At 38.2% G+C, this 144,179-nt stretch overlaps 3 protein-coding genes across 4 annotated transcripts; 2 read left to right on the top strand and 1 right to left on the bottom strand.

Annotated features, from left to right (window-relative positions):
* The first annotated feature begins 631 nt into the window (after window positions 1-631).
* E2F5 (E2F transcription factor 5) lies at window positions 632-28,625 on the top strand. Its single transcript, XM_065895549.1, has 8 exons — window positions 632-865; window positions 19,904-20,013; window positions 20,906-21,067; window positions 22,368-22,411; window positions 23,673-23,737; window positions 24,817-25,084; window positions 27,187-27,234; window positions 28,239-28,625. Exons 1-8 carry the CDS (start codon window positions 632-634, stop codon window positions 28,346-28,348), a joined length of 1,041 nt encoding a protein of 346 aa, XP_065751621.1. The 3' UTR covers window positions 28,349-28,625.
* Window positions 28,626-28,986: 361 nt separating this feature from the next.
* On the bottom strand, window positions 28,987-31,857 carry RBIS (ribosomal biogenesis factor). 2 transcript variants are annotated; one of them, XM_065895634.1, is made up of 3 exons: window positions 31,744-31,857; window positions 29,384-29,500; window positions 28,987-29,121 (listed from the first exon to the last, which is right to left on the bottom strand). In XM_065895634.1, the coding sequence occupies exons 1-3, from the start codon at window positions 31,855-31,857 to the stop codon at window positions 29,050-29,052; spliced, it is 303 nt and encodes a 100-aa protein (XP_065751706.1). In that variant the 3' UTR covers window positions 28,987-29,049. The 2 variants fall into 2 exon arrangements, with proteins under 2 accessions (XP_065751706.1, XP_065751707.1); XM_065895635.1 differs by lacking the exon at window positions 29,384-29,500.
* Window positions 31,858-58,250: 26,393 nt separating this feature from the next.
* On the top strand, window positions 58,251-87,081 carry CA13 (carbonic anhydrase 13). The gene is made up of 7 exons (XM_065895094.1): window positions 58,251-58,287; window positions 62,666-62,863; window positions 69,189-69,307; window positions 75,488-75,583; window positions 77,096-77,158; window positions 77,691-77,846; window positions 86,962-87,081. Exons 1-7 carry the CDS (start codon window positions 58,251-58,253, stop codon window positions 87,079-87,081), a joined length of 789 nt encoding a protein of 262 aa, XP_065751166.1.
* Window positions 87,082-144,179: the final 57,098 nt, after the last annotated feature.

The raw sequence follows: 144,179 nt of genomic DNA on the forward strand, positions 1-144,179 counted from the left end.
GCACTTGGTCCGAGTCACTGAAATATTTGCAAAGGATCCTAAAGCTCGAAAAGAGCAGACAGCAGAAACCGCCCAATCAAGGTAAGTGACAGAAGGCTAATCTCGTGTAGCTCCACGGACCCAGCGGCTCAGAAATTGATGGCCACCCGGCAGGGTTTTTTCCTGCCCTGAAGCCCTTGTTTCCTCCCGGCGTTGCTGCGGGAGGTCGCCGCTCCCGGAGTCGGCTCGCCAACAGCAGGGAGGCAAGTGTGAAACCCAGTCACCGACGCTGCCCTCCTCTCCGCTCGCCCCTCCTTCCTACAGAAAAATGCGTTTCCAAGCAACGGCGGGCCGCGGCGTCACTTCCTGCCATTTAAACTCGGGTCCCCACCCCTAGCCGCCCCTTCTTCTCGCTTCCACTCCCCCTCCCCTCGATCGTGGGCTTCCTTCTCGCGTCCCCAGGCTCGGGGAGGGGGCGGAGGCCCGGTGCGCCGAGCGGCCCCCAGGCGGGTGGGCGCAGCACACCTGTTGTTTGCAGGAGCCCGCGACCCTTCGTCCCGCCCTCGGCGGGCGGCGACGGCAGCGGCCGCCGCGGAGCCGACCCGGCAGGTGGCCGAGCGCGGGGGCCGCACCACCGCGGCGCGGGGACGCGATGGCGGCGGCCGAGCCCGCGGGCTCCGGGCAGCCGGCGCCGCAGGGCCAGGGGCAGGGCCAGCGGCCGCAGCCGCAGCAGTCCCAGGCGCAGCCCCCGCCGCCGCCGCCGCCGCCGCCTCTCGGGGGCGGCGGGGGCGGCAGCAGCAGGCACGAGAAGAGCCTGGGACTGCTCACCACCAAGTTCGTGTCGCTGCTTCAGGAGGCCAAGGACGGCGTCCTGGATCTCAAAGCGGTGAGTGCGGGAGGCGGGGAGGGGGCGGACTTCCGAGCCCGCGGTCCTGGGAGAAGACCACCCCCTTGTCGCGTGGGTTGGGCGGCGCGGCGTGGTCGCGCATCCCGGGGACCGGGAAACCCGCGAGCAGGGGCCACGTGGCCGGCGCCCAGGCCCTGGACGCCGGGATGGGGGAGGGACGCGGGACCAGGATGGCCCGGACCGACCGCGTTAACCAATGGGGCCCGGCGCTGTGCCGGGCTCTCGACAAAGAGCCCAGGAGCTCGGGCGCGCCCGCGTGGCTTCAGGCTCTGGGCGTAAGGACCCGAAGGCGACCGAGTGTCCTTGTTGCTCCGCGTCCACCTGTGGCAGAGGCGCAGGGGTTACCCGGGCGCTTTGCCCCGAGGCACCCTTGGGATTGATTTTGCTGTTGGAAATTGATGGTTTTAATAGGCGATTCTTGCTGAGACCGTGTTTCGGTTGTTTAAAACGAACAAGCAAACAAAATCCGATTTTGCCACCGCTTCTGCATGACACACACACAAAAAGGTGAACTCTTCAGCCCTCCCCGTTAAAACAATAGTAGTAATTTAAAAAACCTCTTCCTTGTGCACTTCTTTTCATCATCCTGATGATTAAGAGGGATATTTGACTTGTGACTTAATTTGGTATCTGATATAAATTTCTAAAAGCGAGATTTGCCATCACACGAAAAGGGGGTGTTTTATAATTTCCACCCCAAAAGATGGAAGCGCTCAGTAAACTCCTATTTCACGAGACCGTGTGCTTCGTCTTTTACTACAGTTTGGAATTTTCAAACGGCAACATGCATCAAAAGCTGTTCCGTTAAACAAAATGACTTAACCGTTTAAGGCAGGACTTGGAAGGATTCCACAGCGCTGAGGAACAGCGCTGTGATCACACTTGAATTAAAATTCAGCCAGCACACGCAGTTTAAGTAAGAAGTAAAGCAATAAAAACAAAAATTACTAACGAGTCAGTAATCACTGCAGAGGATTGGTCCCAGCACCTAGGGGAGGGTCAGGACCACCTTTCCTAGCTTGAGAGTGTGACTGCAGTCATCAAGGCTGTGCCTAGAATAACAGAAGCAGCATCTGAGCAGGAGAGCATCTTCTAGTTCTCCCTGACCTGAACTCACAAAGGCCAACTTGATGGCCTCTGCTAGGGGCCCTCCTCTCAGTGTAGTGCAGGAGGTGAGGTATGTCATTGAATGCCGTCTCCTTTCCCTGGGTGTTCAGTATGTGATTGTTGAAATATCTGAATTGTTCTAGTTTATACAAATGAGGCACGATGCACATATTTTGCATATCCGGAAGTAGTTTCTACTCTCTTCTTTTTGAAGTGTTACTCCGAGAATTTTCCCACACCCTTGGAAATTCTTGTTCTCGTTTTTTTCCCCCACCCACTCTTTCCTCCATACCTCCCTCCCTGAAAGTGCTTTACGGCATATATAGTATTTAAATTGTTGTGAACTAAATTGGATTCTGTTTAAAGAATTTCACAGGAAGTCATGAGGTCATCAGTGAAAGCCAGGGATGTTACAAAGCATAGCTTGCAAACTACTATTCAAAATCTAGAAGTTCAGTTGTAGCCTGTGACTTCAGTAAGGAATCAGGAAAGTTTGGGATTTTCCAGATGAAACTGAACTCTGAGGGCTGACTGTGAAGGCTTCTGCAACTTGCCTTGGAATATGGTGGAACTTTGCCCTTGCTTTCCCCTAAGTTCTTTGGCTTCTTCCTGCTTCATCTGTGGCCACATTTTGCTGTCTAGAAGTCACAGAGGCAATGGGTGGGAAATGGAGTTTAATATATCATAACAACATTGTTTCATCCATCCTTTCTTAAAAGTTCAAAGGTTTCTGCAGTGACATTAGGTCTCATTATATTAATGACATTTTAGTTGTAGAGAACAGTTTGAGTAACATTCTTTTTCACATATATATGGATAGATATCATTTATTTACATGTGTTTACTTATATATATGTGTAAAATCTTATATTGTAAAAATCTTATATTGAAATCTTTCCAATGATGTTTCTTATTGTACACCATAGTAAAAGATCATAAAGACTTTTTCTGACATGTTGAAGATGGATTAACACTGGCAATTATAAAGTTTCTCTAATTTGAAATTATAAAATCACATTTTTTCCTTATATTCTTACTTGGGGGTGGTGTATTTCAGCATAAGTTATTGGTACTTTTGCATTATACACTTGATATTTTTTAAGAAGCAGTTAATGAAACATCATTTTTGTGAATATCATGAATATAAAAAATATCAGCCATCACATCCAAATATCTTAGATATCCATAATATATCCAAACCACTTAGATGATATTTCTTTTCTAACTTATGACATGTACTACTGAAGAATAAGAACATAATGCTGTATCTTAGTGATACATTTCTTAGTAATTTAACTAACTGAGGACATAGCTTAACAAAACAAATTCTAATAATTTGTTACAATAGTGGGAGTGGGGTAGTTACTCTCTCTTTATTCTAGTGAGATGACAAGTTATGTCATGGTCCTTTCCAGTTATGTGGTTTGCCAGTTTATGCTGTTAGTAGCTGACATTTATTGAGAGCTTAGTATGTGCCAGGCATTTAACATATATTAACTAATTTTATCATCCTAACAGTTGAAATTTGGACTTACCATCCCCATTTCACAGATAAGAAAATGATAGGTTAAGTAACTTGCCCAATGTCACACAGTAGAAAGTCACAGCTATGACTTGAAACTAGACCATATTTTCTTATTCTCTGTGCTATACTGACTTTCAGTATTCCTAAAAAAAAAAACAATTTCTTAAATTTTTCATCTGTGTAGGGCATGGAATCTTTCTTGTAAAGAAAAATGCATGATTATTTTTATACCTCTACTCATGATAGAAGAGAAGGTATTGAGCTTCTGCATTAAAATGAGGATATTGATGACAAATTCATATTACTTCACAAATTAAACTAGGGTTCTATTTTTATAGAACTAAAAATTTAAGTAAGTTAGGATAGTCATGACTATATATGTTGTTTTAAAAATTCCTATTAATTTATAACTGAGTTTCTAGATTTGACATTTTGATGCCATCTTCAAGTTTTTAAAGTATGCTCAAGATTCCTTATCTTGTTTATTATAATTGTTCAAGTTACCAATTGCCTGAACAATACCTGGATTAATATGATAAAATATTTATGGTGTTTCTTATCTCACAGGTCCCTGACTCATACCCATTTATGATTTGCTGATTAATACACACCGTGGAAGAAATAAATAATCTAAGGTCTTAGATTGTGATGTCACAGAATAAAGCAAGGATTATCCTAAGGAGAGAGATATGGGTAGGAGAGCCAGAACTTCAGTGCATGCTTAAAAATTCTCAGGACAATTTCACTTCTGAGTATATACTCCAAAGAATTAAAAACAGGGTCTTGAACAGTTATTTGTATACCTATGTTCATAGCAGCATTATTCACAATAGCTAAAATGTGGACACAACCCAAGGGTCCATCAACAAATGAGTAGATAAGCAAAATGTGGTATATACATATAATGGAAGATTATGCAGCCTTAAAAAGGAAGGAATTTCTGATACATACTTAGATGAACCTTGAATACATTAAGCTAGTCACAAAAAGACAAATGCTGTATGATTCCACTTTATGAAGTAACTGGAGCAGTCAAGTTCATAGAGACAGAAGGTAGAGGAGTGGTTGCTGGGGGAGGAGGGAATGGGAAGTTGTTGCTTCTTGGGCGTTTGGGGCTGAATTGTGTTCCCTCAAAATCCATATGTTGAAGTCTTAACCCCCAGTAGTCAGAGTGTGATTATATTTGGAGATAGAGCCTTCAAAGAGATGATTAAGTTAAAATGAGGCCACCAGGGTAAGCACTAAGCCAGTCTGACTGGTGTCCTTGTAAGAAGAGGAAATTTGGACCCACAGACACTAGGGATGCCTGTGCACAGAGGGGAGCCCATGTGAGGACACAATGTGGGAGACCATATGCAAGCCAAGGAGAGAGGCTTCAGAAGAAATCAAACTCGCCAACACCTTGATCTTAGACTTTAGGCTTCCAAAACTGTGACAAAATAAATTTATGTTTGAACCACCCAGTCTGTGGTATTTTTATTATGCAGCCCTAGCAAACTAATGCTGTGTGTATAGAGTTTCAGTTTTGCAAGATTAGAAGAGTTCTGGAGATTCGTTGCACAACAACGTGAAGGTACTTAAAACTACTGAATTGTACACTTAAAAAATGGTTATGATGCCAATTTTATATTATGTGTATTTTACTGCAATTAAAAAAAATAGATAAAACAATAGTGCAGTACCGCTACATACCTAATAGAATGGCAAAATTCCAAAACACTAACAACACCAAATGTTGGCAAGAATGTGGAGCAACAGGAACTGTCTGTCGTTCACTGTTGGTGGGAATGCACCATGTTGCAGAAGTTTCTTAAAAAACTGAACATACTTTTACTGTATGATCCAGCTGTCACACTACTTGCTATTTACCCAAAGGAGTTGAAAACTTATGTTCAGACAAAAATCTGCACATGGATATTTACAGCAGCTTGATTCATAATTGCCAAAACTTGGAAGCAACCAAGATGTCCCTCCGTAGGTGAATGAATGAATAAACTATGGTACATCCAGACAATGGAATAGTATTCAGTGCTGAAAAATATGAGTCATTACCATGAAAAGACAAGGAGGAACCTTAGATGCATATTACTAAGTGAGAGAAGCCAGTCTGAAAAGGCTACATCCTATATAACTCCTACTATATAACATTCTGGAAAACACAAAACAATGGAGACAGCAAAAGATCAGGGGTTAGGGGAGTAAGTTAAACAAGTGGAACACAGGATTTTTAGGGCAGTGAAACTACTCTGTACAATACTATAATGGTGGATACATGTCTATACATTTATTAAAACCCACAGAATGTACAACACTGACAGTGAACCCTAATGTAAGCTATGGACTTTGGGTGGTTATGATGTGTCAGTGTAGGTTCATCAGTTGTAATGAATGTATCACTCTGATGTGGGATGTTGATAGTGGGGGAGGCTGTGCATGTGTGGGGGCAGGAGATTTATGGAAAATCTCTTATTTTTTACTCAGTTTTGCTGTGAACCTCAAGCTACTCTAAAAAAGTAAAATAGATTAAAGATGCATAATAAAGCTTCTCTGGATACATCTATTCCAGGGTCTAATTATTAAACATCTGTTAAATACAAGATGCATGACCAAATGGGAAAAGAAAATTCTTAGGAGACTAAAGCTCTACAACACTAATAAAAATGATTACTAGTAGCTAATACTAAGTGACTGACACTATGCCAGATGCTTTACTTGTATTAGCGCATTTAATCCTTGTAACAAAACTCTAAGGGAGATATTACATCTCCATTTTGCTGATTAGGAAATTGAGGCTTAATGACGTTATCTGGTTACAGCCAATATCCACAGTAAAGGAGATAAGAGCCCAGATAGTCTGATGTCAGAATTGATGCTATGCTAAGCAAAGTGTACCTACCTCTGAAGTTTTGGTATAATGTGAAGAACAACTTTTCTAGAGAACAAGAAAGTAAAAAAAAAAAAAGCCAGCCATCTTGTTTTTCAGTTCTGGACAGGATAAATGGGCATATAGCTAAGACAGTACTAGTGAGTTCTTGGTCTTGATTCTGCCATCTATCAGCAGTGTGTCTTGGGCATGTTCCACATCCTTTATATCTTATCCTTAAAGTGGAAGGAAGAAGGGATGAGCCACCGTAAGTGGTGGCAGTAGTTGTGAACCGAGAAGATTTTATTTTTGTGCTAAGCTGTACAGTCTCTCCACCCTCACACTTCAAGAAAGGGATTCCACCAGCTTTCTCAATGTGTAGACCAATGGTCAAATATGTCAGCATCTTCTGGATCTTTAAAAAAAAAAAAAAAAAAAGATTCTAATGTCAGACCTGGGAAATCAGGTTCTGTAGGGCCAGGGGAGGAGCCTAGGAATCTGCATTTTAAATACATACCCCAGGTGGTTTTGATACCTAATGACATCTGAGAACCATGGAATGAGCTCTACTGCCTCTTCTTTTTCAATCATATTATTCACGCATCAAAAAGAACTGTTCTGGTAGTAGAAGGAATTAATGTCAAACAGAGTTGACCCTTTAGGAGTTCACTAAGATTGATGAGAGCTACTCTTGGGGAAATGTTGGAGGCTAGGGATGGAAGAAATTCCCCATTTAATTGCTCTGGAATAGTCTCTGCTCATGTCTGAATGGCAGCATATTATGGCATTCAAATCTTACATTACTAATTAAGGGACCTACTTTCTAGTGGAAATGAGTAAGCTTTGAGAGTCATTTCTATAATGGAATAAAGTAAAATCCACTTTTACAGTAAAATTCTGTTTTACTTACAGGGGAATAGGAAAATTATAAAATTTTAAAATTTTGGATTTAATTTGTAAAAAGAGCAAGGTCAGTGCAGCTGTAGCTCATCTTCATCATTTGTGTTCCAGGGGACTGTGCAGTGAATGAGATGATGCTCAAAATGATGCGAGGGCCTCCATCACTGGGAAAGATTCTTTCCTTGAATGGAGAGTATGTGTAGGCAGGACTGTAGACATTTTAGGAAGATTCTCACAAGGATAAGAGTAAGGAGTGTCTAGTTGAGACCCTCAGGTAACTGAGAGATTTCATTAGCAGAGTGCCCAAGTATTTTAGTTGAGCTTTTGCTGATTTTATGCATCATTTTCTTTTTATAAATGTTATTAAAATTTTAAAGGTAATTTAATAGACTAGAAATACACATTGATTGCTATCTTACAAAGGGAAAAAATAACACAGAAAGCGTAACAAATCTGTAAAAAAGGATGAAAAGCTAAAAGCATTAAAGCATAATATACAGAAAACATCAAATGAGTGATAATTGAAACCTGCTAGTTTCTCCAGTATGTGAATGTATCCGATCCTTTTTCTTTTTAATAAAGTTGTTTAGATGAAAAAATTCAGGCATCCATTGTGTACAAGAAAAGCACCAAGAAAGAAAAGTACTCAGAAATTTTAAATTAAGGTATACCAGGCAAAGGGGAAGAGAAAGAAATCAGGAGTGAAAGTACTAATTTCCAGGGAATGTCTACCTTAATATCAAGTGCACTCAATGGTATAAACTGATATTTTTAAGAATGAGATCATAATCTAGGGATGAATCATAAAAGTCAGTGTTTAAAAGTGCCTCTCAGTGTGAATCACATGTCTGTTTGTCTGGATGTATGTATTATGTTATGCCATTTCTTGAGTATGGTAAGTATTGACATGGTAAATATTTCTTATAAATACATTTCTTTTAGATTTTGCCATTTAAGGCTAACTTTCCCCAATTATTAGTCCATGAGTCTCCCTTTATGTCTTAAACTTAATATGTTTATACAAGGGAGGGTATGTTTTTCTGATTTACCTTTTTAAACTTAAAATATATCTGTTGAAATAGCATACAAATAGTAGAAAACTTGGAAAAAACTAATATAGTCCAGAATAAAAATTACCCAGTATGCCACCACCCCAAGAGAGCCACTATTTTCAATTTTCAGTATTTTCCCAATTTGTTACATCTTTTCATAGCTGAGGTCAAACTTTTATTTTCCCAAATTATAAACATAAGTTGTGAGGGCCTCAACTTAGATCTATCATATTATCCAGAATTCACCATTGTTTTAGGTTGGTAATGTATTAGTTGTTTCTAGGTTTTGTTCTCTCTCATTCAATAAATATAACTTAACCAATGTGTGCCCTAGCCCCTTCCTTTAGTAGCTTACAGCTTATGGTTGTGGGGAAAAGTGAGGGAAATGAGAGTTGGACACTTTCACACTGTAAGAGGGTATGGAAGCACTTGCTGAGCCCTGGTGACCGGTGATGTGGGAGCCATTGACTGCTCCAGGGAGCAGTGAGAGTGGGGCTGGGACTAAGGGACTCAAAAAGTCAGGTAACATTGATATATGTAAAATTTAAGAATTTAAGGTCGTGTTGCTCCTCTACTTAGAACAACATCCAGTGCCTACAGGACCCTGTCTCTTCTGGGAGTCCTTCCCTTCTTCTCGCACACTCGCCCCTTCCATGGCTCCAGTTCTTCTAATGCTTCACACACCCTCTGCTCTCCACTTTATGGCTGCTGCACAGGACTTTCCTTCTGCCTGGAGCACATTTACACACACACACACACACACTCCCTTACTTGACTGGCCATTTCTCTAAACCCTCTGGTCTCAGTTTAAATGTTTCCTTGTCTTAGATGCTTGGTAAGTAGAATATGACTCCCGAAAGATACCCATGGCCTAATTCCTGGGACCTATGAATCTGTTCAGTTAAGGGGAATTAAGGTTAAAGTTGCTAATCAGCTGACGTTAAGATGGGGAGGTTTTTCTGAATTATGAATCTGAGCCCATTGGTAATTATAAGGGTCTTTAAAAGTGGAAGAGGGAAGCAGAAGAGAGAGGGCCAGAGAGATGGCAGTATGGAAGGACTTGGCCCGACCATTGCTGGAGGAAAGGAACCACTAGCCAAGGAATGCTGCAGACTCTAGAAGCTGGGGCATCCAGAAGGAACACAGCCTTACCTTGATCCAAACTCAGTGAGACTCGTTTTGGACTTCTGATTCACCGAACTATAAGATAATAAATTTGTGTTGTTTTAAGTCACTAAATTTGTGATAATTTTGACAGCAGCCATAGGAAACTGATGCAGATGCATCTCCTGACTCTTCCTCTTAATCTAAAGTGGCTGAAGTTGATTCCCGTTTATTCTGTTTCTCCGTTACCTGTTCTTTTCCTTAATACCCCTTATCACAAGATGGGATTGTTTTCTTCATCTGTTTATTTGCCTGTGTTCCCTTCTAGACCAAGTGCTCTGTGAGGTGAGGGACTGTGTCTTGTGTGTTACCAGTACTGATCCAGCCAGTCTGTTGTAAGCTTTCAACAAATAGAATGGATGTGATCAGATTTGCGTTAGGTGAAAAGGCATTCCCAGCAAGACAGCAAGTGCCAGAGCCATGAGGCCAGAGAAAGAAATAGTACATTTGCAAAGCTATAAATTAGATGACTGTTGAATTTAGAGAACAAGGTTGTAATTTAGGCAAGATTACAGGCTTGAACTAAGGTGGAGCAGTGGAAATATAAAGAAGTGGGGAGATAAGATGTTTCATTGTAGAAGTGACAGAACTTGGATGCTGAGTCTATAGGAAAAGGAATCATGGATGACTGCCAGGTCATGGCGTGGTCAGCTGAGTGGATGGTGGTGGTTTTCACTTAGAAATTACGAAAAGAGGAAAGGAATTTGGAGGAAAGGGAAGTTCAGTTCTGGGCATGCATGAGACGCCTATAGGCCATCCTTGAGTAGATATTTGGCAACCTGTGGGAATTATGATTCTGGAGCCCAAGAAGAAGACCAGGGCTACCAGTTTGATCTGGAAATGATTGGTTTATGAGGTATGTAAGGGAGAAGGTTTAGAATGGAAAGAGGAGTAAGAATGGAAGTTGGGCCAACACTCATAGTTCAGAAACAGCAGAGAAAAAGGAGACTTGAGAAGAAACAGCCCGAGACTGAGGAGGAAAAACCTATGGGTTGTGGTGACAGCAAGGCCAGGGAACAGTGCTTTAGGAAAGAGAGAACCAGAGTCAAGTGCTGCAGAGGATACAAGACTTTGTAGCATCCACTGGATTTAGCAACAGAGGTCCAGGAAACGTTTTTGGCATTTAGACATTTTTTAATTATTTCTCCTTCTGATAATCTATACTAAAGAATTACTAGATTAAAGGATCATAAAAATGTAAAACCTTTGATGGATGTTGCCAAATTGCTTTACAAAAAGATGGTACTTACACTCCACTAGCAGCATATAATCATGACCAGCTACCTCACCACATCAGAAATAGCATTTTGCAACGGCTAAAAGTATACACCCTGGGTTCACATCCTGACTTTACCATTACCATTTCGGTGGCCTTGGACAAGTTACTGAGCTTCACTTTCCTCTTTTGCAAAAATGGTGACAATAATAGTATCTATCTCATGTGATTATCATTATAGGAATGGCTAAAGTGAGTTTTTACTTTTAAAACACTTAAACAGTACCCGGCACATAGTAAATGCTGTTTCCAGGTGTTTGTTAGATAAGTGATGGATAGATAGAATGAATCAATATCGGGTATTCTGATGTTTTCATATTCTACAAATTTGAAAGGTGATGAATAATAGTATCTCTGTTTTTTAAGTCAACTTTGTAAAGGTATAATTTCCACCCATTAAATGCTCCCATTTTAACTGTACAGTTCAGTGAGTTTTGACAAATGCTTGTACCTGTAACCACCACCACAACCAGATGTGTAACATTTCCATCACCCAAAACAGCTCCCTTTTGCCTTCTCCCAGCCAAACTCCAGCCTCCCCACCTCACCAAGCAAGCATTGCTCTGTTTTCTTTTCCATGGATTAAAACGACCTTTGCTAAAGTTTCATGGTAATGCACTCATACAGTATGTGCTCTGGGTTTAGCTTCGTTCACTCAGCATGATGTTTTGGAGATTCATGCCCATTGTTACCTGTACCAATAGTTCATTCCTTTCTGTCCCTGACTGGTATTTCGTTTTGTGGATATAGTACACTTTGCTTATCCATTCACCTGTTGCTCCCAATTTTGGGCTTTTATGAATATTCAGGTACAATTCTCTGTGTAGACGTATATTTTCATTGTTTCAATTTGCATTTCTTTTTTTTTTTTTTTTGGTACGCGGGCCTCTCACTGTTGTGGCCTCACCCGTTGCGGAGCACAGGCTCCGGACACGCAAGCTCAGCGGCCATGGCTCACGGGCCTAGCTGCTCCGCGGCATGTGGGATCTTCCCGCGGGGTACAAACCCATGTCCCCTGCATCGGCAGGCACACTCTCAACCACTGTGCCACCAGGGAAGCCCTCAATTTGCATTTCTTTATTATTCTTTTGCTAACTTATTAAAAGTTTGAAAACTTTTTCAAGAATGTTAACAAATTTTTGGTGTGAAATTTATCTTTTGTCCATGTTTTAATTCGTGGTCTTCATGCTTTCTTTTACTGAGTTTTAATTATTGAGATAGTCAAATCTTTATCTTTTCATCTTTATTTCTTCTATAGATTTGACATTTAGAAGTTCTTGGTGAAGGAAATTTTTGACATTTTGATGTATATACATATGCGTGTCTGTGTGGGTGTGTGTATGTGTGTTTGAGACAGAGATGCCCCAGTTATTTGGGGGGGGTTTAATCAGTTTTCAGAATAGGCTGCTGGTCACAGTTGTGAAGGAAGTCGACCTGAAAATTGAGTTTAACTCAGTCATTGGTCACATTCAACTGTAATCCCTTTGAGATTTTTGGATTTATTTTAAAATCCACATCTGACTAGTATATTCTTCTTGATAATGACAAGTCCAGGTATTCTGAAACCGTTGTTTATCCTTTAGATAATGAGATTTTGTCCATAGCTGAGTTTTCTGATTACCTAAGGGTTTATGTCTATTAATAATACTATTTCTTATAAAAGAACATTTAACCATTTTGGTTTGAAAATTTTCCAAAATGCATTACACATGTCTTTGTGCTTGATTTTATTCTTTTGGTAACTTGGGATAGCCATGATGAATATTATTTTTTGTATCCTTTGGAGGTGATAACCTCAAAGCTTTTCTAAGTATGTTGGATTACTGCCATGTCCAGTGACCTCAGCTTTGTCTGCTTAGTGAGTTTTTTATCCTTTCTATAGTTTCTGCCACATCCCTTGATTGCTGCTTAGGTACCTCGCCAGTGTCCCAGATGGTACTTCCAGTTTTCTTGTGGACGTTGAAATTAAATATCCCCACTGTTAGGAATCATAGAAAAGAAGGAGTAAATAGGATCCAAATGGCGCGAACTATTTGAGTAATAAAACATACCTTTTTATATCTATTTTTGCTTCTGCAGAAGCCCTTTTTCCTACTTCATTGTGCTTGACTGTGTTCTGAAGTGTTACAGTTAGTGAGTTACACCAGATAAGTAAATGTGGTCTGTTACGTTCTATGATACACTTTTCAAAGAACAATTTTTTCTTACTATAGGTGAGAAATTGGATCTATAATAGTGATAATGGCTAACACGAATGTAATACTCGTGATGTATGAGGCACTCTCCTAAGTGTTTCAAATATACTCATTTAATCTTCACAAAAACAGTATCTTAACTGTTATCTTACAGGCTAGCCCATGTTCCTAACTTCTGTGTCACTTCTTTGGTTCCTAACTTCTAACCATCAGGATGATAGAAAATGTGCAGATACAAATCCCAGTGGTAGAATAGCAGATGCATGCTTAATTTTGCTCCTGTTTTAGAAACTTAACACATATGAGAATTACAAAGCACGCATTTGGGGACTTAGGCAAGCAATCTCTAGAGCTGAGTTTCAGCAGGCTTTTCCTACTTAAATAGATATTTTATCAAGTGTCTTCTTTTTTCTTTTGAGAAATCTTTGGTGACTTGAGTAAGGCAGTACAAATGAAGTTTCTTTTCAAAAGCTTATGCAGAGTTTATTAAAAAAATTTAAGAATTAGAACAAATTTAAAGCTTATGCACTTAAAAATATCATATAGAGTAGTAGTTAGTTTGAGGTAGTGAAAGCACTGCAGATTTTTTTAGGAGAGATTTCTTCGGGGGAGGTTTACTCATTAAAACACTTGTGTGCTTAGCGCTGCTTCTGGAGGAAGCCCTTTGTAGCCTTAAAGTAAGTTATTTATTTTTTGGGTATTTAATTTCCTTCCTGATGTAACATCCTTTACAGATGCATTGAAAGCACGCAGCAGCCTCCTCCAGGAACTCTTTCCTGTTTTGCCCCCACCTCCAGTAATCTCTCTTTTTTCAGTCTCCTATAACACTTTGTCTCTACTTTACAGGACTGTTTCATTCTTTCATCCTCATTCTGCCAGGTGTTAGCCATGGTCCCAAAAACTTAGATACGCTTACAGTTTTTTTGTTACTGGTTATTATTTTTGAATAAATAAATAAGTGGAAATGAAGATCTTTCTGCCTTTTCAGACCATTTTATACACTCTAGATGGAACCACCTGCAGACTAGTGGTACTCGAATTGCTACTCAGTGCATTTGTATAGCTTGGGAACTTATGACGGTCCACCAGTCTTTTAAAATAATAGAAGCCCATTTGAAAATGTTTTGCCACAAATTTATTTCATGAATATATAATTAATGCCAGATTCCACCTGATTATTCATTAGCCTTCTGAGTCTGTTTCCTATAAAACAGGGAGAATGATACCTACTTTACAAAGCAGTTGTGAGCATTAAGTTAGATAACATCTGTGAAAGATCCTATTACACAATTATCCAATTACTGGCTTATAAATGGTTCTTCTTAACTGTGGGTTGAAATCAAACATTCTACCTCTCAATTATCTTTAACAGTGTTTGAAATTAGCTAGTAATCTTACCATGAGATAAAGCAACATACCATCGAGCACAGTTTTTTTAAAATTCTCATTAAAATATTTCATAGGCAATCTTGGTGTATTACCTGGAGTCCTTCCACCTTATATTCAGGATCCCATCACTTGGGCATGTCTGTATGCATGTGTATATAACTAACTGATGTTTTGTAGTGTTTTTTTTTTTTTTTTTTTTACCATGCCATGCAGCATGCGGGATCTTAGTTCCCTGACCAGGGATCAAACCTGTGCCCCCTGCAGTGGAAGCGCAGAGTGTTAACCACTGGGCCACCAGGAAGGTCCCTTGTAGTGTTTGTATTGCACAGTTTTGATTTTTGGATGTGGCCCTCCTCACTGTAACGTTAGTCTCTGTAGCACAGTAGCTAAGACATTGAGTGCACGTGTGTCAACAGTTGTCCTGGAAGAGAGTAAAGTACCTGCTTTACAGATGGAGAACCTGAAAGACGGGATGTTTCCAGAGTTACTCTGTTTATGTCAGCCCTTTTGAATGAAGCATCAGGCTGCCCCGGAAGAACATCCTTGAGCAAATGAGCCGCAACTAATCCTAACCCAAATAAAGCTGCCACATAATCTCTCTCTCTCCCAGAATTAACACTGGTCTTAGTGGACTCTTTTGTTCAAGTGAAGGGGTGGGGCCAGAAAACTCTTAAAGCCCTTTTTAGCACTTATATGCGATCCCTCTCAGCTCTTAGGTTTTATTTGACTTGTCCACCTCTTAAAAGCATCACAAGTTTTAATTTTGTTCCACTTGTGGATATCAGTTTGTTCACCATTGGTGACATATTTTTAGAAAAGAGTTTAATATTTGGAGGGGAGATCTATGTCTTTCAGAGGGTTATGTTTGTTTTTCCTGAAAAAGTGAGCATCTAACGGATGCTTCCCTATGGCTATATAGGTCAGGTCCTAGAATAATAAATGTAAACTTTTAAAGTAAATTTGATGCATACTCATGTGCATTCAACAGCCACAGTGCCAGCATGGGATGAGGATGCACCCATTTTGTTCTCTGCCTGTCCCTTGACAACACCCCAGCCTTTCTACAGGGCCGCAGGAAAATGCACAGTGATTCTGATGGCTCTCACTTTAAATTCAGGACCACTAACTTGAACAGGACCATAGTGAGGTCCAGCATTCCTTCTACATGACTTATTCTCTGGCTTTCCTAGATGAGGATTTCACACTTCTCCTCTCTCAACCACTAAACCCCCCTCCCCCTTCACTCCTCCACTCCCACCTCCACTGATGAGAAAAAAAAAGCAACCAGAAGGAAGTGTCTAACCTCTCCCCATACCTTGTCTACTATCGTACCCACAGCTGTACTTGGGCACTCTGATGAGCTTCAGTTATTAATATGCCCTCTTATTATGTAAGGCTGATCCTCAGCTAGTCTGATTCACATCCCCCCTTGCCTACTTCTGTTTCTTTATTGGTTGCCCCTTCTCTCTCCTGCATCATGAATTATCCCTCTTCCCCCTTTACTGGCTCATTCCTATCAGCATACTCGCATGTTGAAATTGCTCCACCTTTAAAAGAAAAGAGAAATGAAGGGAAAAAAAAAACTTCCTGGGGAAACTCCACAATTCCCTATATCTACTGCCTCATTTCCGTTCCTCTTTGCAGCAGAAATCTTCAGAAGAGCTGTCCACTCCAGCTTTCCTTCCACTCTGTCCTGGAATCTCTCCATGAAGGCTTTCTACTCCGCCACTCTGTCAAAACGGCGCCGACCAAGGTCACTTGTGATCTTTCCAAAGTCTAATCCATGGATCAGGTCTCAGTGAATCAGGTCTCCCTGCCAGCGATACTTAACATGGTCACTCTTTCTTACACTCTTCCCTTGGCTTCCAAGACCCCACTCTTCCTACTTCTCTTACTTCAGTGGCAGGTTGCCCCTCATTTCTCGGATCTTAAATACTGGCGAACCCCAGGGTTGGCCCTTAGACATCTTCTCCTTCTATGCTCACCTCCTAGGTGAATCCAGTAGGTTCCATCCATTGTCCTAAAATGTCTTCTTTACTGATGGCTTCTGAATTTGTATCTCTAGCTTGGACTTCTCCCCTAACCTACACACTCCCAATGTTCAGTGGCCTTCTTGATTTCTCCCCCCTGGAAGTCAACATGTCCAAAGCCGAGTTCCTGATTTTCAGTGTCCCAAACCTATTCCTCCTGCAACCTTCCTCATCTCCAGTTGCTCATGTCAAAAACCAAAGAGTTACTCTTGATTCCTTTCTCAGGATCGTCTGCTTGCTGTACCTTCAAAATAGATCCTAAATACCGTATTTTAATGCATATATATGGAATCTAGAAAAATGGTACTGATGAACCTAGTGGCAGAGCAGGAATAGAGACACTGACGTAGAGAACCGACTTGTGGACACAGTGGGGGAAGGGGAGGCTGGGACGAATTGAGAGAGTAGCATTGACATATGTACCCTATCATGTGTAAAACAGATAGCTAGTGGGAAGCTGCTGTATAGCACAGAGAGATTAGCTCGGTGCTTTGAGACGACCTAGAGGGGTGGGATAGGGAGGGTGGGAGAGAGGCTCAAGAGTGGGGGGATATGTGTATACATATAGCTGATTCACTTTGTTGTACAGCAGAAACTAACACAATGTTGTAAAGCAATTATAATCCAATAAAGCTGTAAAAAACTTTTAAAAAGCTCTAAAAAATACAGATCCTGAATCTCACCACTTCTCACAATCTCCACAGTTACCCCCTCACCCAAGCCATGGCCATCTCTTGAATGGATTATTGCCATTGCTTTCTCACTGGCTTCTTTTCTTTCACCCAGAGCAGCCCGAGAGAACCTTTGAAAATGTGGAGCCAAATCATTATGTGCTCAGAGCCTTCCAGTGACTTTCTGTTTTACTGGGGGTAAAAGCTGAAGTCTTTACAGTGGCCTGCAAGACCCCAGTGATCTGGCCCCTTGCTACCTCTTCCAGGTTATCATCTTTGTCTCCCAGTCTCTCTTCCCCTTCCCCTTTCTTCCTCCTCTTGTTACACACCCCCTTCCCATTCTCCCTCTCAATCACTATTCTGGCCACACTGGCCTGCCCGCCTTTTCTTGAAGGACCTAAGCATCTCCCACTGCAGAGCCTTTGCACTTACTGCCAGGTGTTCCCAGGGGTCACTTCATTCAGTTCAAATGTCGCTTTATCTGGGAGCTCTTATCTGAAAATCCTGTTAAATATAGCACCTTCCTACATGCATTCCTCCTAACATAATAATTTGTACATTATTAACTCCCTGACCTCAAAAGAGGGAGTGCTGTGGGCTACTTCATTCTGTCACCACTGTATCCTTAAGACCCAGACGAGCCTGGCACCCCCTGGGTGCTGAATGAATGAATGAAGGTGGTGGTGATTCATTGTATGATTTTATTAAGTACAAAGGTCTTGGATTACTTAATAAAACTTTAAGAATTCACACGCAACTTTTAAAAACACTACATAAAATATGATAGGTTCGTATACGTGCAAACTCTAACTTACCCACGATCTCTTGTTTCAACCTGTATTTGATGATGAGGCAGTTACTTACCAATATTTAAATTATGCAGCAGACACTGTGCTAAGATTATCCAGTTTAATCCCCACAATTCAGCATGTGTTGTTATCCATTTTCCAAAAAGGAAGTGAGGTTTAATGAGTTTGAAGCCAACTGAAGACAGGAAGTGGCAGGCTGGGGTTGGATCGTGGTGTGCCTTGCTCCAGAACCTGACTTCAGAAGGATGATGCGGCTGCTAAAATAAAAGCTTCCTGGAGATCCTTTTTAATGTTGGTCATGTATATATTTTTAAATAGAAAGATATTTAAGAAATAATACTTAGATTTGGAAATCAAGTGTTTAATTTTATAATTGTTAAGCAGTAATAAATTATAAATGAGATACTTTTTTACAAATTTTGAGCTAAAAGTGAGATCTCATGGCTCTTTGCCCAGTGACCTAGAATAGCTGTGTGATCTGTTTCATACAAACATATTTTAATACCCTACCTGGTGAGCTGTTGCTGTGGTTGTGACGGCTTTTGTGTGTGAGTCTGTAGCTACGGATAACACAGAGCTGGCTTGGAGTGCTGTGGGCTACTTCTCAAGAGGGAAGTGAGACATTAATTCACAAGTTAAGATTTTACAGTTAGCTTTGCAGTAGATGATTGCTCTTCAGAAAGACAGCCTCACACTCAAGGACAGAAACTCTACGATGGTAGGTGAAACAAAGAAGAAATTGCTAAGTACAAGGAAGAGGATATCAATGAAACAATGCCTAGTCCTCTTTTTCATTTGCTCGTTTTCTAGAAGAGATGGAGCCAAACTCTAGTCAGAGTTGGGGGTTCAAACAGCCTCACGCTCTGGTTCTTCCTTCTCTCTGCCACTTCCTACTTACCCTCCTGGTCCACTGTTTGAGGCATGAATCCCCTTCCCGAAGACCCTTGTGATTGGACAACAGTAACCTGGTATTTTTGGTAACACAACGACTAGATTGATAGAACTGACATTTCACTTACAGGTTCCACATGCCTGTGAAGCAAGCAGTTGCTATTGGTTGCATATGCCCCCTGTGGAAGGAAACAAGCCCTGGGGTAGTTGGTAACTAACTATATGAAATGAAATCTTGTACATATGTACTGGATATTGTCAGTAAGGACATAAATGTGTTTTTTCATTACTACCATGAATCTTAAAATGTGACTGCACATTCAAGATAGTCTGTTGTCTAATCCACTCTGAAAAAAGAGCTGTAAGGTAACCTCATCTTAGAGGTTCTGTTTGTACTATTGGGGAACAAATGTCAGAAATGTGAGTGAGAACTAGTTAGAAGAACTGTCCAGCATTCCTCAATTCATTCATGACATGATAGCATTAATTAATTTTCATTGGTCTTACCTAATGTGAGTGAAACTACCAAGCTTTTGTGTTTGCTAGTACCAAAACCTTGTGCTATAGATTTTGATTTCTTGTAGATTTTATGCTTTGTGTTGGGATGGCACGATCATTCCTCTCTTTTCACTGTGAGTTTAAAAAATGCAGATTGTGTATTTCAAGGTATTACAGTGTGTGTATAATTCAGAATTTTCCACCAAGTATCTTGACTTCATTATTTAAAAGCCGCTGACATATAATTTTTCAAAGTTTTAAAAAGTAATTAAGGCTGATTTTAGACAAGACTGTTTATGAACGGAGAAATAAGATAGGAAGTGACAATTAGCAGTGCCTTTTCAGGATTAGCCCATAAGGTGATATGAAGTATTCTTATTGTGTTCTTTAATTTTTGTGGGCTTCGTGTCACAACCTCTTCATTTTTTTTTTTTTTCCATTCCAACATCTGCTGGCTTTTAAATGGAATAATTTCTTTGGTATTTTCAGTGTTTGAGGGTTGATTTGCACATACCCAAGCAGCTGACTGGGTCAGATTTAGGATTGGGCTCTCATGCTGTGACCTTAATAACCAAAGCCTTTTTGGCCTTAAAATACGAAATGTAATTTATTTCATTGTTCTTTCCTTTTTTTTTTTTTTTAAACAGGCTGCAGATACTTTGGCAGTGAGGCAAAAGAGAAGAATTTATGATATCACCAATGTCTTGGAAGGAATTGACCTAATTGAAAAAAAGTCAAAAAATAGTATACAATGGAAGTAAGTTACAAACCAGTACTCTGTTCTAAAACCTTTGTTTTTCTTCTCAGTGCTCTGTAAGATCTGACCTTTCTACCATTTGCCTCTCTGAAGGCCTCTATTTCAGCCATCTACTCTAGTCACACCAGCCCCACCTGTGTCCCTGGACACACCTCTTTGGGCTTCTGTATGTGTCACTTCTATGTGGGGATGTCCCCTTGCTCGCTCCACTGTTTAATTTACACTTTTAAAATTGAGATCTTACTTTCTCCCTCAAGCTACTCATTTGGTACACACTGCATACTGCTTTGTATTATTAATTCCTCTCTGCTTAAGTATTTATCTGCCCACCTAATACAAACTCCTTGAAAACAGGAACTGTGTCTCATACACAGGATTATGTACTTTGTAAATAATGGTTAGTTGAAATGCATGTTGTCATTTGTTAACTGTTGTATGTTTGAGTGTGATAAACACTTTCTGTTCCACAAATTTGTCCCCTTTAGCCTTAATTTTTTGGTTTATCTTAGCCAAAAATCCCACCAAAATATATTAAAAGGTTATAATGTGTTTTACCAGCATCTCAGTCCATATAGTGAGACTTCCAGTGTGACAATTTGACTTTGACATCCTCTGGTGCCTCAGTCACCAGCCTGACCTTCCAGAAGACAAAAAGCACACTAGAACATGTTGAGAATTTGTGTACTTTGGTTGTTCTTGGCAATAAATTGTCTAAGCAAACATATTCAGAGGTATATGGTGCTTAAATTTTCTAAGGATTTTAATGCTTGATTTTTAGAAGAGTGTAAAGATTTTTGTCTTGAATATATTCAGTGAGTTTTACTACTACAAAAATTAAGTGATGTTTAACTGGGTCTGATACTGGGGATATTAATTCTCATATGTTTTTAAGAGGTGTAGGTGCTGGCTGTAATACTAAAGAAGTCATAGATAGATTAAGATATCTTAAAGCCGAAATTGAAGATCTAGAACTGAAGGAAAGAGAACTTGATCAGCAGAAGTTGTGGCTACAGCAAAGCATCAAAAATGTGATGGACGACTCCATTAATAATAGATATCCTTTTAAATACGCTATACATATACATAATATCTACATATTCTTTCAGTCTGAAGATCAGTTACTTTATTCTGGTGTTTTTAGAGTTCAGTTCTGCAAGTGAATATAACATTTTAATTTTATAATTCTTCTGATTTATACTAATATTTTAAAATTTTTACCTTTTTAAGTTATACAGTGCATCAGTTAGCACCATTACTGTGTTGCATTGAGAAAAACAAATTCACCTACATTCAGTCTACCCATTGATAGGACGTAACATGCTAGCTAAAGTGTGCTTAGGGGGTCTATGAATTTGGAAGTCATTGTTAAGTGCATAGACATACTTAAATCATTGTTCTGTACTTAAATCATTCAGTGTTCTGAAGTAGTAAAAATTTAGCAGCTCTCAAAGTTTTGAAAAATTAATTTTGGTTTGAAAATGAAATATTACAGGCCTGCAATCAGTCCAGGATACATTCCGCCTAACATTAACCCAAAGACAGTATTTACTGGAGGGTGGGGTTCCGAAGCTGGAGTATCTGTTGTACTGGGGGGAAACATCATTAGTGATATACTCCATGTGTTTCTTATAGTCATTGTGTTCTCTTAGATATCTGTGACTCTCTTGATTTGTGAACTTACCTGTAGTCATATGGAACATTTTAACTACATTTATCTTGTACCACCTCTTATGAACTTTTGACTAATGTATACAATTTATTTTTCGTGTTGTCTTGTCTTTGGTGAACAAGTCCATGATCTCATTTGTTATTTCCTTTCTATGATCAGAACTCCTTAACAGTTTGATAATAATGGGGGTCTTCAACTGTGCCTTGTGGAACCCCAAGATTCAAAAAGCATTGAACTAGTTGATCATGCACTTTGCTGCACTGCTTTCCAAGATTGTGGCCACTCCCAATTCCCCAAACCATGACCCAAGAAGATTCTCGATGCAGAGGCTTGTATAGTTGCTCTTCACTCCCACTGAGAGCATCCTTTTTCCCATCAATATCCTTCCCCCTGAAGCTCCTGTCTCCATGAGGAATGTGTTTTCCATCTCTCTCCCAAGAGTTCTCAATGACAGAGAAATCAAAAGTGGCTTCTTCTTAGAGCAAAGGATGGACACTTCTCTTATGGACCTTTATGTGGTTGTCTTTGCCTTTTCAGACTGAAGACTTGTGTTCTTTTTCATCTGACCATATGTGACAGTCCCTTCATGCATTTGGTCATTTTATTTTGGCCTTCAGATTTATTATCTTAATTTAAATGTCTAGACCTTGCTAAAAATGTTGTTTCCTTAACTCTATGACAGTACATTTTCCTATGTAACTCATGAAGACATCTGTAATTGCTTTAATGGTAAGTACTGTTAGTAAATTTTTTCTTACATTCTTCCTGTAATCAACCTATTTAGTGTAACGTGATTCAAAATTCTCCATGCACTCACCCTAAGTCATTATTTTCAGGACTTGTGGACATTTTTGGGTTTCACTCTACAGTGCTATGTGTTGATAGGCTGCTTTCATTTCTGTTTCCATGACAATAACTGCTTTTCCCAGCTTTCACTTCATTGCCCACATCAGTAGGTATAAACTATGTTTGGGAGAGGCACCTAAGTCAGCGATTAAGCAACAGCCTCAAAGTCACAGAATCACAGAGTCAATGACTAAACTTGAACTAGAACACGGTTCTCATTGGCACTGTTTATGAAAATACATGTAGCAAGTGTGCTGGTCACAAATGGGACCCAAAGAAAGCATGAGGACAGAGTAAGGTTTATCCATTTTATTATCAGGAAAATTATTCCTCACCCTATTCCATCCCCAGCCTTCATGTTTTCCCCTTAAGATGACAATATATTAGTAACTAAAATGGGGGGTGGGGGCTGTATTTTCATAATATATATAATACAAGTAAAATGAAATTTTGCATACAGATTTATATTTAATTGTGCATGACCTATTAAAAAAGGACAGTCTTGTATCATGCACATACAAAAAATAATCTGCCGAACACCTTGCCAAGTGGAATCTGACTTTCATCTAAGACTACGTTGGTAATATATGTGGGCTTATTGCTCTACTTTGCCACCATATTTCCCAAGTTTTCAAAGAAAGTTTGGGGAAGTATTTTTAATCTTCAACTCAGCAGAGACTGCTGTAGAATTTGGCTTCAAAAGTAAGTTCACTTAAGCTTAAGATTTCACTGTATCATACCTAATCTCTAGTATCTCCAGTCATTTAAGTAGTATAAATACTTCAACTAAACAGTGTTATTTAACTAAGGCTAAAAGGTTTCAAGAATCTCAGACTTGACATGAGATTGGGTGAAAGCAATTCGTTTATGAGAATAGAGCTAACACATTTAACCTGTTCTAAGGTCTAACACATATATTGCCTCATTTAATCCTCAAAAAAACCCCTATGCAGTAAGTTATATTGCCTCCATTTTACAGAATTAAGAACCAAAGCCCAAGGTTACCTAGCTTGGGATTCAAATCCAAGCATTCTGACTCCACAGCCCACACTCTTGGCCAACCCACACTCTTGGCCACTGTATTACAGGATCAGTAGTATTTTCTAAAATGTAAAAATCTTTATTTCTTAATTTTTTTGACCAGGTGATACACTTTTGGCCATTCAAGCACCTTCTGGTACACAGCTGGAGGTACCTATTCCAGAAATGGTATGTATGTAGGATAACTTTTGTTAAAATGGATCTACTGTTCCAAGAGGGACAAATATATTTTCTTTAGCTGAACATGAGCTAATTGCAAACACTTTCAAGTTACTGCTTTTAAGGTGTCTGTTTGAAAGTACTGATATCTGAATTTAGATGTCTTCCGTACTTTGGTAAAATTATGGAAGTAACTGAATGAATCATTTAACATTTTACTTTTCTTAAAATTTGATTTTATTTGAGCTAGAAGACATCAAGGAATGAGTAATGATATAGTCAATAATCTTAAAAGATCAGTTTGACTACATCTGTAACCAATATAACAATCCTGAGGAAAAAGTTCACTTTAAATATCAACAATAATATATTGCTTTAAATTAGGTCTTTTAAAAAACATTTTCTGGCTTATTGAGTCAGAGATATTTATTGACTCTATGCTAATATAAATTTCATGATTTTAGTTTTCAGATTCAAATTTCCTGAAACAAACTGATTTGAAAACTATAACAATCAAAAAAGAGGTAGAAAAAATTACTGTTATCACCTCCCTCTCTTCTCCCAGCTATTCTAGAACTTTGTATTTCTGGTTTCTGAAGCCTCGGGATACAAATTACCTTTTTGAAATGGAGGGACTTTACATTTATATCTCTGTAGGAAAACTCAGTTGTCTTTGTGCTTTGCTGAATGAAAAAAAGTTTCGACCTGTGAAATAGCTGCCGTTTAAGAACGCACATTCAGATGACCACATCCATGGCGGCCGATGCCAGGGGACGGGGTTCCATACATGTGGAGGACGCTTGGAGCGCTGCTGCACACTGACATGTATAATTACACACAAATAGATGGTTTCCAGAATTCTACAACTGGGAGTTTTTGATGCCCAGTATTTAAGAAAAGCTTACTTTTTGGGGCAAGTGGTTTAGAGCACTCAATATCCCATTCTACTCTTGGTCTCTATGTTTTGACTTAGCGACTTAATTTTGTCGTAGTTAGTCCCTATAGCTTTGCCTGTCTTATTTTTAATGTTTCAGCTTACCAGGAAATGTTGACCTTTATTCATTTGTTTGTGCCCACTAACTTCAAAGGGTCAGAATGGACAAAAGAAATACCAGATCAATCTAAAGAGTCATTCAGGACCTATCCACGTGCTGCTTATAAATAAAGAGTCCAGCTCCTCTAAGCCCGTGGTTTTTCCTGTTCCCCCACCTGATGACCTCACACAGCCTTCCTCTCAGCCCTCGACTCCAGTGCCTCCACAGAAATCCAACATGGCAACTCAGAACCTGCCTGAGCAACCTGTCTCTGAAAGAAGCCAGAATCTTCAGCAGACTCCAGCCACAGACTTATCTTCAGGTGGGTTCAGAGCCTTTGTTTTAAAAAGTAGACGGGAAAATATGAATACTGTGTTGAACAAGTTGGAGAGCTTTTCTGAATTTCTCGATTGTGATGTTATTTTATTATCTAGTATAGGAGGCAAAATAGTAAACGTGATCAACAAGTATTAATTTTGTGTCTTCTGTGTGCCCAGCACTGGAATATGTATTATGAGGAAAATTTTAAAAACAGATCCTGTCTTTAATTATACTACTACTAGTTGTTTCATAGACTGTGTAAATATATATATTTGCAGTTTTCCTTAGGATTCCATTTTTGGAATTAAACCAGATTTGTTCCCCCACTCCCCTTTTACTATTTACATGTCAGCTTTTTATCTGAGATTTACTTTGTAAGGTTCTTTTATCTCTTAGTAACTGTAGTATATATAATTGAAATTTGTTCTATGTTTAATAAAAATCATACTAGGGACAACTATAGTGACATGTCTCCTGTTTCTCTGTATTCTCTATTATTATACTTTTTATTTGGAAAGCTTAGTTTTATACAGTTGATAAGCGGTCTCAACTCCAGTTATTTAGGAAATCTTGCCTTCCTAAGTTATTTGATCTGTGAAATGATAAATAGCTAAAAACTGGGCATCAGGAATAGGGGCCACATTTCTTAAATTTATAAAATTTCCTCAGCATCCAGTCCTTTCCCTTGGTTATTACATGGCTAGGTATTTACCAACTCCTTAGTGGTTGCAAATAAAGGACCCATGGTTGCTGAATGAATGACTGCCATGCAATCTAGACGTAGTATTGCAGATAATTTAAAATAACTATATTGTATATATTCCAATTTGTTTATTTTTACCTTTATCCTTTTGGGATGTGGTCTACTCTTTGAGTTCACAATAGGTAAGAGTGAGACTAAAAAGATCTAACTGGACACAGAATATTTTTCAGCTTCTTGTTGCCCATATCCTTCCCCTCTTAAGTATTTCCACACCATAGGCCATAGGGATGCACAACAGAAAGTGTCATCTTTTAAAAGCTTATAATCAAATTGGGAAGAATAAAGTAGGCAGGCTTATGGTTTAGCTCAGACACAATTAGTACATTGGCCTTCACAAAGCATTAAAGAAACTTTTGAGCATTTCATTTCTGTACATGATTTTGTATTTGGAAATAGTAAAGAAAACAATTTGGGGCCAGATTAGAGAGGGCCTTGAATATCAGACTGAGTTAGGACTTTGACCTATAAACCAATGAAGATTTGTGACCAGGGAAGTGGCATGTTTAGAACTGTATACTGGTGAACACAGAAGTAACGTCATTAGGAAAGAAGACACTTCTGGCCCTGGGAAGAAGGCATTAGAGGCAAAGAAGACAGAAGATAAGATGTTTGCAGTTATGCAACTGTGAGAGAACATTGAGGCTAAAATGGGGTGATGACAGTGGGACTGGAAAGAGAAATAAGGAAGATTTGAGAAATACTCTTTAGGCAAAATAAGTAACCTTTGATGTGTGAGATATGAAGATAAAGTTAACAGGACTGTAAAGTGATGTTGCACTTTTAAGGTTGAGTCATAGGGAGAATTATGATAACACTGACTTTAAAAACTGAGGAGTCAGTTTTGGGAAAACAATAATGAGTTTTTGGGGCTACATCTTGAGTTCAGAAGTTTAAAAGTAATGCAAGGTACAGATTAGTTGTCATGAAAATTGTTTCCATAAAGTTCTAGTACTTTAATTTCGTACTTTTTTTTTTTTTTTTTTTTTTTTTTTTTGCGGTACACGGGCCTCTCACTGTTGTGGCCTCTCCCGTTGCGGAGCACAGGCTCCGGACGTGCAGGCTCAGCGGCCATGGCTCACGGGCCCAGCCGCTCCGTGGCATGTGGGATCTTCCCGGACTGGGGCACGAACCCGTGTCTCCTGTATCGGCAGGCGGACTCTCAACCACTGCGCCACCAGGGAAGCCCTAATTTCATACTTTTAATCAAGATGCTGATGTTAAATATAACTGTGCTTAATATATACTGTTTAAATATATGCTGTTTAAATGTAACTGCCTTTTTGCTGTTAAAATATATAAAGAGAAGTGTAAAAAAAGCTTTATCACATTTCTTTTTCCAGCGGGATCTATTAGTGGAGATATCATTGATGAGTTAATGTCTTCTGATGGTAAGTAGTTTAAAAATTTAATAAATATAACCTTATACCTCAATAATGCTTTTCTAGAATTTATGAGTGGCACATGATTTAAAAGAAATAAAGAACCTATATTTTTTAACTGCTTAATGTACTATGATGACTCATAGTAAGTTATAGGCATCCTTCAGATTTTTTTGCCTGCATTTTGAGGAAAAAGAATTCATAAGGGGATACTCATCACTTTTACTGAATAAAGTTCTAAATTGTTGGCATACTAGCCCTTTTTACACCTGAAGAATTTGGCCAAGAAGAGTAAAACAGTGTATCTGAGTCAACAGGAAATCTGAAAACAGTTTTGTAAATACTCCTACCATGGCCAACTTCAAGCTGCCAATGTGAAGTCAGTATTACTAAGATTAGCCACATCATCGTCTAATCTGAAGTAATTCTTAAAAATCAACTAGCTATAATATGGTAGTTACTTTAACAATTACTCTCTGGGCCTCACCTTTCTAAAAGTTCTTGGATTCAGAGTCCTGGTTCCTAACAAATATGTATAGCCGAGACCTAGGAAGTAGCAGCTGTTAAATTAGCCAATGGCACAGTAACCACTTAGACATTTATCAAACACTTCTGTAAAAGCAGAGAATTTCAGCATATTTATTAATTTATGTCTAGTTCCTTTCTCTGTTTTCGAAGTGGTAGCTTATTTAGCAGATCAGAGAAAATACTTTGAGCAGTGTTTCTGAATCATAAATTTTAGTGACAAGTTCAACCAATAAAAACTAACTTGTTGCTCAAGCTAACACCTATAATCAATGCATAAAATGTCTTTAAAAAAGAATCTTTCAAAATATGCACAAAATATAAGTCATTAATTTGATCATTACATTTCCTATTACATATTTTTTAAAAATTGCTGTATAACATGGGAAACATAATTTGGCTTGATGTTTTTGATAGTATTTTATGTTAGACATCATTACCTGTATGTAGAAACCATCTTTAACACTGAATTTATTTTTTGCTTGCAGTGTTTCCGCTTTTACGGCTTTCTCCGACCCCGGCAGATGACTACAACTTTAATTTAGATGATAATGAAGGAGTTTGTGATCTGTTTGATGTCCAGATACTAAATTATTAGATTCCATGGAAACCTGGGACTGTTATCTACCTCTAACTGTGTAACATTTTAGACGTCTTAACCTAAGTATTTAAAATAATGAATGTAACATCTTTTTAGTTCACTGATTCTGAAATGTTCTTCCCTAATACTTTCTTTTTTACTTCACAAAACTTCAACCATAAGAACAAAGGATTGGGATTGCTTCAGGGGGAAAAGTGATTTCATATCTACCAACTCCCTACCCTCAAGTAATTACATTCTGGAATTTCAACTTTTCCTCCCATTCTGAACCTTCTGTTTTTTTCCTTATATGAGAGGAAAGTTAAAGTAGACTTAAGGTCATCAAAAACAAAAAAGTTGGCCAAGGGCTCATCATTTGTTTGTCTTACATTTTTACTGCCACGAGACTGTCCATATTTCTGTGTATCCTCTGATCCAGACATTCACTGCCACTTATAAAGTGAAGGGTGTAAACTAGGATATATTAACTGTTTCAGTGAACAGATTTTGTGAAGTGCCTTCTGTTTTAGCACTTTAAGTTTATCACATTTTGTTGACTTCTGACATTCCACTTTCCTAGGTTATAGGAAAGATCTGTTTATGTAGTTTGTTTTTAAAATGTGCCAATGCCTGTACATTAACAAGATTTTTAAAAATAAAATTGTATAAAACATTTAATTTATTGGTCTTTTTGGAGAATTTGATGCATCACCAGTGTATTACAACTGAGCCATTAATCTTGTAGCTTCATCAACATTAACTGGTTCGTTTTCATGACACTGCTGAGGAATCTGGAGAGAAAATTACATTTAAAAATTCAGATAATAGCAAATAAAAATGACATAATCTACTGACATATCTATTATTCAATATAATTTCTTCTAGTTGTACTTTTGGAAATAGAACAATAAATTCCCATATTTTAGACTCAATGTTTTAAAGTCTGAATAAGCTATACATACTACAGAGCCAAATACTAAAAATTACAATCAATACAGGCTTTGAAAATTTGCAGTTTATTAGCCAGAACAAAAGGAAGTGATTTCCACTCACCAGCTGTTTCTGCAGAGGTTCAAGAGAAAGGCCTTTTACGAACTGTACAAGTACCTTTTGCATATCTACAAAAGCTTTATTCACGCTGTTAACTTTTTCATCATTCATGATGTTTATCTTTTAAAAAAAGAAAAAGAGCATTAATCCATGATCTCACAACCATTAAGGATAAAAATATAGGCAACCTTAATTTAATCTTGTTACCCCCCAAACCTATAAACTCTTATCAATCCTACCAATTTATGGAGACAATTTACACTAAAATTCTTAGTCTTATTGGACATTTTAGACAAAAGGTTCTGTTTTTTAAAAAATAAGAATTATGTGGATATACCTCATACCTTGACTTTCCTGGAATAAGCAGGCCAAAATATGTGACTATCTTTCTAAGCTACGGTGCTATCGTCTCTCATCTGTAAAACGAGGAACCTGGATAGCATGCTTCCAGTGTCCTTCTAACAGTACGTCTCTGAATCCTTCCTTGATAGAAGTGCCTGGCAGTCTCCTGAGGACAGCGGCCCCTGTAGCTGTCCTCGCTTGAATCTGAAAGGTGGGGGTGGTATTCTTGTTCTTCACAGCTGCTCCCCAACCATTTCTCCTTCAAAACTTTTGGCTCTTTTGCATCTTATGCATCAGGACATTCTGACACCCCTCTCCTCATTATTGTCACCTATCAACACCATGATTACTTGCTCCTTCGTGAAAGATCTCAAACCATGGCTCACTGACCCCTCTCACGCCTGGCGTCGCTGTTTAGTGGCTACAACAAAAACCTATCCTATGGCTTCTTAATCTCTTCAGGTCCTCATCTCCAGGGGTCTTTTCCACGACCTACCTTGCCATCACTCCCGTGCATTACCTTAGGCTGCATCATTACCTGTTACCGCACCACTTCCTATCCTTCTATTCACTTATTTTATTAATTCTTAAATCTCACTGAAATCTTTTCCTTCTATTCACTTATTTTATCCTTCTATTCACTTATTTTATTAATTAATTCTTAAATCTCACTGAAATCTTTTCCCACCAAGTTCACTATTGTTCACATTTTCATATCCCCACTTTTTCCTTTAGCCTGCACAGATTCCATGACCACTAATCAGTCACTCCTTCACACCCTAACTCTACTACTTCTCTTCTCTCCCTCAATCAGACTTGCCTGGTAACCTAGTTAAACTCAAGTATCAGCCTTTTGGAGCCCAAAACTGAAGCTCTAGAAAATCATAGCTGGCTGACTGGCTTCACTTTAAGTTCATGGCCACCAACTTCAATTTACCATTTATATAGTACCTGGTGATTGTACGACCTCCCCCTAAGGCTGCTTTCTCAGAAAAGTGTTCGATACTTTCTCCAACCAGGCTGCCTACCCACAGATCTTTTCCATTAGTATCCATAAAGCTTCTAGGACTTCCTATCCAAACAAAATAATTTTCCTCAAATATACCAAGCCTTCACCCAGCTGGGGGTCTTTGCACTCACTATTCTTTCTGCCTAGAACATGCTGCTCCCAACACTTCCCAGCAGTTTGCATCACTGGCTCCTATCAGGCAGGTCTTGGCTTCAATGTCAACCCTGAAGACAGTTCTATCTAAAACTGTCACCCCCAAACCCCAGTCATATCACCCAGCTTTATTTCCTTTTTAGCATTTCCAAAGTCATGAAATTGCTCCACCAAAAAGTTTAACTCAGCTAGTTCATGAAGACTGAGAGATAAAATGTTACATTTCTATGGACCGTTATGATAATTACTAAGTCCTCTAGAGGTGACTCCACCTATTACTTAAGCTTGAAAACATTTTCTTGAATAATCTTCTTAAGGAGTCTACTTAATCTTGAAGAAATTTCCCATTCCCCAAATATTTTGAAATAAAGTAACTCCTTTCTTTTCAAATTTTGTATTTTAAGAAACAAAATATTTTATCTTCTATTTTTAGGTTTTTATCTGAGTTCTAGATATCTTCAGAGAAGTAAGAATTACTGAGGAGAAAAAGAATGGGTGTTGACTGACATTCCATGTCTTGACTCTGTTGAAAGCTTCTTGAATATATGAGTTTAGAGATAACTTTTCCATACCATGTTTTTTTATGATTTCTATGCTCTGAGAAAACTATTAAAACTGTTACTTGGAGCCTCATACATTTGCAGTTAAAATGCTTGCTTCTTTTTGCACATTTGAATTCAAGAAAGGGAGGTTATTTTTCTTCATCTCTTTCTTTTTTAAAACAAATGTTTAAAATCATCATGCTTTTGTAGGAAAGGCTAAGAACCTGTTTTAAATATTAGCATTCAGTTTTTCAGTAGCTTTACAATTATGCTTTGCTTGTAAACAATAAAGTCAAGAGTGCATAAGTGATACTAACCTTCTTCAGATTAGTGGTAACTGGTTTTGCTTTATTTTTAACCTTAAAGCTTTTTTGGCTGGCTATGTGGAATACATTCCTGGACTTCTGTCCTCTTAGTTTGTTCTTGGCCATTGTCTAGGAAAGAAAGAAAAGGAGCTCAATTAAGTTGCCCATGTTCATGAACTGTAAATCAATTTCAGTTTTTGGAAGTAAAGGTACCAATTAAATCTAAGAAGTTCCACCTTCCTCCTGATTATTTTTAAAATTGCTGCTTGTATAAAAATTATCTCCATGTCCTTTTGGTCCTACTAGATTTTTCTGTTTCAGTGCAGAGTGTGTAGCTAATTCTTTTCTGCATCTCCAGCACCTAACCCATAAGACGCTCCACATTAGTTTCTGCCAGTTAGATTAATTAATATTCTCAACACAACAATTGTGTTTTTTCAGCTTTCTGCAGCATCTGACAATGCTAACCATCACCATCCATCCTTCTGCTAGTTTACATACTGCTATTCCATTCCGGTTCCTTTCATACTCTAGGACTGACTCCCTTCTCCCTCCTTCTTTCATTCCTTTTTACTTGCCCCATTTTCACTCCTGTGTGCACCTCCTCAAAACCAGTACTTAATCTTACACCTCCTAACCCCCACGTTAAATTACTTTCATGACTTCCACATCACCTCTGTGTGAATGGTTCTTGCCTAAAAACTGTAGGTATTATCTTTGTTTTATAGCTAAACATACTAAGCCTATAAATTCTACTTGAGAAACATCTCTCAAACCTGTCTTTAACAATGCACGTGAGGAACAATTTAAAAAATATTAATAGTTAAGATTTATTAAGCTTTTACTACATGTACAGCACTATGCTAACATTTTATGTGTTTTAACTAATTTACTCCTTACAACAACACTTTGTAGGAGGTACTATTTTATTCTCATTTTACAGATTAAAAAAAAAATCTGATGCAAAGAGAAGCTAATCTGCCCATTGTTGCACTATTAGTAGTCAGAGAATGCTAAGATTCAAAGCCAAGCAGACTAGATCCTGAGCTCTCATTATGTGATGTGGTCTCTCATATATAAATAAAAATGCAGTACAAAAACATGATTTAGTACTGCCTAGTTCAGGACTGGGTTACTGCTTTAGTCCCTAGGACTATTTGGTTAGACTCTGGGTTGGGACAAACTATACCCATGGACCAAATCAGGTCAGGAACCTGTCTTTGTAAATGACGTTTTATTAGAACCCAGCTATGTCCATTCAATTATGTATGTTTTGTCTGTGGCTGCTTTCCTGCGACAACTGTGACTCGCAAAGCCTAAAATATTTACTATTTGGCCCTTTACGGAAAGACTGTCAACCCCTGGCTTAAGCCACATGCATTCAAGTCTATCCTGCGTAGTGGTATGAAATGAACCGTCCCAATGTTAAAATCCTTCAGTGGCTCCTCCAACCCACAAGGAGCAATATTCTTTGTCCTGACGTATTGCTGGAAACCTGACTCTAGCATAAATCTGTCAAAGGTATCTCCTGCTATTTCTCTATACCGACTCTAGTCTACTAATTACTGTCTGAAGACACCTTGCACATTCTTCCCTTCTTCCCTTTGCTCACATTGTATCTCTCCTCCTTCAATGTCAGCCTCAGGAACAACAGAGACAGCAATGCTTCCGAACCCCAACAGAACTCCTTCTAAAAAAAAATAAATAAATAAACACAGTAGAAAATACATGATTATTATAGAAGCAGAAAATACACATAAACCACCCCCAAATTAAATAATCTAAAATCCTTCCAATAAGTAACCAAAATCCAACCATTCGTCTAGTATTCATTAATCAATTACTATGTACCAAGTGTGGTACAGAACCTATATACATACATATAAAACATATACAAACACAAGAAACATAAAGATAGGTGCTGTAACTGACAGCATACGAGTGGAGTCACAAAAAGGAAACATCCAATACAGTTGGGGACTTGAGGAAGGTTCGTGGAGAAGGTGAGAGCCTAGCTGGGGGGGTAGTGGGATAGGGATTTTCTCTAACAACCACGTGGAAACTGGTGACAACATAACAACCCAAAACTGGTACCCTGCCGTGGGCTGAAGGCCCAGCAGGCATGGGGGTTTCAGGCCTGAGCCAGCAGGCCTGCGGCCGAGTAGGGCTGCCTAAGGCAGCAAGCGACGACGGAACGGAGCCTCCAGACGGCAGCAGCCCGCGGACGGCCAATCCTGTCTCAACCCTCGGAAACTCCACGCCAGCGCGCCGGAAATTTTTTTAATTAATCTCTCACCAGTCCTCCGATACCCTCGTGTACGGGTTTAAGCTCCAGGTAACGCCATTTGCACCCGCAGGATCCAGGAAGTTCCGGAATGAGGGAGCCAGTCAAGGGTCCGCTCTCAGGTCGTAGTTTCCGCCCACCGAGATAAGCTCCTCCCACAGGGCGGAGTCTTGCCCCGTGAGCTTGGTCTGCAGACGGAGATAAGCCCCGCCCATCGAGCGTCGTTCCGCCCACCGAGCGTCGTTCCGCTCACTGGCTGGTTTCCCACCCACCTAACGTAGCCCTGCCCACAGAACCGTCTCAGCTGTGGAGCACCCTTCCCTAAACACAGGACCCTCACTGTTAACGTGCCTTGCCGTTCGCTGGGTTAAGAACCTCTACTCAGGTGAGGCGTCGAAGACGCGGCTAAGTCTGGAGTTCCTCGCAGGGGTATGTGTACAGAAACCACCCGAAGTGTCTGAGTCACCAGAGCCACACAGACTGTAACACTGGTGTTCGGCTCTCAGCCGCTTACTGCTGGCTGGCTCTGTCCGCGCTCCCAGGAGGTGGCGCTGCGCACCTCTGGGTGGCGTCCCGGGTTTGGTTGGAGCAACAAAGAACCTAATGTCTGGAACAGATCTAGAACTATAATCTCCCAAGGGAAATTTTGTAGTGAGCCAAAAGTTGAAATGCTTTTCTCATTGAAGTTTCCTTGCTTCAAAATGAGAATTTCTGACAGCACAGCAGAGGCACAAGAAAATATCAATAAGTTGTAAAACAAGAATCAGGGAACTTTAGAAAATCTTAGAAGAAACATTTTTGCCTTCCAGTTTTATGTCTGTGTGTGTATATTTCCCAGTTAAGGTGTTCTGGGTTGAGTTTTCTAGAAAAAAGAATCACTTCTTCCAAGACGATCTTTCCACTGAGGTAACAGTTTTCACATGTTCTTTCCTTATTTTGTTACAGTCTTAGGGAAAGCCAGCTTTTAAACAAATGTAGAAGTACTGACATTTTTGTATCATTTTTGTAACGGTACATGAGTTCTGCTCTAAATATCAAAATAAGGCCAAAGTACCATTCCCCTTTTGCAAGTGAGAATGCTGAGGCTCAGAGTCTAAGCCATTTTCTGTATCTACACAACTAGTAATTGAAAAAGCCAAACTAGAATCCACGTGGGCTGGCCGTCGGTCAAGTCCTCTTCCTGCCAAATCAGCCACTTGCCTGCTTATAGAAAGATGAACCACTTTTACAGTAAATCACTTTATTGTTTATGTCCATCACAAAAAATTAGGGAATACGTTAAGGAATGAGGAATAATTACTTGTCAATGTAATTTTATTAAAATTCTGTAATTTTTCTAAAGAGTGACTTTTAAAAACACCTTAAAATGCATTATAAAATGCCCATAATGTGTGGTGGCAAGACCAAAGTAACATCAAAGCGACAGAAAACCATTAGATTCTTTCACAAGGCCAGTTATCCAGGAATACTGAAGCTAAAAGGTGAATATAATTATGGTTCCTTGAATGTGAAGTTATTGATATATATGCAGAAGACAAAGAAATAGATGCAATGGAATGACATTATAGTCTTTATGAAAACTTACGGGCCTAGCTTTCATTTGGAAATGGTGAGATAGAGATACTTACACCATGGAAATAACATGGTTATACAGGCAATGGCAGAGGCACTGTATGAGGTATGAGTGAGAAGGCATGATTTCTGTTTACTTCTGTTACCTACCAACAGTGTGACTGTGGAAAAGTTACTTCATTTCTCTGTGCCTCCCTTTCCCATATGTAGATGGCCGCTCAGTAAATACCCACTTCAGAGAACATTCATTATCTGCTCAGCATTCCTCTCTGGGGAACCACTCTTCTCCCATTAAGTGATCCTGGTTGAATGAATAATTACAGTCCTCGTCTAAAGATTTTCCAGCCAGAGCTAGTGGAGACACTTCTTGCTTTTAGTATCCTTGTGCTGGGATGATGTGAAATTGAGGCTGCTAGTTGCCGTCTCCTCCAGCAACTTGAGGGAAGCCTGACTGCAGTGGGAGAGAATAAGAGCCATGCAAAAGAACACAGAGCTGAACAACAGAACACAGGACCTTGGTGATATCATTGGAGTCCTTGGATTCAGCTATAGATGGAAGAAAGATCCATCCCTGTCTTCTCAGTTATCTGAATGAAAACATTGCTTTTTTTTTTTTTATTGGGTTATTTACTTTTTTGTTGTTTTTTGTTTTTTTGGTGTGGACCATTTTTAAAGTCTTTATTGAATTTATTACAATATTGCTTCTGTTTTATGTTTTGGTTTTTTGGCTGCGAGGCCTGTAGGATCTTAATTCCCCAACCAGGGATCAAACCTACACCCCCTGCATTGGAAGGCAAAGTCCTAACCACTGGACTGCTAGGGAAGTCCCTGTTGGGTTATTTATTTATTTTGCGGTACACGGGCCTCTCACTGTTGTGGCCTCTCCCACTGCAGAGCACAGGCTCTGGACGCACAGGCTCAGTGGCCACGGCTCACGGGCCTGGCCGCTCTGTGGCATGTGGGATCTTCCCGGACCGGGGCACGAACCCGCGTCCCCTGCATCATCAGGCGGACTCTCAACCACTGTGCCACCAGGGAAGCCCCCTGTTGGGTTATTTTTTTTAACCACTTGTACCTTGAAGAGTCTTAACTCTACTCCTGTTCAGCCTACTTCACAGGATTTTGTACAGAGTTAGTGAAATACAAAACATGAAAGCATAAGGTATTACTAAGACAAAAGAAAGAAGCACGTAATTTTCTAAAAGACATTTTTCTAATTCTCTATGAACCAAATAGCTTCAAGATTTCTAATCTTTAAAAATTCATCCCAATCTCATACTTCCAGTTTTTCTAAAAACCTTAAAGATGAATAAAATCATAAATAAAGAAACATTTTTTTGGAAACCTTAGCTTTCCTGTTGAGACTCAGCAATGCGGAGTCCTTTATACAGCTTCAGTCCTCAAAGAACGGTCTTGGAAGCAATTCAACAAGTTAACAAATATAATTAGGGAGAAGAAAATGAGAGCCCACAAAAATAATTACAAATCATCTGCAATAAAACTTATAGCCCTCTCCCAGAACAAAGCCAGCGTTGTGTAGATGATGCTCCATGATAGACTTGTTTCATTCATCAACCTTATTTGCCCCACTACTCAGTTTCATTCAGCTGAAATAGTTTGAACACCTAGGCTCTGTGAGGCCTCAAAGGAAGTACTTTCTTGTAAAGAGGACAGTCATTTGAGATAGACGTATTCATATGAATTGATCATTTTTGACAGAAAGTGGTAAGGACTATGATAAATGCACAAAAATGAGCTATTTATGGAAGGAAATAATTCAGAATTCTGGAAACATTCATGTTAAAAGTTCTCATCTGATTGTCTTAGAGAAGAAGTCGGCAAACTACAGCCTACAGGCCAGATTCAGCCCGCTGCTTATTTTTGTACAGCCCGTGAGCTACGAATGGTTTTACATTTTAAAATGGAGGAAAAACATCAAAATAGGGACAATATGTTGCAACACATGAACATTTTATTAAATTCACATTTCAGTGTCAGTAAGCACAGTTTCATTGGAGCAGAGCCACACTCATTTACATACTATTTATGGCTGCTTTCACGCTACAACAGCAGAGTTGAGTAGTTGAGACAGAGACCACATAGCCTACAAAACCTAAAATATTTACTACCTGGCCCTTTACCAACTTAATACTTTAAAAAACTTTACCAACTCATCTTAGAGGATGAGCAGCATGGTGGTATAATTGGTCGAAGTATTCGTGTTTTAAACTCAAAGCAGTAGGAGGCTTAAAAGGATGAAACTACTTTTCCTCCCAGTATTCTAAGGTAGCTAAACCTTTACAAAATGAGTTTGAGTTTCCTTGCCTCTAATGATTATTGATGATTTTTATGTTTCTAGGCTGAAAATGGAAGTTTCCAGGTATAAAGGCATTCCCACTTGAGTCTTCCTTAGGGAATGGAGAAAGGAAATAACCTAATGCTTGGGGAAAAGATGAGCTTCTGGAGACCAAGGAAATGGTTGGGGAGAAGGTGGTGAGGGTTTTTCTGCAAGTGATTGAGACTTAAGACCCTGTGGCACATGCCACCATGGCCTGGGGAGTAGTAGCATAAGATCCCTACACCAGCAAATGTCACAGAATGGATGGAGCTTTCTGCCTTCAAGTGAAATGTGGATTTTGATATTAAGCATTACAGCAGCCATTGTGATGAACTGAAAACTAGAGAAAGTTTTTCTTTTCTGTGTGCAGGGTAAGCTACCCGCTTCCCATATACTTGAGACTGAGATGAAATTTTTATGCCAAATTAAAGAGTGAAAATTTGGAGCCAGATTTAATTTGATTTAAAACTTTAAGTTTTATGGTATTTCTGTTATGCATACATTCAAGAATGTGTGTTATGATATTTCTTACACTCAAGAATTTTAACAGGCAAAAGTGGAGCTATAAAGCCTTATAGGAATAGAGCATGACACGAGCAAGCCAGAGACCCAGAAATGGACATGCTATGCTTGTAGGAGTGGGAGAGGTCCAATGTGGATGGAGGAGTGGGGGTGTGGAGATGCTGTTGAAGATGAGGCTGGTAAGATGAGCTAATGAAGGACCTTGACAACCAGGAAAGGTTTATTTTTTTACTTTAGAAGAGTTTCAAACTTACAGAAAAATCACAAAAATAATACAAGTTGTTTTTTTCTGAACCATTTGAGAGTAAGTTACTGACAAGAGGTCCCTTTACCCCACATATGTTAGTGTGTATTTCCTACAAATAAGGATATTCTCCCATATAACAATACAGCCATCAAAAATCAGGACATGAACACTGATTCCTTCTACTTCACAGTCACCATTCAAACTGTCGATTATCCCTGTAATGTCTTTTATAGTAAAAGGATCCTATTCAGGATAAAGTGTTACATTTAGTTATCATACTTTTTTTTTCTTCCAGTTTATCCAGATATATGACATTATAGTGCTGTATAAGTTTGAGGTACAGCAAAGTGATGTTACATACATTATGAAATGATACCACAATAAGTTTAATGAACATCCATCATCTCATGTATTCAATGTATACAAAATAAAAGAAAATGAAAAAGAAAGTTTTTTTCCGTGATGAGAACTCAGGTTTACTCCCTTAACAATGCTCATAGGGGCTTCCCTGGTGGCGCAGTGGTTAAAAGTCTGCCTGCCGATGCAGGGGACATGGGTTCGTGCCCTGGTCCGGGAAAATCCCACATGCCGCGGAGCGGCTGCGCCTGTGAGCCATGGCTGCTGAGCCTGTGCGTCCGGAGCCTGTGCTCTGCAACGGGAGAGGCCACGACAGTGAGAGGTCCGCGTACCGCAACAAAACAAAACAAAACAAAACATAAAACAAAAAAACAATGCTCATATATAATGTACAGCAGTGTTAATTATATTAATCGAGTTGTACATGACATCCCTAGTACTTGTTTATTTTATAACTGGAAGTGCGTACCTTTTCATCACATTCATCCAATTCCCCCTTCCCCCACCTTACCTCTGGTAACCACACATCTGGTCTCTTTTTCTATAAGTTTGTTTACTGAAGTATAGTTGACCTACAACACTATTAATTCCTTGGTGCACAACTTAGTGATCGGATATTTCTATACATTACAGAAACGATCACCACAATAAGTCTTAATTAACATCTGTCACCATACAAAGATACTACATTATTATTGACTATATTCTTCATGCTGTACATATCATGCTCATGGCTCATTTATTTGTATGTCTTAATTCTTCCTCACCTATTTTACTCATCCCCTCCCAGTCCCCTCTGGCAACCACTTGTTTTTTCTCTACAACTCTGTTTCTGTTTTGTTATGTTTGTTCATTTGTTTTATTTTTTACATTCTACAAATAAGTGAAATCATATGGTGTCTGTCTTTCTCTGTCTGACTTATTACACATACTATAATACCCTCTAGATCCGTCCATGTTGTCACAAATGGCAAAATTTCATTCTTTTTTTATGAAAAAATATGCACCACATCTTCTTTATCCATTCATCTATTGATGGATACTTAGGTTACTTCTATATCTTGGCTATTGTAAATAGTGCTGCTATGAACATTGGGGTACATATATCTTTTTGAATTACTGTTTTTGTTTTCTTTGGAAAAATACCCAGAATTGCAATGTCTGGATTATATGGTAGTTCTATTTTAATTTTTTTGAGGAAGCTCCGTATTGTTTTTTTATTGTAGCTGCGCCAATTTACATACCCAGAAACCATGCAAAAAGTTTTCCCTTTCTCCACATTCTCTCCAAAAGGAAGAAACTAACAGTAACAAAATAGCAGTAGGGGATTTTAACACGCCACTTATATCAATAAGAAAATCAATAAGGGAACACTGACCCTAAATGATACATTAGACCAGATGAACTTAATAGACTATAGAATATTCCATTCCAAAGCAGCAGAATACACATTTTTTTCAGGTGCACATGGAATATTCTCCAGGATAGACCACATGCTAGGCCACAAATAAATTTAAGAATGATATCAAGCATCTTTTCTGGCTACAACACTATGAGACTAGAAATCAACCACAAGAAAAAAAATACAAAAACCAAAAACACACGGAGGCTAAACAATATGCTACTAAACAACCAGTGGGTCACTGAAGCAATCAAGAGGAAATCAAAAAATACCTGGAGACAAATGAAAATAAAAACACATATGATCCAATATCTATGGGATGCAGCAAAAGCAGTTTTAAGAGGGAAGTGTATAGCAAAACAAGCCTACCTCAGGAAACAAACAAACAAACTCAAAGTTAGTAGAAGAAAACAATAAGAGTAAAAATAATGAAATAGAGACTGAAAAAGCAACATAAAAAATCCATAAAACTAAAGAGTTTGTTCTTTAAAAAGATAATCAGAATTGATAAACTAGCCTGATAAAGAAAAAAAGAGAGGTCCCAAATAAATCAAATCCGAAATGAAAAAGGAGAAGTTACAATCAACACCACAGAAATTAAAAGGATCATAAAGAATTACTATGAACAATTAAATGCCAATAAAATGAACAACCTAGAAGAAATAAATTCCTAGAAGAGTACAATATCCTAAGACTGAATCAGGAAGAAATAGAAATTATTAACAGATAAATTACCAATAATGAAATTGAATCAGTAATTTTAAAAAAAGAAACCTCCCATACAAACAAAAGTTCAGGAACAGACGGCTTCACAGGTGAATACTACCAAACATTTAAACAAGAGTTAATGCCTGTCCTTAAACTATTTACAAAATTTGCAGAGGAAAGAGTGTTTCTGAACTCATTCTATGAGGCCAGCATCACCCTGATACCAAAACCAGAAAAAGACACTACAAAAAAAAAATTATAGGTCACTATCACTGATGAACAAAGATGCAAATGTCCTCAACAAAATATTAGCAAACCGAATTCAACAATATAATAAAAGGATCATATACCATGATCAAGTGAGACTTATCCCAAAGATGCAGGATGGGTCAATATTCACAAATCAATGTGATACACCACATTAACAAAGTGAAAAATAGAAATATCATTTTAGTAGATAAAGAAAAAGCTTTTGACAAAATTCGACATCCATTTATGATAAAGACTCTCAACAAAGTGGGTATAGAGAGACCCTACCTCAACATAATAAAGGCCATATGTGACAAGCCTAAAGCTAAGATACTCAATGGTGAAAAGCTGAAAGCATTTCCTCTGAGATCAGGAGAAGGACAAGGATGCCCACTCTCTCCACATTTATTCAACATAATATTGGAAGTCCTAGCCACAACAATCAGATAAGAAAAGGAAATAAAATACATCCAGATTGGAAAAAAGAGGAAGTAAAACTGTCACTGTTGTCAGATGACATATTATATATAGAAAATCCTAAAAATGCCACTACACTATTAGAACTCATCAATGAATTCAGTAAAGTTGCAGGATTCAAAATTAATATGCAGAAATCTATTGCATTTCTATACACTAACAATGAACTATAGGTATTCTTTTTGATACAATGGTACATGGAATTTTTTCTTAATTTCTCTTTCCTATCGTTAGTTTTTCCCTTTATCTTTGTTGATATTTGCTTTATGTATTTAGGTGCTCCTATGTTGGGTGCTTATGTATTTACAATTGTTAAATCTTCTTATTGGGATGGATCCCTTTATCATTATATGATGTCCTTCGTTGTCTCTTGCTACAGTCTTTGTTTTAAGGTTTGTTTTATCTGTTACAGGTATTGCTACCCCAGGTTTCTTTTTGTTTCCATTTGCATGGAATATATTTTTTCTGTCTCCTCACTTCCAGTCTGTGTGTGTCTTTAGATCTGAAGTGAGTCTCTTGTAGACAGCGTATATATTGGTCTTATTTTTGTATCCATTCAGCCACTCTGTGTCCTTTGATTGGAGAATTTAGTCCATTTCCATTTATAGTAATTATTGTTAGGCATGTACTTGTTGCCGTTTTGTTAATTGTTTACTGGTTGTTTTTATAGTTTTTTTTGTTCCTTTTATTTTCTCTTTCCTTGTGATTTGTTGACTGTCTTTAGTGTTGTTTGGGTTCCTTTCTCTTTTGTGTGTGTGTGTATCTATCATAGAGTTTTGGTTTCTGGTTATCAGAAGGTTTATATGTGGCTATATATATATATAACATATTTATACATATGTATCATCATATGTATATACATGATTATTTTTAAGTTGATGATCTGTTAAGTTCCAACTCATTTTAACAGCCCTGCATTTTTACTCCCGCCACCACCACATTTAACATTTTTGATATAATATTTTACATCTTTCGTTTTGTGTATCCCTTAAGTACTTATTGGGGATATAACATGATTTTCTACTTTTGTCTTTTAATCTGCCTACTATCTTTATAAGTGGTTGATCTACTACCTTTACTGTATATTTGCCTTTATCAATTAGATTTTTCCTCTCATAATTTTCATATTTCTAGTTGTGGCTTTTTCTTTTCTGCTCAGAGAAGTCCCTTTAACTTTTCTTGTAAAGCTATTTCAGTGGTGCTGAACTCTTTTAGCTTTTGCTTGTCAGTAAAACTCTTTCTCTCCCCATCAAATCTGAATGATAGCCTTGCCAGGTAGTTACCATGTTTCTTTAGTCAACTCTTATCTGGAACAGCACCTCACTCTTGCCTTGGTTCTCTTGGCTTGACACTTTTGACAATAATAGTCCAGTTATTAGACAGAATTTTTTTTTTTTTTTTTTTTTGCTGCACTGTGTGGCTAATGGGATCCCAGTTCCCCAACCAGGGATCAAAGCCAGGCCCTCTGCAGTGAGAGTGTGGAGTCCTAACCACTGGACTGCCAGAGAATTCCTCCAGGTAGAATGTTCTTAATTGGTTTTTTTTGTTGTTGTTTCTTTATCATAAAATTCAGAATGCATACTTTTTTTTTTGGTGGGGGAGAAATAGCACAGAAGTGATACTGTGATCTTCTCGTTGCATCCTATAAGGTGGTACATGATTTTGACTTGTCCCATTGTAGAGGATGTAACTTCTGATCACTTAAGAGGATATCCACCAGCTTTCTTCACTATAAAGTTACTCTTTTCCTCATTTTAATCAATAAGTATTTTGTGAGGAGGTATTTGGAATTATGTAAGTATCCCATTCCCATTATGTAAGTATCCCTTTCCTTGAAGCCAAAATCAACATTTTATATGCTGGTTTTGGTACACATTGATGTTTCTTGGATGAATTAATTATTACTATGATGACTGTGAAATTATAATTTTTTTATTTCCATCATTCCTTCTACAGTCATCAGTTGACATTCCATTGTAAGTAAAAACTTTCTCCTTTATTTATTTATTTATTTATTTAAGTATGGGCTCATGAGATGCTATTTTATTCAGTGGATATTATTCAATGGATATTATTTTCATAATTTATTTTGATGTTCACATTGCCCCGTATTTGACCAGTGAGTGCTTCTTCATGTATATCCTTTTTACTTGTCCCCACCATTCCTTGACTACCTCCGTACTTTCTTGCACAACAAAGCATTCCAGATTCATCTAGGACCTACACTTTTCTAGTCCTAGAATCAGTCAAATCTCCATGGAGCCCTGGTTCCTTTTAGAGGAGATTAATATTTGGAAACCAAAATCTTGGATGTTGATGCTTCCACGTCTTCTCAGTGGGCAGAGCTAGGCAATATATGCATGTATGTTTATACCATTTGTCTGTCTAGCTACCTACCTATATACATTCACACACTTCACCAACTGTATGTATTTCTGTATGTGCAAACCATGAGTTCATGCCAATATTTCCAATTCCAATTATTCCAGTTCCAGTTGAATACAATAGGATTTATTTTAGTTTTCTACCTTTCCATATTTGTAATTTCTTTCTCCATCAATGAGAAACCTGACTCCTGTTATTATAAATATATATACTCATTTGATTCATCTTCCTGCTTGTAACAAATCTTCCATCACTGTTGCCAGTCCCCCCAACTCCACCCTATGCAGTTTCCCTCCTAACTCCTAATGGGCTTGCAAAATTTGCTCTGGCTGCTGCCATCTGAAGATATGGCTTCCTCACCCTGCTCAGGCTGTGACCTTCCCTACCCTGCTGCCAGCTTCCCTCATTTATTAAGACCTAATGTCTTTTAAACTGAATTATGAAGGAAGGAAGGAGGAAGAGAAAAAGGAAGACAAGCAAATAACAAAGTTTGGGGTTTTATTCTATGGGGAATGAAGGAGTCCCTTTCCCTCTGTGTCACCCAACACACACACACACACACACACACACACACACACACACACATACACGAGTTTTATGGCTTTGTGTATGGAACCAATTCAGTTGGCAGCATAAAAATAGTTTGGAAGAAAGGATGGTTTTAGGCAGGGAGGCAATGGTCCAGGAAATAAATGATGATGAGGGGTAATGAAGAGATGGAGAACCTGGGATGTTGTGTCCCTGCTGTGTCTCCTTTGAGTATCCAATTCGTGAAGAACAGTCAGTAAAAATGATATACATTCTGCCTTTCTGTTATGGTTTCTTTGTGGGCCAAATAAATAGTAAAGCTACCCTTCAGTGAAATCTGCATTTCTTGTGAGGAGCCAATTATCATGACAATTTTCATGATTGATTATAGAAATGGAGATTCTTTTCTTCCTTTAACTCTTCAGTGACAGAAGCATTTATTTTCAGACTAATAATAAACATCTATAACATATTCTATATAATAAAGTAGAGAAGAGCAGAGCAGACAGGACCTTCAACCTTTCTGTCTAGGTCAAATTCCTGGAAATATCTGGAAAATAAGAACCAGTAAATGAAAAGAGATGATTAACTCTTTGCAGTGTAGGAAAAACAACTCACTTCCTCAGGTTATGATAAAACTGTAGGAGGTAGATCACAGGCTTTATATTTTTATTATTTATTTTCTATAATTTAAATTCAAATATCATATTACTAGTCTCTCAACTAGCCCATGCACTTTTCAGGGGCCAGGTCCATTACTCACCTTTGTATTTCCATCCAGGATTCCATATTTCCAGTGCGTGAGAGGTGTGGCATTAAACATTTGCTGAATGAAATAAAATTCCTTGAAGTATAAAAAGCAGGAAGAGGTTGTAGCCAATACACTAAAAATGACTTTAAAGCTCTATCATCTTTAGCATGACTAAAAAATACCTACAAGAACACTTCTTTTTATCTTCTTGTAGTACTGTTCCTTGGAAATGATAGATGCTTGGCAAATATGTTTTTAATTTAATTAAGCAGATTTTATCCAGAGTAATCTCCTGGCCAAATGCCTAGAAATCCTGAACCTGAACTAATTACAGTCATAAAGGACAGCTTACACATGAAATATCTGAAGGTGAAGAAAGGTCAAATCCATATCACAACGGCAATAAAAATATTCAAAGAGTACATGAAGTCCTTTCACATTTTTTGTGATGCTAGGTTAAAATGCAAGTAGTGGTTAAAAATTATAGGAATTGGGAAATATTTAGCAGATGCATGTTTAAGACTCAGAAAATTGGTAACTGCAAAGGAGGCAGTGAGATCTTAAATTACCATTTGACACTCCAAATTTCAGCAGTGTTTAAAGCAAAATGAAAGGCTGCTGTGCTTTGTAATTATCAATTTTAGCTGATAATGTAAACACTCAAGTTGTCTAAAGCTCAAAAATGATTTTGAGTTGTTTTTCAGTTGACGCTATGTTCAGAGTCTATACAGACTAAAGACAGTTTTTGACTCTTTTTTTGTGATGTTTTACAGCAACTCCGTTGTATTGAAATGCTACTAAGAATTACATGGGCATCTATATTATGATAAATACAACAGAAAATACTGAGGACTGTAAGGTATTTCATGAACATTGTTTTCCTTTTGGATTAGAAAAGTCATGAAGAGTCATTGTAGAAATTTGGAAAATTCAGAAAAGTATAAAGAAGGATGTGAACAACCAGCAATTACTGCATTTTGATTTAACTCATCACAGTCTTTCTTTCATTTGTATTTACTGTAATAGCTTCCTAACTTGTTCCCCTGCTTTAATCTCTACTCAACCCAGCAGCCGGAGGAATCCTGCTAAGATGTTAATCAGCTCATGTCATTCCTCAGCTCAAAACCTCCAGTGTTTCCCACATCACTCAGAATAAAGCCAAAGTACTTACAACGGCCTGCAAAGCCCTATTTGACAACCCTTGCCACCGCCCGCACTGCTTTCTTACTTTTCTGTAATCATGCCAGGCGTGCTCTTGCTTCTCGACCCTTCTTCTGGAGCACTCTCCCCCTAAATAGCTGCAAAGCTCCTCCCTTACCTCTTTCAGGTCTTCTCTCAAATGCCATATTTTTTTTCAGTGGGGGGCTTCCACGACTACCTCTGTAAAATTCCAAGTCCTCCTACATCCCTGCCCTCTTCTCCGCTATCCCATTATCACCATATAGCATCCCATATATGTATTTACTTTGCTTATTATCTGTCTCCTCCTGCCAGAATGTAGGCTCCATAAAAGCAGAGCATTTTTATCTGGTTTTGTTTGCTGCTATATTGGTTCTCTAATACATAACAAATCACCCCCAAATTTATTTGCTCCAAATAACACTCATCATTTATTTTCTCATGATTTCAGTGGGTATGGAATTTGTGAGTGGCTTGGCTTGATGGTTCTGGCTCAGAGTCTTTCATGAGATTCAGTTAAATGTTGACCAAGGCTGCAGTCATCTGAAGACTTGCCTGGGGCTGGAGGGTTTTCTTGCAAAGCAACTCACGTGGCTGCAGGTTGGTGCTGGCTATGGTCAGGATACCCCAAATCCTCTCCAGGAGAATCTCTTCACAGGGCTATTTGAGTATCCTCAGCTGTGGAAGCTGGCTACCCCTAGACTGAATGATCCAAGAAATCAAGGGAGAAACTGCAGTGTCTTTTATGCTCTAGACTCAGAAGTTACACACTATCGCCTCCACTGTATTTTTATTTTTTAATTTATTTTTCTAAAAATTTATTTATTTTTGGCTGCATTGGGTCTTTGTTGCTGCGCACAGGCTTTCTCTAATTGTGGCGAGCAGGGGCTACCCTTCGTTGTGTCTGGCACATAGAGGGAACCTGACAAATATTTTTGAACAATGAATAAATTCCAACCACTTAGATTTTTTAAAATATATTTCTTGGCAACCTTTTTTTCTAAGCAAATATACTCTGTTGTTTATTAAAAATTGGAATTTTTCTCTAGATAAAAGCGTATAATCTATAAATGTAAACATATATACTAAGTATATTTAAAAATATGTTTAATATCTTCCTAAAGTTACATCTTTTTGATGTTCGATATTATTTCAACTCTCTTCTTATCATTAGCATTTCCGTTGTTTCTTGATTTCTTCTGTTATAAATACACTGTGTGAACATCCCTCTACATAAACCTTTGAGCAATCTCCTAATATTTTCTTGGAAAGCATGACTAGGAATAAGATCTAAGATTACAGATACTTAAAATACTTGATTTAAGTTACCAACTTGCTTCCAGAAATATCATATATTTTACATTTCTACCAACAGAATATGAACATGCCTATTTCCCTGCATCCTAATTCATATGGAATGTTGATACTTTTTAAGAAACTGAAATTTTGATTAGGAAGGAATGGCATAAGAACTTTTATAAAATTATACATCTTTTGGATTTGGATTTAATGCTTAAAGTATAGTTTTCTTTCTTTTCTGGTTTTGTCATATTAACTGATTGTTTAGGAGTCAAAATCAACAAAATTTAGAGGTGAGGGGAGAAAGAGACAAGCAGGAAGTATGAGAATTAAGCTTCTGACTTGTGCAACCAAGTGTGTGGTGGTGCCATTTAATGAGATAGGAAAATTTTTGAGAAGGAGATTGGGATGGGGAGAGGAATAAATAATTCCATTCTGGACACCTGAAGTTGCAGAAGTTGAATCAGTTCGGGAGATCTAGAACTGTGCTGCCCAGTGTAGTAGCCATTGACCACATACGGCTATCAGTCACTTGTAAGGGGCTGGCCAGAATTGAGATATTCTGTAACAGTAAAATACAAACCAGATTTAGAACACTTAGTAAGAAAAAAAGAATATAAAAGATATATTGTGTCAGTTAAGGCCAACCAAGAGACAGAAATCACACAATAACTTGTACAAGAAAAGTTTACTGTAAGGAATTATCAACTCTAACAGGGAATAAGATGTAAAGGAGAATGCTAAGGAATACCCTTAGGCTAAGGGCAAGTTCTGAAGGAAGGACAAACTTGGTAGTTGGCCTCCTTTCCAAGGTTAGGATTCATATCTCTGGAGAAGTGTGGTTGCAGCCCACTAGGTGGCAGAGGAGTTTAAAGGGTGGCCCAGATAGGAGCTGGTCCAGGGTTGCCAGGCAAGCAGAAAACGCCCCTCTAGGGTACAGTGGGATAAGTCTGGCATGCAGGTTGCAAAGGACTCCGAGCATGGGGCACCAACTCTCTGGCAGGGTGATGCACAGCCTAGAATGCACGGGTCTGGATCAAGAGCACCATGGCAGACACCGTCACGGTGCAGGCTGCCTGAGGCTGGTGGGCTGGTGTGCACAGGGAGCTGGGGCATCTGCTTGCCAGCAGGGTGGCATGAGAGCTGGGGTATGTGGTGCCTGCTTCAGGAAGTGCAGTGAGACGGTCACTGGGCTGGGGCTGAGGCTGTGAGCTTGCCAAGGGACTGCACACTCTGGGTGTGAGGCTGGACCAGGGTGCCCCTGCAAGTCCACCCACATGTGTTCCTGCCAGCAGCCAAGAGGAACAAGAAAAAAACAAAAAAGTAGCACACCGGAACCAGGAAAGCAGTCTCCCCTCCTGTAATGTCCCTCAACTGAAAAAAAATTAACATTGTGCTTGCTGCAAAGAAATTCTTGAAGCTCCTTTATCACAGAGCAGTAATTAATGCTGAATTTCATAATGATATTTAATTCAATGTTAATCAATTTAATTATAAATTGATAATTGGCACACTCATTCATTTTTTTCTATTAATTCATGTTGAAACAATATTTTGGATGTATCGGGTTAAATAAGATACATCATTTAAACAAATTTCACTTTTCTTTTTACTTCTTAAAAAAAATTAATTAATTAATTTTTGGCCACGTTGGGTCTTTGTTCCTGCGCGTGGGCTTCTCATCGCGGTGGCTTCTCTTCTTTGCGGAGCATGGGCTCTAGGTATGCGGCCTTAAGTAGTTGTGTCTCCGGGGCTCTAGAGCACAGGCTCAGTAGTTGTGGCACATGGACTTAGTTGTTCTGCAGCATGTGGGATCTTCCCGGACCAGGGCTCGAACCCATGTCCCCTGCATTGGCAGGTGGATTCTTAACCAGTGCGCCACCAGGGAATTCCTACTTTTATTTTTTTTTGCGCTACGCAGGCCTCTCACTGTTGTGGCCTTTCTCGTTGCGGGCACGCAGGCTCAGTGGCCATGGCTCACGGGCCCAGCCGCTCTGCGGCATATGGGATCTTCCCGGACCGGGGCACGAACCCATGTCCCCTGCGCGGACTCTCAACCACTGTGCCACCAGGGAAGCCCACTACTTGTTTTTTTTAATGTAAGTAGTTGAATATGTAAAACTTGGATAATGCTGGAAGAAATAGCTGAACTATGTAGATTACATCCTAGAAAGTGATAGAAGTACCTAGGAAGAGCGTGTAGAGAGAGGAGAGATCCTAGTGGAAAGCCCCAACCCTCCCAAATTTAAAGGTTTGTGTGATGGTTAATTTCATGTCTCAACTCGACTGGGCCACAGGGTGCCAGGATATTTGGTCAAACATTATCCTGGGTGTTTCTGCAAGGGTGTTTTTGAATAAAATTTGCATTGAAATCAGTAGACTGAGTTAAGCAGATTGTCCTTCTTAATGTGTGTGGGTCTCATCCTTCAACTGAAGACCTGAATAAAACAAAAAGCCTGACGCTTTCCCAAGTAAGACAGAATTCCTCCTGCCTGACTTCCTATGAACTGTGACATTAGCTTTTTATGGCCCTCGGACTGGAACTGAAACACTGGCTCTTCCTGGGTCTCAAGCCTGTTGGCCTTCAGGCTGGATCTGCACCATTGACACTCCAGGGTCCCCAGCTTGCTGGCTCATCCTGCAGATTATGGGACTTGTCAGCTTCCATAATTGTGTGAGCCAGTTCCTTATAATAAATATCTTTATAACACACACACACACACACACACACACACACACACACACACACACACAAAGTGCGTGCGTAGTGTGTGGTCCTGTGTCTCTGGAGAAACCTTACTAATATAGTTGAGTATAGGAGAGAAAAACTCAAGGAACACCAGAGAGGACAGGTGGGTAGCAAATGGGAGCTGTATGTATGTTCTGCGAGAAACTTTCTTCCTAAAGAGAGAAAATTCTAGAACACATTAGTATGCTGATGGCAGTGACAAAGAAGGAGTGGAGTTGGTAACGTAGGTTAATAAAGGATATAATGGTATGTGTTTGGTGGGAGTGGGAGGTTTTGCTAGGTGTCCAAGGCTAGTGCATCAAGTTTTCAGTGGCAGAATGGTGGGATCCAGGTAGGGAACTTACTGGAGTGAGGATGTATCAAGCCTTCCTTGGTGCTGAGATGGGGATATGGGTATCGTTCTTGATAGAATAGACTGTCCTTTCCTAGAGGACAGAAAAGGATAAATAAACTTTAGAAAAGCTGATGACAGAATGTCTGTCAGCACCCTAATTTCTCTCTGTCATTATATTTCAGAGAGTTGGCAGGAATAGAGTGACATTGACTTGTTCATTCCAAACCAAGGAACAATGCACTAAATTCTTTTAGTTAATTATTTTGAATTATTATTTTGGCATGAATTATCTGGACTTTTCAACACTGTTCTGATGTTTATACAGCTTCATTTTCTGTTTTGTTTTGTTTTTTTTCAGTACGCGGGCCTCTCACTGTTGTGGCTTCTCCCCTTGAGAAGCAGAGGCTCCGGACGCGCAGGCTCAGAGGCCATGGCTCACGGGCCCAGCCACTCTACGGCATGTGGGATCTTCCCGGACCAGGGCACGAAACCGTGTCCCCTGCATCGGCAGGCGGACTCTCAACCACTGCGCCACCAGGGAAGCCCTTCATTTTCTTTTAAGTAATCTTAGCTCTCTCCTTTTTCATACTTTATCTGCTCTTATAATATGTTCAAATAAGACACAAAGTACTATAAAATAGGGTATGGATACATTTCTGTTACTGTAGAAAACAGTGTGAGATTAAACGAAAGAACAAAAATATAGCAGGCAGGGTTTTAGCAATGTGCTCTTGTCTGACAATATGGGACAAAATGTTTTGCTCTAGTTTCTGGAAGTTATAATCTGAGAAGTGACTTAGGAGGTGGTTCCTTGTAGTCACCTTTCCAATTCTGGTATGAGAATTCTCATCCTAGAGTGAAATCTCTGTCCCTTGAGCAAGACCTTTAGCCCCTTTGGGCCTCAGTGTAATCTGGAGAGCTTGCCTTGTGCATTTCTAACCCCAGCATAACCTTAGGAATGGGAAATTGAAGAAATTGAAACCACATATAGTATCAGCTCCATAAAATTAACACTCTCCACCAGACATCAAATGAATCAAATGACAAGTCTTGTGGTTAATCAGTCATAGCTGTGCAAATCACAGGACTTGATGAATGAAGGAAATGGGTACAAAGTGAGAGCACCTCGGACTTGCAACTCTGCAGACTGGGGCCGTGTTCCTGACAGTGAGGCTTGCCTCTCTAGGTAACTGAGGAATGAGGAACCTTGCTCATGTCAGTTTCCTGCTGGGTAAAAGTCAGATGAAAACAGCCACTTCAGTTCACATGTAGAATTTGTATAAAGAATCCCTGGCGGGGGGGAATTTGTATTTCTGAGGAAGAATCTGTGTATGTCCCCTAACAAAAGAATTTGAATTCATACCTTGATATTTCTTTAATATGCTACTATACTTAATTGAATATTTGTATGGCTAGAGTTGTGATTTACAAGTGCCTCTCATACATACAGTATCTGATTCACTGAGGAGAGGTGACCTAAGCATGTTTTTCTGCGAAGGAAGCTTGTACTGGATCTAACTGGTTCAAGAGTGAAGTGGAGTTGATGACCATATCCTGGGTTCTCTGGCCAGTGTTAATCTCACTTTACTTGTTTACACTTGATGGCTGTGATCCCAGAGTCAGAGGCTCCTTGTTAAGGAGAAAGTCCACACAAAGTTATAAAAGTTTACTTAGCAAGTTAATAGGTTCATTGATTTGAGGGTTCATTGATTTGACCCCCCAATTCTTTTGAAAAAACTAAAACCCACAGAAAAATTCTAAGAATGGCATCATGAGCACCCAAACATGCCTCAACTAGTGTCACCAGTTATTGACTGAGACATTTGAGAATCAGTTGCAGACATCAAGGTACTTTGGCCTTATAGCTTTAACATTCATCTCCTAAAGTATTCTCAGTACCATCATCGCACCTATGAAAATTAACATCATTTCAATAATACCACATGCAGTCCATGCTTATATTTCTCCAATTGTCCCCAAAGCATCTATTACAGCTTTTCCCCCAATCTAGAATCTAATTGAGGGTCACACATTATGTTTTGTTGTTATGTATCTTTTGTTTTTTAATCCTAGACTGTGTGAATATTTTATTCACCAATAACCAAAACTTTCACCCAGAAGTTTTAGCGCCCATTACTGATTCTTGCCTGAAATACTGGCCTTGCAAAGATGGTTGTTTAAAATTCTATCATTTTGTTTGTATTCTCTCATAAAGAAGTTCACTCTCTCTCACTCTCTCTCTCATTCTGTACCACTATGGACTCATAGATATTTGAGGGAGAGGATTAATGTATTATCATCATTATTCTTTCTGGTGGCCAAATTGTCCCAAATCTGGCAGTGGGACTTCCTGTAAGCTAGCTCCTGTGGGAGGTGTGTATGTGTATGTGTTTTACATGACCGCATTAGTTTTTTTATGGGTCTATTTTATGGGTCTGTTTTTTTTTTATAATTTATTTTTGGGTGACAGTTTTAGGTTCACAGCAAAATTGAGAGGCAGGTACAGAGAGTTTCCAAATACCCCCTACCAGCGCACATGCATAGCCTCAACCGTTATCAATTCTCCCACCAGAGGGTACCTTTGCTACCAATGATGAACGTACATTGACACATCATAATCACCCAACGTCCACAGTTTACATTAGGGTCCATTCTTGGTGTTTTACATTCGATGGATTTGAACAAATTTATAATAACATGTATTCATTATAATAGTATCATACAGAATAGTTTCACTGCCCTGAAAAATCCTCTATGCTCTGCCTGTTCATCTCAGCACCCTTTCAGCAACCATTGATCTTTTTACTGTCTCCATAGTTTTGTCATTTTCAGAATGTCATATAGTTGGAATCATACAGTATGTAGCCATTTCAGATCGGCTTCTTTCACTTAGAAATATGCAGTTAAGTTACCTCCACGTCTTTTCATGATGATAGCTCATTTCTTTTTAATAATAATAATATTCTGTTGTCTGGATGTACCACAATTTAATTATCTGTTCACCTACTGAAGGAGACATCTTGGTTGCTTCTAAGTTTGGGCAATTATAAATCAAGCTGCAATAAACATCCATGTGAGGCTTCCCTGGTGGCGCACTGGTTGAGAGTCTGCCTGACGATGCAGGGGACGCGGGTTCGTGCCCCAGTCTGGGAAGATCCCGCATGCCGCGGAGTGGCTGGACCCGTGAGCCGTGGCCGCTGAGCCTGCGCGTCTGGAGCCTGTGCTCCGCAACGGGAGAGGCCACAATGGTGAGAGGCCACAATGGTGAGAGGCTCGCATACCGCAAAAAAAAAAAAAAAAAAAAATCCACGTGCAGGTTTTTGTGTGGACGAACTTTTCCACTCATTTGGGTAAATTCCAAGTAGTGTGATAGCTGGATTGTACGGTAAGAGTATGCTTAGTTTTGTAAGAAATTGCCAAACTGTCTTCTTACCATTTTGCATCCCCACCACAGTAAATGAGAGTTCTTATTGCTCTAGATTGTTGCCAGCATTTGGTGGTGTCAGTGTTCTGGATTTTCACCAATTCTGAATAGGTGGTATCTCATTTTAATCTTCATTTCCCTGATGACATATGATGTGGAACATCTTTTGTATGCTTATTTGCTATCTGTATATCTTCTTTGGTGAGGTGCCTGTTAAGCTCTTTGGCACATTTTAAAAAATCAAGTTATTTTCTTATTGTTAAGGTTTAATAGTATTTTGTATATATTGGATAATAGCCCTTTATTATATGTGTCTTTTGAAAGTGTTTTCTCCCATTCTGTGGCTTGTGTCTCATTCTCTTGACTCATTAGGTTTTGATCACTTTCTAGCTTTCTGGCATAAAAAATATGTTCTAGGCTCTCACCTTGATCTTTCCTTGTTCCATTTCTGAAACCAGCCACTTCTCCAAGGGGCTCTGATTCCTTGTAAAGGGTAAAGGAGTTCAGAAATCAAAATCTGGGGACCAGGTGTCCCATAGCAAGAGGTAGATGCAGATTTGTGGAGCCTGAAGCTAATATAATTTTGGAATTGTCTTTTTTTTTTAAAGAAGAATACAAAATTACAAATATAAAATTAGGTATAGGGCCTTATAAGAAGTCCATAAGTGAGGAGCCATAAAGTTTGTGTTTTTGGTTCACTGGCATTGGGGTGTGACTGCTTTTAGCATCTTTCAGTGAACAGAATATTCAAATCTAGTATGACAATGTTCATTGTAGCTTTTGCCCTTTCATATTTGTATAAACCAGAGTGAAAATCATTGGTTCCAGAGGTTATCAATATATTTACTCATTGTTCTTTCTTAATATTAGAAGTATACACAAAATGGTTTCACAATAACAACACTGATATTACTACCAAAATTAAATCTAGCAGTAAAGTTCAAGATTGTTTTGCAGTTCTTCTTAATATGTAATATACTTTATTAAGGATATATATAGCCAGAGTACTCTATTCAAAGCATATTTTTTTTCTGTGTGGTTATATTATCACATTAATATACAGTTAAGTTCATTTGTTTCTGCCTAAATTAAATTTTAGTGTTTTTTTAATCCTCTTTAATTTTTTTGAAAATATAAAACATTTATGATTAGAAAATTAAAAAGATAAACTGAGAAATCTCACTTTCATCCCTATAGACCCCATCCCCAACCATCCTCTATAAGGATCCATTTTTGTTAACTTGTGGTTTAAACTCCATAATTTTTTTGGAGAAAATCTGCAAGTATGTATACAAATTCTTATTTCTCTTTTTTAAAATTATAAAAAATGTAGCATATTATATACACTCTTTTGCACCTTTGCTTTTTTTTCCCTCTTTTTTCCCACCAAATCTGTCCCAGAACTCATCCCATCTCTGTTCATGGAGATCTTCATTCTTTTCAAATCTTGATAGTAGCCCATTGTGTGGAGTCTCTACAGATTATTTAACCAGTTTCTATAAATTGTTATTTGATTGTTTCTAATAGTTAGGTTGCTCTTTTGGAAAATTGGATAGACTACACAATACACTCAAACCAGAGGAAATTGTGTACCCAAGCAGTAAAAGTAACAATTTGGGAAGGATTTGAAGCCACTAACTGGAACTTCTTTAACAGTTTTGGTCCATTAATTCATGTATTCATTCATTCAAGAACTATTCTTGAGCATTAGGAACTGACATTTACTTAGAGCATTATTCACCTTGATGTGCTAATCATCTGAGTTACTGAAAATGGGTATACTAAGCTCCTTACTGAGAGGTTCCTTGGGTTTATAAAATATGAAACTTAATCTGAGACAAGGGCACCATGGGAAAATGGCTCATGGAATTCTGAGCTTTTGCGATCTCTTTCACTGCATTCATACAGTGCATACATGTATCCCCAACTATATCTATAGACTTAGTGGAGAATAAGGGTGCTTAGCTAAGTAACCCAGACTTAACTTTTCAAGATAACATTCTTAAATAAATTTAAGATACTTATATATGTCTTATGTATCTTACATGTATTTATATATTTTATATACACCTATCTATGTGTGTGTATATAAATATATATGCATATTGTCTTCTGTGGTGAAAATGAATATAGATCAGACATTACTCTTAACAGTTTGGTTCCTATTATATTCTTGGCATAAATGAACCCAGTTGTGCCACAGAACGTGGAATGTGGAAGCCTAGGCCTTCTCCTAGGTGCAAGAGAAGCATAAAGTTTATTGTGTTTAATGCTATATGAAGTGCAGCATTTCTTCTGTTTCATTCTAACCTCAATAAGAGCTATACAAGCAGAAGGAGCTACAGGCTCACTATGGGGTATTTAGGTCAGATCTAAAGAAGAATAGTTCAAATTGATCCTTATTTAGTGGTCCCTGAACAATGCAGTGGTTACCCAAAGAGGGACTCCCTGGGACTTGCAATTGCCACATTATGCAGCTGCGATGTGGATGGCAAGAGAAAATGAAAGATATTTTAACAGCCACTCTTAAGTCTTTTATGGAAGGCTCATGCCAATTAAGAAGCTCTTTGCATTAGTTTGTCTCTAAGTAACACTGCACAATTCAATATGAAAGTTCACGTAGACCTAACTCAAACCCTTACACGGCTGGAACAGTAATTATAATCCTGGCAGGTCACACAGTTTATTTTTCATTGGGAACCCAGAACACCCACACGAGGACAGAAATTCAAGGCTCTGCAGTCAGTTCCGTCGTCCGTCTAGGGCAGCACGCCTACCAAGCATCCCTGCAGGGTCAAAAGGGCAACAGAATTTCAGGGCCGAGTATCAATAACCAGGCTTAGGTCCCTCACTCCCCAAGCCACAGGCCCGCAGAGGGTGAGCGTTAGGGGAAGGGGGCAGCAAGAATGGGCGGGTGGGGATCGGCTCCTCTTTAAGAGGGATCTCTAGGCTCCAAGTAGCTGCGTTGATCTGGGGCCGGTTACTTAGTTTTTAAGCCTCATTCCCTTGTTTCCTAACTATTGGGAACTTATAGTGTCTTCCTCAAAAGAGGAAGGATCTAAAGGGAAAATGCGGGTAAACGTCTGGGCTAAGACCCTGGCCTGTGGTAAGTCCTTAATAAATAGCAGCAGAATTCTTTTTGTGGCTCTTATCATTGTCATTATTGCGCTGTATTGTCCTTGCAGTCACCGCCACCACGACCATCCCCGCCCTCCTCACTTCTCCAGCCGGTTCCTCACCTCCCAGCCGGGCGGCTCCCGGCCTGGGTGGCTCATTCATTCCCTGGAGGGCCCGCTGGGCAACACTTGCCTCTCTAGGATGACCGCTTCTCAGAAGGCAGGAAAGCCCCTCTGGAAGCCCTTCTTTCTTTCTTTCTCTCCTCCCTCTCCATCTCCCCGCCTTCCTATCAAGCACTATCTCTTTCCCGAGTTCAAACAGTGAGAGGACTCGCACCGCAGGACTCAGCCCGGCTCCGAGCGCCCCCCCACTCCCAGCCCCTTCGTCCTCCCTTCTCGGGCGCCTTCCCTGCCCGCCACTGCCCCCTGGCGGACGAGGCCGAGAGCGCCCTGGCCCCGGGGTTCAAGGGCTCTCCCGGCCCCCCGCGGCCCCCGCCCTAAGCTGGGCCCCCGCCAGCCCCACGCAAGCTCGCTCGCCCGGCCCGCTCCCTCCTTCTGCTCGCTGCCCCGCCACTTCTGCCTGCCACCCCGAGGTACCATGGCGAGGTTCAGCTGGGGATACGGCGAGCACAATGGTGAGCGCCTTCCGCGGATGGGAGGGGTGAGAGAGGGGGCTCTGCGCCGGGGACGGCCGAGGGGGACCGCCCGCTTCCCGGAGTCCGCCGACCGCACTCTGCCAATCCACACTTGGCGAGAAACTTTTCGGTTTGTCTTTTGAATGAGCAGCGCTCCCCGGAGCCACACGCAGGAAGCGGAGGGAAGGCATAGTCCTGCGTGGACAGGGAAAGCGTCTCGGAGGCTGTTGATAGTGGGGGTGAGTTGACGTGCGTTAGCCCTGTCACGATACCCCAGACCCCGAAATCTTCAGATATGTCCCCTCGCTTTCATTTGAAAAGCCGAAAACTTTCTCTAGTAGTAACTACTTATCAATCAAAGGCACCGAGTTTAGAAATCTGAGGACATATTTCAATGAATAGAGGACAAGTTTGCTTTCAGTCTTCTAAGCTCATTATCTCTACGGGGAAACAAATCATGGAAAATATTTGAAAATATACTTAAGAAACTTTAATGACTTGAATTGCAACATTGAAGATTTACGTTGCCTTCTTGTCAACCAATGTACCGCAACTTTCTTAATAGCTAGCTGTTAGCTGTAAAATATTTCCACAGCAACTTGCAGTTGGTTGACTGGTACTGCTGGTTTTACCAAGATTTTAGGTTCTTTCTTAGAAATGAAGTTATATTTTAAGTTACGTCTGCAGTCTGCATGCTTTCTCCTTCTCCTTCTACACATCCTTTCAGAGACTGAGGAATTAGCAAAGGATCATTGACATTGTAACACGTTGGTAAAAATGTGTTTATTGATGGAACCAACAGGAATAATAAGATGTATACTTTTCTTCTTGTATATCCTAAATTATCAAAAGTAACCCATTTTTCTTGTTTTTGTATTAAACTGAACTGATGATTTTCAAATAACCATTACTTGAAATGTTTGCAAAGTGACACCACGAAAGCCTTACAGTGAATCACTGTCAAAATTAGGTCTGAGAATAATGATAGTAATAATAATAATACTTTCTTGGATTAACATGCATATTATTCAGCAGTACTGTATAGTTAATTTTATAGAAAGCTTACTTTCACAAAGAAACAGAAAAGTTTCATTTCTAATTGTAGTCTTTTTGAGGCTATGACTAACTTGCCAGTTAAAAAATGGCAGCAGGTGAAAGTTAGAGTTTTAATAATGAAAGGTATAATTTAGGTGGATTTCTCTTTGAGACTGCAATTATAATCTTACATTTTGCTAATTTTCAATTTATGTTTGGGGAAAAAACCTACAAAACAAATTTCTTTTAATTTCCCTCTCTGCTGGAATAATTTCTGTTATTGTTATTTAATAGTCACTGGGTGTTAACAGTGCCCTCACTATGATTAGGAAGGAGAAGCGTATTTTCAATCAATGAGTATTGATTACTCTTTAATATGTTCAAAAATATTGGCTCCAATGAAGTGCATCTGAAATTTTAAAAATCCATCTTAGAAATATGTGAAGGAGGTTAAGAGGTACAAACTTCCAGTTACAAAATAAATGAATCATGAGGATGAAATGTACAGTGTGGGGAATAAAGTTATGTAAACTTTTTACCTAAAGTAAAAAGTTATGTAATGTCTTTGTATTGTGACAGATGGTAAGTAGACTTATCATGGTGATCATTTTGAAGTGTATAAAAATATTGAATCACTGTGTTGTGCACTAGGTACTAACATAGGTAAATTACGCTTCAAAAACAAACAAACAAACCTAGAGAAGAAGAGATCAGGTTTATGATTACCAGAGTGGGTGGGAAGGGGGAATTGGATGAAAGTGGTCAAAAGGTACACACTTCCAGTTATAAAATAACTAAGTACTAGGGATTTAATGCACAACATGTTACATATAATAAACACGGCTGTATGTTATATATAAAAGTTGTCAAGAGAGTAAATCCTAAGAGTTCTCATCACAGGGAAAAAATATTTTTTCTATTTCTTTGATTTTGTATCTATATGAGATGATTGATGTTAACTAAATTTATTGTGGTAATCATATCATGGGGTATGTAAGTCACATCATTATGCTGTACACCTTAAACTTACATAGTGCTGTATGTCAATTATATCTCAATAAAATTGGAGAAAACCGAAGAAACAAATGAAAATTTGAAAACATAAAAAAAAATTCATCTTAGAAAAGCCATTAACAAGGAGTGATTTTGTATTTTGGCTAAGAATTGTAGGACCATTCCCTGCTTTTAGATTCAATAGCTTTCTGAGGACCACACCTTTAAGTAGATCAACTTTGGCAAAATCCTATTGGAAATGTGTTGTATCCTGACTGGGCAAGTTTTGTTGCTTGCCAGTTTAGACTGGCAAGAGCAGTGAATGAGCAGACAAAAGGAAACTTTAGCTGGGAATAGTAGCAGTGATAAAATGGAACATCAAGAAGTGAGGCACTGGAAGTGGTTACCTTCACAAACAGCTTACAACTTCTTCCACAAACCTTGACAATTTTATTAGTTTAGTTTAGGAAATGTGACAATCACTGAAAACTACCTATCTCTATGGATATTCAGAAAGTTCCTGAATCAATGGAAGAACTTCTGTATATCTCTATAACTGTGTTTAAATGGGTTTAACGTTGCACGTAAAAGGCAAGGGAAAGGAACCTACCATCATGGTTAATAGATAATATTGACTAATGCAAAGTGCTATTATTTTTATCTTATTTTGGCTTGCCTCTGCTTTTAAAAATAGTTCTGGTTATAAAGGACTGGAAATAGGAGCATAAAGGAATTAAGAGGAGAAAGATGCTCTTTCCTGATTGGAAAAAAGTTAATATGACATATGTGTTGCATACTTGAAATCCGATTCTCATTAGGTTAACTCATACTTGTGGGCAGTGAAATAGAACATTTTTTTCACATGAAAAAAGGACGAGATTGTATACAAAAAGAGTGTTAGAAAGGTAAATGAAAGGTAAATGAAAGTACTTAGTAAATAAGGAAATGCAATGCCTTTTCTGTAATAAGATGTAACGAAGGACTTTTGATGTTCAAGTTGCTTTCAAGTCCAAAGTGTATGATTCATAAGAGAACAATTTCTAAGTTATGTGTGTGGTTATGTATTCATGCTATGACTTTTTTGTACCTGAAGCATATGTAAAGGAAAGAATTTATGCTTTCTCTTTTGCAAAGAAGAAGAGTGATAAGGAGCGTTAGATTTAGAGATTGAAGCTGTTGATAATTATGATATATTTGCATTTCTTGAAATTTCATTCTAAATCTTATCTTTAAAAAATATTTGTTGTTGTTAGTAACAAATGCTTAATTCATTGTCATGCTGTGTCATCTTAGTTAGTACTTGACTTTTAGAGAAAGCAAGTTAGTTGGTTAGTGGAGTAGGGAAAAGCTTAGTCAGCAGCCATGCTCTACAGACCTGGTGGAGGTGGTGTAAATTACAGGCAGAGTAGAGGAGGAAATAAGAACCTCTAACCTGTAAAGTCTGTAGACTGGCTTGGAGCTTACTTGAAGCTGCAACCTGGCTGTTGATTTTGAGAGGCAGAACTTGAATGAGTCTCCCAGAGAAGTGAGAGTAGACAAGGGAATTGTCAGTTTATTGCTTCACCTCAATTTATCAAACATGTGTTCAATTTGGGAACTTGATGCGATTTTGACTTTGTGAATGAGGACCAGGATGCCAATTGTACCTTGTATTGGAATTCAAATGTAATATTGGCAAAACAACCCTGGAAGGACCTTCTGAAACACAGAAAGAGAGAAATAAATTGTTGCCTGACTCTACTGCAGAAAACCAACAATATTACATTTCCTGACATGGTGCAGTCATTTTATGTGTGAAAAATTTACATATTTCCTTAGTTTGCCTGTTGCACATTCACAGGAAATTGAGCTGAGAACTGGGTGACATGTGAAGATACAGTGAGTGATAGAAGTGGGGAGAGCATTTTAAAGAACTACACCCTTTTTTGCTACACAGCTTTCTCAGCTCTGTTAGTTCTTTCAGCCTATAAACCTGACCTGTGGAGCTCTCACAGCTCATTCTTGGAGCTGAGACTGAATCCCATTGTTTTCAATGATGAATTGTAGTGTTGCTTTTAGTTCAGTAGAAGGCATTTGTGAAGTACTTTTAACATGCTCTTTTGTCTACAAGGGTGAGTTTAATTCTGAAGATAAATTAAGGCAAACCAGGAAGTTTCCATACCTATAATAAAAGCAGTTGGTCTTGTGAAACAAAACAAAACAATTAGATGTTAAAGTGCTGAGGGTAAAGATCGTATTTTATTAATCTTTGTATTTTCTTCAATGTCAAGTACAGTGCATTGCACTCAACAAGTATTTGCTGAATGAAATAACTTATTCAGTCCTTTTCTTTTGGTCCTATATGTTAAAGGTCCTATTCATTGGAATGAATTTTTCCCTATTGCTGATGGAGATCAACAATCTCCAATTGAGATTAAAACCAAAGAAGTGAAATATGATTCTTCCCTCCGACCTCTTAGTATCAAGTACGACACAAGCTCAGCTAAAATCATCAGTAATAGCGGCCATTCCTTCAATGTTGACTTTGATGACACAGAGGACAAATCAGGTTGGCTTTTCTTTTTTTTTCTTGGTTGGGGTGAGGAGCTTGGTTGATTGGATGGCACATTCTTATCTTTCATATTTGAACTACCTATGCACTGTGTGTTCCTTATTAGTACTTTGCTAGAACTTAGAGTAAAAGTTTTGTTTGATTAGTTCATGGAATAATGTCTTTCACACGGTGAATAAATAATAGACCAACCAAAAAAAAAAAAAAACTAGTTTATTTGTTAATTTAAAAACTGAGCGAAGTAGAAAAGAGCATTTCCTTTTAAAATGAACATTTAATCCTTATTCAAGTATACCTCCTGCCCAAAGAATAGATGATATCAAGTTTATAAGTAAGATTAAAGAGAAGATCAGAGAGAATCATATTTTGGAACACTTTTTAAGGCTTCCGACAAATTATTTTTATCTTAAGTCTAATATTAGGATAATGCTATACTTTATTAATGAAAAATAAATTTTAAGAATCCTTAATTGGAAGAAAGTGTTCACTTATTCATTAAGCTCAGATTTAGTTTAGTAATAATATCTTGTGTTTATGTAGTGCTACATTGTTAGCAAAAATTATAAGCCCATTACATTTCTTCCTCATATTTGTTAAATTCATAAACGTGATTCACTTTCATCAGAGCAATTTAAAAGATGCATAAGGAAAGATGAACACATGGTACTTTTCCAACTTTTGGGTGGGTGGAGAAGTAACCTCACTTTTTACATATATTAAATTGTCTTTCCTTCAGGCCCTCAGTTTTATGAATCTGTATTAATAGATATGGTTGATGTGATAGTACATTATAAAAGTAGTCCGAGGTTTCTAAGTACAAAGTTTATACCACCCATAATGGTAGTTTGATACTGTTTATGATCTCTCAAACGAAAAATTGAGGCTATCCATTCCTACTTTTAGAATAAGAAATGATTAGATTGTACTTCATCTAAAACTTTCTCATAAAAAAACCTTAGTCATAAAAAATTCTTACTTTAATTTGCTCAGTGATGATCCTGGTCTTCTCTCTCTCTCTCCCTCTCTCTTCCTCTCATTTTCCCTCTACTTTGGGTTAATCAGTGGAATTAGTTTGTCTGTGTTTCCAGGTTTGACGCTGTGTCTGTAATGGGTAGTGTGTGCCCTCTCCCATAAGCAAAGGTCTCATTTCTATCTAGATCACAATGAAATTATCAGGGTTAATTGAAAATATCCATAAAGTACTTAGTATTCCTCTGAGACAGAAGCTACATATATATAGGTCATGATTCTCGTTCTTCTGTCTCAAGATAAATGAAGAGAATGTTTCATGGTAATTTGGGGGATTAAATTAATTAAAACGTAGAAACCGCCATGGCTAAAATAAATTGTTGCTGGTTTTTCTTTTTCTTTGGTACAAACTATAAAAAACACAAAGATACTTCTGTAACAAGCCATTTTAACTTGAGTAAAACAGTCTCCATTTTATAAAGAAGCCATTCTTACCAAGGTTAACTCTCAATCCCACCAGTCAAGAGACCACAGGTGTGAAACCTTCCTCATGGTCCTGGCAGGGCTTCTTTGGCTGGGCAGCTGCACAACCAGTGGTTAACCTGTGGGGAGCCACTCCTCAAAATTTTAATAGTCCTTTAAAAAGCTACAGGTAGATGTGAAATTCACACAGGAAGAAATTCATTAGAGACAACTCTCCAATTGGCTGTAGCAGACAAGGGTGTTCTCCCCCTAGCTTCTGGTTTTTCGGAACACAGACAAGGTCCCCCCTCTCTGGGAATCACACCTGACTGGCCCCGTCACCCCTCCTGTGGCATCCCAGGCCTGTCCTCTTACAGAACTTCCCACATTGCATTGTGACTGCCAGTTGGTTCTTTCCACTCAGCTAAAGGCTCCCTGTGAGCAACAGCTGTGTCTTACTCATTTACCTAGCCTGGTGCCTGGCACACAGAGGGTACTCAATAAACGTATGTTTCAGTTAAAAGCATTTTTTGGTATGATGTTTCTTGGAGGATATGGACAACACCATGGTATGGCATTAGGGTACAGAATGCATTAGTATATGTAGGTGAAGTCCCGATAGAATTACAAACCACCAGAAATTAATTAATATTTACCATTTGACACCTAAATAGTTTGAACATTGGTGGATTATTCATTGTTTGAACATTTAATTTTTAAAGGCTGTGGTACTAATTTTTAAGTTTTAATAAATGAAATAGTTCCTGGCATATAGTAAATACTCAATAACTACTAATAACTAGTGATAAAAATAATAATAAATAATAATGGTCTGTGTCCCTTCTGTGGATAAGATATGTTGTGCTGAAATTTTAAAAATATGTCAAAAGGAAGGAAGCAGCTTTCTTGCTAAGAAAGGCCTACTAAGAATGCTAGTAACTTGATGGATTCAGTGACTGTTCTTTAATTTTCATCTCTAAAAATTGTCAATTTCTCAGTTATAATCCTGTTATCTAGTTCTAGGTAACTGCCTGAAGTTAACCAAATGTACAAGATCTTAAATTATATATTAAAAAAGAAAAAAAACAGAAAAAGATGGGGGGTAAGCATACCTTAGTTGTGTGATCCACGCCCCCCCCTCCCCGAGCCAAGATATACAGGAAACTAAATTGTCAATCTGTGACAATGATGTATTATAAAACTTTATTATAATTATGTTTCCTTCTATAAGTTTCTTGAGGATAGGGATGGCCTTGCTCATTGTGTACTTAGTATTGAACACAGTTGCTGACCCATTATAAGCTCTTAAGAATTGTTGAATGAATGAGAGATCAGAGAGTAACTTGGTGTGCACATGCTCAGAGCAAAGGAAGCCAGAAGGCAGACTAATGAAGACTGTCCTGGCTCTGAAAAGAATTCAAGCCCCAGTAGCTAGGACCATTCCTATCTTCGTTCTCTCTTTCTCTCTCTCTCTCACTATAATCCTGGCAGATCTGTGTTCTTTGTTCTTTTCCTAGATTCCAAGCAAAATATAGATGTGCTGTTCATTTAGTTTTACTTCAGAGAACTGTTTACCATACAGTGATCAGTCCATGACTTTTATTAGATTCACAAGTCCTAAGACTATGCGCTTTAGTGATGCTCAGGTCACTTCAGTAGCATCCTTACAAACTGAAGTTTGTGGGGGAGTGTTTCTACAGGTGAGGTCTCTTTCTTACTTTATGTTAGTAACATTTATTGCTCCGGGAACTGTCCTAGGCATTGGGTATACAAGAGAATGAGATCAATTCTGCCTTAAAGGAGTGTGTATCCTAGTGAGATAGACAGTAAATGCATGAACAGACAAGGGTTTTTCTTTCTAAATGAATTTTTTTCTGATTTTGTTTTGCCAGCCTTGCTTTTCATTTTAGGCAGCTGACTACAGTGTAGTTTCAGAAAGTGAGTAGAGTAAGCAAATTACTAACAATTAAAAAAAAAGTTAAGTTCAATAGAGTAATGTTCCTAGTTGGTCTTTGCAGCATATAGCAAATGACAGATATCCTTTTACTAAGTTATTAAAATTTTCTCAGACTTTAAAATTAACTCTGTTTTCTTGATCTCTGTAGATCTCTTATATGAAAGTTTTATTTGGAATAGACTTTTAAAAAAAATCTTAATGGAGGGATACGTGAAGTATTATATATATATATATATATATATATATATATATATATATATATGCTAAGTGTGATTTTGGAGAAATAATTACTAGTTTTCAAACATAAGATGGAAACAATATATATTTATTCATCTAGGTTAGAAAGTAAGATGAAGAATTTGACTCTTTAAAACACTAAATCATCCTCATTAAAAAATAATTTTTGTCATCATTATTCATGTTATATCATAGTTTAGCTGTTTAGTTGTTTTATTATAGACCATCTCAACGTTGACGATTAACCTTGGTATTTTGACTCATTTTTTCCCACTGTGTTTCTTTGGTAGAGCACTGCTCCAGGAGAATGGTCTTCATGATTAGACATTTGATCATAGTCCCAGGTTGGATATTTTAGTTAAAACACTCCAAGTCCAGATATGTAAAGAGTAAGGCAATCTCTGTTGCTTAACTAAGCAGAGCTGTGCTAATCTGGCTTTAAACCCTGGATTCAGAGCAGGCTTTCCAGAGATCAACCAGTACTCTTGGATGTTTCCCTAATAATGTGTGTGTCTTTTGGTATCACTTTCTTTCTCCTGAGCCAGCTTGTTTGCATCTTCTCCCAAAGTCAATTCCACATTGATCACTCAAGCTCTCTAAGCTGCTTTTTATCTGTGAAGGAATGACTTCACAGTTCAGCTCAGGTCTTATTATGCAATAGCGAGGGAAAAAGAGACACTAGAGCTGTTGATTTCTTTTTGTTTGGAATGTCACTGCATCCATGCTATATGGAGCCAGGGAAATGAGCCTTTTAAATTAATTTATCTGTGAATCATCTTTGAAACTGTTTGTTTAAATACAAATCAAATATTTTATTCATTCATTCATCAAATATTTATTGTGCATCTCCTCTGTGATGGTTACTATGCTAGGTGATGGGATGGGTACAACAGAGACCCGAGCAGATGGTCTCTGCCCTCGTGAACATTGTTCCGTGGGAGAAGAAACAGTACAATTTTCTGTTTGTGACAGAGTAACAGAAGAGCAAGCCCTAGAGTCTGGTGTAAGTGGTTCTCCCTTCTCTTTTATTTTTCAGAGAGCTCTGAACATAGCTATCTTTATTTATTGTAAAGAAATCTGGATGCAAATGAATCTAAAGGAAGCCCCAACCATTCAACCTTACAAAAGATTTTATTATATACGCTCCCATTTTTTTTTCCTTAGGCAGTTTCAGGAATTGTAGAAGTTAAAGAACATCCAGTCCAATCTCCTAATTAAACAAACAATCACAAATATAGACAAGAGAGCTGAAGCCCATAGAGGCTTAAATGAGTTTTGAAAGGTGGCATAGTTTAGTAGCCAAGCTGGGACTATTCCCACATCTGCTGATTCCAACTACTATACCAACTCTTAATTACTGATGTTCAACTTCAGCCGAGTCAAACCAAGTAAGGGAGAAATGAATTCAGTTGTACTGGTTAATACAGATGGCAGTCTGGATCATTCTTTCTCCTACAGTATAGCTCAAAGAGGAGTGTGCCTTAGTCAAATGTATTATCTTGTCTTTGTTGTTGTTGTTGTTTGTAGAAAACTGCATGCGATACCTCTTAACATCTTTTGCTTCTTATATAAGGTGCATCATTCTTGACAAATTTTGAGATATATATATATATATATATATATATATATATATATCTTCTGAAGAGGAGGGTAATTTAAATCAAACTATTGTTAAAGGCTGCACCATACCAATAAAACACTTAATCCTGTTGGAATGTCAATGAGAGATTAGCAGTGCTTTTGATGTAATCAGCATGTGATGTTTCCACATCTTCACATATCCTTTAAAACATGCTCAATAAAGATTAATTGGGAGGAGACAGTTTAGGACTATGTTTTCTACTAAAAATCTTTTCTGTATACTTAATATATGATTCTATTGCCACGGTTTTAGAGATCATATGTGTTGAGGCAAAGTACTAAAATATACTCTGCCAAAGTGACAAAGATATGATGGATTATTTTAAAAGTGTTAATTTTGTCCTGTATTTCATGTTTCCCCAAGAAGATAGAATTCAAGTATAAAAGACATGCTTACTTTGCCAGTTTTTGTAGTAATCATAACAGCAATAAAATAGTAATAATAGCTAACGTGTCCAGCATGCTGACTTTCTGCCAGGCAGTGATAAGTACTTTGTGTTCAATTTTTCTTCTGTTTTTACAACAGCATCAGGAGGAGGTCACATTACTCTCTGGAGGTTATAGACAGGAGAGCTGAGGTTTCAAAGTTAAAGGATTTGTGCAAGATGACACAGTTAGTAAATAAGGCGTGAGCCCCAGGACTCCTAACGCTGAAGCCTGTTCTCTGACCGTATTGCTAGGCTGCTCTACCGTGTTCAAGATGGAGCTCTTAGCACATCACATTTTTATTTAGAGAGGCTGACATTCTCCATTAAACAGAGCAATTCTTTACCTCTACAAACTCCCAGTTTCTGCTACTTTTAACCAGTGTGTCTGTTTTGATTTACAAGATATTCCATAAAAACCTGTATTGTGGACTCTTTAACCTTTTAAAATGTTTGTTTTTACTCCTCATATATTTAAAAGTTGTATTCCTGTCAGCCATCTGAATGACATTTATAAAAAATTCCTTGAAGGACATGGAGATGTTGAGTGATCCAGGGAGATGCTGTGGGTTGTGACAGGATGTGTAATTTTTTTTTTCTTGCTGACAATTTAAAATGTATTGATGTTTAGTTCTGCGTGGGGGTCCTCTCACCGGAAGCTACAGGTTACGACAGTTTCACCTTCACTGGGGGTCCACCGATGATCACGGCTCTGAACACGTGGTGGACGGCATGAGATATGCCGCAGAGGTGAGCCATCAGACTTGTATTCATCATTCAGAGTTTTTCTATGTGATGGGATTTTGGGGACACAGAAGACAACTCTCCTTATGCCAGATTAGGTGTCTCAGTGGCTGAAATCGCTTTATTCTGTCAGCATGAGAGTTTATCAACATGAGAGCCACACGTTTGGCCCTTCTGAGTCTTAGAGATTAAGGTTTTTGTGCCATTTTAGAAATGAATAAACTGGAGACTTAGAGAGACTTAACTTATCCAGCTAGGAAGCAGTTGAGATGGCTTGAAACCCAGGTCTGTCCAATACCAATTACAAACTCTGTTGTATTTCCTGAAAAGCCAGTGAGAAGGGAGAGAAAGAAACATTTGGTTTAGGCCCAACTGTGTACACATTTGGTCCAGACACAAATATATACTAAGATCAAGTAAAGTCCATATAATAGAGTTAATAGTAAGTGGCCAAGTTCCTCGTAGGGATAAAAAGTAAAGTCACAAACTTTCCTAAGCTCTACATTACCTCTACAACCCCAGGTATTAAAATGGAGTCTCTGTTAATTATTCAGGTCATTGGTAAAGCAGAATAGGATGAAGTGTTCATTGACTTGTTTTTTTTCCATTGGGGAGTGAACTTCTTTTCCTTATAATCATATTCATTAATAATATTCTACTTTTTCTAATCCTCTGGTTAAAGGACAAAGCATAATATACTTCAAGCTTTAAAACAGTTAAATATTGGGCTTCCCTGGTGGCGCAGTGGTTGAGAGTCCGCCTGCCGATGCAGGGGATACGGTGTGGAGCGGCTGGGCCCGTGAGCCATGGCCACTGAGCCTGTGCGTCCGGAGCCTGTGCTCTGCAATGGGAGAGGCCACAACAGTGACAGGCCCGCGTACCGCCAAAAAAAAAATACAGTTAAATATTGCTAACACCCAGCTTTACCATGAGATGAAAGTGAATTATCGTGTGATTCAACCAAAGCTACTTATGTGAAAATATATAATGTGGCTTGTGAGTCGCCTAGGCAAGACAGAGCAAATGTTACCAGGCAAGTACAGTTTTTCTTCATTTTTCTTGTGATTACTGACCTGTGAAGTTGAGACACTCTTTTATAGCCCTGCTGTTCAGAGAGATTCAGCAAACAGACTTCTTTCCAGTTTTATTTTTCTGTTGACTTATACATCTGCTCTCTGAGACTATCAACCAAAATGTCCTTTTTGCCTACTAAAACACTTTTGCTTGAGGCCAAGTGCTTAGGGTATGGGACCTGCACTTTCCTTGGGGTGGAAGAATAAAATCTACAACCAAAGTGGACAAAAGATGCCAAGAATGTACAAAGCAGAACTCCTGAATCTGTACAGTGTCTCAGTTTATATCACCTACTGAATAGTTTTCATGTTTGCTTTCTAAAGTTTTGTGTTCTAAATTTGACATGTTCTAACTTTCAAAAGCTTTGTGCAGATTAAGAGCTGGCGTTGGATCACTGAACTGTAATTTTCCTAAGCCGCTTAGGAAAATTGGTCACATTGCTTTATGTTTACACCTTCTAACTTCATAAACTTCAAAGTATACTCTCAGAGAGGTTGACTCTGAGTTGGCAAGTGGTTTCCTGGAAAGGGCCCTCATATATCCTGAAATTAGTCAGAGGCTCAGAGTCCTTACTTGCAGAGCAAGGGCCATCTTTGTAGGTTTTCCTTCTTGAAGAAGATGAAGCTTTGACTGGAATTTCACACTGTTCTTTAATGTATGTTTAAGGCTATTTATTTCATTTGTTCATGCATGCATGCATTCATTCATTCTTTTAAGAGTTCATTGAGATCCTAGCATGTCCCCCATCTTGGCCCATCTTACTCGTGCTCATCCTGAAGGGAGTGCTGGGAAGGAGGAGGGATGGGTCAGGAAACACTTCCTCATGAAAAAGGCTTTACCCAAACCTGAAGCAGGAGCAGGAGTGAGCCAGGCAAAGGGGAGAGCGCCTGCATAGATTCATGTGTGAGTACTGGGGCTGGGGAAGAGTATAACATCTTCTCACATATTTGAAGAACAGAATGGCCAGTGTGATTAGAGCACGAAGTAAAAAGGGGAGAGTTGTCAGGGGTAAAGTTGGGAGGCTAGAGGCATCTCATCTTACTAAGGTAAGTCACGTGAGTATTGCAAACTTTATTCTTAGTGCAACAAGAAGCCACTGATTGGCTTTGAATCAGGAAGTGATCATATACATTTAAAAATATCATTCAAACTATAGTTTGAGAATAAATTGGGTTGAAGCAGGAGTGGATAAAGGGAACCAGTCAGGAGGCTTTCGGGAATGTTCCAGGTAATAGGACATAGTGCAGTTGGAGAGCTGGCTGGCTGGAAGTGCCACTTTAGTGGGGTGATTGGTGATTACTTGGGGTTGAGGGTGAGGGAGGGAAGGAGTCAGTGTTTCTGGCGTGAGATAGGAATGTAACTGGAAGAAGAGGAAGTCTGGGTCAGACCTCAGGGTTGATGGGTGTTCAAGGTTGACAATAAACAAATAAATAAATTGGATGTGGTAAGTTCTTTGATAGGAACAATGCCACATGATCTGGTAGAGTAACTGGGTGCTTAAGAAAGGCCTCTTTGAGATGATCAATGAATTGAGACTGAATGACCAGAAGAAGCCACTCTGAGGAAATCTAGGGAGATCTTTCTGGTAAGTGGGAACAGCGGGTCCAGGTGCTCTCAGGAAGAAATGAGGTTGGCATGTTCTAGAAGACAAAGACATTGGCTTCCAGGATTGGAGTTAATGAGAGAGGAGAAATTATTAGCCATGTTCCAGAGAGGCCTGCAGGGGCCATACCAAGTTGGGCTTTGGGGGGCTTGGTGAGCAGTTTGGAGTTTATCTTCATGTAGCAGGACAAAGACAATGGAGGGTTTTGAGCAGGGCAATGGCATGTTCTGCTTTATATTTTATAAAGTATAGCTAGCTGCTCCGTGGCTAAGAGTTTGGGCAAACATTGAAGAAGCAGGGAGACAAACTAGAAGGCTATGAACGTGTTCACATGAGCAATGATGGTGATTTGTACTATGGGGTGGTGGAGATGAAGAGAGCTAGACGAATCCATATGTTTGGGGGGTAAAATCCATGGGATTTGCCAAGGAGAAGGATGTCAAGATTGAAGGAAGGAAAAAGAGGAATCTAGAAGCACTCTTAAGATTTTGGCTTGAGAAACCATGAGAATGGTTGTGCTATTTGCTGAGATGGGAAAGTCCAGGGAGGAGCAGGCTGCAGACAGGAATGAACTGTCTGTTTGGACATGTTAAGTTGGAGAGACAACTATAGATATTCTAGTATCGTGTCCAAATAGTCTACTGGATACAAACCTGGAGTTTAAAGAAGAGGTCAGGGTGGGAGATGGAGGTATTTGGGAGTCATTTGCGTTGGGTTTCAGGTTCAAAAGGATTCCTTTGTGCTTGGCTATCATAAGTGATTCCTAGGGGTTGTTTAGTTTTTCCAGCTACTTTTGTACCTAACTTCAGGACTATCATCAAGTTGTGTCCTCTTAAAAAATAAAAATATGGGGCTTCCCTGGTGGCGCAGTGGTTGAGAGTCCGCCTGCCGATGCGGGGGACACGGGTTCGTGCCCCGGTCCGGGAAGATCCCACATGCTGCGGAGCGGCTGGGCCCATGAGCCATGGCCGCTGAGCCTGTGCATCTGGAGCCTGTGCTCCGCAACGTGAAAGGCCACAACAGTGAGAGGCCCGCGTACCACAAAACAACAACAACAACAAAAAAACAACAAAAAAACACCCACCCACATTTAAAGCTGTAACCTATAAAAATTTAATTTGGAGCCTAATCTAATGATTACAGATATTAAAGTAATCTAATTCATGAAAGACTTTATCCCGAGAGTCACCTATCTACAAAAAGTAGGCTAATAGTTCACTGCATATTTGGAAATTTATCTGATTACAATTTATGCCAAATACATAATGAGTGTATTAAATATGTAGTTGATAGTAAAATTACAATTTCAACATCAATGAGCACATTTTATGAAGCAATAGTATGCAATTTAAAAATACTAAAGTTGAAAAATACTATTCTTTAGAAATTGCTTTCCAGTAGGGAAGAATCTTATTTCCCTTTTTTTTTTTTTTTTTTTTTTTTTTTTTTGCGGTACGCGGGCCTCTCACAGCCGTGGCCTCTCCTGTTGCGGAGTAGAGGCTCCGGACGCGCAGGCTCAGTCAGTGGCCATGGCTCCCGAGCCCAGCCGCTCCGCGGCATGTGGGATCTTCCCGGACCGGGGCACGAACCCGTGTCCCCTGCATCGGCAGGCGGATTCCCAACCACTGCGCCACCAGGGAAGCCCTTATTTCCATTTTTACAGTGGCTACTATAACTTCCTGTCATTCAGTTCAAATCACTGTGGCTGTCACTGTTAGAAAATGTGAGTTTGTTTGAGTTTTAGTTCAAATACAAATGCTAATAAAGCTGGTATCAGTGGCTCTGAAGATACTGCTGCCAGTTAAGCAAAGTGTGTGGCAGAGAGAAGGACTTGTTTTTTTAAAAAAAACAAAACATTTTTCTTGCTTTAGTCTCCTATAATATTTCAAACAATTGTTTTTAACCAGTGGAAGGATATACAGATAGATTCATGTCTCTTTAGTTACACATTCATTTTCTAATCCGTTGGAGTTGTGAACATAAAGAGGGCATTTCACATCTTTCTATCTCTTTGGTGTCATCTCTTACAAAGTGAATTACGTTGGCAAGGAGCCACTTAAAACAACTTCAGCATACTTTCCTACCTCTCCCTTACAGTGGAACATCCTCTGTCTCATGTGAACCACATGAATTTTGTTTCGTCATCCAATGTTTTCAGGCTTTGTGACTCTCCCAGCTATCTGACATCAACATAGAACATGGCACCAGAAGAATCCACTTCTGTATTTTCCATCTAGATATGCCACAGTCTTCCTTGATTGTTCGTGAATGGCGCACTACTTTATAGTTCCCAGTTTATGGTAACTCTTATTTATCTAGAAAGCCTCCCATATTAGTTGCCTGTGAGATGTGAAGTTATATTTAAAGGAAGGGGTAAAAATATTCATTTGAATATACTAAATTCTCTCTGTAACAGCCAGAAAGGTGATTTGTGCATGAAACCCTTCATAAGTAAGTGTTTCCTCCCCAAGGTGCCAAAAGGACTCATTTGAAAGAGATCTTATCTGAAGTCCATCCTTCATGGAGGGTCCTTGGACGACATGGCCGAGTCATGATCTTGGCCAAGTCATTTGGATGCCTGCATTGCCCTCTGGATTCTATCTCAGTTTGTCCTTCCCTTAACCAGGAATGAAGACCCTCTAAGAGTGGGAGTTTGTCATTCTACAACCCTTCACGCTTGTTTGTGAGTTTGGGATACTGCATTGTTTACTATTGTAGGACATTTAGGACACCTTTGGAAGTTGTGAAGTGGGTGAAGCCTGTTTTCTAGAGTTCCAGGTTCTCCAACTCCTTGTCTCTTCCTTCTTTTTTCCCCCCTCATCAGTAGCACCAGCTGCCTCTCATTTTCTTCCTCAGATGCCCCTGTTTACAAGACCCTGAAGCCTCTGTTTCCCTCTTAAAACTTGCTCTCAACAGAGGATCTGAACATATTCTTAGAAGTTAGAAAATGTGTAAATACCGCTAAAAATAATTACCCCTAAGGAGAATTTGCATTTTCAAGCCATAAAAAGTCTTAAACTGCAGTGATGAACATTTGACTGGCAGTTTCAGGAACAACTGGCGCTGTTCTCAGCAGCAGGATTGTCCCCAAATACCTACTGTGTGGAGGTTGACTTCTCCACTTGCCTATGACCCTGCACTCGTGCGTTGGACTCAGCCGCCAGCCGGGGTCTAATTGAAGGTTGCACAGTTGCAGTCCCATCTGTGGACATGGGGGAGCCCTGAGTCACTTGGGAGCAATGGTTGGAGATTGTTAGGGCTAGAGAGGCTTGACAGGATGCTGCAGAGCCTTCTAGTGATGTGGACTTCAGCACAGTCCACCACAGACCAAAGTGACATGGTCCTTCACCTGTGTACTTTAGTTTTTAGACAAAAGTAAAGAGGAGGATTCGGACATTATACATGTAAGTGCACAATACCAGAAGATCTATATAAATGTTTTATTTGTATTTATGTTTTTAAGGGTGTTTAAAAAAACATTTGAATTATGTTGTGTTCCTCCCTCTCAGCTCCACGTTGTTCACTGGAATTCAGACAAATACCCCAGCTTTGTTGAGGCAGCTCATGAGCCAGATGGACTAGCTGTCTTGGGCGTATTTCTACAGGTGAGAATCACTAATTTCATTTTGAATAACTAGTCAGCCATGTTGGATAAAGAGTTTCAATCATGGGGTAGACGGTCTACCATTTTTTAATAGTAAACTAGTTCTAGGTTTAATGTTTTCCCTTTGAAGTGAATTTTAAAGTTTTGTATATTACTTTATGGTTCATCTAAGGGCCCAGAACTACCCTAGGAACATTGTCTTATGAAACGTCTCATTGTCCATTGATCATTTTTTTGTGAATAGCAAACGCAGATGCAGCAACAATAGTAGCAGAAGTAACAACTGAGATCTTGAGAAGAAAATCTTTATAATAGGCTCTTCCTGACTGCTCAATATTTGGAGATACAGGATAGGGTAAAATTCAAGTTCCTGATTCTTTTTTTGTTTTGGCGGTACGAAGGCCTCTCACTCTTGTGGCCTCTCCCGTTGCGGAGCACAGGCTCCGGATGCACAAGCTCAGCGGCCATGGCTCACGGGCCCAGCCACTCTGCGGCATGTGGGATCTTCCCGGACTGGGGCACAAACCCGTGTCCCCTGCATCGGCAGGTGGACTCTCAACCACTGCCCCACCAGGGAAGCCCAAGTTCTTGATTCTTGAAGCACTAGTTTGACCACAATAGTATTTTGTCCCAAACACACAGACCATTTTAAAAGATTCTGTTGTATTTTCCTTTGTCTGATATCCACAGGAGGTATCACTGTCATAATACCTGTGGGTGGGCTGTGCTGCTCAACTCCCACTGCGACCACATTCCTTAGGGTGTGCACTTTCGATATGCCCCTGACTCTGCGTGATGTTGATGTTGTAAGTCGTTGCACTGGGACAGGGGGAAGCATGGGGCAGAGCAGAGACTGGCATGCGTAGCAGCAGCTCCTTTTTTTGGTCCCCAACTCTGGTGGTGGCAGTGAGATCCAAGTGGGGCAAGGCATTATACTTGAATCCCAAGGACTTAAAACCCTCAGAGAGATTCAGGACACCCCAAATAAATGAAAAGAAGTACATATATTTTTCTGAAGGATTCTCCTCATGGTGATATATTCCCTTGATTCAGGACCTCAAGTCATTTTAAGCTGAAAGTGGGAGATGTTTTCCTCTAATGTTTTGATTGTCACCAATTGTTGGTTTGGATCTAGGGTCTGAAAGTCACATCTGGTTTAATAGTGCAGGTGTTATGTAACAGTTTCCTAAGCAAAGTTTCTCTCGAGAGAATCTGTACCCTGAACATTCATAAAGCTGACAAATAAGAAGCTGTTACTACTAGTTTTGGAATCGAAGTTATAGTTCAGCCAAGGAGCCCTGTAATATTATCTTGTTGTTTTGATTTTTCTGGCGTGATAAGGCTGGCAGGTGAAAGAGAGCCTCACTATAGAACAATCACTGTTTGTTTGTTCTGGGCTGGCTTAGGTTTTTTTTTTTTTTTTTAAAAAGAATTTAAAAATAGTGACTGAAATGGAGTGATGCAGACCTGATGTGCTACAGTAACCATTTCTTCTGAAATGTTGTGTTTTCAGATTGGTGAGCATAATCCCCAACTTCAAAAGATTACCGATATTTTGGATTCCATTAAAGAAAAGGTAAAATTAATTGCTATTTACTAATGACTAATATATTCCTTGGTTTCTCCTGAATTCTCTTATCTTCCTTTAAAAATTTAGACTTTGACATAGCATATGCTGCTGGCTTGGAAGCAGGTTTGGAACATACTTGACCAATAGAACAGAAGTAGTTTATTACCACTTATCTCTTGAAAATTATGAAGGGGTCTTAAGTTATCTAAAACAATCACTAATGCATCTATTTTTGCATAATTAGTTTCTTTTGTTGGAGTTTTGCAGAGTAAGCCTTTAGTGGCAACACATGTTAAAGACCACTTACATTAAAAAATCGATCTTGAGCTTCTTAAATAAATCTAGGTGATGCGCTACTTCATCTTAAATTTTTAGATTAAGGCAGATTCTTTTTTTTTAAGATATGAAAAGCAGATACTAAATAATTCCATGAATTACAGAATTCCAGTGAAATAATATTTCAATGGATGTATGTTTTTTTGAGGTCTGTGTAAAGCTTTCCCATTGTAATTTGTGGGAATTCTCTTTTCTTCCTCAGGGTAAACAAACTCGATTCACAAATTTTGACCCATTATCTCTGCTTCCTCCACGCTGGGATTATTGGACATATCCTGGTTCGCTTACAGTCCCACCTCTTCTAGAGAGCGTCACATGGATCATTTTAAAACAACCTATAAACATCAGCTCTCAACAGGTATATCGTTTTTTCCACATTGATCCTGATTCACTAGAGGAAACTGGGCTTAATCTTGTGTGTGTGTGTGTGTGTGTGTGTGTGTTTTTCAAACCCTGCCCTCATTTCTGCTGTTGTGAAGCCTGAAATTAAGGCTTTACCTTTCTCTTCATTAGTCAGATGGGTGGTTGGACCAGATGAGATTTATGTCCCTTTCTTATTTGACCTTCTATGATTAGATGATTTCTTTCCCATTTCCTAGAAATGCAATGTGCAAACAGGCACGGGTGGAAGTGAAGTGCCACTTTAAGGGCTATACTTGTTTGTTTTTATTTTCTTTTGTGTGGTCTGAGATATTAACAGTCTGGGATACAAATGGGAAAATCAGGAGAGAAGCTTATCTCAAAAGGTGATAGTCTCCTTTTTGACCTCAGTCCCTGGACCTGCCTCCCCTACAGATCTCACATTTAGAAAGGGAATTGTGAGAACAGCCTTGGGCATAGCACCCTAAGAAATGTGTGTACTTGTTAAATTTAAGAAGTCCATCTGATCTTTTGGCTTTTATTGACAAAACTGTTGTGAAGCTGCCTGAGGGGCTTTAAGCATTTGCTAAGAGGCTGTGGGTGGCTGCCTGTACTCTTCTTGTGAGGACATTTCCTCACTGGTTCTTCTGATAAATGCTTATAGAGCCCCCATAGTCAGTCGGTCAGTCAGTCTCGGAATGTCTTTGAGGCCCAGAGACTCTGGCCAGAGCTGTGAACCCACCCTGTGACTGACAAATCTGCCGGGTTGATGCTTTGTGCTCTGGGATGCTGTACCTAACGGGTTTTGTTTTGTTTTCCGTTTCAAATTATATGCTGCGAAATCTTAGTAAGAACATAGCCTAGTAATTTTTTCATCTAATAAAGTACTCCTGTCCTGGGCTGGCCCACCTCCCTAGTGGTTTATATCTTTCGTCCAATCAAAGACTAGAGCTGTTTCACCTTTACGAAGGTCATATCAGGTAACTCTTCCCCTTGGGGTGTTGAACACATCCAACTTCTGTCGACCTTGTCTTTAGAATGAAAGCCAAATAATAATCTGGGGCATACGTATTAAAACATTTTATAAAAGTCTGGGTAGAAATCTGGAGCTTGACTGACACGGAAATTCCTGTGAATTTTTTCCATCATAAATAAGGTGAGTTGCATCATGAGAAAAATGACCTGTCACAGATTCAGTGGCTTTATTAATGGGGTTCATTTTCCTCCCCTTCATGTGCTAAACTGTTTACTTTTACATTCTTTTATTAAATTTGAATAGGTTAATAGTAAGAGTTAATACATTATAACATCAAGTTAGTAATATTAAGGGAATAGTGTTTTCCCCCATATTTCAAGAATTTCTTTATTCCTTAAAGCCAGTTGGAAAATAATTTTTTTCAATCCACCTGTGATTTGGAAAACAATATATATCAAAATATATATTTAGTTACTTAAAATACATAAAGTTAACCGAATCAAAAATAACTCCCTGCAAGTTTAGGAATGACTGACTGCCTAGCTGTGAATTCACTACTGTATCTTATTTGAAGCTCAATTCATTAATGTTAATTATTAATGTGGTTTTTATGCAGTTAGAGTTTATAAAATAATAGCTGTATTTTAGAGCTTTAGTGTGAGTGGTAATTCACTTTGAGGCATTCACTTAAATCTACTGAAGCAGGAACACTTTCAGACATTTTATTTTTAACCAGATTGAAATGATTATCTGAGTAATAATCCCAATTATTATGATGATTATAATATCTTAATAATCCAAATTATCATGATGATTATAATATCGTAATAATCCAAATTATTATGGTGATTTTAAGATTTAAAGAATGAAGCAAAAGATATTTTAAGAGTCAAATCCCATTTGAACCATGAGAAGAACATCAGAAAATGCCCAGTTGAGAGACATTCTCAATATACCTGATCAGTAGTCCTCAAAACTGTCAAGGTCATCAAAAACAAGGTAAGTCTGAGAAATTGTCATAATCACGAAATGCTCAAGGAGACAAGACAACTAAATATGATGCCATTTCCTGATAGGATCCTGGAACAGAAAAAGATTTTAGGTAAAAACAAAGGAAATCTGAATAAAGGATGGACTTCAGTTAATGATAACATAATAATATTGCTTCACGAATTGTGAAAAATATACCACACTAATGCAAGATGTTAATAATGGGAAACTTTTGTGTGCGTCCTTAAAAGTGAATGGAAAAAAAATAAAACGGGAAACTGAGTGTGGGGTATCTGAGAACTAATTATTCTATCTTTGCAAGAATTCTGTAAATCCAAAACTGTTCTAAAATAGAAAGCATATTTTAAAAATCCAAAGCATGAAAGGGTTGATAAGATTATTTAGTTGCTTAACTCTTTTATATAAAGTAAAATGAAAATGTCTTTTGTGTATACCATTGATTTAAGGATTACTTTTCAAAGGATAATTTTTAATCTCAATTTTAGCAGCTCTTTATTTTAGAAACCACTGGAAAATAGTATTTTTATTTATTTTTCAATTCTACCATATAATGTCACTATCTGTGAAGATCAAATCCTCTTTTTAGTAAGTTGGTGCCAATTTTTTTCTAGGTTTTTTTCCTGCTGCTATTTCTTGCCAAGTCATTGTTTGACCTAAGGGGCAAATCAGATGGTTTTCATTTTCTTTTTCTTGATCCAAGTCCATTTTTCTCCCCAAAGAAAAAGAGTCATTTACGGGAATGCTTGATTTAACTGCCAGGCCAGTAAACAGATACACTGTTTTTTGCTACTTCTGATAACAGATCTGTCATTCTTTGGAAGGCTGACTTCTCTTGCCAAGTCTCTTTGGTTTATGCCAGATTATCTATAGTGGCTTACTGACCTGCTGAAATTTGATGTGCAGAATACTTGGCTTTAATTCTGTACTCCTTTTTAAAGAATTTTTTTTTTTTGTTTATTACGATATTTGCATACAATAAAATTCATGAATTTTAGTGTGCAGCTGATGATTTTGGTTATTGTAACAACCACTACAATCAAGACATAGAATGGATCCCTTGGCTGAAAAAGTTTCCTTGTGCCCCTCTGTACTCCATCTTCTTCCTCGTCCATGGCCCCAGGCAACCACTGAGATGCTGTCACTAGAATGTTATCATTTTAAAATTTTATTTAAATGAAATCATATAGTACATAAACACTCCTGCTCCTCCTTCAGGTTTGGAGTTAAAGGCCTTTTCCAAGAGGGAGCATTCAAAACACTGTGACAGAGTATTTTCTCTCAGTCTGTGGTTTGCCTTTTTTTTTTTACTATATGTTTTTTTGTTTTTTTTTTTGCGGTACGTGGGCCTCTCACTGTTGTGGCCTCTCCCGTTGCGGAGCACAGGCTCAGGACGCGCAGGCTTAGCGGCCATGGCTCACGGGCCCAGCCGCTCCGTGGCATGTGGGATCTTCCCGGACGGGGGCACGAACCCATGTCCCCCGCATCGGCAGGAGGGCTCTCAACCACTGCGCCACCAGGGAAGCCCTTCACTATATCTTTTGAAGAGCAAAAGTTAAAAAGTTCTTAATCTAGATGAAGGTCATTTTATCAATTTATCTTTTATCATTTGTGCTTTTGGTTTCTTGATAAGAAATCTTTGCCTAACTATATACCACAAAATACTTTTTCCTACTTTAAGTAATAGTTTTAGCTTTTACAGTTAAGTGTTCTGTTATTTATGAGTTAATTTTTATGTGTGTTGTATCCCATTTTCTTTCCTTCTGATATTCTTTTTTTTACTTGAAGTACAGTTGACTTACAATATTATATCAGTTTCAGGTATACAACATAGTGATTTATTATTTTTATTGTTTATACTCTACATAAAGTTATCACAGAATATTGGCTATATTCCCTTGTGCTGTACATTACATCCTTATAACTTCTTTATTTTATAACTGGTAGTTTGTACCTCTAATCCCCTTCCCCTATATTGCCCTTCCCAAGCCATCTCCCTTCCAGTAACCACTATTTTGTTCTTTTATCTTGAGTCTGTTTCTGTTTTGTTATAATTGTTCATTTGTTTTATTTTGTAGATTATACACATAAGTGAAAACATATGGTATTTGTCTTTCTTTGACTTATTTTACTAAGCTAATACCCTCCAGGTCTATTCATGTTGTTGCAAATGGCAAAATTTCATTCTTTTTTTCTGGCCAAGTAATATTCCATCACACACACACACACACACACACACACACACACACACCCCACATATTTTTTATCCATTCATCTGTTGATGACACTTAGGTTGCTTTCATATATGATATTCTAATTATGCAAACATTTGACCTTTTAATAACATCTAACAGGTTCCTTCCAAGGCTCCATTAGTTTGAAATCTTTAAAAAATCTCTGTTCTTCACTGTGGATAATTTCTATTGATCTATATTCAAGTTCATTTGCTCTTTCTCTGTCATGTCAGTTTGTCTGTTAATTTTATCCAGTGAATTTTTGTTTTAGAAATTATATTTTTTAGATCTAAAATTTATACTTGATTCTTTTTTATTATTTCTGTTTCTCTGCTGAGACTTCCCATTACTCTGTTGAAATTTCTCATGCACTAAAAAGTATGCTTTGTTTAACTTCATATAACACATAGGTAGTTGAAGTAGCCACTTTAGAATCCTTGTAATTTCCAAATTTGGGTAATCTTGAGTCTCACTTTGTTGATTTTTCTTTATTTAAGAATGTATTCCACTTTCTTGAGTCTTTGTATATTGAGTAATTTTCTATTGCATTCTAGATATTATGAACATTAAGTTGTGGAGATTCTGGATCTGTTATTTTTCTCTGATGAGTACTGTTTCCTTTGTGTTGGCAGGTAATTTTCTTGGCTGGGCTTGAGTTGCAGATTTTCCTTCTTGTGCAGTAGCTTCAGTCTCAGTACATGTGTAGTTCTTGGGTATGAGTTTGGGGGTCCCCTCTGTTGCTCTTTCCTTGCAAGACAGGTATGCCCCATAGCAGCTCTATGTACCTTGCAGCCTCCACCCTGTCCAAGTGAAAAACTGGAGAGACAGGAACTCACTTGAGGGCTCCCATATCTCCAAGTGAGCATGAACTCCCCATCTGAATCCCTCTACTTCTGTTCACTCTTCAGTACCTGCAGCTAGTTGTTTTTTTGTATAGTGTCTGGGTTTCACAGTTGTCTTTTTCTACAGGAAGATTGTCTGCAGAGTCTTAGTCCAGTATATCTGGGATCAAAACTCTAATGTCCTTTTTTAATAGTAAAATTTTTTATTTTGTAATTAATGATAATTAACAATCTAGGAAAATTTCCCTAACTTCTGCATCTTCAGACTATGTGTGAATTGAGGAAAGAATTCATTCACTTGAATATTAATTTTGACTTACTATAGAAAACTATCTAATTATCTTTGAAATTAAAGTTTTAAATTTTAGAAGACAGTATAAGTCAATTCTAGAATTGTTTAATAATTGCCAATTTTTGCAAGGCGTGATGCACGAGGTATAAACAAGTGTTAAAATGGCCCTTGTCCTCCTGTAGTTTATAATCTAACAGAGGGGATAAAATAAATGCATAAAAAACTGTAACACAGTGGCTTTGCTTGGTACTGTAAGAGAATATAAGGTGTAAGGCAATTTCAGAAGGGGAGAGACTAGTTTTCAGTGGAGAAATCAGGAAGAGACTTCATGAAAGAGCTTACATTTGGGTTGCTTCAAAAAGTGGGGGACAGGTTGGGAGTATAAAGGAAAGGGGTATTTCAAGAAAGAATAGCATAAATAAAGGCAAAAAAGAGAAGTGCAAAAAATATGTGGGCAACTTTGTACCTGTGGTTGTCAAAATTGAGAGTATGCAAGAATCACCTGATGAAGCTTACCAAAATGTGGATCCTTGGGCCTTGTTAGAAACTCTGATTCAGAAGTCTGAGGGGGCGGTCCAGGAATCTCAAGTTTTAAGAATCACCTCAAAATCTTTTCATTCAGATGCTCTTGGACCCCCCCTTCACAAAACCGACCTAGAGTGGGACTTGTGTGTGGAATAATAGGAAATAATCTAGAAGCATTTGTTGGAATTGGGTGGTCAAGAGGCTTGGGAGCCATGCTAACAATTTTGTTTTGGAGCCTTAATGGGGTTTGAAATGTTATATATTTTAGAGATATATTTTGAAATGTTTGCACCTGAAATGATATGATATTTGGAATGTGCTTGAAAATAATACAGTTTGGGCAGGATTTGGAGATGGAGAGAGAGAATGGGTGAGAGTGTGGATGAAACAGAATTGGCCATGTGTTGATGACTGTTGAAGCTGGGTGATGGTTTATTATGTTACTCTATCTATCCTTCTGTATATCTGCCAGTTTCCATAATAAGAAGCAAATAAGAAGAGATTAGGGGAAAATGGAAAAAAAAAAGAAAGAAAAAAAGAAAAACACTTACAGATACAGTGTAGTGCTGTGGTTAGTGCATGGCTTATTTGCCAGATGACTTATTTATTGAAATTTCCTAACTCTCCCTCGAGTTCCTCATGTTTAAAATGGGTATAATGGTATATTATTGATAGGCTTGTTTGGAGGATTAAATGTGATACGTAATGGAAAACACTTAGCATAGTACGTGGCCCACCATGTTCTATAAGAGAGAGCTAATTTGTATTGTTAGTCAACTTTGGCAGGCAGTGGAGAGCTAGTAAAGACATTTGAGCACTAGAGTGACTAATCAAAGCTGTTTACAAAACATTAGAAAAGGGTATTTCTGCTTACTGGGGTCACTACAGAAGAAATTTAAACTTTCAGTAGTAGAGCCAAAGAAAACAGCAAAACAGCCTTCACCCTGAGCTGGGGAGATTCTTGCCAGGAGCTGTTTAGATACTGAGTCAGCCTTAGTGACAGAGGGACAGATTTTCTGCCTAAAGGAAGCCAGAGGCCTGGTGAGGGTATGACACTGATAGGAGCCAGTCTAAACAGAGCCTAGCAGATCAGGGTCTACCTAGCTGGGCTAAGGGACCAGGAGGACGATCCAGCACCAGAAAGGGAAGGGGTTTGATGAGACATCAGGACAGGTTCAGAGACTCTTACCAAAATGAGCAGGCTGGTCAGAGAAAGATCTAGAGTAAGTTCTAGTTCTAGATGGATGAGGCTAAGGTGTTGCAGAGGTAGGGAGCCATGATCAATTTGCAGAGGAGTCAAAGGGGGATAGGGGGATAAATAAAGCCAAGATCTTCAGAGGAATAGACAGTTTCCCTGGGAGGCTAGTTGTGTTCGGTGAGGCTGGCAAATCAGTGCCCTGATTCAGGACTTGGGATTCCAGCACAGTCACCTGGAGTGGCCACTCCAGATAGACCTGGATCATCATGATCTGCAGAAGGCTGGACATCTTCTCTGTGGCTGTGGAGGTTAGATTTCATTAGCCTCTGCTACTTGACTTTACCAGAGAATTATATATGTCCCGTCTGGCTTTAGCCATAATCATCTGGTATAATGAAACATGAGTAATAACAAGTTGTAAATATTTGTCTTATTCTTCTCATATCTATACTCTTTGAAAAGACACCTCAAAATATGACTTGTGGAAATACACAGCTGCTTGTATATGATACCTGAACATATCTCCATAGAGTGCGGTTATAAACTATTGCCTATTTATTATGAAGGACCTGCATCACCTCTGTCTCCCATCCTGGCTAGTACTGTTAAGAGAAATATTTTAGGCTTCAGGTAAATGATGATGATGGAAACCTAATATATGTGTCCTAGTCTGAATTTCCTTGACTCTTTGATTAGGTGACTAACGAAACTTAGAGAATGAAGGCTCTCATTCTCAACAATTTAATACTTTGTACTCACTCAAAACAGCAAAACAGACACCAAAAACTTACTTGTGTGGCAATATGTTTTTAGTGAACGTTTTTGAGACAGTAAAATTATTCAGGTAATTTACCCAGTCTTCATTTTACTACTATAGACCTGTGCTTAGTCTTTAAAAGTAATATTAAATCACAAAGGAATTGCTAAATAATTTATAAAACAAGCTTATAATAGAAAACTTTTCAGCAATTAAAAATAGTGACATAGATATATCTATTGACGTGTGAAGGATATATATTAAGTGATAAAATAAGGTTTCAAAAGAGTAAGTATAGTTGAGCTTATTTTGCAATAAAACATGTCAAGCGTGTGTACTGGTGCATGTGCATATAGTGCTTGTACATAAGGAAACATCTAGAAGGATATACTCCATAATGTTAACAGTGGTTATATTTTGTGATGTGATTTCTCGTAATTTCTATTTTCTTCTTGACACTTTGTGTACTATATGAAGTTTGTAAGATAATTAAGCATTGTGTGTGTGTGTGTGTGTGTGTGTGTGTGAGAGAGAGATAAGAAAAAGTAAGCCCTTGTGTTGAGAAATATACCTATATTGCTTAAATTGTATTGAAATATTATAAGTGGTTGAAGACTCCTAGTCTTTTCCCAGAGTTAGTTGCTGACAAGGCACACATACGGTGAGAGAAAAATCACTGTTTAAGGAAAACAGTGCATAAAAGATGAAAATTCTGTAGGATGAGTACCACATGGTTCCCTTGAAAATTTGGGCCATGTTATATTGGAGTGCTCGTGAGTATTCAGTGTAATTCCAAGAGCTGGATGACACCTATTGAGGTAATCTAATCCAATGCTTCACTTTATAGATGAGGAAACTAGAGACAATAAATGATTTTCCCAAGGTCACACAGCTCACTAGTGGCAGAACCAGGACTGGGACCCAGCTTGGAAAACCCTTTCCACTGTCCCATTATGCCTTTGCAGGTGACATTCTCTGATTTCTAGATATGTACTCTTTAAACCACATTTTAAATGTTGTTTCCTCTTATTACTTTGATCTTCAAATGAAGAAAGCTTATATACTTAATTTTTGAACCCATAGGTATTTGTATTGTGATAAGAATCTAGCAGAAGGGTTGCTTTATGATGTATGACCCATACCTTAGAAAATTTTCATTGAAGTACATTTAGTTCCCAGTAGAAGAAAGCTTATAAGTTTCTTAACTTTCTGTGCAGGGCAATTCATTAACATTGGCGTGACTTTCTATGCTAAAACAAACTCTTCTCTTTTTTTCAACAGCTGGCCACATTCCGCACCCTCTTGTGTACAGGGGAAGGCAAAGCAGCGGCTTTTTTGTTGAGCAATCACCGTCCACCACAGCCTCTGAAGGGCCGAAAAGTGAGAGCTTCTTTCCATTAAAAGTTGTCACCAACAGACCACCCCAAACGTGTCTGTGGAGAGAAAACAAAGCAAAACAAAACAAACACAAAAACCCCTACTAACAGTTCTTTCCTAGAATTCTAATTTATGGGGTGCCATTTTGCTGCCAGTTTCAGCACAAAGAAAATCAGATCTTTTTAATCAAACTAACTTAAGTCATCTGTCTCAGATTTGCAGTTTATAAGTAGTATATACTTGGGTATATAAGCAGTAAACTCTGGTGTGTTTTAAAACACACGGAATACATCTACTTCAACCTGCGTGACAACGTGGTGGGCGTTGCAAACCTCAGAATGTATTAAAAATCTTCCCTTGCCGTAAAGACTGATCAGTCACATCTCTCAGTGGTGTTTGGTGAAAAACTTAAATGCATTCCCAGAATGATAGGATTGTGGTACCTTTTCCTAAACAAGGGATTCCGCTTAATATCTTGTTATCATTCCAATTCATAAAAGTAGATACTATTTCCTTTTAAAGTGAATTTTCATTTGGATCGTGTTGCTGATTCTCACTGCAGGATACCTCTAATAAAATGATCAAGAGGAGAGTTATTGGGGTGGGGGTGGGATATAGCGAATTAAAGCATCTATTCCATAGCTCAAAAAGAGTCAATACAATTTTGGTGAGGAATTCCCCAGGATATAAATGGCTATTTAAACTTTAATGACTTATGCCATACATCTCATTCACTTGGTGGTGTTAATGATAAACTGGCTAATAATTGATCAGACAAAGTGGTTGTCAATTTATAGCATTAGCATGGTTTGAAACAGGTTACAAGGTACCAGTGCAGGCAGAGCTGCCCATGGGCATGGGGCACAGGTTGGCTAATTTTGTCCCGTGTTTTGGCAACAGAGCAGGGAGCAGTCCTGTGAAGGTCATTGTTTTGTCAATTGATGGGGAAGCATTACTTGAGTTTCATAGATATAATCAGTCACAAACCCTTCAACCCATTTCCATGGCAACACCCTTCTCCCCTTACACACATGTCCCTCCATCTCTTAATTTTGTAAGTTGGCTCTTGATATTCACTTTAACCTATTATCTCTTGTATATTTTTGTTTGATTTTGGTGAAGGAGGATGGGGGAGGTCCTTCTGCTCTTTCTGGTACAAATACAGTGACACTAAGCATTAACTTAATAATCACGTTTAAGGCTTGAACACGTGCTACACTTCTGTCATCTTCTGGGAAAAGTTTAACTGAGTTCCCTTAATTTTGATGATTTATTAAGACACCTCTCTTCCCCTGAATGTAGATTTTAATAATTGGAAGTATTCTGTGATAGTCTTCTTCTTTTTTTTTTTTTTGACTGCACCACATGGCTTGTGCGATCTTAGTTCCCCGACCAGGGATCGAACCCAGCCCATAGCAGTGAAAGCACCGAGTCTGAACCACTGGACCACTATGGAATTCCCTGTGATAGTTCTTGATAGGATCACTGATTATCAGTAAATTGTGTAATAATGATAGATATGATTGCATTAAGATGAGTTCCTGAAGATGAAAGCTCCTTTGTTTTTTGTTTCCCCTTCACAGTATCTAGCTTGAGGCCTTGCAGGAGATTGACAAGTAGCAAATATTTAATTAATTGAATATTTAATAAACTTTATTTTGTATCTTTGGTAATTATCTTGCTGCTTGCAATCAAATGCACTGTAAGTTCATGTAACAAGTAAAGTGCAAGTTATCCCTTGAAAATTGTTTTTTCTTAAAGGAATACTTGTTAAATCTACCTGTGTAACCAGAAGTTCTCACTGGTTTTAAAAATACCAGTGTTGAATGAATTTCTTTAGTTTGGAAAGACATGTTGTGAAGTATCCTAGTCAGAGAAAGAAGTCCGTTTTCTCAGAGAAAGTAAATAGCATGTAGGATGGGGATTCTAATTACTGTGTATGAGCATTACCACTTCATAATTTAAGCTTTCTGCTACAGTATTCCATCAGTTCTATGCTACAAATTGGACTTTAGTAGACAAAAAACATCTACACAGCACTGATTTCCTTGAAGATTGTCTGATAATTTATCTCTTAGAGGCAAAAAGGTCTAAGTGTTATCTAAAGTCTAAGTTGTTATCTTTTGAAAAGATTAAAGAGTTGTAAATACTAGCATGGATAATATTGTTTCCCACCTGTATTGGATTTGTATTTGTTAAGCATTTTGTATTTTAACTTAAATTGGATTCAACCACAATAAAGATTACAAGACAAACTTTGAACTTGTATATGCAAGATACAGAATGAGATTACATTTTTACACTTTTTATTTAGAAAACAATTTCAAACTCACAGAGAAATTGCAAACACAATTTTTTCCGCTGAATTATTTGAGAGTAAGTTGCCAACCTGTTAATGCATCATCCCACAAACTTCAGTGTATATTTTCACAAGTTAGGACATTATCCTACAGAGCCATAGTACAGCTAAAACAACCATGAGGTTAACCTTGCTTTATTATCACTGACTATGCCATTCGAGGGTAACTCGTTCACTTAGCTGTGTTTCCTTTGGTCGGGCACTGGTCCTCAGTCTTTCTTTGCTGTTTATGATTTTGACACTTTTGAAGATGATAGGTTAGTTATTTTACAGAATGTCCCTCAATTTGGGTTTGTTCGAGATTTCCTTGTGATTAGATCCAGATTCTGCATTGTTGGCAGGAAGATCACAAAAACAATGCTGGGTCCTATCAGGCAAATTGATTTGTCCTTTAATGGAGTATATTCACTTCAGCACTTGATTAAGATGGTGTCTGCTAGGCTTCTCCACTGCAAAGTTACTCTTTTTTTCCTTTGTAATTAACAAATATTTGTGTGGGGATGTGCTTTGAGACTATGTAAATATCCTGTTTCTGATTAAACCTCCAATTTATTCATGTTTCCACTATGGATTTAAGGGATCCCTGTTTTATTCAGTGGGCTGTAAGACTGTTATCACTATTACCATCTATTCTCACATGCATATTTTTCTTAATTGGCCAGGAGGAGCATCTCCAAGCTGGCTTCTGTGCCCTTTTGACATTTCGTCCCCATGTTCTTACTTTCTGACAGCAGTGTGATGTTCCTGTCTCAGCTTATTCTGCACCTTCCCCTGCCCTGGAATCTAACATTTCTCCAAGGAGCCCTGGTTTCTTTTAGTGGAAAATAGTATTGAAAAAACTAACATCTGGGTGCTAGATGGGTGCATGGCTATTGGAGCACTGCTACTCCTAGATCCTCTCAGTGAACAGAGGTCAGGAATGCACACACAAACACACACACACAATGTGTACTCACATGTACAACATCTATATTTCTGCATCTATATTTAAAAAAATCACAATTTCACACTCATATCTCTAATTTCAATCCAATACTACAGGGTTCATTCTAGTTCTCCATTTCCATATTTCTAATCCCCTTCTCCAACAGTGAGAAACCTGGCTCTCATTATCCTCAATACATTTACTTCTTTGGCCACTTCTTCTGTGTGTAACCAGTATCCCATCACCACTTGCGACCTCTCACCCCCACAGGCATGGATGCCCTTTTCTCTCAGCTTGGATTGTGATGTCCTGCACTGGGCTGCCTTGTCCCCTGAGAGGAGGTGGGGCAAGGAGGGGAAAGCGAAAAGCAAGGTTACATTTTGAAATACTCGCTGGACTGTTCACAGGGAGGTTCCTTATTTCTAACACAAGGTTATTGAAAATGTGGGTTTGCCTATACACATTTTATCATAGGTGGCAGTGAAATGCAATATTTTGTAAAAGGTTTTTAATACCTCTGAGTGGAGCTGCAGAAAATGTAGACCAAGGAATAGTGGTCTCATTTCAGAGGCTAGAAAGCCATCCAGGCACTTGGATAGGTATCACAGGTTGTTCTTATTTTAGATTTACTGAAGAAGATTAAATCCCTTATATTGAGGTTTTTAATACCCACTGAAATGTAAACTCCCCTCAGAGGATAATTTTTACACTTTAGTATAACTGACTTTTACATGACAGGTTTTGGTGGGAATAAAGACTGACAGCAGAATGTCAACATGATATAAAAGAGTCAGTGGTCTGAGTGTTTGGATAACCGAGATGAACTTGAACTACTTCACAATTTTGCTTACGTGCCTCATTCTTACCTGCACCCTTACACTTTGCACCATGATTGATGTATAACGAATACTCATTGTCGGTAAATGGAAAGCATTCTTTATTGAAGTAATTGGAGATTTCTCTGATGTGGCTAGGAACTCACCTTTACCTTCCTAGAGAGGAATTATAACAAGCAGAGTTCCCCCCAACTCCTGTCATGGGCTGAGAGGAGTCTTCTTGCCTGACCTGTCCTTGCTTAACCACTCCCACCTCCATAGGTCACCCAGTGGAAGAAAGTGGGTACATTAAAGTTTCTTGTTTCAAATGAGTGTGTTTTCATCACAAGCGCCTTTGGGTGGAGAAAGGGCCAGTTTGTCTTAGCTGTTTCCATGGAGTGAGAGTTGCAGAAACTCTGGGTTTGTGACTCAATGAGATCAGATGAATCATAAGTCAACCCCAAGTTCCTTATGGAAGGTATGATCTAGAAAAAAGGACTTGTATGTTAACAGGGACTTCTGAGAATAACTGTCCTTATGGAGGTAATACTTGATCTGTTATCGGCTTATGCTGGAGGGTGTGGGAGGGCCCCATACACAAACACATAATTCAGTGGTGCTGGCATTTAAAAAACATGACAGAATCAGTCAGGTTCCATTAGGAAAACAGAACCACCCAGTATTTCAAACAGAGGGTATTAAATGTTTGGAATTGATTATACAAGTAATGGAAGATGTTGAAAAACCAAAGTGGACAGGTAACCAAGAGATTAGCAAGAGCAGGAAGCTTTCAGTTTCTTCAGGAGGAGGAAATGTTCCTGGAGCCCAGGAGCCATGGCCATCAAGCTGAAAGCTGAAGTTTAAACTAATGTCCTGACTAGGAGGATCTGGTTATTTTTTGGAGAGACACAGCCACTACCTGAGTCCTTGCTTGAAGTAGAGAGAGGAGGAGAAATATTGTGGCTTCTCCCTTTATTCCATCCTCTAAACTCCTACTGATACTCACTGGTAGAACCTATCCAGAAGTCAGATAGCATGGAACCATGAAAGGTCATCCTCCTGTTATACAGAGCAGACCAGTGGAAAGGTCCGGGAACAGATCAGAGAAAAAATGGGCTTAAAACCATCCAAGGCACCAACATCTGGGAACCTCTATTATGCAGGTCAAGCAAGTGACTATGATGCCAGGCTGGAATCCTCCAGAGATGAAAGACCATTTCCAAACTTTTGTCCTACTCCGGAAATTTAATTTGATCACAATTTTTCAGGCATCTTCTATGTGGTAAATGTCGTGCTAAGTACTAGAGATATAAAGATGATTAAGATGTGATTCCTTCTCTTAAACAGCTCAAAATCTAAGACAGCTATAAAAATGAATTGCATCATACAAAATGTTAAGTATTTTAATTTTAGGTATCTGTAGAGTGCTAAGGGAACATGGAGAAGATAGAGCAATTAATACTGGAGAAATTAAGAAAGACATAAAGATTTGCAAGTGTGATATATTTGGAAATTGTGCTCTCTGGTTTTCTATGTAGTTCTGTACCTGGTGCTTGGGTAGGGAGATGTGTCAATGAGGACTCCTCTGAGAGCAATTGAAGCTTCAATACAAAATGACTAAAGCAAATAATGGAATTTATTGATTCACATAATTGAAAGGTCCAGGGGTACAGCTTGCTTTCATCATGCTGAAACCAGGGATTAAGATCAGGCCTCAATCTCCTTTCCTTTTGGACACCTCCACCTCTGTGGGTGCCATCAATAGTCAGACTCGCCTTTCATATTGGAAGGAAGGAAGCCTCCACCTATATATTAAACATCTCCTGCAAGCCACACCAGTGACAAAAGGAGAGCTTCTTTCTCCAAAGACTTAAAATTTTTTCTATCTACTTTGAATTCTCATTTGCCCACATTGAGTCACATGCCCATCCTTAATCAAGTCATCTTGGCCAGTGTATTTCTATCTGGCTCGGGAAAGCATGTGGAGTTAGCCCTTTCCCAAATTGTACAGACTAAGAGTGTTCATGTTTGTGTGTGTGTGTGTGTGTGTATGTGTGTGTGTATATGTTTGCATTGGGGGTGGGTGACTGCAGTAAAGGAAAACTGGGGTTAGTACCTGAAGAATGGAAAAAAGATTATGGGTGGCAAAAACAAAAGATTGTCTACTCTGAAATAAAAGAGTGGCTGAAGTAGGGCCTGAAAAGAATAAAACTCAGGAGATAGTTCAGTTTTTCTAGGAAATAACCATCATCCAACTAAAGAGAATCAAGTACCTCAAGTCAAATGCAAGGTCAGCGTTTCAAGAAGGGCACAAGATTTAAAAGTTTTCTACTAATGCTTTGATGAAGTGATAAATTGATACTTTCCTACAGTGATGAGGAAGCACAGGGATTGTCAGAGTGAGGTACCCAACCTGGAATTGGGGAACCTGGCATTTTCAGCGGGACAGAACTACTTGCTGACCCAATCAGTGGGTCTTCCATGTAGGGTTCACGTGCACACACTGGATTCTGACCACTGTGGTCTGTCTCCTGCTGGGCTCTCCCAGGTTCCCAGGAGGCAGAGGTGTCTTTGTTAGAACTTGTCCTCACCTCTTTTAGCCTCCTTTGAACTTGTCTAGCAACCAATGTGGATTGATCATGCCTATTGTTCACAATGCTTTGTCTTTACAGGCGGCTCAAGAAGCTTTGGTTGAAAGAATTAATGAATGAGCACAAGAATGAATAAGAAGTGCTCTGATTTTGTGTAAAATCAGCACATCTTGAAATCTATTCTTTCTCAATAAAATAACAACTGCCCATAAGTTATTGACCTAAAAATCCAAGCAACTTGTTACCTAAGGAAATGTTAGTGTATCAGTTGTGAAACTAATCCAAGATAAATGGGAGGGGGGTATAGGTTGCACTGTTGTGTTGTAACTAAATGGGGACACCCTCTCCCCAAGATCACCTCCAGGCAAGTATCGCCCTTCTTGTAAAAGCCAAGGTCCTCATATCTCTCCTCTTAAAACGTTCTACTGCCATCATCTGGACAATCAGGGAATTTTCTTCCACAGCCCATACCAGAGACCAGTGGTTCTCAGTCTGGTCAGAAGACCCCTGAGGGTCCTGAGACACTTTCAAAGGGTCAGTGAAGTCAAAACTATTTTCTAATAGTCCCAGGATGCTATTTGCCTTTTCCACTATTGGACATTTGGAATGCTGGTGCAAAAGCGATGATGTTTAAAATTGTTGGTTTCTTAGCATCAGGGCTGTGACTGTAAATGGTATTTGTAGTCATTTTTTCTTCATCACCATGAAATCATAGTTTAAAAAGCCATTTTCTCTTAAGAATGTCCATGTCCTTAAGTAAAAATGATTAGTTGTGTTCATATTATTAAAAATTAGTTTGAGATTAATTATTAATCTCAACTCCTGAGGACATATTCTTTTTTTATGGCCTTTTTAAAAATTAATCAATTTTTATTGGAATATAGTTGCTTTACAATGTTATCTTAGTTTCCACTGCACAACAAAGTGAATCAGCTATATGTATACATATATCACCTCTTTTTTTGATTTCCTTCCCATTTAGGTCACCACAGAGCACTGTTTATAGTTCCATGAGCTATATAGTAGGTTCTCATTTGTTATCTATTTTATACATAGTATCAATAGTGTATATATCTTAATCCCAATCTTCCAATTCATCCCACCCTCCCCCTTTCCCCTCTTGGTATCAATACGTTTGTTCTCTACATCTGTGTCTCTATTTCTGCATTGCAAATAAGATCATCTATACAATTTTTCTAGATTCCACATATATGAGTTAATATACGATATCTGTTTTTCTCTTTCTGACTTACTTCACTCTGTATGAGGGTCTCTATGTCCATCCATGTCTCTACAAATGACCCAATTTCATTCCTTTTTATGGCTGAGTAATATTCTATTGTGTGCGTATGTATGTGTGTGTGTGTGTGTGCGTGCGTATATATATATATATATATATATATATATATATATATATATATATATATATACACATACCACATCTTCTTTATCCATTCTTCTGTTGATGGACATTTAGGTTGCTTCCATGTCCTGGCTGTTGTAAATTGTGCTGCAATGAACATTGGGATGCATGTGCCTTTTTGAATGGTAGAAAATATTTGCAAACGAAGCAACTGACAAAGGATTAATCTCCAAAATATACAAACAGCTCATGCAGCTCAATATCAGAAAAAGCAAACAAACCAATCAAAAAATGGGTGAAAGATCTAAACAGACATTTCTCCAAAGAAGACATACAGATGGTCAAACAGCACATGAAAAGATGCTCAACATCACAATTCTTAGAGAAATGCAAATCAAAACTACAATGACGTATCACCTCACACCCGTCAGAATGGCCATCATTAAAAAATCTACAAACAATAAATGCTGGAGACAGTGTGGAGAAAAGGGAACATTCTTGCCCTGTTTGTGGGAATGTAAATTGATACAGCCACTATGGAGATTACTTAAAAAACTAAAACTAGAACTACCAGAGGGAGACTTTCAAGATGGTAGAAGAGTAAGACGTGGAGATCACCTTCCTCCCCACAAATACATCAGAAATACATCTACATGTGGAACAACTCCTACAGAACACTTACTGAATGCTGGCAGAAGACCTCAGACTTCCAAAAAGGCAAGAAACTCCCCATGTACCTGGGTAGAGCAAAAGAAAAAAAGAAAAACACAGAGACAAAAGAATAGGGACAGGACCTGCATCACTGGGAGGGAGCTGTGAATGAGGAAAATCTTCCACATATGAGGAAGCTTCTTCACTGGTGGAGATGCGGGTGGCAGGGGGGAAGCTTCAGAGCCATGGAGTAGAGCACAGCAACAAGGGTGCAGTGGGCCAAGTGGAGAGATTCCCGTACAGAGGATCGGTGCTGACCAGGACTAACCAGCCCGAGAGGCTTGTCTGCTTACCTGCACGCCGGGAGGGTTGGGGACTGGGACCTGAGGCTCCAGCTTCTTCAGAGTTCAGACCCCAGGGAGAGGACTGGGGTTGGCTGTGTGAACACAGCCTGAAGGGGGCTAGTGCACCACAGCTAGCCGGGAGGAAGGCCAGGAAAAGGTCTGGACCTGCCTAAGAGGCAAGAGACCATTGTTTCAGGATGTGCCAGGAGAGGGGATTCAGAGCACAGCCTAAATGAAATCCAGAGATGGGCGTGAGCCACGGCTACCAGTGCAGACACCAGAGACAGGCATGAAACGCTAAGGCTGCTGCTGCAGCCACAAAGAAGCCTGTGTGCAAGCCCAGGTCACTATCCACACCTCCCCTCCCGGGGGCCTGTGCCGTCCGCCACTGCCAGGGTCCCATGATCCATGGACAACTTCCCCAGGAGAACACACGGCACGCCTCAAACTGTTGCAAAGTCATGCTGGCCTCTGACGCTGCAGGCTTGCCCCACATCCGTACCACCCCCCACCCCCGCCCCAGCCTGAGTGAGCCAGAGCTCCCTAATCAGCTGCTACTTTAACCCTGTCCTTTCTGGGAGGGGAACAAATGCCCTCAGGTGACCTACATGCAGAAACGGGGCCAAATCTAAAGCTGAACCCCAGGAGCTGTGTGAACAAAGAAGAGAAAGGGAAATCTTTCCCAGCAGCCTCAGGAGCAGTGGATTAAATCTCCACAATCAACTTGATGACCCCTGTATCTGTGGAATACCTGAATAGACAAAGAATCATCCAAAATTGAGGTGGTGGATTTTGGGAGCAAAGATATGTATATTTTCTTCCTTTTTCTCTTTTTGTGAGTGTGTATATGTATGTTTCTTTGTGTGATTTTGTCTGTATAGCTTTGCTTTTACCATTTGTCCTAGGGTTCTGGCTGTCTGTTTTGTTTTGTTTGTTTTATTTTTAGTATTGTTTTTACTGCTTGTGATAACATTGGTGGATTTGTTTTTTGGTTTGGTTGCTCTCTTCTTTCTTTTTTTCTGCTTTTTATTACTTTAAAATTTTTTTAATAATTATTTTTTATTTTACTAACTTTATTTTATTTATTTATTTATTTATTTTTCTCCCTTTTCTTCTGTGCCATGTGGCTGACAGGGTCTTGGTGCTCTGGCCAGGTGTCAGGCCAGTGTCTAAGAAGTGGGAGAGCAAATTTCAGGACATTGGTACACCAGAGACCTCCTGGTTCATTGTAATATCAAACGGCAAAAGCTCTCCCAGAGATCTCCATCTCAATGCTTAAACCCAGCTCCACTCAACAACCAGCAAGCTACAGTGCTGGACATATTATGCCAAACAACTAGCAAGAAAGGAACACAACACCACTCATTAGCAGAGAGCTACCTAAGATAATAATAAGGTCACAGACACCCCAAAACACACCACCAGATATGGTCCTGCCCACCAGAAAGACAAGATCCAGGCTCAACCACCAGAATACAGGAACCAGTCCCCTCAACCAGGAAACCTACACAACCCACTGAACCAACTGTAGCCACTGGGCACAGACACCAAAAACAACAGGAACTATGAACCTGCAGCCTGTGAAAAGGAGACCCCAAGCACAGTAAGTTAAGCAAAATGAGAAGACAGAGAAACACACAGCAGATGAAGGAGCAAGGTAAAAAACCACCAGACCAAACAAATTAATAGGAAATAGGCAGTCTACATGAAAAAGAATTCAGAGTAATGATAGTAAAGATGATCCAAAACCTTGAAAATAGAATGAGAAAATACAAGAAACGTTTAACAAGGACCTAGAAGAACTAAAGAGCAAAAAAAAAAAAAAAAAAAAAAAAAAAAAAGATGAACAACACAATAAATGAAATTAAAAATTCTCTAGAAGGAATCAATATCAGAATAACTGAGGTAGAACAATGGATAAGTGACCTGGAAGATAAAATACTGCAAATAACTACTGCAGAGCAGAATAACAAAAAAAGAATGAAAAGAATTGAGGACAGTGTCAGAGACCTCTGGGACAACATTAAATGCATGAACATTCAAATTATAGAGGTCTCAGAAGAAGAAGAGAAAAAGAAAGGCAATGAGAAAATATTTGAAGAGATTATAGTTGAAAACTCCCCTAATGTGGGAAAGGAAATAGTTAATTATGCCCAAGAAGCACAGAGAGTCCCATATAGGATAAATCCAAGAAGAAACACGCCAAGACACATATTAATCAAACTATCAAAAATTAAACACAAAGAAAACATATTAAAAGCAGCAAGGGAAAAACAACAAATAACATACAAGGGAATCCCCATAAGGTTAACAGCTGAACTTTAGGCAGAAACTCTGCAAGCCAGAAGGGAGTGGCAGGACATATTTAAAGTGATGAAAGGGAAAAACCTACAACCAAGATTACTCTACCCAGCAAGGATCTCATTCAGATTCGAAGGAGAAATTAAAACCTTTACAGACAAGGAAAAGCTAAGAGAATTCAGCACCACAAAACCAACTTTACAACAAATGCTAAAGGAAATTCTCTAGGCAGGAAACACAAGACAAGGAAAAGAACTACAATAACAAACCGAAAACAATTAAAAAAATGGTAATAGGAACATACATATTGATAATTACCTTAAATGTAAGTGGATTAAATGCTCCAACCAAAAGACATAGACTGGCTGAGTGGATGCCAAAACAAGACCCATATATAGGCTGTCTACAAGAGACGCACTTCAGACCTAGGGACACATACAGACCGAAAGTGAGGGGATGGAAAAAAGATATCACATGTAAATGGAAATCAAAAGAAAGCTGGAGTAGCAATTCTCATATCAGAAAAAATAAACTTTAAAATAAAGACTATTATAAGAGGCAAAGAAGGACACTACATAATGATGAGGGATCATCCAAAAAGAAGATATAACAATTGTAAATATTTATGTGCCCAACAGAGGAGCCCCTCAATACATAAGGCAAATGCTAAAAGCCATAAAAGGGGAAATCGACAGTAACACAATCATAGTAGGGGACTTTGCCACAACACTTTCACAAATGGACAGATCATCCAAAATGAATATAAATAAGGAAACACAAGCTTTAAATGACACATTAAACAAGCTGGACTTAATTGATATTTATAGGACATTACATCCAAAAATAACAGAATATGCTTTCTTCTCAAGTGCTCATGGAACATTCTCCAGGATAGATCATATCTTGGGTCACAAATCAAGCCTTGGTAAAGCCTTGGTAAAATTGAAATAATATCAAGTTTCTTTTCCAACCACAATGCTATGAGACTAGATATTAACTACAGGAAAAAATCTGTAAAAATACAAATACATGGAGGCTAAACAGTACACTACTTAATAACCAAGAGATCACTGAAGAAATTAAAGAGGAAATTAAAAAATGCCTAGAAACAAGTGACAATGAAAACATGATGATCCAAAAGCTATGAGATGCAGCAAAAACAGTTCTAAGAGGGAAGTTTATAGCAATACAATCCTAGCCTAAGAAACAAGAAACATCTCAAATAAACAACCGAACTTTACACCTAAAGCAATTAGAGAAAGAAGAACAAAAGAACCCCAAAGTTAGCAGAAGGAAAGAAATCATAAGGATAAGAACAGAAATAAATTAAAAAGAAATGAAGGAAACAATAGCCAAGATCAATAAAACTAAAAGTTGGTTCTTTGAGAAGATAAACAAAATTGATAAACCATTAGCCAGACTCATCAAGAAAAAAAAGGGAGAAAACTCAAATCAACAAAATTAGAAGTGAAAAAGGAGAAGTAACAACTGACACTGCAGAAATACAAGGGATCATGAGAGATTACTACAAGCAACTATATGCCATTAAAATGGACAACCTGGAAGAAATGGACAAATTCTTAGAAAAGCACAACCTTCTGAGACTGAACCAGGAAAAATAGAAAATATAAACAGACCAATCACAAGCACTGAAACTGAGACTGTGATTAAAAGTCTTCCAACAAATGAAAGCCCAGGACCAGATGGCTTCACAGGCAATTTCTATCAAACATTTAGAGAAGAGCTAACACCTATCCTTCTCAAACTCTTCCAAAATATAGCAGAGGGAGGAACGCTTCCAAACTCATTCTATGAGACCACCATCACCCTGATACCAAAACCAGACAAAGATGTCACAAAGAAAGAAAACTACAGACCAGTATCACTGATGAACATAGATGCAAAAATCCTCAATAAAATACTAACAAATTGAATCCAACAGCACATTAAAAGGATCATACACCATGGTCAAGTGGGGTTTATAACAGGAATGCAAGGATTCTTCAATATATGCAAATCAATCAATGTTATACACCATATTAACAAATTGAAGGAGAAAAACCATACGATCATCTCAATAGATGCAGAAAAAGCTCTCAACAAAATACAACACCCATTTATGATAAAAACCCTCCAGAAAGCAGGCATAGAGAGAACTTTCCTCAACATAATAAAGGCCATATATGACATACCCACAGCCAACATCGTCCTCAATGGTGAAAAACTAAAACAATTTCCACTAAGATCAGGAACAAGACAAGGTTGCCCATTCTCACCACTATTATTCAACATAGTTTGGGAAGTTTTAACCACAGCAATCAGGGAAGAAAAAGAAATAAAAGGAATCCAAATTGGAAAAGAAGAAGTAAAGCTGTCACTGTTTGCAGATGACATGATACTGTACATAGAGAATCCTAAAGATGCTACCAGAAAACTACTAGAGCTAATCCATGATTTTGGTAAAGTTGCAGAATACAAAATTATTGCACAGAAATCCCTTGCATTCCTATACACTAATGATGAAAAATTTGAAAGACAAGTTAAGGAAATACTGCCATTTACCATTGCAACAAAAAGAATAAAATACCTAGGAATAAACCTACCTAAGGCGACAAAAGACCTGATGCAGAAAAATATGGCAATGATGAAAGAAATTAAAGATGATACAAACAGATGGAGAGATATAACATGTTCTTGGATTGGAAGAATGAACATTGTGAAAATGACTATACTACCTGAGCTATCTACAGATTCAATGCAATCCCTATCAAACTACCACTGGCATTTTTCACAGAAGTAGAACAAAAAATTTCACAATTTGCATGGAAACCCAAAAGACCCCGAATAGGCAAAACAATCTTGAGAAAGAAAAACGGAGCTGGAGGAATCAGGCTCCCTGACTTCAAACTATACTACAAAGCTACAGTAATCAAGACAGTATGGTACTGGCACAAAAACAGAAATATAGATCAATGGAAGAGGATAGAAAGCCCAGAGATAAACCCATGCACATATGGTCACCTAATTTTTGATAAAGGAGGCAAGAATATACAATGGAGAAAATCAGCTTCTTCAATAAGTGGTGCTGGGAAAACTGGACACCTATATGTAAAAGAATGAAATTAGAACACTCTCGAACACCATACACAAAATAAACTCAAAATGGATTAAAGACCTAAATGTAAGGCCAGACACTATCAAACTCTTAGAGGAAAACATAGGCAGAAGACTCTATGACATAAATCACAGCAAGGTCCTTTGTGCCCCACCGCCTTGAGAAATGGAAATAAAAAAAAAAACAAAGGGGACCTAATCAAACTTAAAAGCTTTTGCACAGAAAAGGAAACCATAAGCAAGACGAAAAGACAGCCCTCCGAATGGGAGAAAATATTTGCCCATGAAGCAACTGACAAAGGATTAATCTCCAAAATTTACAAGCAGCTCATGCAGCTCAATAACAAAAAAACAAGCAACGCAATCCAAACATGAGCAGAAGATCTAAATAGACATTTATCCAAAGAAGATATACAGATTGCCAACAAACACATGAAAGAATGCTCAACATCACTAATCATTATAGAAATGCAAGTCAAAACTACAATGAGATATACCTCACACTAGTCGGAATGACCATCATCAAAAAATCTACAAACAATAAATGCTGGAGAGGGTGTGGAGAAGAGGGAACCCTCTTGCATTGTTGGTAGGAATGTACATTGATACAGCCACTAAAGAGAACATTATGGAGGTTCCTTCAAAAACTAAAAGAGGGGCTTCCCTGGTGGTGCAGTGGTTGAGAATCCGCCTGCCGATGCAGGGGACACGGGTTTGTGCCCCGGTCCGGGAAGATCCCACATGCCGCGGAGCGGCTGGGTCCATGAGCCATGGCCGCTGAGCCTGTGCATCCGGAGCCTGTGCTCTGCAACAGGAGAGGCTACAACAGTGAGAGGCCCGCGTACCGCAAAGAAAACAAACAAACAAACAAACAAAAAACTACAAATAGAACTACCATACAACCCAGCAATTCCACTACTGGACATATACCCTGAGAAAACCATAATTCAAAAAGAGTCATGTACCACAGTGTTCATTGCAGCTCTATTTATAATAACCAGGACCCAGAAGCACCCTAAGTGTCCATTGACAGATGAATGGTTAAAGAAGGTGTGGCACATATATACAATGGAATATTACTCAGCCATAAAAAGAAATGAAATTGAGTCATTTGTAGTGAGGTGGATGGACCTAGAGTCTATCATACAGAGTGAAGTAAGTCAGAAAGAGAAAAACAAATACTGTATGCTAACACATATATATATGCAATCTAGAAAAAAAGGTTCTGAAGAACCTAGGGGCAGGACAGGAATAAAGACGCAGATGTAGAGAATGGACTTGAGGACATGGATGGGGGAAGGGTAAGCTGGGACGAAGTGAGAGAGTGGCATGGATTTATATACACTACCAAAAGTAATATAGATAGTGGGAAGAAGCCGCATAGCACAGGGAGAACAGCTTGGTGCTTTGTGACCACCTAGAAGGGTGGGATAGGGAGGGTGGGAGGGAGACGCAAGAGGGAGGAGATATGGGGATATATGTGTATGTATAGCTGATTCACTTTGTTATAAAGCAGAAACTAATACATTCTTGTAAATAATTATACTCCAATAAAGATATTAAAGAAAGCAAAAAAAAAAAAAAGAACTACCTTATGACCCAGGAATTCCACTACTGGGCATGTACCCTGAGGACATATTATTTTAATATTTGATGTAAAATCAAATATGTGGAAAGTCTGCAATAAGTCCTGATGCACATTAAACATGATGGTTTTCTTTAGGGAAAGCACTTACATGATGGCTTGAGTTGCAAACTAAATTAACCACTTTTTTCATGAAGCATCATGTTGACTTGAAAGAGCAACTGACAAACTACAGATGTTCAGACTTGGCTAACTGGCAAATATTTTCTTGCAAATGAACAAAGTGAGTTTGTCACTTCAATAAAGACAACGAAAAGTGTTTGTTGGCAAAGATAAAATTAGAACTTTCAAGAGAAAATTAGGATTTTGGAAAATTTCTATCTGCCTCTGTGAGCATGCCCACTTCTCAATACTTAAAGATATTTCTGATGAGACCAGGAGTAAGTTTAACAAATGTGATTTTTTGATATTGTATAATGAGTCATGTCAACATTTTGAACATATGTGTCACTTAGTGAATCAATATTTTCTAATGAGACAGTATATGGTACAAAATCATGCACAAGTAAAATATCTATTCGAAATACGAGATAGACCAATAGATTTTAATGGAACAGAGTATGGAAAGTTCATTCATATGGTTTATTTATGCACAAATTTTAAGAAACTACCACTTGTTAAGCTTTGGTGTAGTACTGAAGGAGAATACTATCCACAGTTACTGAAAAGGCTGTTAATATGCCCCTCCATTTTCTAGCTACACGTCAGTGTGAGACTGGATTTACTTCAAGTAGTTCAAATAAAACAGCTGATCACGACAGACTGAATGCAGAAACAGATATAAGAATCCAGGTGTCTTCTATTTAAGCAGATATTAAAGGGGTTTAAAGAATGTAAGTGCAACTTTTTAATTACATTTTTTGTTTTATAAAATATTGTTATTTTTATAAAATCTGCTGTTACTTTATAATATGAATCTATTATTCTTAAATGAATTAATAAATACTTCTGCTTTAATTTCTAGTACAGTAAATATCAATAAGATGTAACCCACATAAACAAAAGCTCTTTGGGGTCTTCAGTGACTTTTAAGAGTGTAAAATATCTTGAGATCAAAGGATTGAGAAACACCCAACCACCCCCCCGTAGACCATACCATGATTCAGTGTCCCATCCCTTGTTCTTCTAAGCACTCTTTTCCTCTGCAAGAACTGTAATCGGTTCTAATAAACAGACTGGGTTATGCTGTAATAAAACCATATATATATATACATATATATATATGTAACTCACATATAAAAAAGGTAAATTGTAGTCACATAGTCTCACATTATTTGATATAGGGTTTTTTTTAATGAAACTGAGTACAAAACGTTTCTTGATATAGTTCTAATGAAACTATATTGCATATTACAAATAACTTTGAAGAACTATTACTTATAAATTTTGGTGGAATATCAAAGAATACCCACTATTACCTGAAAACTCTACCCTTTTCCAAGTTCATGGCCCTGTAAGAATAGATTTTCTTCATATACTCAACCAAAACAACATATCACAATAGATTGAATGCAGTATTTGGCACAGGATTGCGCTCTATTACAGGTATTTCTAGATTTACTCTTACCAACATCAAATTCAAGGCCAGGAAATTTGCATTAATTCCTGTTTAGGTGCTGAATTAATATTATAATTTTCTCTATGTTTAGGTTAACTCCTTGAATTCAAGGCTGAACTGCTTATTATAGTCACTTGAGGTCCTGGTCCAACTGTTCCCTGGGTTCTGTCAACAGAAATTTCCCACCTATTTTTTGCTCCTGGCAAACTGCTCTTCCTCCTGTTCTAAGCACTCAGTTTTGAAAAATTTCTTTTCAGATCTTTCTCTTTTTCTCATTGTGTGTTTCTGAATGTTTCTGACCATGAACTGCAAGTTTCTTTCCCATACCCTTTCCTAACCTCATCTTTTACATTTATTGCGACCTTCCCCTTTCCGTCATTCCTTCTAGTCCACCCTTAGGGAATTATCTTGCTAAGGCTTCTACCTTTGTTCTTGCTTCTTCTCTTCAAAAAGAGTAATAATCTATCTTGGCAGATTAGTTAGAATTCAGCTTTCTTGCTATGTCAAAGCAGTACAAAATGGGGATGTGTGGTCAGATGTTGGCCATCACGCCACTTTCCTAAGGAGTCTCACAAGCTGATATACCTTGATAGAGCTCTCCAAGTCTACAGACCTTCTGCAAGGTCAGAAACCTAATTTGTCACAGCAATGAATTAAATAGTGATAAATGGATCAATACAAAAAGAGGCACAGACCCAACATAAGTGAGCTTACAAGACTGAAATACAAAACAAAAGTCAAGTTATTAATTTAGAAAGAGTAATACGAGTCTTACCTTAGCTGGAATACCCAAGTCAACATGAGCATTCATTCAAGGAACATTTACTGAGTTCCACTAGGAAGGCTACCATACACAGAAAACCGAATCAAAAGTTTGTTTGGTGAGCATGGAACTCAGAACAAAGAAGATAAATAGAAGCATTAGAGCTGGAAGAGTATATCCAACTCACTAAAAGGGTGCTTTTAACAATGAGACTATGATGATAGAATTCTGTTTGCTGTACCTCCACAGCATTATCTCTAAAATATGGATAATTTTGGCAGAAGGACATGGTCTGTTGGCTAATATTTTCTCAACATTGGATCATGCTTGGAAAAACTTTATTAATACTTCCGTGGTTTTCATTTTTCTGTTCTGTTGTGACAAATCAACCTTTTCCCTAGTTGGCACATCCTTTTTTTGGACATTCACCCAAGTAAGAGTTTCAAATCTGAAGGCTACTCTGCCCTTTAAAGAGAGTTTTCAAATGTCAGCTCTTATTCATAATACATAGATTATAAAGCCCAACTTTAGAGCTGTTTAGCTGATATGTAAATTTTAAACTTATTTTTCTTATTCTCAAGTTTTTCTTTTTTTTTCGGAAAGTCTCAGTAAATCTTCCAAAGCCTGACAATGGTGTCATTTAAATCTATTTACTGAATGGATAAAAAAGAAAATAAAAAATGAGACAGCATACCTAAAAGAATTCAATATAGCCTGGTTATTAATTTTATCCTGTTTTATTTTTATGGTAATTTTCCTCTAGGGAAACAACTTTTTAATTTAATTTTATTTTATTAAAGTATAGTTGATTTACAATGTATTGATTTCTACTGTACAGCAAAGTGATTCAGTTATACATATATGTATATATTCTTTTTCATATTCTTTTCCATTATGGTTTATTACAGGATATTTAATATAGTTCCCTGTGTTATACAGTGGGACTTTATTGTTTATCCATTCTATATATAATAGTTTGCACCTACTAATCCCAAACTCTCAATCTATCCCTCGCCCACCCCTCCTCCCCCTTGGCAACCACAAGTGTGTTTTTTATGTGTGTGAGTCTGTTTCTGTTTTGAAGATAAGTTCATTTGTGTCATATTTTAGATTCCGCATATAAGTGATACCGTATGGTATTTGTCTTTCTCTTTCTGACTTACTTCACTTAGTATGATAACCTCTATGTCCATCCATGTTGCTGCAAATGACATTATTTTATTCTTTTTTATGGCTTAGTAGTGTTCCATTGTATGTATGTACCACATCTTCTTTATCTATTCATCTGTCGATGGATTTAGGTTGGGAAAACTTAACATTTTTTTATAAGTAGATGCACTGTTTTCTTAGCCAGCTGAGATGAGAAACAAAAGGATAAAATCAGGGATACAGATGGGGGGCATTGACTGTGGTAAATATGAATCAGACTAATCACAATTCTGTGGCTAAGTAAAGATTGTGCTTGTATAAAGACTTTTAAAGACAATTTTCAGGGTTGTTATATAATAATCTTTGGGACCCAGGAAACTCCTGCAGCCCTGATCCCAAGGGGTCTCCCAAATATCATTTACCTCAACGTGTCTTTTTCTCTTGGTACAGGGACTCTGCTATGTGGGCTTTCCAGCCACCACTCGACCCAGACGTCCTGAGATCAAGCAGGGAAACAACAATTCCTAAACCCACATCTATTTGTTGTTTTTATTTGCTGTGTAGTCAATATACTTTCTGTGTTTTTCCCTTTAGAAACGGGAGCTTGGACAAACACAAGCTTGAAGCGCTCCTTCCTTAAACAATGGAAGTTTTTGTGGTGCTTTGTAGCTACCCAGAAGCACACTTTTGGCCCAGTTTACTTATTTATCACAAGAGTTTGAAATTTGAGCCCCAATTATTCTTTTACATAAAGGATTCTATTTAGAAAAAGCAAAGCCAAATCTGGCTTTCCAACCAGTATTAAGTAAGAGAGGAAGTGAAGAGCTCTAATTACTTTCTTTATTATGAGGACACACTTCATTCCTACCCAAGCAAAAAATCCCTGTCATATTTAATGAAGATGTATCCTTTTTAAAAATTAGTAAGAGTGAAAAGCTTATGAAGACATATTCTATTTTAATATTTTTAATAAAATAAATATTTCAGATATATCTCTGAACTGCTAATGTTCAACAACAGTTAATTCTTGAATTAGTCCCTATAACTGATTATTGTTTATTGTAGATGTGTCAATTTATCATCAGGTCAGATAGTATGTTGCAAATGACTTGGTAGAACTTAATCACATGCCATTGTTCTGTAATAATTTCATATAGCTAGGCTTACACATGAAGGCTCTGCAACAAAGTCATAAATCATAAAGGCCAAAAATGGTCTATTCTCCTTCTTCACCTTCCTTTAATCTCCTTTAGTCTTGGCAGAGAATCAGAGAAACACTATGTGCCTAATTATGAATTTAATTATTTACTACTACACATGGATATACATACGCACACATACATATATACATACACATACATACACACCTATACACACATATGTATGTATATACATTCACATGTATATACACATGCACACACCTACACACACATGCATATACACACACACACACACGTGAATGCATCTTTTCACTTTTATGAGGCATACCTCCTGGATTCCTCCCTCCTTTCCAGCTGCTTTTTTCTCATGTGCCCTTCTCTCTACTTCACTCTCTCTCTGGGTGAATTTTTCCTAGCACCATCACTTTAAACAAAATTTAATTATACTGATGATACCCAACCTTGCCCCTGAGATTCCAATTCCATGCATCCAACTACCTGTAGGACAGCTCCATAGCATTTCTGATGGACACTCACAATAATGCATCCAGACGAGACCCTGTGTTCTTCCCTGCAACCTCTCGCTCTCCCAGGAGGCTCATCCCAGTAAATGGCACTCACACATCTGGAGTGGTGGTGCCACTTTCTCACTCCAGACTCATCTCTAGACTCACAGTCATCTCACATTACTCTCTTTCTCTCAAACCATGTCAATCTGTCAGCAAGTCCTATGGACTCTGCTCTTAAATGATAGCTCCTAACTTGTTTCCCAGCTCTATTCTCACCTCCTACTGTCTTCTCCACAAAGCAGCCAGAGTGAATCTTTTAAAAAAGTACATCAAAGTGCTTCTTTCCATTGAGCTACACACTTCAGTGACTTCCTCTTACTCAGAATAAAATCCAAAGTCCTTATGGGGGCTGGTGGGGCTCTGTGGGACCTGTGTGCTGGCTGCCTCTCTGTCCTCACTCTCTACTACCTTCCCCACTGCACTTCACTGCCCGCACACTCCTGTGGTTCCTCCAACAGGCTTTTTCAAGCTTTTACATCTGATATTCTCTTCACCTGGAAAGCCCTTCCCTGGATCTTCACATGGATCACTCCTTCATTCGTTCAAAGGTCACCCTGTCGAAGGGCCTGACCATGCTCTCTGAAGTAGCACCATTACTCTCTCTTTACTCTGCTTGACTATTTCTTCATAGGACTTAATATAACATAATATTGTTTATTTCTAATGTCACCTTCTCCTACAAGAATGTTAACCTTCTTAAGAACAGGGGTTTTATTTTGTTAACCAGTGTTTTGAGAGTTGAAATATTCCTTGGCACATGATAGAAATCAATAAATATTTATTTAATGAACAAATGAATATTTTTTCATGCATATTTAAAATAAACATAGTTGGTCAAATGGTATAAACTTGCAACTAGAAGATGTAATTCTGAAGATGTAATGCACAGCATAGTGATTATAGCCAACGATACTGTGTTATATATTTCAAAGTTGCTGACAGACTAGACCTTAAATGCTCTCACCATAAAAAAAGAAATGATAATTATGTGGCATGAGAGAGGAGTTAGCTAATGCAATATACAAAGGTATCAAATCAACCCATTGTACACCTTAAAAGTACACGATGTGGTATGTCAGTTATATCTCAATGAAAAACAAGTAAAATAACACAGAGATTCACAAGATAATCTTTAATTTTCTGCAGTAGTTTTGTGCTTCTGTAGAAGATTGAGTGTAGACTTATAACTATTTGTCAGCTTTGGTAACATATAGAGTGTGCAGTGTTCCTTAAAAAAACTTTTACATGGGCTTCCCTGGTGGCACAGTGGTTGGGAGTCCACCTGCCGATGCAGGGGACACGGGTTCGTGCCCCGGTCCGGGAAGATCCCACATGCCGCGGAGCGGCTGGGCCCGTGAGCCATGGCCGCTGAGCCTGCGCGTCCAGAGCCTGTGCTCCGCAATGGGAGAGGCCACAGCAGTGAGAGGTCCGCATACCGCAGGGGGCGGGGGGGAAGGGTGAAAAATGAAGGTATAAGACAGCAGTGATTGTTAACCTCCAGATGGTGCTGTTGGAGAAGAAAAGCTAATCTGCTCTCCTGGGAGTGGACAGACCGCAGGGAGACTGCACACCATGGGGCTTTAACATAGAACCCCATGCTTTATTTCCATTGGCTGGTGTTGGATTCCAGTCCCTGCCAAAGGCTTCCTCTCCTTTACTCTTTAGTACGAGACAGAGAGTGTCTAATTTGTGCTCATGAATAAGTCAAGTCAGCTCATACTTGGTGTCCTGTAATTCCTTCTCTTTTGTTCTTAACTCCTTTTCTCCCTTCTCCCCCAGGTGCATCTCCAGGCTACCATTCCCTCTGGGCACATCTCTGTCACCTGCTCTGGGTATCTTTTAATCCTTTGAGCACTGTGCAGATCCCACTGCACAGTGTCTCTGCTCCTGCCAAGGGAGAGAAAGCTGAGGAAGTACTCGTTAACAGTAAATATTTGATGTACCTACTCTCTGCGGTCTACTTTTACTAGCAAGTAATAAGGGGAAGCGGCCTCAGGTGGAAGCAAGTTTGCATGAAATTTTCCTGGAGTCAAGGCTGCTTTAATGCTTCACTTGTGCTTCTATAAAAATGTCATCCTTTCCTGTGTGATTTTATTTATTTATTTATTTTTTTATGAATGGCATAGAGTCTCATCTGTGACTGTTGTTCTCTTTCTATGTAAAAGGTATGGACTAAGTCAGGGGTCTTCAAGCAGTGCTCAGGATTTATCAGCAGATATAAGAGACTTACTTATTAAAAGCTTTCTTATCAGAGGCTTACTTACAAAGGCATCTGTGTCATTTTTACCACATAGTCTTTCTCTTTAGCACCATCTCAGTCTTGTTGAGATTCATGGTGGTGTTAGGAGACCAGCTGGTATTCTTTCTTCAATCCTCATTCTCTGTTAGGTCAAAAACTAATAAGAACCTGCTGTATAAAATAATAAATAAAATAAAATTCAAAACAAACAAACAAACAAAAAACCTCACCCCTGCCTTCAAGGCTCAGAGATTTCATTAAAGGCAGTCTACTGCCTTGCTCAGCTTAGCTTTCTCCCTCAGATCCCCATACATCTATCCACCATACACACACCTCTTCTCCTCCCAGGCCATTCTTACAATTAGCGGAATTAAAAAACAAAATAATCACAAAAATATTCACAAGAAGGGGAACATAACTAGGATTTTTCTAGCCATAAAATTCTAGAGAAATCAGGTTACTGCTTTCTCATTTAAAAGCAATTTAAAAAAAAATCTTTTCTCAAAAAGATAAAGGCTTTTGAAAAGTCTTCAGGGTTTCTGGCCCTTCCCTGCCACACTGAATCACCTGGGACCAATCTGAGCACTTCATCCTGCACATTATTAGATTTGAGGTTAAGGACAGTGGCCGCCTAGGAGTACTGATTCTAATCAGAAGGAGGGAGGATAAAGTGTAATGGCTTGTGAGCATGGGCAAGTTTCTTAACTTCTTCGGGTCTCACTTTGCTAATCCACAAAAAAACGGAGAAGAGTTTCAACATAATAAGTTGGTTCTGCATCTTAGACAAACAGAGGCACTTAAAGGAATCATCAAAGGGAAACTCCAAGAAGTCTCATGCTTTGAATGAACACAGTCTGTCAATGAGGGAGATACAACAACAATCCAGTAGTTCCAGATTCCTTTTAGATTTAGGCACTCAATGTCACTGCCAATGTTTGGTACTTTCCAAATGAAGGTTAAAAAAACATTCCAAAGGAAAAAAAGGGATGGGGGGTGGGGGGATTGCTTTCTTAAGAACATGAGCCCGGAAGCATTCCTTTAAATATCATAATAAAAGTGAGTCAACTTTAGAAAAGTCATAAGGCTTTAATCAACATATTTAGACATCAAGTAAGCCAGCTATGGTTTGCTGATTAACAGATTCAAGTTGGTAAAAAATATATACTGATACTATATTTAAGATGCTGCTGCTTCTGATGTAAGCCTAAAGCAACGAAATCAGCCTCAGAAATTAGAGGCTTGGATGAGAAGATGGAGGGGGAATGTTAGCAAACAGATGAATAACAGAAGGAAGAAAAACAATAAGACATAAAGCATCGTACTGACCCTGTATTTGTATGACAGGTGACGTCATATAAACATAGGTCTTTTTCTTCCCATTAAATATTTAGTCAATGTACTTAAATACTGTAGCCTTATTTCAAGTAACTTCTTTGATCTGTATGTGTATAGAATATCAGATTAAGTGAAAATATTCTAAAGTAAAAATTCCTGAATTCAGTATACACCCAAGAAGAATGGAGTTTCAAGTTGTTGTGCTGATTATGTTAATCGCATTAGAGGTCTGAGAGGGAAATACTATTTTTATCAAGAACAATATTAAAAAGGGGTTGGGTGAGAGTCTAGAAGCCTCATAAACATTGTTTCCTGGGGTTCCTCTACAGCAGCAGAGTCTTAGCTCAGGGGTGGCCCTCCATAGTCAGCATGGGCAGGCATTTACTGGGTTTAGCAAAAGAGGAAGGAGATGGGCATCTGGCTAAATCTGAACTTTTCTCTTTTGCTATCACACTTTACCTCAAAAATGTTACAACTGAGTGTAAGGGACTGATAATATTACTAATGATGGCTAATATCTGTTGAGGCATTGCTTTAAACTCTGTACAAAAATAAATCCATTCAAGGCTCACAGTAACCCCATGACACGGGTACTATAATTATTGCCATTTTACAGATGAGAATGCTGAGGAAGATCAGGTTAATTGTCTAAAGCATTGGGGCTAAGCAGTGATGTTGCTAAAATACATTTCCATTAAGTCAAGGCATATGTTTCTAAAACAACCTCGTAAGATAAGACCAATTATGTCCATCTATCCACCATCTTTCCATACTTCTTAATTATGTACATTTTATACAGTTGTATGTATATATGTATGTATAGTGTGCCTGTGTTCCACCCTCTTCATTTATTATCACTCTATAGCATTGTCTCAGAAATATTTTGTGTGGCTATACACTTATTTTTCGTGACAACAGAAATGGTATACAGTGGTGCTTCATGGTGCTCTACGGTGGTCTCAGTGGTGGTTTGGGGCCCCATGGAGGGTGGATGGGAACACAAACAGGAAGGCCTCAGGTCTAGCCCCTATCCCCTGCTTCACTTAGAGGAGTTGCTCTTTAAAAATAAAATATTTTACATCAACTTGCATATTTAGCCTATGTATAATGTTTCAGTGAGGACAGGTTTCCGCTGCTAAACCAAGTTTAAATATCACTAACTAAATCATAACTTATAATTCCTCTATTGAACATTTAAGTTAGTTCCATTTTTTATTTTTATAAATAATATTGCTAAGGGCATCTTTTAAATTTTTTCCTTTTGTTTTATTTTTTCCTTTTAAAATATATCATAATTTATAATTCTTCTATTGAACATTTAGGTTAGTTCTGTTTTTTTTTATTGTTATAAATAATACTCCTAAGAGCATCTCTTTTTTTCCTGTAATTTTTTTCCTTTTAATTGTTTTAATTTTTTAAACAGTAAACAGTAAACATTTACATGATTTTGCTTTTGTTTCCTTACTTTAAATTTCCAAGAGTTGATTTAGGCCCACAGGGCATGGATGTTTATAAGCATTTTAGGCAGCATTGCCAAGCAGCCCTGTCTAAGGCAATTTACAATTTACACTGCCAATGGCAATGTGAGCACACATGCAGTTTGCCCACAACCCAAAAGTAACAGCTTTAAAAAACAAAACAACAACAAAAATCAAACAAAACCCCAACCAAAACAAAAATCAGCAACATAATTCGTGTGTTTAAAATAACCTAATTTAAGAGGTGCCTCCAACTGGAGGTTGCCCGTGGCTGAGCTGGGTTGGCTGTGGTAGTGTGGCCAGAGGGTCCATGCGAAAATGATATAACTCTGTCCAGGGAGTCTGTGGAAGTAGAAGACTGTCAGGAGCTGTTCCTAAAAGGTTCTTCAGGGACCATCGAAAAGGTAAGAGGCCCTGGTCCTCGTGGAATTGTGAGGGGTCATCCTAGAGGCATGTCCAACTTGGGCAACTGGACTTTCCCAGAAGATACCTTGCCTCTGAAAGTTAAACAAGAAGAATTTAATTGGTGCAGCTCATTCACAGGTTCTATTGGGAAAATGTTAATGCATTTACCACAGGCAGATAGTGGCTTTAAAATATCATTTAATATCATTTAATATCAAAGACAAGAAAAAAAAAAAGATAAAGATCACTCATATTCTTACTTCCATGCCAATATCATTGTATTTTGCCATTTTTTAAAACATCTTTATTGGAGTATAAGTGCTTTACAATGGTGTGTTAGTTTCTGCTTTATAACAAAGTGAATCAGTTATACATATACATATGTTCCCATAACTCTTCCCTCTTGCGTCTCCCTCCCTCCCACCCTCCGTATCCCACCCCTCTAATGTGGTCACAAAGCACAAAGCTGATCTCCCTGTGCTATGCGGCTGCTTCCCACTAGCTATCTATTTCACATTTGGTAGTGTATATATGTCCATGCCACTCTCTCACTTTGTCACAGCTTACCCTTCCCCCTCCCCATATCCTCAAGTCCATTCTCTAGTAGGTCTGTGTCTTTATTCCCGTCTTACCCCTAGGTTCTTCATGACCTTTTTTTTTTTCCTCAGATTCCATATATATGTGTTAGCATATGACTCTTTAGTGCATCTTGCTTCCATAAAGTTTTGACAATTTGTTTTACTTTTTATAAATTGGATCATGCAGTGGAAAATTGAAGGAACCAAATAAATTGGGTGTAACTCCATGCTTGTAAGTTCCATATTTGCAGTAAGTTACAATGTATTGTATAATATGAAGGATAAATGCTGTTTTTTATCCAAAAGCACTAGTTTACTTTCCTCAGTCAAATATAAAACCTCCAGCTGGCTTTTCTGCCTGCAAGGCAGAAAATAGGATGGGAGGAAAAATTGTACTATTTCCTCACCTCCACATGACACCATCCATGGCAGGGTGGTGACAAATGGTTGAAGAATGTCATACAGTGTCCTGCGGTGCCAAACTCTGTTCTCATAAAGCAGAAACATTCAGTCTATGATGTCACACAGATGCTAGGATTAAGGGCAGAGCAAACAAGGAAAGAATATGTCTTTTTTGTTAAATCTGTGTGCAAGGAGATGCCAGGATTTTAACTGGCAAAAGTCATGTTTGCCTTTTTGCATAGAGAAATTCATTTTAAGTTTGGTTCTGTGGGATGCATTAGGGATTGGACGAATGGGTCCATTGAATACCCGCCTTCACACATTCACACAGATCTGTGAACCTGGGAATCCTGTGTGCAACATGAGGGTCTTTGGAGGCAGGAACTCTTCCTCACACCCATTGCCCAAGTTCAGGTCTTTACTGTGATCACCTCCCACTGTCTTGCCCTCAGTCCAATGCCTCACTGCTGTACTGATCACCTCTCTACCACACAGAGCTGGTGGCTCTTCCCTGACTACACACTTTTGATGAGCACTACACAGTTGACAGTCTTAACATTCAAGAGTTTTTGCCTTCAAAAGCTTACTCTCTCTGTCTCCAGCTCCATTTTCCAGCCTCATTTCCTGCCACTCGTGCCGGGCCAGCACCTCACCCCTACCCTCCAGCGTCTGGACTCTTCAGACAACTTGTCAAGCTCTAAGCAAGCCCTGTTCTTTCCTACCTTTGCTCATGTTCATGCTTTCTTCTTTTCCATTAAGTTCCCTTTCTCTATTTCTTTGGCCTGTAAGTACCAGCACAAATGTAGCCTCCTCTCAGAATCCTTCTTTGACCATCTCTCTGTTGTGCAGAACTAAGAGTTTTTTCAACTCTGCTACCATGTATTTTTTTGGAGCATGCCTGCCTTAATACAATTCTTTGTATTTACCTCTTCCACTCCTGGCAGATTGCAGCTCTTCTGGGGCAAGGGGTGTGCCTATGTCATGTTTTTACCCCCAGAACTAACACAGTTCAGACACATAGCGTTTGTTTAATTTTTTTTTTTTTTTCAGTATGCGGGCCTCTCACTGTTGTGGCCTCTCCCGTTGCGGAGCACAGGCTCTGGACGCGCAGGCTCAGTGGCCATGGCTCATGGGCCCAGCCGCTCGGCGGCATGTGGGATCTTCCCGGACCGGGGCACGAACCCATGTCCCCTGCATCGGCAGGCGGACTCTCAACCACTGGGCCACCAGGGAAGCCCCTGTTTAATATTTTTGAACAAACTCATTTATTTATAAATAGGTTATAGTTACTGGTGAATTAATAAAAAGTAAGTAATGGCTGTTTACTAATATTTGTTGCTTATTTATTCAACCATTCTTTCCTGAGTCCCTACTATGTGCCAGGCATTGTGATGAGCACTGGTATTGGAAGATGACTAAGTCATTGCTCCTGATCTGAAAGGGGTTTACAGCGTTGTGAGGGAGATAGACATAAAAGTGTGGAATATATTCATTTATTTATTTTGCAAAATAGAAAAAGGTTCTTAAATTTGGATTTTTTTTCTGCATGAATTTAGAGTAAGTAGTGGCATGTTAAGAGTGTAAGTAGCAAAAACATCTAAACTGTATTTAATTTCTGGCCTGTACTACTCAGAAAATATATGTTTAAGAGTAATACCTCTTTCTTTAACCAGCAGGGGCACAGTCCTGGGTGTTTTTGTAATGCCAGGGAGAAGAGCAGTGGTGCTAGAAAGAGAGAGAGAGAGAGAGAGAAAGAGAGAGAGAGAGAGAGAAAGAGAGAGAAAGAGAGAGAAAGAGATTGCATCCTTCATTTCCAGAACCCTGCTGAGACTCTCTACTGTTCCAGGAGTCCTAGCAGCAAAGCAATAGTACCTCCACAAACATCCTCAGCCTTCTTCTGGTAAAGTGAGAGTTTAACCAGATAACTAGAAGAGAATCTTGCGTTAGTCTTTGATTTCAGTATAAGCCTACCTTATAGGCTTGGAGTGAGGGTTTGCTAGAGCCGTCCTCTAGTTTGGCAGTGTGAGACCAGGAGTCCCAGTTATTAATGAATGCTGACATATAAAAGGACAACCTGAGATAGTCAACTGGAATCTAGTAAAGGTCAGAGGTTACTATAAAAGGACTTAATGACCCAGCAATTCCATTCCTGGGTATATATTCGAAAAAAGCAAAAACACTAATTTGAAAAGATACATGCACCTCAATGTTCATAGCAGCATTATTTATAACTGCCAAGATATGGAAGCAACCTAAGTGTCCATTAGCAGATGAGTGGATAAAGAAGATGTGGTATGTATATACAATGGAATACTACTCAGACATAAAAAAGAAAAAAATGTTGCCATTTGCAGCAACATAAATGGACTTGGGGGGCATTATGCTAAGTGAAATAAGTCAGACAGAGAAAGACAAATACTGTATGATATCACTTATATGTGAAATCTAAAAATTACAACAAACTAGTGAATATAAAAAAAGAGAAGCTGATTCACAGATATAGGTAATAAACTAGTGGTTACCAGAGAGGTGGGGAGGGGCAATAAAGTGGTGGGAAAGTGGGATGCACAAGCTATTGGGTGTAAGATAGGCTCAAGGATGTGTTGTACAACATGGAGAATATAGCCAATATTTTGTAATAACTGTAAATAGAAAGTAACTTTAAAACATTGTATAAAAAATAAAAAAAATTAAATAAATTAAAAAAAAGGATTTGTGCAGAGGCAACAATCATTTGTCCACTATACAGGGAGGAAAATCCAGATGCATAGAATTATAAGACTAGAAGGGAACATCAGGAGGAAAGTCAGTTCAGCTCTTGCCTTTGAGAAGGACATTCAAAACACCAATAGAAAAGAAAATGAACTCAATAAACCAGATCCTATTTTTGGAAGTCAAATGTTTTTCCAGCAAATGGCTTATTAACACCTGCATGGTATATGAGCTGATGCTCTAGAACAGCAAGGAACTCTTAAGACATTTTACAGTTTTCTTACCTGTGTTATCAGTTTTCTTTGTTCATCTCTTGAGAGTGAGGTTTTTTTAATTAAGAAAGATAATACAATGTTGCTTCTATTATATCAGGATGTGATACAGTACAACACTGTGAGATGCATGCTCTTGAAGATACTGTAGAAACAAATGTCACCTCTACTGTAAGAGGAAGTGAGCTGCTCGTCGCCTTGGGAGTATAGGGGTGAGTATTGGCTCCAGATGTGCAAATGCAAAACTATAGACCCAGGGTCACTGGAGCATCAGAAGAGTCTATTAAGATTTTTTTTTTTTTGCAAAGGCACAGTAAGCTCTTCACAGTATAAGTAATAATATTTATTAATTACCAGTTCTGTGGTATTATTTTCAACTATTTTAATGTATTGTCTTTCTTCTCTACCTTGTCAGCTTTCCCAAAGTTTAATACAGCTTCTAAAAAAGTTTTATGCCTTTTGCTACCATTTTCCAGAAAAGAGTAAAAGGCACATTGGAAATTAAATCTGTCAATCTGTGATGTAGGAGTCTGTAAAAATTGACCTGGGTAATGACAATAAGTTTTGGCTCGGTAATGGAAGAATATGACTTAAACCAAGGCTTATTTGGACTAGGTTTTGGGTTTGAGATCAGAGCACTCTATGAGATGGATGTAGGGAGAAGCATCCTCAGAGCAGGCATTGTGTGGAGATGTATATCCTCATTGTTATAAAATGGCCCTGAAAGATGCTTATATCTGAACGCTCAGAGCTATGGATATATTAGCTCACATGGGAATAGGGATTTCACAGATATGAATAAAGGCAGAGACATTGAGATGGGAAGTTATCCCAGATTATTCAGATGGGTCCAATCTGATCACATAAATTCTTAAGAGCAGAGAACCATATCTGGCTGTGGTTAGAGAAAGAGATGTGACCAAAGAAGCAAGGTCAGAGAGATGCTACATTTTGTGATTTATAATATTAATTAAATTTTTTTTATAATTCCCTTCCCCAGCTTTATTGAAGTATGAGTGAAAAATAAAAATTATATACCTTTAAGTTTTTAAAGATGTATAAAGTGATGATTTAATATATATACATTGTGAAATGATTACCACACTCAGGTTAATTAGCACATCCATCACCTTACATAGTTACCTTTGCTTTTTGGTGATGAGAACTCTAAAAATTTACTGTTTTGGTAAATTTCAAGTGTATAATACAGTATTATTAATTAAATTATTATTAACCATGCTGTACATTAGATCCCCAGAGCTTATTCATCCTATAACTAAAAGCTTGCACTCTTTGACCAACATTTGTTCATTTCCTCAATCCTTCAGCCTCTGGAAACCACCATTTTACTCTTTGCTTCTATGAGCTTTATATTTTTTTTTTTTTTTTTTTTTTTTTTTTTTTTTTTTTTTTTTTTTATGCGTTACGCGGGCCTCTCACTGTTGTGGCCTCTCCCGTTGCGGAGGACAGGCTCCGGACGCGCAGGCTCAGCGGCCATGGCTCACGGGCCCAGCCGCTCCGCGGCATGTGGGATCTTCCCAGACCGGGGCACGAACCCGTGTCCCCTGCATCGGCAGGCGGACTCTCAACCACTGCGCCACCAGGGAAGCCCTGAGCTTTATATTTTTAAACAACTTTTATTGGAGTATAGTTGATTTACAATATTGTATTAGTTTCAGGTGTACAACAAAGTGAATCAGTTATACATATATCCACTCTTTTTAGATTCTTTTCCCATATAGGCAATTACAGAGTATTGAGTACAGTTCCCTGTGCTATACAGGAGGTTCTTATTATCTATTTTATATATGGTAGTGTGTATATGTCAATCCCAATCTCCCAATTTACCCCCATCCCTTACCTCCTGGTAACCATAAGTTTGTTTTCTACATCTGTAACTCTATTTCTGTTTTGTAGATAAGTCCATTTGTACCCTTTTTTAAGATCCCACATACAAGTGATATTGTATGATGTTTGTCTTTCTGTGTAAGACAATCTTTAGGTCCATCCATGTTGCTGCAAATAGCATTATTTCATTCTTTTTTATGGCTGAGTAATATTCCATTGTATATATGTACCACATCTTCTTTATCCATTCATCTGTTGATGGGCATTTACATTGCTTCCATGTCCTGACTATTGTAAATAGTGCTACAATGAACATCGGTGTGCATATATCTTCTCGAATTACAGTTTTCTCTGGATATATACCCAGGAGTGGGATTGCTGGATTGTATTGGAGCTCAATTTTTAGTTTTTTAAGGAATTCCATACTGTTCTCCATGGTGGCTGTATCAATTTACATTCCCACCAACAGTGTAGGAGGGTTCCCTTTCCTCCACACCCTCTCCAGCATTTATTGTTTGTAGATTTTTTGATGATGGCCATTCTGACTGGTGTGAGGTGATGTCTCATCATAGTTTTGATTTGCATTTCTCTAATAATTAGTGATGTTAAGCATCTTTTCATGTGTTTTTTGGCCATCTGTATGTCTTCTTTGGAGAAATGTCTGTTTAGATCTTTCACCCATTTTTTGATTGGGGTGTTTGTTTTTTTTTTGATATTGAGCTTCATGAGCTATTTGTATATTTTGGACATTAATCCCTTGTCCATTGCTTCATTTGCAAATATTTTCTCCCATTCTGTGGGTTGTCTTTTCATTTTGTTTATGGTTTCCTTTTCTGTGCAAAAGTTTTTAAGTTTAATTAGGTACTATTTGTTTACTTTTATTTTTATATTTATTACTCTAGGAGGTGGATCAAAAAAGATCTTACTGTGATTTATGTCAGAGAGTGATACTGTATATAGAAAATCCTAAAGATGCTACCAGAAAACTACTAGAGCTCATCAATGAATTTGTTAAAATTTCAGGATACAAAATTAGTGCACAGAAATCACTTGCATTCCTATACACTAACAATAGATCAGAAAGAGAAATCAAGGAAACAATCTCATTTATCATCGCATCAAAAAGAATAAAATACCTAGACATAAACTCACCTAAGGAGGCAAAAAACCTATACTCAGAAAACTATAAGATACTGATGAAAGAAATCAAAGATGACACATACAGATGGAGAGATATACCATGTTCGTGGATTGGGAGAATCAATATTGTCAAAATTGCTATCCTACCCAAAGTAATCTACATATTTAATGCAATCCCTATCAAATTAAAAACAGCATTTTTCACGGAATTAGAACAAAAAATTTTACAGTTTGTATGGAAACACAAAAGACCCTGAATAGCCAAAGCAATCTTGAGAATGAAAAATGGAGCTGGAGGAATCAGGCTCCCTGACTTCAGACTATACTACAAAGCTATAGTAATCAAGACAGTATGGTACTGGCACAAAAACAGAAATATAGATCAATGGAACAGGATAGAAAGTCCAGAGATAAATCCACACACCTATGGTCACCTAATCTATGACAAAGGAGGCAAGAATATACAATGGAGAAAAGACAGTCTCTTCAATAAGTAGTGCTGGGAAAACTGGACAGCTATATGTAAAAGAATGAAATTAGAACTCTCCCTAACACCATACACAAAAATAAACTCAAAATGGATTAAAGACCTGAATGTAAGACCGGACACTATAAAACTCTTAGATGAAAACATAGGCAACAGAACTATTAACTCCCTCCAACTGAGTGACACTACTGAATGGGAACTACCTCCCAGCAGATGGCCCCCATGAAGAATCACAATGAACTGTGCACTGCATCCTTCTCTATGAGTCAGACTCAACTCTTCTTGTCAGATATTTATAATTATTATCATAATGCATTCCTGAGTAAGTTTTCTATTACTTCTTTAACAAATTAACACAAACTTGGTGGCTTAAAACAAATTTGTTACCTTACAGTTCTCTAGGTCAGAAATTCTACATGAGTCTCACTAAGCTAACATCAAATTATTAGTAAGGCTGAGTTTCTTTTTTGGTAATTTGAGGAGTGAACCTGGTTCTTTAACATGTTTCTAGCTTCTAGAGGCCACCTGCTTTTCTTGGCTCATGGTCACTTTCCTCCATCTTTAAAGGTCACAGAGAAACAAATGCCCAACAGGTATATGAAAACATGCTAATCATTAGGGAACTGCAAACTATAATGAGATACCACTTCATACCTCTTAGGATGGTTATTATCAAAAAGATGAGATAACAAGTGTTATTGAGGGTATGGAGAATAGGGAATCCTTGCACACTGTTGGTAGGAATGTAAATTGGTACAGCCACCATGCAAAATAGTATAGGGTATTCTCAGAAAATTAAAAATTAAACTACCATATGATCCAGCAACCCCACTTCTGGGTATATATCCAAAGGAAATGAAATCAGTATCTCAAAGACATACCTGCTCTCCCATATTCATTGCAGTATTATTCATAAATAGCCAAGATAATGGACAACTGAAATGTCCATCAATGGATGAATAAAAGAAATGTGAATATTATTCAACCATAAAAAATAAGGTAATTCTGACGTTTGTGACAATGTGTATGAATCTGGAGGACATTATTTTTTGAGGACATTATTTTGTTACACTAAGCAAAAAAAGTCCAAACACAGAAAGACAAATACTGTATAATCTCACTTACATGTGAAATCTTAAAAAGGAAAGCTCAAAGCAAAATACAGATTCAATGCAATCTCTATCAAATTACCAATAGCATTTTTCACAGAATTAGAACAAAATACTTTACAATATGGATGGAAACACAAAAGACCACAAATATCCAAAGCAATTTTGAGAAAGAAAAACTGAACTGGAAGAATCAGGCTCCCTGATTTCAGACTATACTACAAACATACAGTGATCAAAACAATATGGTACTAGTGCAAAAACAGAAATATAGATCAATGGAACTGGATAGAAAGTCCAGAGATAAACCCACACACTTATTAATGGACCTAGAGCTTGTCATACTGAGTGGAGTAAGTCGGACACAGAAAGACAAATATCATATGACATCGCTTGTATGTGGAATCTAAAAAAAGGGTACAAATGAACGTATGTACAACACAGAAACAGAGTTACAGATGTAGAAAACAAACTTATGGTTACCAGGGGGAAAGGGGGAGGGGTAAGTTGGGTGATTAGGACTGACATATACACATTACTATATATAAAATAAATAACTAATAAGGACCTCTTGTATAGCATAGAGAATTCTACTCAATGGTCTGTAATAGTCTATATAAGAAAAGAATCTAAAAAACGTCAGTATATGTATATGTATAACTGATTCACTCTGCTGTACACGTGAAAGTAACACAACATTGTAAATCAACTATACTCCATGAAAAATTTAAAAAAAACCCTACCCACTTATGGTTCACCTAATTGGTGACAAAGGAGGCAAGAATATACAATGGAGAAAAGACAGTCTCTTCAATAACTGGTGCTGGGAAAACTGGACAGCTATATGCAAAAGAATGAAATTAGAACACTCCCTAACACTAGACACAAAAATAAACTCAAAATGGAATAAAGATATGAATGGAAGGCCGGATACTATAAAACTCTTAGAGGAAAATGGGCAGAACACTCTGACATAAATTGCAGCAAGATCTTCCATCCACCTCCTAGAGTAATGAAAATAAAGACAAAACTAAACAAATGGGACCTAATTAAACTCAAAAGCTTTTGCACAGCAAAGGAAACCATAAACAAAATGAAAAGAACCCTCAGCATGTGAGAAAATATTTGTAAATGAAGCAATGGTTATAGAGTCATACAGAGTGAACTAGGTCTGAAATATAAAGACAAATATATGACATCACTTAAGATGTGGAATCTAAAAAACCGGTACAAATCAACTTATTTACAAAACAGAAATATCATCAGACATGTAGAAAACAAACTTATGGTTACCAAGGGGGAAAGGGGAGGGGGAAGGATATATTGGAAGATTGGTATTGACATATACACACTACTATGTATAAAATAGATAACTCATAAGTACCCCGTATAGCACAGGGAACGCTACTCAGTACTCTGTAATGTCCTATATGGGAAAAGAATCTTAAAAAGATTGGATATATGTAGTTGTATAACTGATTCACTTTGCTGTACACCTGAAACTAACACAACATTGTAAATCAACTATACTCCAATAAAACGTAATTTTTAAAGAAAGAGTTCTGTTGGAAAAAGGAGAAAATAAAATCTGTAGCCACTGCCCAGGAAATCTGGAAATGATCAAATTATTATTAGCCGATTCTTACTTGGCATTACTTGTTCATTGCTGAGAACTAAGATGCTATTGATCACTTTACAAAATATTTCATTTGATCTTCACAACTACCCTGATTTTTGTCATTCTTATTTTATATAAGAAAAACTGTGGGTAAAAGTTAAGTGAAACTACAGGTAAGATGTTAAATGGTCCATACAAAAAGTGGGGAAGAAGGACTCAGAGCCCATCACGATGCCCTGCAGGCTCTCCTTATCCTCAAAACAGCTGTTTTTTTTTTACCATAAGACTGTGTCATTCTCTTTCCTAGTCTTGTTACATATCCTTGAGTATTGAAACACAATAAAGGTTTCCTCCAAAAGTTGTGTTTTGTTTTCTACCTACGGTGCAAAAATGTATATCTACTATTTTCCCCAAACTGTTTTTGAACATATTTCAAAAATTTAAAAGTTGGAGTTATCTCAGCCTTAGGTTAGCTAATGTTTGCTTAGCACCATTGAGAGTGGTTTATACCCTTTTCACAGCGGGATGCCTAGCTCTGATGGAAACCACTAGTATCAGCTATACTTTATTCAGATAATGTAAATTAAGCAGCTACATAGAGAAATGTGTACTCCTGTAAATAAATATAGTCAAAATATAGCATAGTGCAGGTAAGGCATTTTTCTATACTACCAGGAGCTGTAGGTAGGAAAGAGGAAAATAAGCCCCTGAAAGACAATTGAAAAAGTATTAAACATGTTTGAAATTTACCTGTGCTTTCTTCTTAACCACAGTATTTCAGATGCAGAGAGGGAGAATTTTTATAAGTGAAATTAAAAAAAACACGATTGAGACATAATTCACCCATTTCAAGTGTAAAATTCAATGTTTTTTTATTGCATTACAGTTTTGAGTTTTTTTACTGCAATAAAATATACATAAAATTTGTCATTTTAAGTGTGCAATTCAGTGGCATTTATTACATTCACAATGTTGTGCAACTGTCACCACTATTTCCAAAACATTTTCATCACCCCAAATAGAAACTCTGTAACCATGAAACAATAACTCCTCATCCCTCCCTCCTCTCAGTCCCTGTAACTTTTTTTTTTAACATCTTTATTGGAGTATAATTGCTTTACAATGGTGTGTTAGTTTCTGCTTTATAACAACGTGAATCAGCTATACATACACATATATCCGCATATCTCCTTCCTCTTGCACCTCCCTCCCATCCTCCCTAACCCACCCCTCTAGGTGGTCACAAAGCACCTGAGCTGATCTCCCTGTGCTATGCGGCTGCTTCCCACTAGCTATCTATATTACATTTGGCAGTGTATATATGTCCATGCCACTCTCTCACTTCGTCCCAGCTTACACTTCCTCCTCCTCATGTCCTCAAGTCCATTCTCTACATCTGCGTCTTTATTCCTGTCGTGCCCCTAGGTTCTTCAGAACCATTTTTTTTTTTAGATTCCATATAAATATGTTAGCATATGGTGTTTGTTTTTCTCTTTCTGACTTACTTCACTCTGTATGACAGACTCTAGGTCTGCCCACCTCACTACAAATAACTCAATTTCGTTTCTTTTTATGGCTGAGTAATACTGCATTGTATATATATGCCACATCTTCTTTATCCGTTCATCTATCGATTTCTGTTTTTACAAATTTGTCTATTTTAGTTAGTTCGTGTAGTAGAGTTATTTTGTGTCTGATTTGTTTACTTAGTATAATATTTTCAAGGTTTATTCATTTTACAGCATGTATCAGAACATTTCTTTTTATGACTGAATAATATTTCATTGCATATATATGCCACATTTTGTTTACCGTTCATCTGTTGATAGACACTTGGGTTGTTTCCACGTTTTGACAATTGTGAATAATGCTACAATGAACATTGGCATATAAGTATCTATTTGAGTCCCTGCTTTCAATTCGTTGGGTATATACCTAGTTGTGGAATTGCTGGATCATGTGGTAGTGTATGGTTTAGCTTTGTGAGGGACAGCCGAACTCTTTTCCAATGCGGCTGCACCATTTTACATTCCCCCCAGCAATGTACAAGGGTTCCAATTTCTCTGCACCTTCATCAACACCATCCTGGTAGGTGTGATGTGGTATCTCATTGTGGCTTTGTGTAAATGAACTTTTAAACTCAAAACAATTGCTGAAAATTTTAACTGCAATGAACAGAAATCATTTATGTTGTTTTCCCATGATGTTTGCTACTGCTCCCCAAGTTACTCCCAGATCGTTAGTGGTCTAGCTCTTGACCTTTCTTAGAAAAAGCCAGGTCATCTGGAAGGAGACTCAGGAACAGGAAATAAAATATAGATGTAGGAATTCTGTGCAATACGGAAGTGTATGTGGTAAATAAAAGAGGGTGAGAAGGGAGTGTACATAAAGAGGTATATAGTTTATAAAGGATTATAAAAATTACGTAAGATAGAAAACATGGGTGTATTCACGGAAACATGATAGAGAAAATGCAAAGCAGCTGAACTCTGTGAATATAAGTCACAGTTGGAAGAGCCATGGTTCAAAGTTGTCAAGTCTATGACTTGAGGCTTTATCGTAGAGAGAGGATGGATTTGGATTCCCTAAATCCCTATTAATGAAGAATGACAATGTCCCTTTCTTCTCCCCTAGGGCAGATAGGAGCTCCTGACACCCTGTTAAAGACAGGAAACTCATTTCCCCAAGCCACCTTCAACTGCCACAGATGATCAGACATGGCCCAATGGATCTGCTGTGGGTGCTAAGGCTAGTCTGCAAGATTTAGGGAATCTCAAGTTTCCCTCAAGTGAGAGCAAAAACCCGATATTATTTTTTCTTAAGAAGATTCTCTTTATCAAAGCATTAGAACCTATATTTTGTTGATTGTCCCTGAGCAATGACTGTGATCCCATATGGAAGAGGACTCCTCACTGTCCCTAGGACACCAGGTGTACCTTTCAGGAAATCATGCACCAAAAGCTTGAAATATGCCTACTCTTTCATCTTTTGTAAACTTATGCCGAGAAAAAAACTGAAAGTGTGTAAATATTTATGTACATGTTGTTCAATACAATCACCTCAGAGTCACCTGAAAAAAAATATTGACAACTCAAATGTCTAACTGTAAAGGATTTGTGAAATAAATTATAGCATTTACTAGAATACTATGACTTACTAGAATACTATTTTGTTATTAAAGATTACCTTATAGAAATGTATTAACCGACATGGAAGAACATTAAAAAATTATTGACAAACAAAAAAAGCAAATCATAAAAGCATAAAGTCTCAATTTGTCCTCCCTTCCTTCCTCCCTTTCTCCCTCCCTCCCTCCCTCCCTCCCTTCCTATCTCTCCCTTTTCCCTTTCTCTCTCTCTTGCTCTCTCTCCAGGTTGATTTTGTATATCTAGAAATTGTGTACCAAAATCTGAGTAGTGGTCTTTGTGTAGTAAGATTATGGATAAGTTTTATTCATTCATTAGGATGATTTGTATTTTACAAAATGAACTTGTATTACAACCCTGCATCCTCTACACACACATCCTGGAAAATGCCTGATGGTGGCAACTTCACAGTTCTGTTTATGAAAGGGGATGTTTCTCCTGCACATATATAGCATCATATCTCCTAGTCTCCATATATTCAGAAGACTAGCATGATATTCTGGGCCTCCTTTGAAAAAAAAAAGCGTTCTAAATTCTTCTTAGAGAAGACCAGCAAGATACAATGCTGCAAGGCAGCAAATGCTGATGGGGAGAGTAGAAGTGAAGATGGTTCAGCAATGATGAATCGTACTGGTTTGGTTACAGAAAAGGGGAGCGTTGCCAGTTCCCGTAGTCGGGATGCCTTTTGTGTTCTGCGTCGTTTTTTTAGCTCAGGGATTATCAGAGCAAGGTTTCCATGCCAGAGCATTCAACACGGCACGCCCACTCAAATTCAGAGCTCAGTGTGATTACTACCAGCTTTTAAAAACTTTGCTAGTTAAAGACTTAGCTCTTGTTAACAGAATCCGTTTCTTATGGATAACGTATTAGTTCAGGAAGCAAGGAAAAATGCTATGGTGACTTTAATGCACCACAAAGGCATTTGCTTAGAGTCAATTTCAGCAGAGTATAATCTTTCAGTTGCTTTGTTACTAAAATGTCCAAATCGTCTTTTCCACACTGACTCTTTATATACTTGGCTCTCATAGTCTGTAGGCGTCATGGAGACACACAGGACCTGATGATCTAATTGCCATTTACGTTGTCAGTAAGGAGTAGTGGTAGAACTGAGCTCAGTATCCCTTAGTTCTCCTGATATTCATTTTTAAGATCTAAATAAAATATCAAAACTGAATTTTTAAAATGTTACACCACAGAATGAAATGTGTAGATTTTTAAAATTATTTTTTTAAGTTACTTCTGAAATGTCGCTTGAAAGAGGTTGGGTTGAGCCAGTGTTTGGTCTCAAAGCCTGTTTTTCCAGAGATTCCCATTAACAAGGTCCTGAAGGGAATAATTGTAACAAATCTAAGACCATCAGGTCACAGATTGAGAAAGATGTTTCAAAATTGAAGCCATGCACAGATAAAACCACGGTTCTTAACTCAATCTGGTTAAGAGTGTACGAGAAAATATCTTTATTCCAGTAAAGTGGAAAACGATTGAAGAACTTTCTTCAGGTAGAGTGATTTGGGAAGTCCCTTAGCAAGATCTTTTAAATGGGATCTTGAAGTTTTCTATATCCTAGTTCTCATGTAAACTTGAGAAAACTTTCTCTCTTTCCTGTTGAAATATCTCTTCTAAAGGACAGTATTTCTATTCTTTAGAGTCAACAAGATTTATTGAATGTGGACTCTGCATCTGGCTCTTTAATACTTGGTACCTTAGAATATTCTCTAAACATCATTGTTGTCTCAGAATAGTCTCAAAAAAGTATCATCAATTTGCACATGAGAAAATGAGGTCCAAAGGGCTGCTTTTGTCTGTCTGCTAACTGGTTTTCCCTCCTGTCTTGCCCAACTCCAATCCCTCCTATTCTTGCTGGTCATGTTTCTATAGTTGGACTTGTTCCATATGAGAAGTTTAGAAAAAGGAATATTTTGGAAGTTAATAAAGAACTTACATAGACAACCATTGGGTTGTCTGTGTAAGCCTTGCTACTACCATACTAGAATTCTGGCAGACATTTTCTATATAATTTCACAAAACTGCTCTTGTTTTTTCTTCCCCAAGAACAATAAAATTTCACTCAGAACAAAAACAAAACAAACTTACCTATTGACAAATGTGTTGTCTGTATCAACGAACAAGTATTTGTGGAGTACCTACTATGTGTCAGACAGTTGGAATGTGGCAGTGAAATGATAAACAAGGCCTGTGACCTCATGGGAATCTCAAACATCAATCTGTAATTATAAGTGTGATGAGTGCTGGGAAGAATGGCAATGTGGGACTACCTATTGTTTTCTCTCTTTCTCTTCCTTTAATGACTCCAATTAAAAGTTAATGTTATCATATATACAATGGAATATTACTCAGCCATAAAGAGAAACAAAACTGAGTTATTTGTAGTGAGGTGGGTGGACCTAGAGTCTGTCATACAGAGTGAAGTAAGTCAGAAAGAGAAAAACAAATACCGCATGCTAACACATATATATGCAATCTAAAAAAAAAATAAATAAAGGTTCTGAAGAACCTAGGGGCAGGACAGGAATAAAGACATAGACGTAGAGAATGGACTTGAGGACATGAGGAGGGGGAAGGGTAAGCTGGGACGAAGTGAGAGATTGGCATGAACATATACACACTACCAAATGTAAAATAGATAGCTAGTGGGAAGCAGATGCATAGCACAGGGAGATCAGCTTGGTGCTTTGTGACCACCTAGAGGGGTGGGATAGGGAGAGTGAGAGAGAGGTGCAAGAGGGAGATGATATGGGGATATATGTATATGTAGATATATGTATATGTATAGCTGATTCACTTTGTGATACAGCAGAAACTAACACACAATTGTAAAGCAATTATACTCCAATAAAGGTGTTAAAAAATAGTTAATGTTGTGTCTTATGCCTCTGTGTTCTAGAATCTACACTCACTATGTACAGCAAATGAATTCTTAAAGAATATATTATGAACTTGTAGACAGTATAGAGTGTGCTCAGAGAATATAAGAGCAACAGCCTGAAGCAGGAAGAATACATTGTACAGTATTTCCAGAATTGTGATATTGGATGTCTCTCTGTCCTTTTACCTATCCTTTCAATTCTAGCAAGCCTCCTTAGTTTTCCCATTGGTAAATTATCACTCTATGGATTAGTACAAATCTATGGCATTTCTACTATGACATCACCATCTTGACTAAATCCATTTGTGTGGACTGTTCTTACTTCAACAGGGCAAGTGGCTTGTCATGTTCCTTCATGTATGATTCCTCTGTTGACATTTGGTCTATTTCTTAGTATGTTTTCTGACTATGCTGTATAGTTCAGCCTGCCAGGGTGAATACAGAATTATGCAATATCCCCAGATTTATAAATTTAAATCCCTCCCATTTCTGGCCATGTTAGCAGGTACATTTTATAAAATCTGTGACTGGCTATTTTATTTTCCTATTAGATTATAAAATCCTGAGGGTAGAGAATATCTCATGAAAAGTTTATAAGTCTGATAGCATAAAACACAGTGACAACACCCTCAAATCCCATGAAGTAGCTTAGTAATACAGATCTATGGAGCTAGGATAATTCTAATTTGTTCAGGAACAAGCATAAAAGTCATTGTCTTAGCTCCAAAGATGACCTGACAGAAGTCATTTCGTTTCATTTTTTTTTCACCAGGAAGGTATCCATGATTTTTATATACTTTCTGTACCTTAAAATAAATATAATAGTGCTCATAAAATCCTTCAATATCCAAAGTCTTTTAGGAGGAGCATGCTGTATTGATAAGCGCTAATGACATAGCTATTTAAGCTCATTTCTTTTATATACATTTAGCAATAAAATATGTTACATTTTTTGACTTGTTGCCTACTAAAGTTTTTTGATTTGCTGTTTGGATTTAAAACAACTTTCCCCTTGAAATCTTTTTATTTTTATTTATTATTTTATTTTATATTATTTTTTACATCTTTATTGGAGTATAATTGCTTTACAATGGTGTGTTATTTTCTACTTTATAACAAAGTGAATCAGTTATACATATACATATGTTCCCATATCTCTTCCCTCTTGTGTCTCCCTCCCTCACACCCTCCCTATCCCACCCTTCTAGGTGGTCACAAAGCACCAAGCTGACCTCTCTGTGCTATGCAGCTGCTTCCCACTAGCTATCTATTTTACGTTTGGTAGTGTATATATGCCCATGTCACTCTCTCACTTTGTCACAGCTTACCCTTCCCCCTCCCCATATCCTCAAGTCCGTTCTCTAGTAGGTCTGTGCCTTTATTCCTGTCTTACCCCTAGGTTCTTCATGACATTTTTTTCCCTTAAATTCCATATATATGTGTTAGCATATGGTATTTGTCTTTCTCTTTCTGACTTACTCCACTCTGTATGGCAGACTCTAGGTCCATCCACCTCATTACATATAGCTCAATTTCATTTCTTTTTATGTCTGTGTAATATTCCATTGTATATATGTGCCACATCTTCTTTATCCAATCATCTGATGATGGTTGTTTCCATCTCCTGGCTATTGTAAATAAAGCTGCAATGAACATTTTGGTACATGACTCTTTTTGAATTATGGTTTTCTCAGGGTATATGCCCAGTAGTGGGATTGCTGGGTCATATGGTAGTTCTATTTGTAGTTTTTTAAGGAACCTCCATACTGTTCTCCACAGTGGCTGTACCAATTCAAATTCCCGCCAGCAGTGCAAGAGTGTTCTCTTTTCTCCACACCCTTCCCAGCATTTCCACTAAGATCAGGAACAAGACAAGGTTGCCCACTCTCACCACTAGTATTCAACATAGTTTTGGAAGTTTTAGCCACAGCAATCAGAGAAGAAAAGGAAATAAAAGGAATCCAAATCAGAAAAGAAGTAAAGCTGTCACTGTTTGCAGATGACATGATGCTATACATGGAGAATCCTAAAGATGCTACCAGAAAACTACTAGAGCTAATCAATGAATTTGGTAAAGTAGCAGATACAAAATTAATACACAGAAATCTCTAGCATTCCTATACACTAATGATGAAAACTCTGAAGTGAAATCAATAAAACACTCCCATTTACCACTGCAACACAAAGAATAAAACATCCAGGCATAAAGCTATGTAAGGAGACAAAAGACATGTATGCAGAAAATTATAAGACACTGATGAAAGAAATTACAGATGATACAAATAGATGGAGAGACATACCATGTTCTTGGATTAGAAGAATCAACATTGTGAAAATGACTCTACTACCCAAAGCAATCTACTATGCAATCCCTATGAAACTACCACTGGCATTTTTCATAGAACTAAAACAAAAAATTTCACAATTTGTATGGAAACACAAAAGACCCCGAATAGCTAAAGCAATCTTGAGAACGAAAAATGGAGCTGGAGGAATCAGGCTCCCTGACTTCAGACTATACTACAAAGCTACAGTAATCAAGACAGTATGGTACTGGCACAAAAACAGAAAGATAGATCAATGGAACAGGATAGAAAGCCCAGAGATAAACCCACGCACATATGGTCACATTATCTTTGATAAAGGAGGCAGGAATATACAGTGGAGAAAGGACAGCCTCTTTAATATATGGTGCTGGGAAAACTGGACAGGTACATGTAAAAGTGTGAGATTAGATCACTCCCTAACAGCACACACAAAAATAAGCTCAAAATGGATTAAAGGCCTAAATGTAAGGCCAGAAACTATCAAACTCTTACAGGAAAGCATAGGCAGAACCCTCTATGACATAAGTCACAGCAAGATCATTTCTGACCCACCTCCTAGAGAAATGGAAATAAATACAAAAGTAAACAAATGGGATCTAATGAAACTTCAAAGCTTTTGCACAGCAAAGGAAACCATAAACAAAATGAAAAGACCACCCTTAGAATGGGAGAAAATATTTGCAAATGAAGCAACTGACAAAGGATTAATCTCCAAAATTTATAAGCAGCTCATGCAGCTCAATAACAACAAAAAAAACCACGTAATCCAAAAATGGGGAGAAGACTTAAATAGACATTTCTCCAAAGAAGATATACAGACTGCCGACAAACACATGAAAGAATGCTCAACATCATTAATCATTAGAGAAATGCAAATCAAAACTACAATGAGATATCATCTCACACCAGTCAGAATGGCCATCAGCCTTGAAATCTTTTTAGAACTTCGTGACAATTAAAATATTAAATAAAATGTAGCTTTCAAAAGAGCACTTTTCTTAAATTTTCATAATTTATGTATATGTACCTATATTTCTAAGTGATCATATCTGGAAAGAAAATTCATTTGGTGGTTAAGGGTTCAGGCTCTGCTTCCACAAAAATTGGAATTCCAATCCTGGTTTTGCTACATTGTGGTTTTTGGACAAGCATCTAAATCCCTTCAATCCTCAATTTCTTCATTTGTAAAATGAGGATAATAACTGTACATAATTCATAGGGTTGCTGTGATGATGAAATGAGATACTGTGTCTAGTGAAACCTAAACAAATGTTATCTGATTTAATTTAGGGACTGATTTAGTAAATACTAACTACTAACGTGCAGCCACAATTTTAAGTTTTTCTAAATATTAACTCATTTAATACTGCATTTAATACTTCAGCGCTAGCAACAAACTTTTGAGGTAGGCACTCATTACTTCTATTTTTTTTCTTTTAGATGTTGAAGGTAGGAGTTTATTAATTAATTTATTTTTGCTGTGTTGTGTCTTAGTTTCTGTGAGAGGGCTTTCTCTAGTTGTGGGAAGCGGGGGCCACTTTTCATCGCGGTGCACGGGCCTCTCACTATTGCGGCCTCTCTTTTTGTGGAGCACAGCCTCCAGACGTGCAGGCTCAGTAGTTGTGGCTCACGAGCCTAGTTGCTCCGCGGCATATGGGATCCTCCCAGACCAGGGCTCGAACCCGTGTCCCCTGCATTAGCAGACAGATTCTCAACCACTGCGCCACCAGGAAAGTCCCTCATTACTTCTATTTTGTAGGTGAGGAAATCCAGGAGCTGAGAGATTAAGAGTTTACTACTCTAGATTAAGAGACAATATCAGAGCCAGGATTGCAACCTGGGCAATTAGGCTCAATAATTCTGTCCTTAGACAATGCTGCCTTGTTTTATTTATGTATTAATTCAACCAATTTACTTAACTTCTACCATGTGTTAGGAATTTTCCTAGGCACTTGGTTTACAAAGATGAAGAAGTCTCTGCCCCTGAGACTACCACAGTTAATACTAAGAAAATGTTTGTGAAAAAATAATTATAATGCAATATTGCACATCCGTAGGAGACAAATGTGTAGTGGCTAAGGAAGCATAGTGGAGAGAAATCTTAACCCAGGCCCACTCATAACATTTGAGGGGCTGGGGAAAGTACAAGTGGAGACCCACATTCTGTATGCCCAAATATTTAAACATTAAAAATAAAGTTTCAAAAAGCTGTTTCTGTAATGAAATTATTAAAAATATGTGTAAATCTATGAATTTTTTATTACTAGAAGTTGGCACAATATCAAATGCAGCTAAACTAAATATTAGTGGGCAGGTCTGTGTATTCTGTGGAAGGGTTGGCAATATTTGGATGAGTAATAAAATAAAAATAAGCACAATTAATAAACAAAACATATTTCACAAATATATTTTCCTGGACAATTTTAGCAAAATAACAAATGATAATTTTATAATTGAGATTTTCACATAGCTTGTATATTGTTGATGACCTAAATGTTTAAATATACATTGTTTAAAGTGTATAAAATTTGAACATATTTTCATCAAATTGTAAATTTAAACAAATGTAGAAAATTTTAAATTTAAATTATTCTTTCATAGTTTTTCAAAAATTTATTTTTATGTATTCAAGTATATCTATTAAAAATAAAATAGAAAGTGAAAACTTACTAACATTTTTTATTTAGCTACAGCTGAAATTTATTATCCATTCTTTTGAAAATTTAATGAAATTGTTTTAAATATTTTTATAAAAATCAAACAAATCCCAATTAACAATCAATATCCATGTAGTTGTCAGTTGAGGTGATGAGTTACACATGTTACATCTAGACCTATTTATATACAACTGTAACAGCAATATGAATTGCCAAATTTTCCCAGCTGCTGTTGTAAATACTAAGTATTGAGTAGCTCTGGAACCATACATTTGAACCCACACATGAACAAGAAAATGGATACTTGGCTCTACTGAAAACAGCAGTTTGTTTTGCAAGGACGTATGCTATCTGAAAAGAATGATTACTGTGGCCTTTCTCTTGCCTGTGGCCCATGGTTGCTGCTCAAATCCTCCCCACACTGCAGCAGGGGCAGAGCCCACAAACTTTTGTGATGTTCAGACACTGTTGCTTTTTGTTTCAAGGATGTAGGGCTAGAGATATGGAGAGGATCTCCTGGAGAATGAATCATGTTAGTCATGAGAACAGATATTTAGGGCTATAGATCTTGCTGTGCTAGTGCTGAGCACCAGACCCTGAGAGACAGAGGTGTCCATATGATCTTTCATAAATTTATTTTTGCTTATGATGTCTGAGGCCCTCTGAAGGGCAGAGCGCAGCCCAGGTTCCTTCTACCTTGGGTCTAAGGGTGATACTGTGTAACTACTACCTCTGGGACCAAGGAATTTTTAGATGAGGCAAATATTTGGTTGAATCTTGAAGGAAATAGAGCATCATGAGGCATGTTGCTGGTGGCATATGCAAAGACACTGAGGTATTTAGTTGTGTAGCCTGTTCAGGGAACTGCAGCCCTGCCTGTATGGCTAGAGCACAGGAGGCCTGAGGAAGTAGTGGGAGGTGAAGCAGGAGAGACAAGGAGGGAGACATTACAGAGGTCTTAAGGGCCACTTAGAGTTTATCCCAAAACAAGGAGGAACAGTAAAGGGTTTTATATGGGGGAGGAGTTTGGATTGAACCTTGTTGTGGAGCACAGTTAGAGCAGGACCAGAACAGAAGTAGAGGTACCACTTGGGTTGGCAAAATTATCCCAGTGAGAAACAATGATGACCTTAACAAAGTTGTGGTGGTAGAAGTGGAAATGATGAGAGAGGCTGAAAGGGATTTGGGATATCAGATGCCAGATGTCCCGGTAGGCCTGGCACATTGTACTGGTTTAATAAATGGTTGTTGAAGTGAAATGTGTTCCTATTTCCAGTGCCTCCAGCATTTTAACTATGTACACTTTGTTTCACTGTGAATTAATTTGAATATATTGTTTTAATACTTTGAGTTGCAAAGTGGGTACATTCTTACTTAGGAAAGATTGATTCCAAGGAGAGTCAGTACTAAGAAGTTCTCAGTGAAACTGGTCTGATGCTGTTACACAACTGTGTTCAATCCCAGTATGAACAGTTTCTTGGCTACTGTCTCCTTGAGTCCAAGATATTCATCTCACAGGCCTGTCAGGTCATAGATAATTGGGTTATAATACAGCTGCTCATCAAAAATTTTCTGTACATACTATATTGCCCTGCAGTTACCTTTGGTAAGAGTTTTTGTCTACTTTGTTCAGTGGGAAATAGTTGGAATCCTTCCTGAGTTTTCTGAATAGACTCTAACTTTACAGAATGCTCCTTTGTTTTTTAAAGTGCTGAGTCATTTATTTATAAATCAAGTTTAACTTAAAATGATTTTTTGGGGTTGTTTTGTTGTGTTTTATTTGACTTCATGTAACCTTTCAAAACTGATTGGGAGCAGATTTATAACACTTGTAGCTTGAAGTTGACCAGGCAATGAGGATTATGCTGTTTATCTCTTTTAAAAAATTCTTTCTTATTAATGCTTATTATGTATCTTCTCATCATAGATGGGGCCACGGGACCACTTGATGCAAATTTAATTCTGCTGGTCTCTAAAACTTATCCTGACTTTAAATAGAGGGATATGAGAAATCTAGCCATAACTTAGGACTCCACACCTGCCAATCCTGCTACTGACCTTGTTACTACAGTTTGAAAATTACTGCTTCTACCCAGATTCTGTATAGCGAATTTCAGGCAATGATAACACAATTCTCCTAAAATATGGACAATAATTGCTTTAATCCACTTTTAATTTCACTCAGGAATTGAAGCCTGGTTCCTCAACCTCAGATTTCTGTCTGGTGTTCTTTATTTTGTGATCACATTCTAGATTATCCAACTGGTCCTGGTTTTCTCCAGGGCATGACATTAGCTTGTGTTTGAACTTTCAGTATAGGTCCACTACTTTTTGTCCGTTGTCTTACCTCTTACATATTTTACTTTGCATGACAAGATGGCTTTTCTTCAATTCATTGAGTTAAGTCTATTCCCCTAGCACATTCCTCATTCCAGGAGACAAGACTGAAAATAGATTCGAAACTCTTCTATTGTGTCCAACTTGTTGAAGCAGGTTGATTGTGCCTTGAAAGATAGGCAAATTTGTATCTCATATAATGGTAAAGAAACCTGGCTAGATGAATAGAAATAGGAAATTAAAGTTAAATCATTTTTCTTCTTCCTTCCCATAGCATTTTTTGCATTTATATTATTATATTTATTATATTAATTATATATTTAAGCCTAATTTGATTTACAGTTGTTTACATGGATGTCTCCCTCAAAAGATTGTAAGCTCCTCTGTGACCCATTCTATTTTTCTTTATTTCTGTATTTACCCAGCATTAGCATTAGTATAGTGCTCTCCAAGTGGTAAACACAGAGTAAATGGCTGAAGAAATGGACATAAAATTAGAGTTTGTAAGATACTTATTAATAGGATCAGTGTTTTATTCATTTATTTATCTCCCACAACATTAGTGTAGTGCTTTCTACATACTAAAATACTTTGTAAACGTTTGAAAGAAGAATAGAATTCTAATTCAGTTTTTCAAATGTCTAAGTTAATAATTTACTGTTTGAGATTTTTCCTGCTTGGAATCAGAAACCACTATTAAATTGGTTGTTTTTGCTTAATTTTCGTAGGCAATGTGTTATTCTTTTTTTATAGCCAGAATAACTACATGTTCGTTCAAGTCAAATATGCTAAATACTCATGATATGCTCTAACTTTTTGAGTTGCTCAGGAGACACAAAGATGAGTGGTAAGATGAATCACTGCCTTCCTGCCTTTTTCTTTCACTTGCTCTTTTTGTGATGTTTATAGGTTAAAAGAAGAGATAAATAGAGTGTGCAGGAATTATGAAACAAGACAAGAAAGAAGAGCTCAGGGAGATCTTCTTGTCTTGTTTCATAATTCCTGCACACTGTAATATTCTCTGGGGAATTCTATGCTAGGGAAGACTTGTATCCAGCTGTGGCAACTCAGGAGGCTTTCTTGACAAGTGACATTGGAAATCAGCCTGAAAGTATGGGTAGGATTTTAATGGTAGAAGGAGTAATAAGCCATTGGAAAAGGGAAGAGTATGAGCAGAGTCAGAGAAGCACTATGTCTAGGGAATGTCAAGTGGGTTTACCAGGCTGAATCATAATGTGCAAATAGCAAATAACTGGGAGGTAAGTCATACAAGTTAAGGTGGTGATGTGGGTGGGTGGAGCATAATATGAGCTTTAGGGAACTTGTACTTACTTTGGAAGATGATGGGGAGCCACAAACTATAACTACAGTAGGTCATCTTAATCACTCGGGGGATCTTTGAGGAAGATATTGAATCATCTCGGGTCTGTAGAATGAGAACATTAGGGTGACTTAGAAAACTATACTTAAAAAACAAACAAGAAAGAAAGTCCTCAGATGACTAATATTTCTCAGGTTTGGGAGTCACTTATGGATTATAGATTACTGGTTAGGAAATTCTATTCATTCATTTATCAAAAGTCTAGTGAGTACTTACTGTATAACAGACATTGTGCTAATTACTGGAAATATAGAAAGGAAGTCAACAGACACTGTCATTGATCTCATTGTTTACAGTCTGACAAGGTTAACCAACACCAAATGAATAATTACACAAATTATAACTGTATTAAGTACTGTCAAGAGTATAGGGTGCCATGAGAGCATATAATGGGGAGCCTGACAATTCTGGCTGGGGTAGACCATCTTGAGGAGGAAGAACTTTAATTAACCTCAGGGCTCAGGTAAGGAAAATGTTTGAAAGCCATTTTACCAATAGTAATTCAGGGTAAAACAAAGACCTGAAATAGAGTAAAGGAGGGGCTTGATGTGTTTCAGTTTCCTCGTGAAACCAAAGGAAAAAGTATTACAAGAAAAGTACCAGGAGGTAAAGAGAAAAAAAAAAAAAAAAAAAAAAAACAGAGCAAGAAGAAAGTGAGCCAACATATTGATGGAACTATAGCTTTGCCAGGTTTTTAATGACACTTGATACCATTGTCTGAGCAGTTAAATTTTATTTATTTATTTTTTACATCTTTATTGGAGTATAATTGCTTTACAATGATGTGTTAGTTTCTGCTTTATAACAAAGTGAATCAGCTATACATATACATATGTTACCATATCTCTTCCCTCTTGCATCTCCCTCCCTCCCACACTCCCTATCCCACCTCTCCAGTCAGCCACAAAGCACCGAGCTGATCTCCCTGTGCTATGCAGCTGCTTCCCACTAGCTATCTACCTTACGTTTGGTAGTGTATATATGTCCATGCCTCTCGCTTTGTCACAGCCTACCCTTCCCTCTCCCCATATCCTCAAGTCCATTCTCTAGTAGGCCTGTGTCTTTATTCCTGTCTTACCCCTAGGTTCTTCATGACATTTTTTCCCCTTAAATTCCATATATATGTGTTAGCATATGGTATTTGTCTTTCTCTTTCTGACTTATTTCACTCTGTATGACAGACTCTAGGTCTATCCACCTCATTACAAATAGCTCAATTTCGTTTCTTTTTATGGCTGAGTAATATTCCATTGTATATATGAGCCACAAATTCTTTATCCACTCATCCGATGATGGACACTTAGGTTGTTTCCATTTCTGGGCTATTGTAAATAGAGCTGCAATGAACATTTTTGTACATGACTCTTTTGTTTTTCTTTTTGTGGTATGCAGGTCCCTCACTGTTGTGGCCACTCCTGTTGTGGAGCACAGGCTCCAGACACTCAGGCTCCGGATGTGCAGGTTCAGCGGCCATGGCTCACAGGACCAGCCACTCTGTGGCATGTGGGATCTTCCTGGACCAGGGCATGAACCCGTGTCCCCTGCATCAGCAGGCGGACTCTCAACCACTGCACCACCACGGAAGCCCGGTACATGACTGTTTTTGAATTATGGTTTTCTCAGGGTATATGCCTAGTAGTGGGATTGCTGGGTCATACGGTAGTTCTATTTGTAGGTTTCCAAGGAACCTCCATACTGTTCTCCACAGTGGCTGTATCAATTAACATTCCCACCAACAGTGAAAGAGGGTTCCCTTTTCTCCACACCGTCTCCAGCATTTATTGTTTTTAGATTTTTTGATGATGGCCATTCTGACTGGTGTGAGATGATATCTCATTGTAGTTTTGATTTGCATTTCTCTAATGATTAATGAAGTTGAGCATTCTTTCATGTGTTTGCCGGCAGTCTGTATATCTTCTTTGGAGAAATGTCTATTTAGGTCTTATGCCCATTTTTGGATTGGGTTGTTTGTGTTTTTGTTATTGAGCTGCATGAGCTGCTTATAAATTTTGGAGATTAACCATTTGTCAGTTGCTTCATTTGCAAAAATTTTCTCCCATTCTGAGGGTTGTCTTTTTGCCTTGTTTATGGTTTCCTTTGCTGTGCAAAAGATTTGAAGTTTCATTAGGTCCCATTTGTTTATTTTTGGTTTTATTTCCATTTCTCTAGGAGGTGAGTCAAAAAGGATCTTGCTGTGATTTATGTCATAGAGTATTCTGCTTATGTTTTCCTCTAAGAGTTTGATAGTTTCTGGCCTTACATTTAGGTTTTTAATCCATTTTGAGCTTATTTTTGTGTATGCTGTTAGGGAGTGATCTAATCTCATACTTTTACATGTACCTGTCCAGTTTTCCCAGCACTACTTTTGAAGAGGCTGTCCTTTCTTCACTGTATATTCCTGCCTCCTTTATCAAAGATAAGGTGACCATACGTGCGTGGGTTTATCTCTGGGCTTTCTATCCTGTTCCACTGAGCTATCTTTCTGTTTTTGTGCCAGCACCATACTGCCTTGATTACTGTAGCTTTGTGGTATAGTCTGAAGTCAGGGAGCCTGATTCCTCCAGCTCCATTTTTCGTTCTCAAGATTGCTTTAGCTATTCGGGGTCTTTTGGGTTTCCATACAAATTGTGAAATTTTTTGTTCTAGTTCTGTGAAAATTACCAGTGGTAGTTTGATAGGGATTGCATTGAATCTGTAGATTGCTTTGGGTAGTAGAGTCATTTTCACAATGTTGATTCTTCCAATTCAAGAACATGGTATATCTCTCCATCTATTTGTATCATCTTTAATTTCTTTCAACAGTGTCTTATAATTTTCTGCATACAGGTCTTTTGTCTCCTTATGTAGGTTTATGCCTAGATATTTTATTCTTTTTGTTGCAATGGTAAATGGGAGTGTTTTCTTGATTTCACTTTCAGATTTTTCATCATTAGTATATAGGAATGCCAGAGATTTCTGTGCATTAATTTTGTATCCTGCTACTTTACCAAATTCATTGATTAGCTCCAGTAGTTTTCTGGTAGCATCTTTAGGATTCTCTATGTAGAGTATCATGTCATCTGCAAACAGTGACAGATTTACTTCTTCTTTTCTGATTTGGATTCCTTTTATTTCCTTTTCTTCTCTGATTGCTGTGGCTAAAACTTCCAAAACTATATTGTGTAAGAGTGGTGAGAGTGGGCAACCTTGTCTTGTTCCTGATCTTAGTGGAAATGCTTTCAGTTTTTCACCATTGAGGAAGATGTTGGCTGTGGGTTTGTCATATATAGTCTTTATTATGTTGAGGAAAGTTCCCTCTATGCCTACTTTCTGCAGGTTTTTAAATCATAAATGGGTGTTGAATTTTGTCAAATGATTTCTCTGCATCTACTGAGATGATCATATGGTTTTTCCCCTTCAATTTGTTAATATGGTTTATCACACTGATTTTTTTGCGTATATTGAAGAATCCTTGCATTCCTGGAATAAACCCCACTTGATCATGGTGTATGATCCTTTTAATGTGCTGTTGGATTCTGCTTGCTAGTATTTTGTTGAGGATTTTTGCATCTATGTTCATCAGTGATATTGGCCTGTAGTTTTCTTTCTTTGTGACATCCTTTTCTGGTTTTGATATCAGGGTGATGGTGGCCTCGTAGAATGAGTTTGGGAGTGTTCCTCCCTCTGCTCTATTTTGGAAGAGTTTGAGAAGGATAGGTATTAGCTCTTCTCTAAATGTTTGATAAAATTCGCCTGTGAAGCCATCTGGTCCTGGGCTTTTGTTTGTTGGAAGATTTTTAATCCCAGTTTCAATTTCAGTGCTTGTGATTTGTCTGTTCATATTTTCTGTTTCTTCCTGATTCAGTCTTGGCAGGTTGTGCATTTCTAAGAATTTGTCCATTTCTTCCAGGTTGTCCATTTTATTGGCATAGAGTTGCTTGTTGTAATCTCTCATGATCTTTTTCATTTCTGCAGGGTCAGTTGTTACTCCTCCTCTTCCATTTCTAATTTTGTTGATTTGAGTCTTCTCCCTTTTTTTTCCTTGATGAGTCTCACTAATGGCTTATCAATTTTGTTTGTCTTCTCAAAGAATCAACTTTTAATTTTATTGACCTTTACTATCACTTCCTTCATTTCTTTTTCATTTATTTCTGATCTGATTTTTAGGATTTCTTTCCTTCTGCTAACTTTGGGGGTTTTTGTTCTTCTTTCTCTAATTGCTTTAGGTGCAAGTTTAGGTTGTTTATTCGAGATGTTTCCTGTTTCTTAAGGTAGGATTGCATTGCTATAAACTTCCCTCTTAGCTTTTGCTGCATCCTATATATTTTGGGTTGTCATGTCTCCATTGTCAGTTGTTTCTCGGTATTTTTAAATTTCCTCTTTGATTTCTTCTGTGATCACTTCGTTATTAAGTAGTGTATTGTTTAGCTTCCATGTGTTTGTATTTTTTGCAGATCTTTTCCTGTAATTGATATCTAGTCTCATAGCATTGTGGTCAGAAAAGATAGTTGAAACAATTTCAATTTTCTTAAATTTACCAAGGCTTGATTTGTGACCCAAGATATGATCTATCCTGGAGAATGTTCCGTGAGCACTTGAGAAAAATGTGTATTCTGTTGTTTTTGGATGGAATGTCCTATAAATATCAATTAAGTCCATCTTGTTTAATGTATCATTTAAAGCTTGTGTTTCCTTATTTATTTTCATTTGGATGATCTGTGCATTGGTGAAAGTGGGGTGTTAAAGTCCCCTACTATGAATGTGTTACTATCGATTTCCCCTTTTATGGCTGTTAGCATTTTCCTTATGTATTGAGGTGCTCCTATGTTGGATGCATAAATATGTACAATTGTTATATCTTCTTCTTGGATCGATCCCTTGACCATTATGTAGTGTCCTTCTTTTTCTTTTCTAATAGTCTATTTTAAAGTCTACTTTTTCTGATATGAGAATTGTTACTCTAGCTTTCTTTTGCTTTCCATTTGCATGAAATATGTTTCACCATCCCCTTACTTTCAGTCTGTATGTGTCTCTTAGTCTGAAGTGGATCTCTTGTAGGCAGCAAATATATGGGTCTTGTTTTTGTATCCATCCAGCCAATCTGTGTCTTTTGGTGGGGGCATTTAGTCCATTTACATTTAAGGTAATTATCGATATGTATGTTCCTATTTCCATTTTCTTAATTGTTTTCGGTTCGTTATTGTAGGTCTTTTCCTTCTCTTGTGCTTCTTGCCTAGAGAAGTTCCTTTAGCAGTTGTTGTAGAGCTGGTTTGGTGGTGCTGAACTCTCTCAGCTTTTGCTTATCTGTAAAGATTTTAATTTCTGCATGAAATCTGAATGAGATTCTTGCTGGGTAGAGTAGTCTTGGTTGCAGGTTTTTCTCCTTCATCACTTTCAATATGTCCTGCCACTCCCTTCTGGCTTGCAGAATTTCTGCTGAAAGATCAGCTGTTAACCTTATGGGCATTCCCTTGTGTG

This window comes from Phocoena phocoena, chromosome 17 (genome assembly GCF_963924675.1).
Source record: "Phocoena phocoena chromosome 17, mPhoPho1.1, whole genome shotgun sequence".
NCBI lineage: Eukaryota > Metazoa > Chordata > Mammalia > Artiodactyla > Phocoenidae > Phocoena > Phocoena phocoena.

Coding starts and splice junctions, on each gene's coding strand:
- CA13 (XM_065895094.1), top strand. CDS start 58,251: ATGGCGAGGTTCAGCTGGGGATACGGCGAGCACAATG. Junction 69,308..75,487: donor GCATGAGATATGCCGCAGAG/GTGAGCCATCAG, acceptor CCTCCCTCTCAG/CTCCACGTTGTTCACTGGAA. Junction 77,847..86,961: donor TAAACATCAGCTCTCAACAG/GTATATCGTTTT, acceptor TTTTTTCAACAG/CTGGCCACATTCCGCACCCT.
- RBIS (XM_065895634.1), bottom strand. CDS start 31,857: ATGGCCAAGAACAAACTAAGAGGACAGAAGTCCAGGAATGTATTCCAC. Junction 29,501..31,743: donor TTACCACTAATCTGAAGAAG/GTTAGTATCACT, acceptor TTTTTTTAAAAG/ATAAACATCATGAATGATGA. Junction 29,122..29,383: donor AACCTCTGCAGAAACAGCTG/GTGAGTGGAAAT, acceptor TTTTCTCTCCAG/ATTCCTCAGCAGTGTCATGA.
- E2F5 (XM_065895549.1), top strand. CDS start 632: ATGGCGGCGGCCGAGCCCGCGGGCTCCGGGCAGCCGGCGCCGCAGGGC. Junction 20,014..20,905: donor AAAAATAGTATACAATGGAA/GTAAGTTACAAA, acceptor TATGTTTTTAAG/AGGTGTAGGTGCTGGCTGTA. Junction 22,412..23,672: donor CATCTGTAATTGCTTTAATG/GTAAGTACTGTT, acceptor TTTTTTGACCAG/GTGATACACTTTTGGCCATT.